The 139,258-nt window shown below is 55.0% G+C and overlaps 1 protein-coding gene across 8 annotated transcripts; it reads left to right on the plus strand.

Annotated features, from left to right (window-relative positions):
* The first annotated feature begins 3,205 nt into the window (after positions 1-3,205).
* Positions 3,206-74,813, plus strand: RGS3 (regulator of G protein signaling 3). 8 transcript variants are annotated; one of them, XM_059865029.1, is made up of 23 exons: positions 3,206-3,331; positions 7,994-8,044; positions 9,271-9,329; positions 9,969-10,063; positions 10,883-10,951; positions 11,623-11,683; positions 13,002-13,092; positions 13,685-13,752; positions 18,107-18,188; positions 18,864-18,969; positions 19,296-19,629; positions 20,016-20,055; positions 23,128-23,315; positions 25,043-25,126; positions 31,412-31,541; positions 37,805-37,845; positions 49,838-49,960; positions 63,907-64,557; positions 67,977-68,050; positions 71,707-71,808; positions 72,633-72,694; positions 73,311-73,477; positions 73,567-74,813. In XM_059865029.1, the coding sequence occupies exons 3-23, from the start codon at positions 9,273-9,275 to the stop codon at positions 73,750-73,752; spliced, it is 2,811 nt and encodes a 936-aa protein (XP_059721012.1). In that variant the 5' UTR covers positions 3,206-3,331; positions 7,994-8,044; positions 9,271-9,272; the 3' UTR covers positions 73,753-74,813. The 8 variants fall into 8 exon arrangements, with proteins under 8 accessions (XP_059721012.1, XP_059721009.1, XP_059721010.1 ...); XM_059865026.1 differs by lacking the exons at positions 3,206-3,331; positions 7,994-8,044; positions 9,271-9,329; ... (3 more) ...; positions 13,002-13,092; positions 13,685-13,752 and adding an exon at positions 15,206-15,426 and having other exon boundaries at positions 18,093-18,188; XM_059865027.1 differs by lacking the exons at positions 3,206-3,331; positions 7,994-8,044; positions 9,271-9,329; ... (3 more) ...; positions 13,002-13,092; positions 13,685-13,752 and adding an exon at positions 15,285-15,426.
* The last annotated feature ends 64,445 nt before the right edge of the window (positions 74,814-139,258 follow it).

Genomic DNA, 139,258 nt, shown 5'->3' on the forward strand with positions numbered 1-139,258 from the left:
AGAGGCAGAGCTGCTCCCCTGGCTGTGCCCATCTGCATGGAGAGCGTGGAGCAGGCCATGGGGATGTGTTTTGGAATGCCAGGGTGCAAATATCAACTTGGGCAGCTGAGACAGGCCCCTGTGGGGTGCTGTGGCACTGACTGTGTGCCTGGTCAGTTGGCTCCTGGCTGAAGAGCCTGCCTGGGTTGCAGGGATTGCTCCTGCCTGCTAGCAAAGGACCCCCTCCCTCTCCGTGTTCCCCTCCTTGTGCTTCTGGGTTTTGATAACTGCATTAATCCCTTCCTCAGGACCTGCAAAGCAGCTGTGCCAGATGTGGGAAGCAGGTTTTTGTTCTGGGCAGAGCTGCTGGAGCAGCCTTTGCCCTCCTGTGGCCACCACATTCCACCAGACCTCGCCCTGGGCTTGCTGCTTCAAGTCCCTGATGGAGAGGCAGGAGCCAGCAGCTGTGGCTTCCCTGGGGGCTCCTGGGTCCTGAAGGATTCCAGAAGCTGCAGGTCAGCTCTGGGAGTTTTGGGGCCACCAGGCAGACAGGAGAATTTAGGGGGTGGCCCAGACTTGCAATGATCAGTGTGACCAGGCTGCACCTTTTGCTGGCCTCCCACACCTCTGGCACTGCCAGCTGGGAAAGGGGATCCAGCTTCCCCTGGGCTCCAGCCAGCAGCGCTGTGAGAGCAGGCAGATGTGCTGTGAGAGCAGCCAGATGTGCTGGGGCTGCTGAGGAGCTCCAGGTGCTGTCTCACAGCTGCTCCTGCTCTCTGCCCCCCTGCCCTGCCTGTGCATCCCCTGCACAGTGATGAGGGCAGCAAGGGCCCCTGCTGTGCTGCACAAACATGCAGCAATTACAGAATAAACCACATCTCTGTTCCTCACCTCACCCTGAGCCCTGGATCCTGAGGCTGGAGGCACAGGAGGGGAGGCAGAGCTGTAGGAGTGCTGAGCAGTCCGGCTGTGCCCACTGATGTGCCTCTGCCCTTGGGCTGTGGGTGCAGGGGGCTCCAGCAGCACAGCAGTGCTTCCCAGAGGTGGAAAGGGACTCTCCCAGCCTGATGGGACTCAGCTCTGGGCCTTTTCCACCCCACTGGTCCCTGAGCTGCATGCTGCCCTGCTCCCATCCTGGCTGGTGCCTCGCTGCTGTGCTGTGGGAAGGAGGGAAAAGGAGGCCCCTGGCCCCTTTGCACCAGGAAAGCAGGAGCTTGGTGTGGGAGCTGGCAGCAGAAGCCTGCCAGGCCATTCCCAGCTCTGAACATCCCCGAGGCCCCAGGCCCTGGGCAGTGCTGGCTGGCTCTGGGCTGGGAGCCTCCTGCAGGGTGCCAGGGTCAGGCTGACACTGCAGGCACAGGCAGCCCCAGCAGAGCTGTGCTCTTTGTCCAGAGGCTTTGGAGGCTGCAGGGGGGGTTTGTCTCCACCAGTGCCCAAAGGGGCCTGGATTTATGGCAGTGGTACAGTAGGTGTCTGTGCAGTGATGGATTGGGCTGTGCAGAGCATTCTTCCCTCCTTCCCTCCCTTGTTTGCTCTGTGTCCCTCCTGCTGCTTTTCCTTCAGTTTCAGGCAGTTTTGCTGGCGGAGGTTCAGCTGAATCAAACAGTGCCCCTGGCAGCCTTTGGGGGCAAAAGCAGCTTTTCCAGTGAGCAAACAGCCTTTCCAAGCTGCTGCCTCTGCCTAGGGGCTGTGAAGATGGAGCTGGAGATATTTTGGGGTACTGGAGGCACTGGGCAGGGTGTGGTGGGTGCTGTCCATCTGTCCATCCTGGTACACACTGGCATGGGGCTGAGAGGCACCAAAATCCCAGCTGAGGCTCTTTTGCCTTTACAGCTGCTGTGAGTGTGGCTTCATCAGGGCTGGGGAACACTGCTCTGCCCCACTGCCCTTCCAGGGAGTTCATCTGGGGCTCCAGAACTGGGGACCCCCAATCTGGGGCTCCACAGCTGGCCCTGTGTTAAGGGAAGTGTAAAACAGCTCTGCCTCACCAGTCCTACCCTGCTCATCCCTGTGGAAGAAGCCTGGGCAGATGATCCTGATCCTGCAGAGTTCCTGGGCTGTACTGGCTCCTCTGCTCTGTGCTGGGCTGGGAGATCTCTCCTCCAAGGCTCCCAGTTCTGGGTCTGAGCACTTTTGTCTGTCTCAGCATCAGATCCTGTGGCAGGTTTGGATGGCTGTGAGTGAGGAGGGCCAGACTGGGGCTGCTGGGGATTTGTCAGGCTGCTGGACATGAGGAAAGGATCCAATTCCCCCTTTTGTGGAACCTCTTCTGAGCCCCAGCACATCAGCAGGGATGGGCTGGAGCTGGGTCTGAGCCAGAGTCCTGCAAGAGTGTCCAGCTCTGGAGCCACCCACAGAAGGACCTGGAGCTGCTGGATGAGTCCAGAGGAGGCCATGGTGCTGCTCTAGGGCTGGAGCCCCTCTGCTCTGGAGCCAGGCTGGGAGAGCTGGGGGTGCTCACCTGGAGAGGAGAAGGCTCCAGGGAGAGCTCAGAGCCCCTGCCAGGGCCTGAAGGGGCTCCAGGAGAGCTGGAGAGGGACTGGGGATAAGGGATGGAGGGACAGGACCCAGGGAATGGCTCCCCCTGCCAGAGGGCAGGGCTGGATGGGATATTGGGAATTAAGAATTGTTCCCTGGGAGGCTGGGCAGGCCCTGGCACAGGGTGCCCAGAGCAGCTGTGGCTGCCCCTGGATCCCTGGCAGTGCCCAAGGCCAGGCTGGGAGTAACCTGGGATAATTGGAGCAGGCATGGAACTGGATGGTCTTTAAGGTCTCTTCCAACCCAGACCATGCTGTGATTCTCAGCCTGTTCTGAACACTCAGTTCAGGGCAGCATCTCCAGCGTCCTTCCTGGACAGCTGCTTACACATTAATAAAGCCCTGACAGGACTGGTCATCTGTTCTAAATAAAATGAAACCATGCTGAGCAGAGCCTCTGGGATGCACTTGGTGTATGGGATGGGAAGGGCCACGGCCAAGGCTGCAGCTGGGGTTCCTGCCAGGGGTGAGTCCCTCTGAACGTGGCTCTGTCTCCTCTGTGCCACTGCATCGAGTGAATTGCCATCGTTCCTCCCCTCTGTGCTCACAAGGAAGGCTGGGCCAAGGTGGGCACAAACCCCTGGGGCTGATAAAACTGAGGGTGCAGCAGAGCCTGTGAGGTCCCTGCTGTCCCTGCTCCTGGTCCTGCCGGGTCCTGCTCTCATCTCCTCTGTCCCTGGCAGGGCCGGAGCCGAGTCCCGCGGTGCTGGAGCATCTGCCATCGACCAGGGGGCCACAGCGGGCTGGACAGTCCCGGCTGCGGGGAGCCTCGGGGAGCAGGAGGAGGATCAGCCGTGCCCGAGTGAAAGGGAAAGGTGAGTGAGGGGTGCGGGGGGCTCCGGGCCAGCCGGGGCTCAGCCCTGGCCAGGGCAGTGTGGAGGGGCCACCGCGGGTAGGGTGGGGGGGTGTGTGTTCAGCAGCCTGGGCTGCACGGAGATCTCGTTCTTTTCCATCCCGGAGTATCTGGCACAGCCCAGCCTTTGGGGAGGGTTTTTTCCCCCAAGAACCATCTCCATCGTTCCTCCGCACCCTCCGGAGCTGGAGCTCAGCCCTGGTGCCTCCTGGTGAGCTGTGGTGCAGCACCCAGAGCGGGTGGGTGCACCCCCAGCTCCTGGGTGATGGAATGGGCTGCTCTGGGCTCTTGCGGGTAACCCCATAAACCTGGGGGGGCTGCGGGCCTCTTTCCTCGTCACATGAGAGCCAAGCAGGTGACCCATGCCCTGCCATGCCCCGGCTCCGGCTCACCCTCCCAGACCAGTTCTGCTGCAGTAATGTCCCCAGGGAGCTGTGCCGGCCCCTGCCCCGCGCTGCTGCGGCTCCTTGAGCAGCTGAGATGTGCCAGCAAACCCGCACGGGCAGGCCCAGGGGCTGCTGACACCAGCGAGGGTCTTCTCTTTCCCCTGCAGCTCATTCCGGGGGCACCATCGGCAGGTCCGCGGGGGCGGGCAGGGCACTGTGCCACCCTGCCACTGTCCTACCCTGGCACTGTCCCCATCCAGGCCCTGTCCCCGCGCTGCCACAGGTGGGGCAGGGCACTGTCTCCTTCCTGGCACTGTCCCCTTCCTGGCACTGTCTCCACCGTGGCACTGTCCCCATCCAGGCCCTGTCCCCTTCCTGGCACTGTCCCCGCCCTGGCACGTGGCCCAGGTGCGGTCCCGTTCCATCCCCGGGGCCGATGCGAGCCGCTCCGTTCAAACTGCGGCGGTTGTTCCGTGTCCCGTGGAAACCTCGGCTCAGCGGGCACGGCTCCAATTACTGCTGCTCTTAATTAGAGGTGCCGGGCCATGGAGGCCGGCAATGTGCGCAGGGTCTCGCTCTGCTCTCGCCGGGCGGGTCCGCTCCCGGGAGCGTCCTTCTGCCTCAGCACGTTCGGTAAGCGCGGAGTCCCGAGCCCGGGGGTGCCAACCCGGCCGGGAAGCGGTGGGGAGCTGCTCCTCGCAGGAATCGGGGCCGGGCAGCAGCTCCTGCCTCGCTGAGCCGCGGTGATGCCCGGAGCGGTGCGGGAAGCGCTCCCGGGTGCCCACGCCCAGCCCGCTCTGCCCCTGCATGGACACCAGCTGGAGTAGGGCTGGCTGCAGCTGTGCCCCTGTTAGGGCAGAGCCCCAGTTTCCTTTTCTCTCCTCGGGGGTCTCTCTGTGGCTGCTTGGTGTGCAGAGTGGGTTTTGGTGGCCCCTGGCAGCGCAGGCTCTGCGGGCGGAGCTGGCCCGGCCCTGGCTCACTGCAGTCCCCAGGGAATTTGGATGTCTTGTGGATGTCCTGGCTGCTGTGTCAGGACTGTCCTGGCAGCAGCGTCACACACAGGGCGGCTGGGTGCTGCTTTCAAAGCAGCAGTTTTGTTTTCTTTCAAACCTTCTCTTGCTCTCGTGAGCTCCTTCCCAGGGATGCTGCTTCTTCCCCATTTGGCCTTCTGAGTGCCAAAGTGCTTTGGACAGCCTGGAAGCTGAAATCCTCCTGTCTCTGTCTGTAGGATAAAGGCCAAATAATGTGGGTTCTGTGGTGCCTCCTGACTCTGTAACCAAGTGCAGGGCAAACATCATCTCTGCAGACACAGTTCCCCTCATGGGCTGAGCATCGCTGGTGAGATGTGGAGTTGTGTTCTGAGCTGCAGAGCCTGGCAGGACAGGGCCAGCACTGCCCTCTCACTGAGGGTGACTAGGAGAGAGTCTCCCAAAGGGCTGGTGCCAGGGCAGAGAATGTAGATGGTGATTTTGGGGTGCCTTGTGCCTGTGGCACCTCCCACCCAGGCAGGATCTGACACTGTGTCCTCTGGCAGGAATCCCCACTGGCATTTGATAGATGGTTCTTGACTGCCCCAGCCAGGGCCAACACTGTGTTTTTCCTACAGTAAAGCAGAAAAGCATTTAAGAATAACTACAAATTTTCCATTTGTCAGAGACCATCAGTAAGGAACAGGTTTTCCTTCTAGGTCTGCTCCCATAGAAGGTTGCCCTGTCCCCTCCTTTGGCCTGGCAAACTTCTCTCATGGGTGGGAACCTGTTTGATTACCATCTTGTGCTTGTTCATGGCCATTTTCCCCTGTTCTCCTTGTGCCAGCTTTGTTCCTTGGCAGGAATTGCCTCTCCTGGCCCTGTGGGTCCAGAGGGATGGGGCTGGGAGCTCTCTGTGCTTCACCCCTGCAAACCTAGCTGGGTCTGCTCTGTGATGGGATGTTCACCCAGGAGCTGCATGTGGCATCTCCCTCTGCCCTTCTTCTGCACTTATTTTAATCTATATTCACCTTTATTTAACAGAGAGGACCTGGACAAGCGTGTCAGGGCCTCTCTGCTGTTTCCCTCAGTTCTTGTTAGGGATGTATCAGGAGATAAATCAGGGGAAAAGGTTTCTCCAACCCTCTGCGCTTGGACTGAGGTGGGAATGCAGCCCATGAACCTGCCTTGACAGGGGTTGTGTTTCTGCCCACTGGGGTGTGGCACCAAGTCCCTGCTCTGCTCCTCTGACAAAGTGCCCCAGCTCTGTCTGAGCACAGACCTTGGCACAGCACATCCCTCCCCCCAGCTTTGGCAGATCATTCTTCCCAGAGCAGCTTCCCTCTCTGATCCTGGTCCTACACAAGCCAGTGAGTGCCTCTCAGGCCTGAATAGGGATCAGGCAGGGGCTGGGACGTGCTGGGAGTTGTGATTTGTCCCTTCATGTGCTTGGGAGATGCTCAGGAGCAAATGCATTGAGAGGGAAATGTCCTCTGCTCCTCACAGAGAGGAGAGCACCTCAGCTCCCAAACCCTACCATGGCCAATTTGTGTTTCTCCTCAAAAAGGCAGAGCTGCCCCTCTTCTCCCTGCTCTCCTCTCCTGTGCTGGGGCAGCCTGTGCCAGGGGCCCTGTCCCCACAGCAGTGACACACACGGGGCAGGAGTGACCCCATCCCTCACCGTACAAAGCCTTGGCCCCTGAGCTCCCCAGGAGCAGCCCCAGCCACCCCAGGGCAGGACAGTCCCCAAACTGGCATCCCCCCAAATCACCCAGCACAAAAACTTCCCTTCTCCTTCCCCTCTCCCTTCATCCTCTGACTCCTCCTCAGGCTGGGCTGCACTGAGGCAGTTTCCTTTGTGCTGTAACATCTGTTGTGTGCTAACAGCAGAGCAGGCAGGGCTGTGGGGCTGGGGCAGGGCTCTCTGGGCTCTCTGGGCTCTCTGGGTGGATGAAACCAGGCTTTTCCCATGGTGGGAGAGGGTGCCTGGGGAGTTCCCTGCTCCCATTCCCAGTGTGGATGGGCAGTGTGAAACTGGGGACGGTGTGGATGCTGGAGATGGTGGGGAGGCTGTCAGAGGAGAGATCCTGGTACAGGGGATGTCACTCCCTTTGGCAAGGGCACAGAGTGGCAGCGACTGGGGGTGCACAGAACTGTCCCTAGAGGGTTCCCACAGCCCCAGAGGTCTGCAGATGGCAGAAGGGTTCCAGCCTTGTGCCCAAAGCCTGGAGTGGGAGGATGACACTGGGGGACAGTGTTCTCTCTGCTGCAAACCAGTATTAGAGCTGTCTGACTCACCCACCCTGCTCCTGCCTTTGCTCTCTCACCTTGCACTTGTGCAAATGCACACAGACTCCATTTCCACATGTCCATGCACACGTGAGCTGGAACTGCTCAGAGGTTGGACTTTTTTTTTTTTTTTTGAGTGAAAAATGTGTTCTCTGAATTGTTTCAGGTTAAACAATCCCATCAGATATCCCCTCCCAAGCAAGCCCAAGCCCTTGGGTGTGTCTTCGGCAAAATGAAATGTTGGGTTTTAACTTGCAAGATGTTTATGTGTCTGTATGTTATGTTTACCCGCCTGTAAATGATGTTTACTCACTTGTTTGCTGTGTTTTGTAAACTGGGGAAGAAGTGAAAGTGGGATCTTTGCTTTGGACTAAGGGAAACATTGTAGCAGTGATGGTTTCAGTCCTTGGATTCTCCAGGGGTGTTGGGAAAAGTTTAATTTTGGGTCTATCCAGAACAGTTACATGATTAGACACCTTTCATTGCCATTAAAATGTGCACATCCTATTGAGGCTGGCAGGCCCAGCTCCCAGGGGACCTTTAGGGAGGACACCCAGAGGGGAGGCAGCTCACCCTGCACCCCGTAACCATCACACCCCGACGCTGACAAACACCACGGGCTGAGTCTTCTGTCAGTCTGAGCCTTGTGGAGGGATTTCTGGGCTGATGCAGAGCTGCCAGTGCTTGGAGGAGGGAATGGGTGTGAGCAGGCTGGCAGAGCCATGGTGCTGCCCTGGGTGCTGTGCCCTCAGCCAGCAGGGCACACCCTGGCTCCCCTGCTCCGGGCTGGGACAGGGGGGTGGCAGTGCTGGCAGTGCTGATCTCCAGCCTGAGCCTCTGAGCTGGGATGTTTCCCTCAGCTCCCGGCCTGGGAGGGAAGGCAGGATGTGTCTGGCCCTGTGTAAGCCTTGCAGCTGTGGGGTGGCTGAGTCCTTCAGCCTGTCCTTCAGCCTGTCCCCTCCTGTCCCCTGGTGTCCCCAGGCCAGCTGAAGCTGTCCATCGAGGTGCGGGGCCGGACGCTGGTGCTGCACGGTGAGTGTGTCCTGGGACATCCCAAATGAGTCACAGTGGGCTGGTGGTGGGGACAGTCTTGCATGCGCTTGGTCCTGTTGGGAACAACCCTGTGGTGCAGTGGCACAACTGGGAGCTCTTTGATTAAGAGACCAAACTGAAATTTTCAGAGATGTGTTTGCACCCATGTGTGTAAATTACTTTTCTTTTGTTCCATATGAAGAGAAAAAAGGCAAATACAATTTGGAAAGTCTGAAATGCTTTGTCTCTGCCAGAACCCTTTTGCCATATTTGCCAGGATTTCCAAACTGTTCTGTTACCTCCAAATGCTGCAGTTTTTAACACCAGCAGTATTTCTCCCATGAAGGTGTTTTGATGGTGATTATCGGAGAGGCCAATGGGAGTGTCAGAATTATCTCTCTTTTTTTTGGGAAACACCTCTCTGAGGGTCTGGCACAGGCTTTACCCCAATCCCTCCATCTGGAGCAGCCCCAGTGTGAGCTGGATGTGAGTGGTGGGGTCTTGTCCTGGCACATCCCAACACATCCCTGGCACGCCCCTGGCAAATCCTTGGCACACCCCTGGCACATCCCTGGCACATCCCAAAACATCCCTGGCACACCCCTGGCAAATCCTTGGCACACCCCTGACACACCCCTGGCACATCCCTGGCACATCCCAACACATCCCTGGCACACCCCTGGCAAATCCTTAGCACACCCCTGGCACACCCCTGGCACATCCTTGGCACACACCTGGCAAATCCCCTGGCATATCCTGGCACATCCCTGGCACATCCCAACACATCCCTGGCACACCCCTGGTACACCCCTGGCACGTGCTGGCCCACCCTGGCACACCCCTTGCCCCAGCCAGTGGCGGGTCTGAGGCAGCAGGGCCAAGCAGCCCTGGGCAGTGCCAGGGCAGCGTCAGTGCCCGGGCAGTGCCAGGATGGGCTGTTGATGTTTAACTGGAGGATCTGTTTGGCTCCAGGGGAGGGAGAGCAGGGCTGGGGAGGTTGGGCAGAGGGAATGCAGTTTGTGCCACCCGGATGCTGAACTGCTCTGCCACCACCTCAGCCCAGGCTGCATTTACAGCATGGGTGTGTTAAAGTTCCATCAACCCCTGCCCCTGTCTGAGGGGGCTCTGCCCAACAAGGAGGGATCAGCCTGGGGAGCAGAGCAGTGTGGGGTAGGGAGATGCCTCCCCTGCTGCTTTGGGATGTGATAATTTCATTTCCTTTCCAGTCATGGAAGCAAAAGGTCTGATGGGAGCAGAGTGCCGTGCATGCGACTCCTATGTGAAGGTGGGTCCTCCTGGGGCTTTGCTCAGGGACCTTTGTGCTTTTTGGGGGGAATTTTGTGGTTGGCTATACCAAGCTTGCTCTGAGCTGTTTTTTCCTTCCTCTTCCTTCTCCATCCTGCTCTGGAAGGGCATCCCCAGCATGCAGGGAGCTGGCTGGGCTCCTGCCCGGTGCTGGACAGCTCATGGGTTTTGTTGGCAGTGTCTGGATGAAGTAGAAAAGGGAAGGACAGGACCCTGCTGAGGGCTGTGCCAACCATTCCTTGCAAGAACATCCCAGAGAGTGCCCCAAGCCTGGTGTTGGCAGGGGTTGCTGGCACAGGGTGGGTCTCCTGCTGGTATGTGCACAGTGCAGGAAACAGCTCCCCTGAGAGGGGGTGCGAGTCAGACCCCAGCCAGCCACACTTGTGTACATCACTCCTGATTTTCCTGCTCTGTTCCCTCCCTCCCCTGCCCCAAGGGATTTTGAAATGCAATTACCTGACAGGCAGAAGGGTGGGGTGATCCCAGCCAACCGTTAGCAAGGGCTCAGCAGGATTTTTGAGCTCAGCCATCCGTACAAGTGCCTGTGCCAGTGTCCTGCCAGGGCAGCTGGGGGATGTGCTCTGGGAATGTTAACACGCTGCTTGTTTTCCTCCCAAAGACGTCCATTGTACCAGATGCTGACTGGAAGTGCAGGCAAAAGACGAAGACAGTGCCAGACAGCAAAAATCCTGTGTTCCACGAGCACTTTGTCTTGTGAGTATGGCAGCTCTGGGCCACCCCTCAGCTCCGTGCCACACAGAGCACTGGGGACCCTGTGCCACTGTCCCAGGGCTCCCTCCCCACGCCACAACCCTGTGTTTGCTTTTGCTTTGTGATCTCTAATAAGCACTCAGCACGCCTGAGCAGCTCTGCTGCTGAGATGAGGAGTGACAGACATTATTCTGCTGGTTTTTGTAGCTGAAGTGCCTTGAACTTTTGGGCAGAGCTCTGCAGAGCTGTCAGCACACACAGCATGGCAGTGCTGCTCCTGCATGCTCAGACTGTCTTGCTGGGCAGGAGTTGGACAAGCACACTCCATTTCCTAGACCTGGCACCTGCAATAGTGTGACTGAGGAAGGTAAAAGGGTTTCCTACAGCTCCAGCATGACTCTGCATGGGGAAGGAGCTGCATGACTTAGTGTTTGAGTAGAGCTTGTCACTGCTGGTGATGGGGCTGTGCCAGCCCTCTGACCCATGCAGGGCTGGATTTGGCACAGGGTGGTGGTTTCAGAGCATGAACTGTGGCTTGTTCCTTGCCCTTACCCTTTGGTGTTGGATGTGTCTTCCTGCAAGATCATTTCCCCCCTGAAGCTACATGAATGGTGTCCCCACACCTGCCCAGGAGAGGTCACATCCCCTGGCAGCTGTCTGTCAGGAGTGAGCAGATTGCTCTTTGGGGAGGTGCTGCAGTGCTCTGTGCAGAGACTGGAGGAGAACACCTGGCTGTGAGGCAGCTGAGGAGCCTGTGGCTGTGAGGGCAGCCCTTGCTGAGTGCTCCTGGGGAGGCTGATGGGCTGTGCCCTCTTGTTACAGCCCTGTGAAAGAGGACGATGAGCAGAAGCGTCTCCTGGTCACAGTCTGGAACAGAGAGAAGAATTCCAGGTAAGGGGCTGCCAGCTGTCATAGGATCCTTTTCAGATGGGGCTGTTGTGGCAGAGACCCTGCCCCCTTCTTGGGTCACCCCATGTGAGCTCCTCCAGGGCCCCGAGGGCTGGCCCTGGCCTCAGGGCTGCTCTGCTCAAGGCCTTGGGCCAGGGATGTCCCAGCTGGGGTCACACTCATGGGCAGCCAATGCTGGGGAGCATCATGGGCAGCAAATCCTGCCCTTGGCACTCTGTTGCCATCAGTGCTGCATGGTAGCCACCAGCTGGGCCAGCATTTAAACCCCTGTGGCCACTCATGCCTGCACTGTTGGCCAAAGCCAGGTGGGGCTGGAGTGGGCTGGGACCTCCCCTCCCTCTGGGGACAATGCAGGGAGGGCACCAAGAGGGCAGGCACATTGCAGGCTGTGCTGCCACCCAGGCAAGAGCCACTTTGGCCAAGCTCCTGCCAGCAGCAGGCAGGCTGGAGGTGACCAGGAGGCTTCAGACCAGCTCCTCCTTGCCCTCCAGGTGTGCTTACACCGTGCCTGCTCACACCAGGGGCACGTCCTGGGCACTGCCTGGCACCCAGCATGGGCAGGGATGTTGGGGGCTCCCTGAAAAGGTGCCAGGGGGGATCTGGTGCTCCAACAGGCATGTGCCGACAGTCCTTGAACTCTGGTTGTCCTGCAGGCAGAGTGAACTCATTGGCTGCATGAGCTTTGGTGTGAAGTCCCTCCTGTCCCTGGACAAGGTACCTCCGTGTCCCAGTGCAGGGTGTGGGGCTGGGGCAGGGCTCTCTGGGCTCTCTGGGCTCTCTGGGTGGATGAAACCAGGCTTTTCCCATGGTGGGAGAGGGTGCCTGGGGTGTTCCCTGCTCCCATTCCCAGTGTGGACGGGCAGTGTGAGACTGGGGTTGGTGTGCGTGCTGAAGGTGGGTGGGGAGGCTGTCAGAGGAGGGATCCTGGTACAGGGGATGTCACTCCCTTTGGCAAGGGCACAGAGTGGCAGCGATTGGGGGTGCACAGAGCTGTCCCCAGCACATGCTATCTGCCCAGTTTGCAGGGAGGGGACACAGGACGTGGGGCTGGCATGGGTCACATCTGACATGTGGGTGAGGGGGTGTGATGGTGGGATACATTCAGGAGTCTGCCTGATTCCCAGGAGTGTGCTGATGTGCAGAGGGCAGCTACAGAGGTGTTTTTGGCTGTTCCGGCAGGAATTCTGTGCCAGAATCCCTGTCCCTGCTGCGGAGAGTTTGGTCACAGTGCTGCTGCCCCAGCCTGGCTGCTGCTGGTCAGTACAGCCGGCTCTGCCTTCCTGGACAGGGCTCCCGGGCCGGCGGCTCCCAGCGAGCACCAAAGCCTGGGAACGCTCCATCCCATGGGAACTCTTCATCCCACGGGAATGCTTCATCCCACGGGAATGCTTCGTCCCAGTGCCCAGCGGGGAGGGGTTCTGTCCCTGGGCAGCAGAATGTCTCAGCAAGCTGGAGGGGTTTCATGGAAGTGTTAATACGTACCCTGAGCTCACAGAATCACAGAATATCCTGAGCTGGAGGGGACCCATAGGGGGCATTAAGTCCAACTCCTGCGCAGACAATCCCACCCGGTGCCTGAGAGTGTTGTCCAAAAGCTCCTTGATTTTTTAACTTTTCTCACCTGAGGTGTGGATGTTTTCTTCATAGCTGGAGACTAAAAAGGAGCTGTTGGTGATAGTGGCCTGAGAGGTGGGTGGGAGGTGACTTAAGCATGGTCTCCTCTGAATTTGGACGGTGAGGTGCACCTTTTTTAAAACAATGTGGTGCTCACAGGACCTCGGCAAAGCTGAGATGATGTCCTTTGGCTGCTGCATGATACTGCTGGATATCCCTCTAAAAACCTGGAATCTTGGTGCTTCAGTGTTGCTCATTCCCCCTTGCAGGGAGGATGGAATTTTAGCTGTGGCTGAGAGCAGGACTGTGGGCTCTGTGTGTGTGTAAGCAGGTCTGGGCACCTCTGTGGCTGTACCTGGGGCAGCTCCTGCCCTGCATGCACAGCTGCCCTGATGCACCTCTGCTTCCCTCCCCACAGGAGATCAGTGGCTGGTATTACCTCCTTGAGGAGGACCTGGGCAGGACCAAGCAACTGAAGGTGGCCATGAGGAGGGTGAAGCAGAGCACAGGTGTGTCCCACCACGGGAATATCCCTGGGGTGTTGGCAAGGCTTGCAAGAGGAGTCACTGCTGTGTCTGAGCCTGTGTGTGGGGCAGCCCCATCCCCACTGCACCCTGTGGGCACTGCTCGGTCCTGTGGTGCTCAGTGGGCACTGGTATCCCAAAATCTTGTGGGGTGGGGATTTTGGCTGGTTCAGCAGTCCCTGCTCTCCCCTTCAGCCTCACTTCTGGGGCTCTTTGGGAACCCCAGCCCTGCAGCCACATCTCTCTCTCTTGCTTGGCTTGTCCTCATGCTGCCTTCTGCCTCTCAGACTTGGGGCTCATTGCTGTGGCCACACTCTTTGCCCCTGGCCTCTGGGCTGGATGTTTGGGAGCTTTTTCTCCTGCCTTGGTCTCGCAGTGCTGCCAGGGAGTGGAGGAGCAGAGGCTGGTACAGGGCAGGGTGGGGCAGCAGTGCCTGTCTCAGGTGTGCAGCCACCCTTGAGCTGCTGCCTGGAGGGGATGTGCCCATGCCGTGTAAATGTCTCATGTGCAGTGTGGGATGTGCTGTCACACTCATGGGCCTTTTCCTTTTTAAAAAATGTTTTAAAAATAATTTCAGAAGTCAAGCCAGGAAGTCAAAGTGCAGCCCAGAAGAGCCAGGAAGCTGTGACCCTGCAGCAGCTGAAGGTGAGTGTGACAGGGCTATGATCCACCAGCACTGGGAAGATGTGGGGTTGGGTGTCTGCCTGAGGGGTTTCCAGAGAGCCAAGGGACAGTGTTTTAGTGAGGGTGATGCTGGGGTTAGGGAGCTCTGTCACCTCCCTGTCACACCATGGCTGTCACAGGCAATTTGTTACCCCAGTCAGGCCCCAGCTGGTGGAGGGGGTGATTTGGGTGCTAACCCCCATTGCCCCAAGGACCTCCTGTTTTCCTGTGTATTCCCACTCCAGGCAAAGCACCAGCACTGCCTGGGATAGCAGGGCTGGGCTGGCAGGCTCTTGCCCCACAGCATGGGCCCCTGCCTGGTTCTGTGGCTCCTTGGACAGGCCTGCTCCTCTCCTCCTTCCAGGACCGTGTGCTCTGGGAAGGGAAAGGCCCATGGTGGAGCCTGGGTGATTTATAGGAGAGGCAAGGATGGGAAATGGGAACACAAACACATGGCTTGCATCGGAAACGGGGCTCGGGCGGCCCCGTGATTTATCTGTGCTGAAATCCACCCTGTGCTTCCCTCAGCTGCATTTGCAGTTATTTGTTTTACAGCACAGGGCTGAGCAAGACAAACAAAGCCAGTGCCCCTCTCCTCCCTTCCTCTCCGGCAGTCACCACTGGCTTGAGCAGTGCTGGCTGGGAAGGAAAGCTGCTCCTCCTTCCAGCCCCAGCCCCAGCCCCAGCCTGGCAGCGTGGCTGCCCTGACAATGCTCTGATGGCTCTGCCACCGCGGCTCCCCTGGGAGTGCTGAGGCTCCTCAGCTCCCTGCCTGGCCTCTCTGGCCCTGCCACTCTGGTTACTGTGCAGGAGAACCTAGATTTTGGGTTCTCTCCAGCCTTCCCTCCTTTACCATCCCCCGTAGGAGTGTGGAAGGTGTTCTCTTCTCTGTTGGAACCCCATCTCCAAAGAGTTGTGCCCAACTCTGGCAGAGAGGCAGCTGAGCCTTGCTGGGTATCTGGCTGCTGGCTGTGCTCAGAGTTCCTCTTGGCCTTTAATTCCCAAATTCCACCATGGATGCAGCTCAGTTGACCTTGGTGCTTCCCTCTTGGTGACTTTATGAGCACAAAGCACGGGGACGTGCATATCCTCTGGGTCTGTGCTTTCGAAAACAAACTTTTTCTTTCTTTTTTTTTTTTCTATAAACCCAAACCTCTGATTTTTTTATGAGTGTGGAGCCGTGTCCTTCATGGAGCGAGGCTCTCACAGCCAGTGCCTGTGAAACGCCGCTCAAACATCCTCCAAGTGTTTGTGAGAACGTCGCAATAACAAAGCGCTCCCTGCGTCCGAAGAATGCCACGGGAACAAAAGCCACATCAACAGAGCTGGGACTGGGGAATACTAAAGAGTTGACAGGAATTTTAATATAAAACTCTCTCCCTTCCTCGTCAGCAAGGGCTTTCAGGAAGCCTCTGGCTTATCGTGGAGCGGCATACAGCGCTCGCAGGGGCCGGGGAGGTGAAAGGTGGCTTCCTGCCATTCTTCTCGGGAGCTGGGTTCCCATGGGCGGTCATGCCAGCGTGACTGGGGCTCCTTCCACCGCGAGGAGTCCGGGAGTGCCGCGGCAGCCGCGGGGTTTTCATGGGCTCGGGGGGCACAGCCATGAACCGCTTCCATGGACTCTGCAAGGTGTGCTCGGAGCCGAGGTACCGGCAGGTCTGTATCCCCCTGGCACCAACCCCTTGGGCAGATCCCTGAGTGCCTGGCAGCTCTCTTGCCGTGGCTGGATGTGGAGAATGGATTTGGAGGGCTGGATGTGGGGAATGGATTTGTAGAGGATTCTTAAAGCTTGACAGAAAGCTCACATAGTATATAAACTTTGAGATAAGAAATGCTGGCTTAGAAATGTCATAGAATAGGAGAGACATTGTTGTGAGAGGAACGGAGCTTGAAACAAGTTTCAAAGCATGGCCTTGTAAATAAGACTGGATACTTTGGAGAAATAGAACTATGAAAGATGCATTGTAGTGGGACCCATGAGGGGTAATTTTAAATTATTGGCTTTAAGGCATTTACAGCATGGTGTGGCAAAAAGCTGATAGGCCAAGAAACGCTTATAGTGTATTGTAATTAGGAAATAGTTGGCTTCTAATTGTGATGGTGTGAATTATAACATCTGTATTGTCTCACCCTTCACATGAGACTGAAAATGGAATAAAAGATTTTAAAAGGCCTCTCAGTTGCCCCATCTCTGGATCAGAAAAGGGCTTAATCCAACAAATAGACTTTGTGGGTGCTGCTTGTGAGGCATCGACTTGATATCGTTACAATTTGTAAATTACAGTTAGGGTAGAAGGAAAGCATCTTCACATGGGTGCCTGTGGCTGGTCTCTGCCTGTTGCTGCAGTGGAGAAATGGGCAGAGAGGGGTGCTTTTTAAATAGAAATAAATTATTAAAATATAGAAATATATGCAAATATAAAAAATATATTTACTGTACAACTTGCAGGTAGCATGCTGACAGTAACAGTGTTAAGCCCCAAGGTGTTCTCTTAATTTCCCCCTTATTAGAGAAGAAGCAGGCACAGCAGGCTGCTACTGCCTCTTTTAAAATGATTTTAGGGGTTTTGGGAGCCTAGAGCACTTGTTTCCTGGGGAGTAGCTCTCTGTGCTGGTTCCAGTTCTCCCAGTGCACAGTGCCAGGTGCTGCTTTTCCATGTGCAGGTCCCAGTCTCCTGCATTTCAAAGAAATATTCTCTCTGTGGTCTGGACCGGGACTCCCAGCTCAGGGTCAGCTTCTCCCTGTGCTCCTGAGCTCATCGTTCAGGTTATTCCAAAGCTGCTGTGGGGGACAGCAAACACTGGGAATAACAAAAGCAGCAGAATTCCAAACCCAACTGCCCCCTCCTTGCCAGGGCTGTGCTGACCATCTCGTGCAGGAAAGCTGCTCTGCCTTGGCTGAATAACAACTGACTCTGCTTTGTCTCTTAGAGCTCCTCAAGTCTTTATTTTGAAGATTTCTTCTGCGTTTTTTAGCAAAGTTATGTACATCAAGCCCCCCCACCCACCTCCCAGCTCATGGCAGATGCTCATAGCTCTTTAGCTCAGTGTGTGGCAGCAAAAATGGGCAAAAAATGGGCAGTGATTGCCTGTGATGGCCATGGTGGTGGGAGGTGAGGAGCATCAGCAGGGAGAAGCTGCTCTTCAGCAGCACAGGGCAGGTGGGGGGCAAGATCAGCCAGCTCAGGGAGAAGAACTGGGAGATCTGACATGGGGAAACCTTGGACTGGGAAGTGCCCATGGAGTTTCCATGGTGGGAGAGATGCTGGGCTGGCTCCTGGTGCCAGTGCTTGGTGTTGGAGATGAAAGTGGAGGATCTGGAATATCCTGAGCTGGAAGGGACTCACAGGGACCATGGAGTCCAACTCTTGGTTCATTCAAAGGTGCTGGTTCCTTTTTAAGGAACCAGCAAACTCCAGAGAGAGAAATAGTCAGTGCAATGGGACTGGATCCTGCCAGGGCAAGCCAGTTTCTCTTTTGAAGCCTGATTTGTGCTGAGCAATCACACAGGGACAAGGTGCAGGGAAATGAAATCTCACTGCTTTGCCCTCCGGTGGTAAAGGAGTGAGGAACCATATCACCTCCTTGGCAACTTCTGCTGAATTCCTCATCTTCCTTCTGCCTGTTTGTTCTCCAAATAATACAGGTCAGATGTTGGATTTTTAATTTTCTTTTCTCTGTCAGTGAAACAAGCATCTTGACTAATGTCTTGGGGGCTAATCAGGTATTTACAGGATCTGTCACGCTGGGCTGCTGCTGGAAGCCAACATCAAAAAATAAGCATAATTTTATTAATAAGCTCAATGCTTCTCGAATCAGGAGGAGAAATGAGCCTAAATCAACCCAGCATCCATCCTCTCCAACTCAGTGAGGGAAAACACACTCAGCCCAGGGAAGGGAGTGATGCACACAGATGTCTGGAGGATAGGAGCGTGCTGAGCTCGCAGCTCCCTCCGGAGCAGGGGAGTGCTGCTATTTCTGTATTCTCCAACAGGAAATGAAATGTTTAAGTGATTTGCTTAGAGAAGTCAGTGTCAGGGCCAGACTGCCAGGTTTTCCTTTCCAATGGCTTTTTAGACCTTACCTTACACTTGGGAGGGCTGGGAGCAGAGTGTGTGCTGAATAAACACTCCTTTTGCAGCGTTCCAGAGAGCCTTGGCTCCGTCTGGCCCTGCCTTTCAGCACCCATTCCACCGGTGGGGTCTCAGTGACAGCCCTTCCCCATCTCTCCAACACCATGTGCCAGCATTTTCAGGGGCTGTGGGGCAGTGTGGGAGTGAGGGGGGATGATCATACCCAGTGGCTGCTCTCCCACCTGACAGGTGTCTCCCTGCAGATCACCATCCCTCGGGGCACTGATGGCTTTGGCTTCACCATCTGCTGCGACGCCCCAGTCCGTGTGCAGGCTGTGGACTCTGGTAAGAGACTGGATCCTTTTCATCCCTCTTGATTTGAATGAATTCTTGCTCCTTTTTTGCTTCCCAGAGCTGGTTGTGATTCTGGAGCTCCCATACCTTGCAGGACTCTGGGTACCTCCAAGAAACTTCAATCGATGAATTTTCTGTTGCCTCTAATGAGGTCAGAGGCCACTGGGTTAGCACTGTCTCACTATTTTGGCAGTGTTTTGCAGTAATTTGCAGAGATTTTGTTCCCTTCCCTCTTCAACCTGAGAACTGTCTGTCTGGTTGGGTGACCTTCAGAAATCATCTGGGGGGAAACAGGTCAGAGGGGAGCAGGATTGTGGGAATCCTCAGTTTCCTGAGCAGAACCTCTTGCTGTGGACCTGTGGGATGGACTGGTGCCTCCAGTGTGCTCTGTGGCTCCCCACTGCACCCCAGGAAACACGGGAATTTCATGCAGTAGCTCTGAGGGAGCACTGATGGCTCTGTCCTGGTGTGTGTGGATGTGCTGCAAGGTGAAGCTCCAGGTTGGCTGACCCCACTTAATTTTTGGGTGTGGGTGTCAGATGGGGTTTGGGGCAGTGAGGGCTGCAAGCTGTGGAGCTCTCTGGGGGGGTCCAAGCTCCAGGGCTTCTCCTCCCTCCCCCCACTCGGCCTCCTGCCTGGCAGGTGACTGGAATTTGTCCCTCTCAGGTGGCCCAGCAGAGAAGGCAGGGCTGCAGCAACTCGACACGGTGCTGCAGCTGAACGAGCAGCCTGTGGAGCACTGGAAATGTGTGGAGCTGGCCCATGAAATTCGGTGAGTGCTCCCCAAAAATCAGGGCAGGGAGAGGTGATTTGAGGGGGCCCAGGGCAGGGCAGGGAGAGCACTGAGTGCCTGTAGGAAGGGGAAAGCTCTGAGGGATGCAGGATGCTGGGAGAGGATTTCCTGGAGGGGAAGGAAGGATGCAGGAGAGGATTCCCTGGAGAAGGAAGGATTCAGAAGAGGATTCCCCGGAGGGGAAGGAAGGATGGAGGGGCTGGAGAGCACAGGAGAGGAGCAGAGGCTTTGGAGGAGGAAGGGCTGCAGGGCTCGCTGCAGGACACTGGGCTGCAGCCCTGATTTCCCCACCGCATCTCTGCCAGGAACTGTCCCACAGAGATCATCCTCCTGGTGTGGAGGCTGGTGCCTCAGGTGAAGCCGGCCCACGAGGCCATGACCCGCAGGTCCTCCTGCAAATCCGCCTACGACCTGCAGTCGCCTCCCCACAAGCGGGAGAAGAACGGCCCCGCGCAGGCGGAGCAGCGCCGCAGCTGCCACATCCTCTACGATGGCTCCGAGGGGCTGGGGCTGCACACCTGGGACAGGTACACGGAGCTGGGCAAGCGAGGCCAGAACACCCTGCCAGCCCTGTCCCGGGTGCCCTCTGCTGCCGACCAGAACTACATCATCCTGGCCCCCCTGAACCCCGGCAGCCAGGTAGGGCTCGGGGCCGCGCGTGGCTCTGGGCTGCAGCCTCTCCTGGCCCCAGCTTCAGCCTCATCCAGCGACATCTCTAAATGTTTGCCAGTTTTACAAGCCGCACCTCTGTCCCTCGGTGGAGCTTTCACTGTTTTCCTAAAACATTTCCCTGCTGCCTCCCCTCAGGCCTCACCCCGGGGATATGGGGAGGATGTGGGGAGTGTTCCCACTGCACAAGATCACACTGCCACTCATTACTCTCCTTTTCTGCTGCAAAAATGGTTTTTTGCCCTCTCTGAAGTGCTTTGGCTTGGCTGGGTTTGGCATGTTAGCTTCTGTAGCTGGTTGTTGTCGCTGTACCTGGGGCCTGCTGCAGGTGACCGTGTCCCCTCTGTCCCCTACAGCTGCTGAGGCCCGTGTACCAGGAGGACAGCAGCGCTGTGGGTGAGTTGTGCCTGTGCTGGGAGAGCTGCTCAGAGCACCCAGCTCCAGGCTGGGCCTCCTGGCACCATTAGCTCCCTGTGCCAGCCCTGCAGAGCTCGGGTTTGAGGCAGGAGCAGCAGCCCAGGGGTTTTGGGATCATTCTTGAAGCCAGAAGCAGAGGGGAGCTGGGCACGGGGTGAGCCTCATGTGAGGGCTCTGGGAGCTCTCAGAGGGCTCTGCTGGTGGGACTTCCCAGGGCAGGGTGAGAGCTCTGAGCATCCTGCTTCCCACGTGTTCTCCTCATCCATGAGGCCTTGCTGGGAGAGCTGAGCCCTGCTCTGAGATTCCTTCAGTGCCACAGGAGTGAGGGTGGCTGTGCCTCACATCAGTGCCAGCAGCTGTGCCACATTTGGGGAGTATTCAAGCCCTGGGCTGCTGCAAAGTCTCTGGGCCAGCTCTCCTCAAAACACCTTTGAAACATAAACTCATACCATGAACCTCAGCTGTGACAGGGGTGTGTGGGATGCCTGGAGCTCTCTGGAGATGGTTGGACTTGTGGGAAGAGTGGGCTGAGGTGGGTGGCAGGGCTGGGCACTGCAGGAATCCAGGTCCTGTGGAAATCCCTGTTGTCTGCTCATGGATTTGGGAACTTTGGGAGGCTGTGCTTGCCCTGACCTGTCTGGATGCCCTCAGGATGAGCTGTGGATCCCTAGGAGAGCTGAGCTCCTGGAGGGGTGTGAACTCCTCAGCGTTCCCTGTCTGGTGAGGGCACAGCTGGAAAACTTGGTGCTGTCTCTGAGGTGGGGCTGTGTCCAGAGAAAGCCAAGAGTGGGGCTGGCAAAGCCATGGGGGGAGTGCTGGGAAGCAGGAGGGAGCAGTGAGGGCCAGGCCCCCCTGCCTGGGAGCTCCCAGCCCTGGAGCTCTGCAGCCAGAAGAATTTTCCACTCTCAGCTGCAGGGGATGTTTTGTTCTGTGGATAATTGCAGCTCTTTCCTGCTGTTTGTGGGTCCTGTGAAAAGATGAGCCTGGACCATGGGGACTTGTTCTTACAGTGGGGTGGGATTTGAATGGCTTGGGCTTCTTCCCATAGCAAATTTTGGGGTTTTATGGATTTGTTTTTAATTATTTAATGTTAAGTTCAGAGGGAGGAAGGTATCAGTTAACCTGAGCAGGGATGAAGTGTGGCAGCACAGAGCTGCCCACCCAGTGGCAGGAGCTGACATTCGGGTGTGTTTCTGTGCCAGGACCTGTGCAGGTGATTATTTCCTCTGATAGAACGAGGTGATTTAGGGATAAGAGCAAAAGCAAATCCTGAACGGCCCAGACAGATCTTATCTGGCCTGTGCTGAGCTGTCTCTTGAGCTTTGATGTTATCTGCCAGTGCAACCAGGGAAAAGGGAAAATGTCAGAATCAATGCACTTAGAGATGGAAACAAGCTCTTAGGTCATGAGGGTGCCCCCAGCAAAGGCAGCTGCTCCAGCCAGCAGTAAACAGCCAAGCTGGCTTCCCAGCCCAGGCTGGCTGCCTCTGCTGCCTTTATCTGGGAGTAAATGTGCTATTTCCTAATGCTTAATGGAATATGTAATGCTGGGCAGGTTTGTGTGTTTGCTTTGGACGAGACCTTATCTGCCCTGGGCCATGGTCTGGAGTGTTTTGGCTCATTTCTGCCTGGGAAGGTTCTGGGCATCCCTTACAGTGCCAGGGTAAAAGGCTCTGTGGTGGGAGCAGGAGCTCCAGGGTGGCTGCAGGGAGGAGGGAGAGATGCTGGGGGTCCCCAGGGAGCTGCAGGAGGGGTGCTCATTCCTGCTCCTGAGACATCTCTGTGGGGGAGAAGGAGAATGCTCCAGCTCCTCACCTGGATAAGTTCAAGCTGGCTTACTTCATCAGCTACAATAGGAGGGAGGAAGGAAATATGTTAATTTTTCAGTGGGGCTTCTTCTGAAGTTGGGAATTTTTGGTTAGAGAGCCATGCAGCTCCTGTTGGATCTGTTGCCTGTGAGTTTTAGGGCACTTTTAGGTTGCTGGGGTCCAGCAGGATGTGGTCTGGGCTCTGCTTGAGCAGCTGGGGTGGGAGGGTGCAGGAGAAAGGCTCCTGTAATCCCTCCTTTCAGTGAGGATGACTCTCCTCAGGGAAGAGGGACAGGCTGAAAACCAGTCAGGCTGCTTGGGCCTTTTCCAGCCCAGAATGTAATGCTGAAAAACAGAGGATGATGTGATGCCAGCCTCATGAACAGTGAGGTCATCCTTTATAAATACACCCAATGTCTGAGTAACCACTGCTGGCAGCAGCAGGGATTGATCCCAGCCATGAGTGCTTGTAACTTCTGCCTGCTTCTCTGATACCTCCACTCCCAGTATCTTCTGAGAACTGTCATTAGCCCAGTGCCCCATGTCATGGCATTCCTGCACTTTGCTAATTCCATGCCCAGAATCCAGAGCAGGCAGGACTTGTGTGGATAAAAATGTTGAAGTTCCTCTCCAGCAGCCCCTGTAGGCCCTGGCAGGGGCTCTGAGCTCTCCCTGGAGCCTTCTCCTTTCCAGGTGAGCACCCCCAGCTCTCCCAGCCTGGCTCCAGAGCAGAGGGCTCCAGCTCTGAGGCGTCTCAGGGGTCTCCTTTGGACTGGCTCCAGCAGCTCCAGGTCCTTCCTGTGCTGGGACCCCAGGGTGGGACAGAGCACTGCAGGGGGAGACTCCTGAGGGCAGATCAGAGGGCAGAGCACTGGTGGGATGTGCTCGCCTGAAGCAGAGCTTGCTGTGGCCTCCCTGGAGTCCTGTTTGTACCTTCCCAGCCATGTCTTTGCTGCTGGTGGCACTCACTGAAGTCCTCAAGCCACCAAATAAGCAGCTATGGAACAAAACCACCCAGGGCACCTTGTTTGCCATTAGCAACAATGGAATCATTGATGTTATTCCTTGAATCCCTGGGACTCCCGGGTAGCTGAGTGATGCCTGTCCCTGCAGCTCTTGGCTCCAGCAGTTCCCCAGGATTCCCATGCCCTGCTCCAGCCTGGGAGAGCAGGACTGAGCGGGAGTGACAGAGCTGGAGCTCCCTCCTCATCCTGTGTTTCCTTCTGCCTCCTGTGTCCATCCAGGGAATGGCTCTAAAGGGAAATCCCACACGGGCTCTGGGAGGAAATCCAGGCTGATGAAGACTGTGCAGAGCATGAAGAGCTATGGGAACTACCAGAACTGCACTATAGTGAGGCCTCACATCCCCCATTCCTACGGCACCTACGTGACCCTGGCCCCCAAAGTGCTGGTGTTCCCCATCTTTGTGCAGGTCAGTGCAGCCACAGGGGCTGGATGTGCTCAGTGCCCAATCTCAGCTCCAGGGAGTGCCCAGCTGGGCATCCATGCAAGGATCTCCCTCCCAGCAGGATCCCTGCCATGCTCAGCTCTCCTCTGGAGCTGGCTGGACTTGGCACAGTGCTGGGGGCTGTCTCAAAGGGAATCGTGTCCTGCCCAAGCAATTCTCTATTGGATTTTTTTCCCTCCTTTACAGCTTTCAAATCTGGCCCTTGGTACTTGCTTGGGTCAGGAGGAGGCGTCCCAGCTTTTGGACTTCAGAGCTAACGTTGGAATTGCAGATCAGTGTGGTTCTTCTTGAGGGTGCTTTGCAATGTCAGTGTGTGCAAAGGGGTTTTAGTTTAGTTGGTGGTCACACTAAAATTTGGGCAGTCAGGGCCAGGGCCTCACCACATCCTCACAGGGAAGGATTTCTCCCCAATCTCCCGTCCATCTCTGCCCTCTGGCAGTGGGAGCCATTCCCTGTGTCCTGTCCCTCCATCCCTTGTCCCCAGTCCCTCTCCAGCTCTCCTGGAGCCCCTTCAGGCCCTGGCAGGGGCTCTGAGCTCTCCCTGGAGCCTCCTCCTCTCCAGGTGAGGAACCCCAGCTCTCCCAGCCTGGCTCCAGAGCAGAGGACAAGGATTCAGAGCAGAAATGGCTCCACAGGGAATGTTCTGCCTCTGCAGGTCCGTGAGCTGTTTCTGTTTTGACAGCAGCCCTGAATTTGGTGGTGGTAGCTCTAACTCCCTCTGTGTTCTTCATTTTGTCCTTCATGTGGCCAGAATCCCAAAAATCTCATCTGCTCCATGTATTTATACGCTGCTGATGAATCCCTGCCTTTCTGAGCCTGTGGGGAGCCCTTTGTCCTCCTGTGCCAGTGGCAGTGGCATTGCCAGCTCAGCTCAGCCTGAAGCCATGGTCCCCACTCCCTGTCCCTTCAGCCTGAGCAGTGGGCTGCCTGAGGCTGGGCTGGAGCTGGGGGCAGGTGTTTGATCACCTCCTTCCCCCTGATGACCCCTGGGTGAGCCCTCAGCTGGTTTTGGCAGGAACACAACGGGCACTTTCTGCCTCCTTAGTCCCAAAGCTCATCCTGGATTGTGCCTGGGAATCTGTCCCTTCAGGAGCTGCTTTTTCTCTCTGCCCTGTCACCCCTGCAGGGCCCTGTGCAGATCCCTCCCGTTCCCACTGTGCTGCCCCCCAGGGTGCTCCAGGCTGCTGCTGCAGGGTTTGTTGTGCACTCAGGACTGGTGAACCTGTACCATTCTCCAGCACTGACTGGGGAGCTGGGTGTGGCACAGGAAGGGACAGGAATTCCTAAAAGTTGCTTTAAGAGTGATGCACACCATCAGGTACAATATTGGTGCCTGAGGGACGTGGGAACCTGATGTGCCAGCACTGTGGTTGTGCTTCCTGCTGACAAACACCCATAACCCCCCCCTGCAGAGCAGCCCCTGTCAGAGGCAAGGGCGTCTGCTCCTCTCACAGCTGGGGCTGGTGGAGGTGTGGGTGCAAGGCTCTGTTTTCTCCTCTCACTGGACTGCAGACTTTGTGTCCTTCTGAGCACAGCGCAGGGTGGCTTCACCCCACGTGAGTTACAGCTCAAAGTGAGACAAAGTGGGTTTGGTGGGTGGAAAGTGTATCTCACTAACCACACTGCCACTGGAAGGTTTGACTGTTTCTTTTGTTTCCTTTTTCTTGTTTTTTTTTCCCATCCAAATGTAGCCCCTGGATCTTTGCAACCCGGCCCGGACTCTGCTGCTGTCGGAGGAGCTGCTCCTTCTCGAGAGCAGGAACAGGACTACACAGGTAAAACTCTTCCACTTTGTCTGAGCTCTGCAAACCTGCTCTTCTGCTGTCTTACATGGAGGATTGAATCACAGAATCACCATGCTTTGGGTTGGAAGGGACCTTAAGCTCATCCAGTGCCACCCCTGCCATAGCAGGAACACCTCCCACTGTCCCAGGCTGCTCCAGCCCCGTCCAGCCTGGCCTTGGGCACTGCCAGGGATCCAGGGGCAGCCACAGCTGCTCTGGGCACCCTGTGCCAGGGCCTGCCCACCCTGCCAGGGAACAATTCCTAATTCCCAATATCCCATCCATCCCCGCCCTCTGGCAGTGGGAAGCCATTCCCCCTTGTCCTGCCATTCCACACCCCTGTCCTTGTCTCCAGCTCTCCTGGAGCCCCTTTGGGCACTGGAGGGGACTTTGAGAAGGGATTGGAAGGGACTCCTCATTACATGGAGAAGGGAAATGTTTCTGATTATATTGATATGATACTTGGAAAGACTTCTGGACAGTTGATTGTGGGATAAACTAAATATCCAAACTCTTCTGTGCTAGACATCAACTGTTGTTCCTGTTGTCTTTGGGCTCACAGAGAGGAAACTGTGGGTGGCAAATGCACATCAGTGACAGCCCAGCAGACTCAGGAGGAGGGGGTTTAAGGATATTTTGTGCCAGGTTAGAGAAGCAGAGAGTGGTTCAGGCTGAAAGGCACCACTGGAGGTCATCCAGTCCCATCCCCTTGTTCAGGGATCCCCTGAAGTCACTCAGGGTTGTGTCCACATGGCTTTGCAGCATCTCTAGGAAGGAGAATCCACTAGAACTAGAAGCAGACAGAGAACTTGCTGCAGATGTTCTCAGAATTTCAGTTCCTGAAACAGCTCACATGACCTGTCCAAATTCCTCTCGCTCTTCTTACTTCAACTTTTCTGCCATGTTGTTGGAGAGCTGTTGGAACTCTGGGGGCACAACAGGACTTTGGCACCCTGGGGATGAGACAGCTTTTACCATCCAAACTGGCAGAGTTTGGATGTGTTGGTCACACTTGCTGCTGGCTTCAGTTGCATCCAACTGCAGAGTCTGCAAAGCCTTGGAATTTGGGAGAGAGGCAGAGCCCACTCGTGAACTGCTAACCAGAGCCTTTTCTTCTGGGGTAATTTCAGAGGATCTCACAGAGTAATTTGGGGTTGAATTCAGTGGGAGTGAACAATGTGTCATCTCCACAGATCTGTAGTGGAAGTTCTGCTTCACTGGTTTTAGTTTCTGGGTGGCCAACAGCAGAAGGCCAGAGCCACTTCCCATCACTGGCCAGTACAAACCAGTAGAGGGCTGTGCTAAGTGACTCCTCTCTCTTTCTGGTTTTCATTGTGTAAGTCATCCCTTGCTTTGACTTGAACAACTTTTCCCTTTTTTCTGCCAAAAAGTACATGAAAATACATCAAAGTCCATGAAAAATTCCATGATTGATTAGAAAATGTGTCACTAACTTTTAACTAAAGCCCTTTCCCTATCTGCCCTGCTGTCCTGTGCTGCTCAGACTCTTCTGGGCACCTGCAGGAATGAAACCCAGGTAAACTGCTGGTTGTGTGGCACAGCTGTGCTGGATGGCTTGGGGGTGCAGCTGAAGACAGGGAGCTCCTCCTGGCTGGGTTGGAGGTACCTGCCTTCAGGTCAGACTCAGATATTTGGAATGGTAGCCAAATGTGGAATATTTATGGATAACTAATGCTCTTTGCAGCCTGGGTGGGGTATTTGTGCACGTGGGGGTGATGAAGAACCCCAGGACAAGTGTGTTTGGAGGGGCAGAGACCACACTGTGGGCAGGGGCAGGAGGAAAATGTCTCAGGGAAAGGACTCTGCTTATGATGCTCTTGGGATGAGCCTGGAGCTGGGAGAGGATTTCCCAGCTGGAGCTGGTGCCAGGAAAGGGCAGGATGCAGGCCAGGAGTGTGAGGCAGTGTTTGGGAATGCTGGTGCCCTGGGGCTGTGCTGTCTGGGTGAGCTGGCACAGGGGCAGGGCAGGAGGGGCTGAGCCAGTGGGGTGAGAAATGAGAAGTGCTGAAGGGAAAGAGCCCGTGGTGCTGAGCCCATGCTGGCAGGGACAGTGGAGACAGCAGTGCTGGGATGTCACCTGTGGCCCTTGGGAAGGGCTCTCTCCTGTCTGAGTGTGGCACAGCCATGGAAGGCTTTGTGGAGCTTCAAGGAGCCCGGGCAGGTCTCTGGAGTGCCAGGCTCTGCTTTGGTCCTGCTGTGCTGTGAGGGGAGAGAACCTGAACCTCTGCAGCCAGCAAGAGCTAAAACAGCCTGGGCACCACAGAGCTTCTCCTGGTGCAGGAGGGCTCTGACTCCTCTCTTTGCTGGGCTTGAGTTGTTTCCCTCTCTGCCTGCTCTGATGCCTGGACAGAGAGTCTTGTGTCCAACCAGTCCTTTCTTCCTTGCTCCATGAGGTTTTCTGTTTTCCCACTGCTCTTCCCACACAGTGTCTCTCCAGCTGGGCTCCTGTGCTTTGCAGGACTGTTCTCTGTGTGCTTTTAATCTGCTTTTTAATCTGCTTTGCCTGACAGGCTCAAGAGAGGAGGGCCTGGGTGCAGGGGCTGGAGCTGCAGCTCCTGCTCCTTTCTTTTTCCCAAACCCCCAGAATCTTTTCCCTGATGTGGTTTCCACATCAGACACTGCATCCTCGTTCCTGAGCAAACTTTCTCCCATCTCCTGAAGGAGCGAACCTATTTCTCTGGAGGCTTGCCAGGGTCTGTCCTTTCCCTGACCTTACCTCTGGGGCAATCCTTATTCAGGCCTTAATCACATCCTGTCTAGACTTTGCTGCAATTCCCATTTTATGGCCTCCTGAAATCCCTCCAGCCCATGGAGTGCCAGAGGAGCCAGGGAGCGATGGCACATGGGGTGTCCAAGGTGGCCTCTGGCCTTGTCCATCCAGCTCCAATGGACCTGGAGGCCTCCCAAAGCCCTGAGGTGTCTGCTCAGTGTGGGCCACACTCCTGCCCTCCTCATCCCTCCTTTCTCCCCCTCTGGCAGGGTCTGCAGGTCAGGATGGGCCTTCTGAGTCCTTCTGAGTCCTGCAGCCTCATGGATGGGCTTGGCTGGGTTTATGCTCCTCTCTGTAGAGCAGGAGGCTTTCTCCTCTTTCTCTCTTGAAGGCTGCATTTCTGGGCACCTTTTCACAGTGATTTTGTTGCCACATTTTTCTTCCCAAGGTGTGATATTGGCTCCCTCCTGCCCAGGGCAGGGCTCAGTGGCAGACCCAGGGTTATCCCCCCTTGGGCAGCACACTAGCCCATTGCTCCTGCCTTCCTTCTTGGCTTTCAGTTTCTCCTGATTTCCCTCTTTAAATGTGTCCCTATCTCCTGTGCCAGTGCTTTGCCAGCTGTCCTGTAGCTGCTCAGGTCCCTCAGCAGAAGAGGCTTTGCTGTTTGTGGTGCAGAGCACACCCAGATGACCAGCGTGGAGACATCAGGGTCAGCCTCTATGAACAACCTTTCCCCCCTAAAATCTGTTCAGACCCCCTAAAAGGTCCATGTGACAATGGCCACGAGGCCTCAATCACTGCAGCAACAACCCAGGGTGCTCATCCCTGTGTTCAGAGAGTCCTTCTGTCCTGGCAGCTCCTGGATTTCTGACTGTGGGCTAGGAAATTACTTCTGCTAAATACCTAAAGCTACTTTGACCCTCCAGGGAGCAACTCTGGTGAATTCTGTGACTTGCCTGGGTGAGCCCAGACGTTGTGTTTGTTGTTTGTTTGCTCTTGACTTTTAAGAGCCCTATGGTTTCTCAGGGCAGATCTGTTTGCCAAGGGCTGTTACAGACAGGTCACAGCTCGTCAGTGTGGGATGGCAGCCCAGGGCAGAGCTCCACGTTACTCCTCCAGCCTCCCCTTACCCCTGCTGCCCTGGGGTCATCCCTGAGTCCCCTCCTCAGCTCTCAGGTGTCCAGCTCCAACCTCTGGGTCTGCCAGAGCCCCAGGCCACACAGTGCTGGGCTGCCTCTGCCCCTGCCCCTGCCCCTGCCTCTGCCCCTGCCTTTGCCTTTGCTCCTGCCCCTGCCTCTGCTCTTGCCTCTGCCCCTGCCTTTGCCTCTGATTCTGCCTCTTGTTTCTGCTCCTGCTCCTGCCCCTGCCCCTGTAGGTGGAAGGGGCACTTTTGTTTTTCCTCCCAACAGCCTGGAGGAGCAGAGGCACCTCTATCAACTGCTCTCAGATCAATTGTCTTCCTGGAAGCAGCATCTAACAGAGATGCTCCTACAGAACCTGCACTGGTTGTGCTTTTACCTTCTACATCCGGAATACAATCCATCCCATCTTCCTGTAAAAGTTCAATACCTGTAAATTCTTAGCCATGTAATTCCATTTCCAAGATTCCCTATTGAAACTTGCTTGGTTTTGAAGTGATTTTCCTGCTGCTCCCACTCTTTTTTCTACCCTTTAAACTTCCCCAGGTAGTAGATTTTCAGTTTCTTTTCTCCATTTCTGTGTGACTGTTACCTGATCATGCTTTTATCTCCTTCACTTTGGGTTGCTATTCCCAAAATCCCTTCAACATCTCTTCTTTGGGGTTGAGGGACCTGAGATGGCACCAGACATGTTCCAGAAAATGGCACACCTTTGGCCACCTTTGGCACAAGGTGGACATAGGATGAGGGTTATAGTGCAGTTTCTTGTGTTACCAACAAGATCAGAAGGAATGAAGAGGGTGGATGTGGGCACAAGGCCAGCAGAGTGTTGAGAGCAGTGGAAGGGATTTTCCAAATAACACTGAGAAGAACATCCCCTCCCTGGTTTCATTGTCAATTAAAGCTCCACCAGCAGCTTTGTACTTACTGAGAATCCCACAAAAATGAACTTGCACTGCAAGGAGAAATCTTGTGGCAAGGGCTTGGATTTGGATTTGGAGCCAGAAGCTCTTCCCTGATGTGAGACTCCCCAGCATGTGACAACTGTTACTCAGCTTGTCCTCCTCAGGAGTGTCCATCAGCCACAGACACAAACTTTGCTGTCAGCTGGGACTTGGTCCCTGTGGGAGCAGAGTCACCTCTCCGTAGTCCCTCCCACCCCTCTGGGACTCTGGGTGTTGTCTTCTTTCGCAAAAGCATTGCTGAAAGACCACAAACCCTTCCTTGCTGTGGCTCAGAGTTACAAAGCTTTCCCTTTGTTGTGGGGGGTTTTGGGGGGCACCCCAAGGCCCTCACCCTTAGCAGGTCTGGCACCCACTGTGCCACTGTGCCATTGCCACCTTGCAGCTGCTCCCTGGCACCTCTGTTGACCATGGACAGCCTCCAGGGCATGGCTGGGGCTGGGCCAGGGCAGCTCAGGCTGGAGCTCAGGGCAAGGTTCTTCCCCCAGAGGGTGCTGGCACTGCCCAGGCTCCCCAGGGAATGGGCACGGCCCCGAGGCTGCCAGAGCTCCAGGAGCCTTTGGACAGCGCTGCCAGGGATGCCCAGGGGAGGGTTGGTGGGGGGTCTGGGCAGGGACAGGGGCTGGGCTGGGGTCCCTGTTGGTCCCTCCCAGCTCAGGATATTCTGTGATTCCTTGGTTCTGTGATCTTTGAGGCTTTCTGTGTGCCCCAGCCCCTGGAGGCCAGGACAGGCTCACACTTGAGCTGTGGCACCAAGCTTCTCATCCCTGGGGGACTTCTGGGTCCAGGATCTCCAGTGCGGTGGAGAAACCCATTCTTATTTCCAAGGTTCCATGAATCTGAACTGATTGGACTGGGGACCTCAGGCAAGACTTTTCCCACTGGCCTGGAGGAGCCCCCAGCCCCTGGGACACCCGAGGCACTGCTGGAGCACAGCTCTGGGAGACACTTGGGCGGTGTTTCCTGTCCACCCCCACCGTGGTTTGAGGTGTCAGGTTTGTCCCCTCCAGCTGCTCTCTGTGGTCCTGCTCTTGTAAAAACCAAACTTTACTTTCTCACTGAGAACAGCCAGGAGCTCCTCCATGAGGGTGATCAGAGTGATCAGATTTGCTTTCAGGCTGCAACTTCTGCAGCGTGCTGGGATTAGTCGGCAACTTCTTCCCTCGTCCTGCTGTCATTTGTAACTGGTGTATGTGGGAAGTGACAGGAGGGAGCAGAGAGGGTGTGTTTGTGTGGTGTGGAACTGCCAGGCAGGTTTATCCCTCCTGTCACAGGACTCACAAGCCTCAGGCTGCCAAATGAAGGGAGCCTCATCCAAAGCTCGCTGGGTGCAGCAGCCAGCAGCCCCTTGGGAAGGGCTCTCTGGGCTCCCCTGGTGCCTCTTCCCAGGGCAGGGGACATTTCCAGGACACTGTCTCAGTGCCATGAGATGAGCTCCCTATAGCCTCTCCTGTGCTTCCAGGTGACTCTCTTTGTCTACTCCGACCTGCTGCTCTTCACCAAGGAGGACGAGCCCGGGCGCTGCAACGTGCTGAGGAATCCTCTGTACCTGCACAGTGTCAAGCTCCAGGAGGGTGAGTGTCTGCAGCAGCAATTGGAGGCATTTTGGGGGTTTTCTGGCTGCTGGCTGCAAAGGTTTCTGGCCAGCAGCACCCTGCTGTCCTGGTGCTTCCAGTCATCCTTCCTGGGGTGCCAGCATCACCTCTGCTGTCCCTGCATTTACCTGGGAGCTCCATCTCCTGGGCCACCTCAGGAGCACCCAGGCCCTTTCCAGCCTTTCTGGGTGCATGGCTCAGGATCTGGGCTGGCATTCCCCAAGTGGTGTCATACTGTCACAGCAGGGACTGGCCAAGGCTGGGAAAGGGAACTGAAGCCTTGAGGTTTCCCCCGTGATGCCTCGAGGGAATTCAGAGATTGGCTCCAAGTGTGGCTGGCCAAGCTCTGATGACCTTTACTTTGCTGCTTTACTTTGCTACTTCTCTCTTCAGCTGCCCACAGTTTCTCTGTTGCTCACATCCATCCCCCTGTTCACCTCTCTGGGGAGGAAAGAGCAAACCCTCAGAGCAGGGCTGGGGACCTTGCCCTCACCCTGCACCTTGGCTGGCACCTTTTGTGTCCAGCTGAGGGCTCAGAGAGGGCTTCTAGGGCAGGGGTGACTGGAAATGGGTAATTTCAGGCTGTACAAAAGACTCCCTTTAGCTCCTCGTGGTCTAAAGAGGAATAAGGGAATTGCTCTACCACATCCTATTTGCTATGGTGGAGCCACTTCTTGGCCCTGGGCCCAGTTTCACCTTGTTCCTTGTGTGGTGCAGTTACTTTTTGGGTATGGGCTTGTTCTATGTACAGTCACCTGACTGTGCCACAGCTCCTCCTCCAGCCCAGGCAGCTGCCCTTGGACCCCACAGGGGAAATCAGGATGAGATAGAAGGAGAAACTTTCCTGTCATGAGGTTGGTCAGATATTGAGTTGCCCAGAGAGGTTGTGGGATCTCCATGCCTGGAGGCATTCAGGACTCCTGAGTGCCCTGGTCTGGGTGTTTGGTCAGGGATTGGACTCCAGAGCCCACCAGAGAGGCCCCTTCCAACCCAAATTACTCTGGAAGAGATGAGCCAATGTCTTTATGCAGTCCTGTGGCCCTGACCAAAAGGAATGAATCCAGATCTGGGCTGCTTCTCCAAAGGGATCCTTTTCTGGGTGAATTTTGCTGCTTCCCATGACTTTTCCCAGCTGAGCCACAAGCTCTGTGGATGGACTGTGTCTCTCCACATGCATCACATTGTTCTGAGCTCAGTGCTGGACACCACAGGCTGCCTGTCAATTGTTATTTCCCATTTCCAGCAACATTTCTGTTTCCAGATGAATTCCCTGACCTATTTGGGAGCAGAAGTACAGGAGAGGGACATGGGGCACCACAGCCACGAGCCATTGAAGCTTCCTTGGGCTTTGTCGAGTGTGTTCTCAGCACTGCTTATTTCTAAGAAAGGGACAAAAGAAATTGTTCCTTCTTAAAGTGCTTTTGGTCAGCTCCTGGACTCTGTGTGTGTGCTGCCCCTGGCTGCTCCCAAAGGCTGGGGAATAGCTCTGCTCTTTTCACCTGCTTGGAGAAATCAGCTTCCCTGGTGCTGCACACCGAGCTCTGCTTGCAGCAGCACAGGATTGTGCCTCCTCACCTCGGGCACGGTGGATTTGTGAGCAGTTTTCTGCCACTTATTTCCTTGTTGCCATAATAACTTGGCTGGATCATGTCTGGAATAGCTTCCCGGGGCTCTCCAAAGGAGATGGGGTCCCTGCAGCACTGAGCCACTCCCCGTGCACTGGGAATCCAGCCCAGCTGCTGTTCAGGCAGCTCAAACCTTCCTGCTTCGGGCAGGGCAGCTTCAAAGGCGGCTGGAGAGAGCACGGAGCTGTCTGTCCCTTTTGGCAGGGATTTGCTGCTGCTCTCCTGAATGACTGAAAGGCACATGAATAGGAACAGGCGTGTGGCTGCCTCCAACAATTGAGACATCTCCGGTGCGCTCAGGGCCATTGTGCTGTTTCCTGTTCCTGCCGCTCGCTGCTCTGTGCGAAAGCAAATCAGTCTGATCTGCCTCACAATGCTCTCTCTTCCTGCTTTACAAGCCCAGCACAGGCTGATGAGCTGGCTCCCAGTGACACAGGGCTGGCTTCCTCAGCAGGCACTGTGGGAATTTCCACACGCTGGGATCCTGGTTCCCCCCTGGTGGGTGTGCTCAGCTTTGGGACAGAGAGGGGCATTCCTTTATCCCCGCTCTTGGAGCCCATCCCCAGCTGGGATCCTGCAATCAAGGGCTTCTTGACATCCCAAGCTGCTGTGTTGTGCAGCCCCAAGATGCTCAAGGGGCAACAGTGGGATTTTTGGGCCTTCTGTGCTTCCTTGGGATGCTGGGGAGCACCCAGGGCTTGTACCCTGCCACACTCTCCCAGTGGGATGAGCTTGTCCCCTCCTGGCAGCTGGGTTTGGATGTGCTCAGCAGCTCCCTCCCTTCCCACATATCCAGGGCCTGGCAGCACCTTGTCCTGGCTGCTGGATGCAGTCCCAGCCTTGCTGAGCAGAGGTGAGGAGTTGGGCTCAGGGTGCCTGCCCTCACCAGGGCATTGCCACAGCCCTTGGGCTGTGCAAGGAGCAGGAGCAGCTTCCCTCTTTTCCCATCTTTCTGACCCAACACCAGGCATGCACCCCCAAATCCTGAGAGCAGCAGGTGCATTCCATGGGCTGCACAGGGAAGTGGCAGCGGCAGAGAGGTGCTGGGAGCTGCTGCTGTGCTGGGTGAGGCAGTGGGGGTGTGCAGGACAGGGCTTAGCTGGAGAGGGGACGTGTCCCTGCAGAGCTCCCACTGAGCTTCGTGCCCAGCCTGGCACAGGGTCAGCTCACATCACTCTGGAAGGCAAGCCAGCCCCCAGCTCAGCACATCAGGAAGAGAAGGAAATACCTTCAAGTGATTTTTTTTCCTCCTGCTTATTTCTTTTTAGCTTTTCCCTGCCTTTGGCTGAGAATGTGCTGTGCTGTTGTCACGAGAGCTGTGGGGAGCAGAGCTGGGAATCATCCCAGGCATCTGCCACCTCTCCAGGGCCAGCTTGTGCCTTTCCCGTGTATTTCTGGGCTCTGGGCACATCAGGCTCTGCTGCTCCACCCTGATCCTCCAGAGACTTGAAAACATGGAAGGAATCCTGGCAAACCTGGTTTGTGGTGAAATCTGCACCCAGGTCAGCCCTGCCTGGCTCTGCCATCGCCCTCCAGCCTCCCCCTGTGCCTTGCCAGGGATCAGCCCTGCCTCCAGCCCAGCTGCTGGGATGGGCAGCCAGTTTATTACTAAAATTCTCCCTAAAGGCTGGTAGAAAATGGGATTTAAGCCATTCCTTAGCCCAGACTGGCTCCCTGCTTTTTATGTCCTGTAGGCACTGAGCTGCTGGGCTATGTGTAACTGTGAGTCTTGGAGGGACAGGGAACAGCAACTGCTGGCTCTGGAGGTTGCTGGTGCCAGGATTCACAGCTCAGTGGAAAGGAATTTGAAAGGCAACTTAATTCTGGTGGGTTTGCACCTTGTCAGGATCACTTGTTATTGCAGAAGGAATCCACAGAGGCCCAAGAGGAGCAGGGTCATTCCCTGGGCTGTCACACTCCAACAGGACCTTTCCTTATGGGGATCCTCACATAGTGAAAAACACGTTCACTCTCCTGTGAAAATGTAAAAAGTTTCATAAAGGACAACAGGAGACAAGGAGCATAGAGGAAAGGTTATTACTTGGCATTTAGACAAGACCACCCTGTTATCTTTGGGGATACCCCTTAAATACCTTTTCATTCCATCAGCCTGTTGCATATTCATGGCGCCTTATGCATAGTAAACTTTTCCCCAAATTGGTTCACATGTTCCAATAATTGTTTAGCATATCTGCTCCTTGGATCTATTTTTTTAGAGTATGTGCATTTTTTGGTTGTGGTTTTAGTCTATTTTTATTACTTCTAGTTTTAGGGCCTTGGTCCACACTGTGACACTCCATGGAGAGTGCTGATAGCTGGCATATCTGTAGTAGGTGTCTTCTTCATATGTTCATTGGATGTTATCTTATCTAAGTAGGCATTTTAATACAAGTATAGCTATTTCACTGCTAGGTCTAAGCTTAATTAGCAACAGAAATAAAAACTATAGCTTTATAACCAAGTTACTTCAACACTACTCATATAAAATCCATTTTAATATTTGTAAAAAGCCAATATTATAATATGTATCTATAACAACATCATCAGGGAAAACCTGGTTAAAGCTCCTGAGGAAACACAGCTGGGATGTGCTGGTTCTCTGTGACCTGCTCTGCCAGTCAGCCTGGAGAGGTCCTGGGGCAGGGAAGAGCAGGGCCCAGCTCAGGAGAAGCAGAAGCAGCAGGACTCGTGGTGTGCCAGCAGCAGGCACAGATCCTGCTTCCAAACTCTGCCTTTTCCAAGGGGAAAAGCACAGGGTGAGGGGCTCCAATGGGCTCCACAGGGAAAATGCTGCCTGATGGTCCTGCTGGGATTGATGGGAGAGGGGCTGGGAGCACTCAGACACTGCCATGGGAACAGTGGATGTTTCTCTGCGTGCAGAGGTGAGGGATGGGCTCCCAGCCAGGCCCATCCTGCTCCTGCTGCCAGGCTCCAGCACCCCTCCCCTCCTGGAATGAGGATTTAAAGGGGCAGCCCTGGGGCCAGGCTTCCCTCATCTCACCTGGGGGGGGCAAAGGGAAGGTTTTGGGAACACACAGGGGCTCCTCACCTGAGAGGGCCACAGCAGCACTCCCAGTGGTGCTGGGCTCCAGCAACCACTGTCACACAGTGTCCTGGTGTCCCTGTAGGGATTTTCCAGCCCAAATCCTGCAAAATGCATTAAAACTGAATCTGGCAGTAGAGGCAGAGCTGTGACCCCACAAAGGGCAACTGGAATAGACACCAAGCAAAGGGCTCCAGGCCAGTTCTTCGTGGGTTTCACGTGGCCCAGGGAGTGACTCAAGAGGCACCCGAGTCCCTCAGTGGGTCACAGCTCTTATCTGGACATTCGGGCTGCTGCCTGCAGCAGGAGAATTGATTTCCTCCAGGGAACAAGGTGTTTCCAGCCCTGTGCAGAGCCTATTCCCATCCAGCAGCTCAGACTGCTGAAATGAAGCAGAGCTTGTGCTGACACCACTTGGAGTGGGATCTGCAGCCATGCCCAGGCTGCTCCTGGCACAGATAATGTCATTAGCAGGGTCAGGGGAGCAGCAGCCCCATGGTGCTGCTGAGGGCAGAGCTGCTGTGAAGGGGCCAGCCAGCTCCTGGAGAAGAGATGTCCTGCTCTGGAGATGGGATGTCCTGCTCCAGAGCTGAGGTGACCCTGTCCTGGGGCAGTTCCATGTCCTCCTGTGAGCCTGGTGTAGGCCTGGGGCTGGCTTCCCTCGAGGCTAGGGGCACACCAGGGCCAGGGCAAATCTTCAGGAACGCCTTTTGGTTGGGTTCAGGGAAGGCCGGCCCTGCAGGGACCAGCCTGGTGCAGCAGCTGGGGTCTGACACATCTCCTGGGGTGTCTGGCTGCAAGCTGAGGAGCTGTTCTGGGCTGCTCCATCATTTAGCAGGAGGTGGATGGCAGAGTTGGTGATTGTGTTGTCCCCAGCACCATCTCCTTTCACAAAGCTGTGGAAGTGGAAGTTCCTTGGCTGGCTCTCCTTGATGTCCCCATGCTGGGCAGTTTGTCCTCGGCCTAAAAGAGCAGGATGAGCTCTTCCCCCTGCCCCCTCCTGCTGCTTCCCATTGCTCTGGGATTTGGCTCTGTCCCCTTGCAGAGGCAGTGCCCCAGCTGCTGGCACTGGGGGAGGCTGGGACAGACAGCAGACCACCCAGGGCCAGCCAGGACTTGGGGCAAGAAGCTGGGAATGACATGCACAGGAGTTTTTCTGTGAGTCCTCCTGGGAGCAAAGTGCCCCCCGGGATAAGATGGAGAGACCCATCCCTGATTCCCAGGATGGCTGTGGGGGTGCTGCAGGACCTGTGCAGCCCCTGGGACGCTCCCACAGGCTGTGTGTGCCAAGGCAGGTTGGGCAGCAGAGCCTGCAGTGGCCTCTGAATGAAGCAAACCCTTTTCCAAAGGAGAAAGCCCCAGGAGGATCCCTGCCAGGGCAGTGAGTCCCTGCAGGCTCCCGCCATGCCCAGCCCTGGCAGATGCCACATACATCACCCAGGTCACAGCCTGGTACTGGGGACAACAACAAACACTCATTCAGTGCTGTCTCTCAGCCAGTTCCTCTGCCAGTGGCTCCTCTTGCAGAAATGCAGCTGCAGCTTTGCTCTGATCCTGGTTTTTCTTCTCTGCAGGTTCAGAAGATCGCAAGTTCTGCATCCTTTACCTGGCAGAGGTGAGTGGTGCTGATTTCCACTTTAACCTTCCAGTGAGGGCTGGGCAGGTACTGACAGCTCTGATCCTTTCTTCTGGGGCAAGGAGCACTGAAAAAATTGATTTTAACTTCTCTTTAAATGAATTTGTCAGAAGCCTGGAAAAGAAACATAATGCCTGTAGAATATGTGAATAAGAAGCTGCTAAAATGAGCTTGGGCAGCACTAGGACAGGTTTCTTTTCCCCTTCTCCCTGTAGATCTTCCTTGAGACATCTCACTTTTGTTTTCTCTTAGGATTCTTACCCCTGGGGGCAGATTTCTTTGCCAAATGTTTTGTCATTATTTTTAGGCACCTTGCTTTTCTTGTCTTCAAATATCCAGGTTTGGAGCCCTCAAATAAAATAAGGAAGCCCAGTCTGAAAGCAGAATCACAGCTCTAAACCCATGTGTTGCTGTGTGCTCTAAGTAGATTTGGAGTCAACCAGACTTTGGCACAGTCCCTTTTGTCAAGTCAAGGACTCTGCAGAATTGGTTCACACTGGACCTCCCTAACCATTGAAGGCCGTGGGGTTTTTTGCTCTTGCAGTGACTTTGCTGTCTTCCTGCTTTCAAGGCCTTGTACTTTCTGAGGTGGAAAGGTGGGTCTGGGAAAGCTCCCCAGGGCACAGAGGAGAAAGGCAAACACTGCTCAGCAGCACTGTGGAATAATGAGCCATTGTGAGAGCTGGGTGCAAATGCTCAGCAGTGGAAGTTGTTCACCTTGAGTGGCTGGAGCTGGGCCAGGGCACGACTCACTGCAGAATCCTGCACTCCCCTCTTGTTCCTTCCCTCCTGCTCCTTCCTGGTCTCCTCTGTGGCTAGGCAGGAGCTGAGCCTCCCCTGGGTTTGCTCAGTGTGTGTCCCAGGGCAATGTCACCCTGGGCTGGTGACAGCTGGGCTGTGACTCAGCCAGGCTGTGCTGGGTGCTTGGATGAGGCTCTCCAGCATTTTCTCAGGCACTTGGAAAAATGCACTCAGAGCCTGATATTTGGTTTAGAAGCTTAGTGCCCCTAAGTAGAAAGGACCAAAACAGAGCTGGCTGTGTTTAATGAGATCTTGAGAGGTGAAGAGGTGTCTTTGTCAGACTGTAATGAAGGGCTAGGCTTTCTTCTGAGGGGCCTAATTGGCTGTGAGAGCTCTGGTGATGGAGATCCCTGTCATCTGCTGTGGCTGGAGTGGAGCACTTGGATAGAAAATGTGAGACTTTTGATTTCCCACCTCCTGTTCCCCCACAGTCTTCAGCAGTTCTGGACTGGCCACGCTGTGGGACTCTGCAAACCCTGGCTGCTCCTCCTGGGTGTTTTGGGGCAGTCACAGGGGGAGTGGAGCTTCCCAGCCCGTGGTGACCAGCTCTGCCACGTGCTGGACCCCAGGGGTGGGTGATCACTGCACTGGCCAGCCCAGGCTTTGAGGTGATGCTGGGAAGCCCTGGTTTAGGGACAGCACCTTGCCAAGCAGGGTGTGCCCTGTGCCACCCTTCCCTCCCAGCCCCAACGCTGCTGCTCTGTCCTGAGCCAGAGGGAGCAGCTGGCTCCAAGAGGCAGGGGACAGTAACCTGCCAGCTGTAGGTTCCCTGGGCTCTCCAGCAGTGGGAAATTGGGGTTTGAAAGGGGAACAGAGTGGGGAATGTGTCTGTGAGTCAGCAGTGAGCCAGGGCAGGATGGGGCTCTCCCAGCAGACTTCTCTCAGACTTCTCTTCTAGGAAACAGTGACCTGCAGGTCACCTCCCAGGAGCCACAGGGAGGAGGTGACAGGGCTGCAGGGGCTGGGAAGGGAGCAGGAGAGCAGGAACCTCCCAGATGTGCAGCACAGGGGTTGTGCCCTTGGCCCCAGGTAGAGAGATGGGCTCAAGGATGGGGTGTTCTGGGAGCCAGCCTGGGAGCATTCCAGCATCTGATTCCTGCAGAGAAGCCATGAAGAGCATTTCCTTCAGGTTGTCTCTCTTTTCTTTTTTTATTGCATTCATATTTTGGGAGCAGATCTTTGCTTACAGGCTTGTGGGGGTGTCACTGGGAGGCTGGGAGGGGACAGTCCCCTCAGAGGTGTCCCTGCACGCTGGCTCTCACAGAAACACTGCAGGGGGGCAGTGGGGAGGCTTTGGGTGCCTCTCTGGCCTGGTGGGATGCTGGGTTTGTGTGATAAGGTGATTTTTGCAGTGGGCCTGCTCTCAGATGGGGGCTGGGGCTGGGCACTGGGAAGTGGCATCTGCAGCACACACGGGGCTGGGGAGAGTCCCTGGCCCATTCCAGTGCAGCTCTCCCCATCACCTGACAGGTCTGGTGTCCAGTGGGTGCCACACTCTGCTTGTGGCACCTTCTTCTGCCCTGCTGAAAAGCTCAGCCTCCTTCCTGGCTGTGGGAACAGCCCTCTGCAAGGATGGGTTCCCCTGAAGAGGGGCTGGCTGTGCCCTGGGGACAGGATTCCCCTGGAGAGGGGCTGGCTGGGCCGTGGGAACAGGGATTCCTTTTGGGAGGGGCTGGCTGTGCCCTCGTGACATGGATTCCATTGGAGAGGGGCTGGCTGTGCCCTGGGGACAGGGATTCCATTGGAGAGGGGCTGGCTGTGCCCTGGGGACAGGGATTCCCCTGGAGAGGGGCTGGCTGTGCCCTGGGGACAGGGATTCCCTTTGGGAGGGGCTGGCTGTGCCCTGGGGACAGTGATTCCATTGGAGAGGGGCTGGCTGTGCCCTGGGGACAGGGATTCCCCTGGAGAGGGGTGGCTGTGCTCTGGGGACAGGGATTCCCTTTGGGAGGGGCTGGCTGTGCCCTGGGGACAGGGATTCCCCTGGAGAGGGGTGGCTGTGCCCTGGGGACAGGGATTCCCCTGGAGAGGGGTGGCTGTGCCCTGGGGACAGGGATTCCATTGGAGAGGGGCTGGCTGTGCCCTGGGGATAGGGATTCCCTTTGGGAGGGGCTGGCTGTGCCCTGGGGACAGTGATTCCATTGGAGAGGGGCTGGCTGTGCCCTGGGGACATGGATTCCCCTGGAGAGGGGCTGGCTGTGCCCTGGGGACAGGGATTCCATTGGAGAGGGGCTGGCTGTGCTCTGGGGACAGGGATTCCATTGGAGAGGGGTGGCTGTGCCCTGGGGACAGGGATTCCATTGGAGAGGGGCTGGCTGTGCCCTGGGGACAGGGATTCCATTGGAGAGGGGCTGGCTGTGCCCTGGGGACAGTGATTCCATTGGAGAGGGGCTGGCTGTGCCCTGGGGACAGGGATTCCCTTTGGGAGGGGCTGGCTGTGCCCTGGGGACAGGGATTCCCCTGGAGAGGGGCTGGCTGTGCCCTGGGGACAGGGATTCCCCTGGAGAGGGGCTGGCTGTGCCCTGGGGACAGGGATTCCCCTGGAGAGGGGCTGGCTGTGCTCTGGGGACAGGGATTCCATTGGAGAGGGGTGGCTGTGCCCTGGGGACAGGGATTCCCCTGGAGAGGGGCTGGCTGTGCCCTGGGGACAGGGATTCCATTGGAGAGGGGCTGGCTGTGCCCTGGGGACAGTGATTCCATTGGAGAGGGGTGGCTGTGCTCTGGGGACAGGGATTCCCTTTGGGAGGGGCTGGCTGTGCCCTGGGGACAGTGATTCCATTGGAGAGGGGCTGGCTGTGCCCTGGGGACAGGGATTCCATTGGAGAGGGGCTGGCTGTGCCCTGGGGACAGTGATTCCATTGGAGAGGGGTGGCTGTGCCCTGGGGACAGGGATTTCATTGGAGAGGGGTGGCTGTGCCCTGGGGACAGGGATTTCATTGGAGAGGGGCTGGCTGTGCCCTGGGGACATGTTCAGGTTCCTGGGAGCTGGGCTGGGGGGGGATCAGGACTGCCTGGCTTCCCAGCCCGTGACTGCTGGTGGCAGCTGGAAGGGATGAGGAGGGATAAGGGCAGGATGTGTGAGCTCTCACGGCTTTTTGGCCCCGTGTCACCCTGAGGGGTCTCTCCCCATCGTGACCTGCTCCATCCCTGGCCTGGCAGCAGCTCTTTGTGCCCAGAGCCTCTCCTGGCTCTGCCCCTGCTGCTGGTGGCTCAGGGGGGTTTGTGGCCACTCTCAGCTGGGCTTCTGTCGCCGTGGGCTGGGCAGACACATCCATTGTGCTGCTGTGATGGGCTGGGAGGTCGGAGGAAGCTCTTGAGCTGCTGTTTCTTCCCCACAAATCATCTGCAATGAGCACTAATGTGTTTAGTGCTGCTGAGAGCTGAGAGGAGCCCACGGGGCCTGGCTGCCACTGCCTTTGCTGCAGGAAGAGCTCTCTGCTGAAGCCTTGAGCTGCAGCCTCCTGCTATTGCTGTTCTTGAGGGTTTCTGAATAATGTTCTGACCCATAAGGTCACAAATTTGCATTTGGATCTGACATGTTACAAAACGAAAGTATGTTCTAATACCTGTGAATTGCTTAATTTATTATAAACAAGAGAGAAAATTCCAACCTTCAGGAAGTATCACAAAAAAGCTACTGCTGGTCATCCTGTCTAATTGTGTGTAATAAATCACTGCACAGAGTGGAAACCCTGGGCAGTCTGGCTATTTGCAGGCAGAGCTAGCAGGAGGTGCAGAGCCTGGTGTGGGTTCCAGCACAAAGGGTGTTTGTTTTACAGCCTCTGCAAGGTGTGAGCTGCAGGGCTTGGAGATCCTGAGTGAACATGGACCCAGTTCTGGAGGGGCACTTGGCATCCTGGAAAGGCTGAATGTAGAATGGGATTGGAAAGGATGTGAAAGCAGAGGGAGGTTGTGCTCTGAGCTGCCCCCTGTGGGGGTTTTGTTCCTTCTGGTGGCTGTGATAGTCCCAGCACAGGCACGAGCCAGGAGTTTGGAGGTGAAGGTGGTACCTTTAGATCTCAGGAATGCCTGAGTGTGTACCTGGGATCACAGAGTTCCAGAACAGCCAAGGCAGAGTCACCTAGAGCAGGTGTCACAGGAATGTGTCACAGGAACATGTCCAGGTGGGTTTGGGGTGTCTCCAGAGAGGGACACTCCACACCCTCCCTGGGCAGAGCTCTGCCACCATCTGGAGAAATGTTCTTCCTCATGTGTGGTGGAACTCCTTGTGTTTCAGTTTATGGCCATTACAGATCCTCTAATTTTCTATTTGCCAGATGATGTGTTAAAAAGTCCCAGCAGTGCATTGAGACCTGGCCTGGGCATCTTTCCTTTCAGGATCTCAAATCCAAAGAGCACAGTTTGAAGCTGAACAGCCCCTGCCTGTGACAGCCTCTGGCTGACTTGAGCACTGCAATAGGTGGAGCTGGCACAGGGTGCCCAGAGCAGCTGTGGCTGCCCCTGGATCCCTGGCAGTGCCCAAGTGTTGGACGGGGCTTGGAGCAGCCTGGAATAGTGGAAGGTGTCCCTGCCATGGCAGGGGGTGGGATGGGATGAGCTTTAAGGTATCTTTCAACCCAAACCAGTCTGGGATTCAGTGTGGACCCACATTCCTGCACCCCACAGGATTTGGGTGTGAGAGTTTGTCTGCATTTTCCCCATTCCCCATTCCCTGCAGGACACACACACCTCATGGGATGTGTACAAGCTGTCAGAAGGGAATGTTTGCTGCCTGCTGGGAATGGGCAGCCTCACAGGGAGCTGTGTGGAGCTGTGAGTGTGCTCCAGGGCTGCATTCACACCCTTCCCTCTCCGGAAATATCCCGCTGAGAGGAAACTGCAGGTCAGGGGTTTAATGCATTGTTACAAGTGTTTGATTCCAGCCCAACATATTCAGACCAAATCGACTTAAAACCAAACAGCTCAGTAACTTTTTCCTTTGAAAAGCACTGGCAAATTTGATCTTTTTTTCCCTCTGGAAGTTTTCATCTGCAGACACAGGAGTTTGTCCTGGGAAACAGAAAATCCTTCCAGCAGCAACTCCTTGTGCTGCTGTGGTGAGCACTCATCCAGAGCTGAGCAAATTGATGCTGTGAATCTGTGCCTGAGCTGGCTTTGCCTTGGACATGCCCATCCTGCGCAGGAGAGCCTCTGAACAAGTGCCAGGGAAATGCCACTGTCCCCCACCTTGCCCCATCAGAGAATCCCAGACTGGTTTGTGTTGGGAGGGACTTTAAAGATCATCTTGTCCCAGCCCTGCCATGGCCAGGGATGGACAGGGCCTTGGGCACTGCCAGGGATCCAGGGGCAGCCACAGCTGCTCTGGGCAGCCTGGCTCTGTGTGGGCACATCCCTGCACCAGAGGGTCCTGCTCCTGCTCCTGCTCCTGTTCCCGCCCTCAGCTGTGCCAAGGGAATGCTTTGGACAAATGGATCACAGAATGCTGTAGCCTGTGTAATGTGCCTCTCTCCATCCATGGCCCAGCTCATTCCACAGCAGCATTCATTTCCCAAGATGTTCTCTGCTCACTGAGTGCCCTTTGGGATGTGCCATTGTCCCAAAAGGAGGAGCCAGGGAGAGCCCAAGTTCTGTCCCCAGACAGCAAATCTGAATGCTGGGAAAAGCAATTTCCTGATGGCACAGAGGACAAGTCTCAGGGACACTCCGGCAGATTTGATACACCTGGGTAATTTTGGAGCTGGCTGTTCTGGACACATCATCATCAGAGTTTGCAAGGAGCACTTTGGGCACTGTCTTGGCAGACCTAGAGGGCACTTGGGCAGATGGTTTGGTGATAGGGAAGAGGGCAAAAGGGCAGGGCTGGGGGTGACATCAAAGCTAGGTGCCCAAGTGAACAGCTGAGGGGAATGTGCTTAGTGAGAAGGGAGTGGAGATGAGCCTTTGTCTGGGAAATGGTCTGCGTGCTCTGCTGGAATTGTATCTCAATTTCCTCTCATTCACAAGAGGACAAGAGATGGTGCTTGTCAGGTTTGTGGCTGTAATTTGTCTGATGGGCTTGTCCTGCACAGGGGGAAGATCCCCTGGGCTGTGGGGGGGAGGCACTGCAGGCTGGGATCAGTCCCAGGACTTGGGGTAGAGGCAGCCTGGAGACTCCTTGCTCTCACCCCTTTTTGACATGAATGTTGTGAGAGAACAGAACTGTGTGCCTCTGCTCCCAATCCTGTTCAGTTCACTCCCTGTGCTCCAGCCATTCTGCTCCTGGTGGCCAGGGGATGTTACCCAATGAAAAATCCTTTCCTGCTCTCTGACATTGTTTCCACCATGGGTCATTTCTGGGATGCTGGAGAGGTTCCCCAAGCCTTGAGTCACCCCTGAGAGCTGGACACTGAGTCCCTCTGCCATGTCACACTCACAGCAGCAGCTTAACTCCTTCCTGAACTGAGCTTTCCATTTCCCCCTCTCCAAAGGCCATCAGGTCCCAGCCCCTGCATTTCTCTGGGTGGTGCTGAGCAGTCCAAGCTGCAGCTGCTGGGAGACAACGTTAGATCAATGCCAGCCTTTGGAGAAGCCCCTCTGGAGGCTGCTGTGACATGAGCCCAAGGCAGATTGCCCCAGATGCTGAGGTGCTCCAGAACTGCCCAACCCAGCATCCCCATGGCAGCCCCAGGTTCCAGTGGCAATGTCCCTCTGGCCCAGCTGTCTCCTGGGATGTCCGTGGAGCTGGAGCTCCCATGGCAGTGGCTCTGGAGCTGGTGGCCAGGCTGCTGCTCTGTGCAGACAGACCCTGGGCTTCCCCTGCTTGGCCTGGGGACTTTCCCTGGGTCACATGTTGGCTGACACCAGTGGCATAAGCCCAGGCTGGCAGGACCCAGAGCCTGGGCACAGGGCAGCTCCTGGGCACTGCCAGCTCCCAGCTCAGGGCTTTTCAGAGAGCAGGGAGTGCTCATGACCCAGCTGGAGGAGCAGATAAGCAGGGACACTCTGCTCTCCTGGTTTTGTGCATTTTTACACAGCTCAGAGAATAACAGAATGGTTTGAGCTGGAAGGGGCCTTAGAGCTCATCCTGTTCCAGCCCTGCCGTGGCCAGGATGCCTCTCCCTGGATCAGGTTGCTCCTGTCCAACCTGACCTTGAACACTTCAGGGATGTGGCATCCACACTCTCTGGGCATCCCCCAGGCCGTGCCATCATCAGTGCTCCCAAAACCAAGAACCAGAGCAGAGCCCTGCAGAGATTGCTGTGTCCTGCCAGTGTTATCTCCATGCACATCCTCTTCTCCAGCACCCCTGGCACCTTTTGGGCATCCCAGCTCTAGCAGGGCCCCTGCTGTTAGTGCCAGGGTTTGTATTTTGGACACCACCAGTGTGCCCAGCAGTCCAAAACCCACAGGAAGAGCCCTTGTTCCCCCAGTCCCCCAGCAGGGAGCAAACAGAACTTTCTCAGCAGCCCTTGGTTGGTGGTGCATGAAGTCAGCAGCAGCAGTGCCCGTGTTTGTGCACAGGATATTCCCAGGGCTGGCTGTTTCTCCCTGGGAAGGTTTGCTCTGTGATTTGGAGCCATTGTAGTCTGGAGCAGTTTCCGAGGTACTTCCCCTCTGGGATCTCTGCTGCCTTTGGCCAGGGTCCAACACCTGAGCCTTGGAGGCCAGGGGCTGCCAGGGCTGGGAGCCTGTCCCCAAACCACCCTGCCACCAGCCCTGGGGACAGGAGCACCAGTACATCCCTGCATCTGCGGGAGGAGATTGCCCAGAGCAGCTGTGGCTGCCCCTGGATCCCTGGCAGTGCCCAAGGCCAGGCTGGACAGGGCTTGGAGCAGCCTGGGACAGTGGGAGGTGTCCCTGCCATGGCAGGGGTGGCACTGGAGGGGTTTTAGGGCCCCTTGCACCTCAAACCAGTCTGGGATTCTGTGACATGTCCCCTCCCTCCCACCCTGGGAAAGTGTCCCTCACACAGCTAGGAGAGACAGTGGTGAGAGAACAGCCCTGGGCTCTGCTGGGCACTGAGCTCAGGGCACCAGAGGTGTCAGACTGAGTCTGGCTCCTCATTCCTGTGGTGTCTCAGCTTTGCAGTGTCACACAGAGCCCCAGTGAGTGCTGGGCCCTGCACAGAGGGGTGTCTGCAGTCAGGGGCTCGCTGTGTGGGCTCTGGGGGCTCCTCCTGTGATGCTGCCATTCTCTGGGAGCTCCTCTCATGATTTATGGGCTACAGAATGCCCAGTCCCTCCTTGTGTGGTGTCTGCTGGGCTAGGCAGGAGCTCTGCATGGCCAGACCTGTCGCCTGGCTGCCGTGGGGTTGGGTCCCAGCCTGGGGGAGCTGTTCCCATGGAGCAGGAGGAACTTTTCCTGCAAATCATCCTGGGCTGTAGCAGGCCCTGTTGGGGCTGGTGCTGCAATACCTTGGGCCATTCTTTGCAATACCTGCTGTGTTCTGCTGCTCTCCCTCGGGCAGTGGGGGGGGCCCTGGTGCTGGGACTGCCCTGGCTCAGAAGTGGCTCCTGAGCCCAGCACACAGCACCTGCAATAACATGTTTGTCACTGGGGGCAGTGGCAGAAAGCCACTGGCAGCCACTTCAGTCACTGCCTTTATCTGGTGGCAAAGGCCTCCTTCACACCATCTGCATCCTTCTTTCCCAGCCCTGGAGATTAAACCCTGTTTTCTCTCTGTAAATATTGGCAGGCCAGCAGCAGCCTCCCTGAAGGAAAACAACCACAGGGCAGTTCCCAGCTCACAGGGCAGTGTGTGCAGGCACAGCTCCCTGACCCCTCCCCAGCCTCCCCTGGGTGGGCAGCTCAGTGCCCAGCATGGAGCAGGCTCCAGGGACACGTGCCATGAATTTTATCCCAAATAACACCCAACCCTTCACCTGGCTGCATCCCAAAGGGCTTTGCCTGGGTTTGGAGGCGGCTGTGGGTGCTCAGCCCCTGAAGGTTGAGCTTTCCCCAGTCCAGGTGAAAGCTTTTGGGAGAGCAGGTTAATGGGAGAGGGAAAACCAGAGCTCTTTCCTTGGGAAATGCACATTGGAGAGGTTAAATGTCACTGTGGTGGTAATAAGAAATGTACACATTGGATAAATGCAATTTTGGCTGTTCATGTGCCCCCTCAGCCTTGCCCACAATACCTGGCACACACTTTGGACTGGTTGCCTTTCCCTGAGTTCTGGAGCAGAGGGAAATCTACTCTCCTGGCTGTGCCACTCCTGGGTGGCCGAGGTCAGGGAGCCTGCAGCAGCTGACGGGGAGCAGGGGGAGCAGGGGGCACTTTGCTGTCAGCAGCCAGCAGGAGCTGAGCACGGCTGTGTGCTAAATTCAATCAAAGAGATGGGCTGTAATTGAATCAGAGAGGGGCTCAGGGCAGGGCTAGGTGAGCTCTGTCTGTCACAGCCAGGGGACAGAGATGTCCTTGGAACTGCTTTGAGCCTCGCTCCAGGGGAGCCACAGGAGCCTGGCAGGGCTGGGAGTGTGCAGCACTTACAGCATCAGGGTGGGCTCCTCACAGCTGCCCCAGGGCTCTGGGGCTCTCTGGGTTCCTGCTTTGTTCTCTTCTGAGCACAATTGTGGGGCAGGGAAGTGCCAGCCTGGATTCCATCCCAGCAAAGGGTGCCCACCTTCCCCTCTGAAAGTGGGAACGACTTCCTAGGGATGAGTGGGTGTCACAGTGGTGCAGCCTGGTGACCTGCTGGTGTGGAACTGGGAGAGACTGGGACATCCAGGATGGGAAAAACTCACTGTGACACTCCAGGGATGCTCTGGGCATCACTGCCACCCAGGATCTGGGGGCAAGCGGGAGCCCCACCACTTCTGTCCCTGAATCCCAAACCTCTGCTCATTCTGATTGTGCTCAGGAAGCCTGAGAAGGAATTTTCAGTGTTAAAATCTGTAGGAATAAGTGTGGGGATGGCCAAGCTTAAGAAAGCTCAAACTTTCTCCTTCATGGAAGTCTCCTTGCAGGGGCAGAGGACTGAGCCAGAGCCCTCTTTCCCAGGAGGTGATGTGGGAGCTTGGTTTATTTACCACTTCAGCGGAGTTTGGATGGAACATGAATGAATTCCCATCCAATGCAAACACTGATTTAAATGGTGTGACTAAAGAGCATTTCCCCTTCTGGCTGTGTTATGTCTCTGGAGTCACAAAGCTGCAGGTTCTCTCTGACCTTTCTGGGAAAAACCAGCTACTGGGGACCTGCCCTTCTGGAAGGAAATTCTGGGGGGAAAGAAAAGGTCTTTTTTATGGCCCTTAGTGAACGACTCTTTTTCCTTTCTTTGCAGTCAGTCCTAAAGTTGTGCTTTGATTTTTTTTTTTTCTTTTCCCCTCTGGCCACTTAAGGAGATGATCCAACTGTGGGCATTTCTGGACCCTAAAGTGAAATGTGCAAAATCCCAGCAGGCAGCAGATGTTATAATGCTTAATTTTTAGCATGAGAGATAAGCAGTTGAAGGACTGGGAGACAGCTGCTGAGGGGACTTGGTCAGAAAGTTCCTTAAGTGAGTGAGATTTGGCCCAAAGGAAACCTGTCCAAGAGGAACAGAAGGTGTGTGCAGGGAAGGGCACAAGAGGAGGTGGACTCAGCTGGGATGACTTCCCACCATTTATCTTAATTCCTTCCCTGCTCTATGTTGCTAACAGACAGTGTGTGACCAGAGCTGGAGCTTCATCACCAAATTTATCCTGGTGAGGAACAGCACAGGGAGGCTGGAGTTTATACCCAGATTCATCCTGGTGTTCAGTGAGGAGCAGGATGGGGAGGCTGCTGTGAAGTTTGTCCCTAAATTCTGATCCTGGTGTTCAGTGAGGAGCAGGACAGCGAGGCTGCTCTGGAGCTTCCCTGAGCTCTTCCTCCCAGCCCCACCCAGCCCAAAGGCTCTTGTTCTCACCAGTTCATGCTCTGGTGCCTCATTAATGTTTGCATATGGCAAAGAGCAATTTCCACCCTCGGTTTCCACTGCAGTGGCACAGGGTGCAGGACTGCCTGTGCTCTGCCTGTGCTGCTCCACTCCTGCTCATGGAAGCAGCCAGCTCCCCTGCAGCACTCTCCCTGTCTCTGCAGGGAGCTCATCTCCAGTCTCTTTGCCTCTCCTGTGCCCAGGGTGCAGGACAGGGGTGAGAGCTCTCCCCTCCTCTGCCGTGCTGTGTGGGGACAGAGGAGTTTGCAAAGCCCGGCAGGGCCTGTGACACACAGCTAATGACCTTCTCCCTGCCTGTGTTTCCTTTACGTCAGAAGTCGGAGTGCTTATTAAGTTTGGAGGCTTACTCCCAGGAGCAGAAGAAGAGGATCTGCTGGTGTCTGGCTGAGAACATCACCAAGCAGCAACATCCGGCAGCAGCTCCTACGGAGAGCAAGGTAAGAGAGGCACAGGAGCTGGGAATTCCTGCCTGGAGCACGGCAGGCTCTGCCTCTGGGGGGCTTTGCTCAGGGCTGCTCCTGCCAGGAGGGTGTGCAGGAGGCTGTTTGTTTGCTAGGTGAGCTGTGAGTTTGTGTTCCAGCACTGCTGTGTCTGCAGCTTCCTACCCTGCCTGGGGAGCAGTGGCTGCATTTGCACCTGCTGGCTGGAGCTGAGGCAGGCTGGGCTGACACCTCCCAGCACCTGTATTTGGATATTTGGACAGCTGAGGCTCCACAACCCTGTGCCCAGCCTGCTCTGGGAGCTCACCTCTGGGGCAGGAAGGAAAGCAGAGGGAGAGGTTCAAGCTGTGATCTCTGGGTGCTGATGAAAAGGCTGAGATGATGGGAGTAGCGGGGCAGAGATTTGCCCCTTCTGTGCACTTGGGTGGGCTCGGGTGTTTGATCCTGACCCCACAGATGTCTTCAAAGCACAGACGGCTCGTTTGGGGAGTGCTGTTCTTCATGCCCAGCGAGGCAGCCCCAGCACTTTTCCCACACTGAGGAGCTCCAGCCTGGCCCGGGAGCGCTGTGTCAGCAGCTCTGGCAGAGAAATGTGTGTGTGCAGGGGTCTGAGGCTCTGCCTGCCCTCTGTGGGTGTAGTGAACACCCTCATCCACCTCCTCTGGGGCTGGGGCTGCCCCACGGAGCTGTGTGGGACAGTGGCAGTCTCTGTGGGGTCATGTTGAGTCCCAGGGCTGGGTTTGGATTGCTGGAGAGTGACACTGCTGTGGGAGAAGAGAAACCCCTGGAGAGTGACACTGCTGTGGGAGAAGAGAAGCCCCTGTGCTGGGTGTTTGAGGAGCTTTAAGTGCTGCAGATGGGGATTTCAGGGGTAAAACGCCCGGATCCCTCCCTTGGCCGGTGCAGGGTGGTGGAGCAGCTCCTGTCCCCGTGCGGGTCCCTGTCCCCCGCCGGCCCAGGTGGCTCCTCCCGGGAGCCGCGGCACGGCCGGGCCGGCGCTGCCCGGCCCCGGAGCCGGGAGCTGCGGCTGCGGTTCCGCAGCCTCCCGAAGTGGGTCAGCACAAACAGCTCCGCAGGAGACACAGCCTCCGGATTCCTTTTCCTGCACGTTTCAGGCGGACTAAAATAGCAACAGCAGCGCACAAAGCCTGAGAACCTCGTTACCAACTCAAGCTCCAGCTCTGCGGGCGGCCCCCGGCAGCTGATTCACACAGGTGACAGCGCTCGGCCACCTCCTGCTGCCCCTGGGGCACCCAGCTGGCACAGCCCAGGCACGGGGCCCTGCTGGAATCCACTGATCCTTGGCATGGCTCTGTGCTGGGCTGGCTGTGATCCTGCCACGGGCTGGGGATCATCCAGGGTCGAGCTGTGCAGGGACATTTCCAATCTGAGCATCTCACACGGGTCCTACAAAGGGCATCCTGGTGGGGCTCCATCATGGCAGGAGCTCTGGGCTGTTGGGGCTTTCAGGGGATGGTGCTCTTTGCTCTCCCCAGCCCAGACTGTTCATGGCAGGGCATGGGGCTGTGCTCAGAGCAAAGCCCTGGAGCATCTGCTCCCTGACCTGTGGAGGGAGCCTGGCGACTGGACAGGTGAAAAAGTGCTCCAGAAGACATCACATCTCTTTCAAAGGCTCTTCTGTGCCTCAGTAGCCAAGAGGGTGTTTGGCTGCTGTGGAGAGCCATCATGGGCCCTACAAAGTCGTGACAAAGGTGGTTTATCTTGCTTGCCAAGCTGATGGAAATCCCACTGGTGGGGTGTGGGGCCAGGAGGGAGAAAAGGAGTGTGACAGCAGCTACCCGGCACTCTAAATTGAGTTCATAGCATCATTGCCATCCCAGCAAGGTGTAAAGTGCCCAGGATGCAATTTTAAAGCAAATCTGGTGTGAAATGCAAGAAGGAGCAGTGTGGGGAAGGAGCTCCTGAGGGGACAGGGGAAGGTGCTTGGGGCAGGGCGGGCACACAGGGCTGGGCAGGAGCCTGACCTGGGAGAGCTGCAGCTGGGGCTGTGTCCAGGCTGGTTTGTCAGGACAGACTTCTCTGGGGATGCTGGAGCAGTGGGAAGCAGGAGCTGGGAAAATCAGCTGCTTCTTGCAAGGGAGAACTGATCCATTAGCTTGGCTTACCAGTCATTTGATACTAGGGCTATTTAGGGAAAAACCCAGTGTCTATGCTCTGTGAACAGAAATATTAAGCTGGAAATATCAGCCTGGCCAAGAATCTGATTTGCAAAGCCTTCAAAACTGCTCCAGCTCAGCAAGAGGCATCTCGTTTTGCTGTGGCCACAGTCTGGCCAAGGGGATGTGGGCTTTGCTGTGGGGTGGGAACGAAGGGCCAGCACAGCCTCGGTGCTAGCAGAGCTGTGCCATGTGCCACCTGTGTGCTGGAGCCAGGAAAAGGGACACTGCCCAAGCACAGAGCAGCTCCTCAGGAGCCTCCATGGCTGCCACCAGTGGCAACCTTCAAGCTCTGCAGAGATCAGACAGATGTGGGGCTTTGGGGTGGTACCTCCTGTTTTTCAAGGCCCCCCAGAGCTCTGCCTGGGTAGGGCAGCACCAAGGGCAGGAAGGTGCCTGTGGCTCAGGGACAGGCTCTGCAGAGCTGTCACTGCCTCTGGCAGTGCCCCTGGCAGTGTCCCCAGGGAGGATGGTGTCAGGCCAGGAGTCTGAGCCCTGCAGGGGCTGTGTTGGCACTGCTGCTTTCAGAGTGGGTTTAGGAGCAAAGCTGTTGATTTCTGGGGGACTTGAGCAAATGCAGTATCTGCTTCTGGAGATGGAGGAAGAGACATCCATGAGGGATGCAGCTGTGATAGTCCAGCCCTGCTCCCAGTGGGCTTTTCCTGCCAGAGTCAGTACAGGAGGAGCTCTGGGGACAGCGTGGCTGTTGTTGTGGTCCAGCTCTCTGTCCCCAGTGTGAGATGTCAGTGTCAGGGATGTGGTGCAAATGGGGCTCTGCTGCCACTGTAAGACTTGGCTGAATTTCCCTGAGCTGCAAACCCACCCAGGCAGCTGCAGCAGCTCCCAGGAATTGCCCTGTGGGTATTTTCTCCATCTGCAGAACCTTCCCCCTCCCGTCCTTGTGGCCAGGTCTGCTCTAGGATGCTGCTCCCTGCCCTGTGACTCTGCTGAGCAAGTCCCTGTAAAACCTTGGAGCAAACCTTCCCCACTGGGGCTGGAGGCTGGCTGGGGCTGCCAGGAACCACAGCCACGGCAATGTGATTACAGAGGAGCAGCTTTGTGCTTCAACTGAGCTAACCCCGGCTCAGATGCTGATCATCAGTGCTGGGCTCCCCTCACATTGCTGCACCAGCTGGGGAAATTCAGCCTGACTGAAGAGAGGGCAAATGCAGAGCAGGGGCAGGGCAGGCACTGGGGCTGGAGCTGCTCCAGCTGCTTTGGCTCCAGGGAAAAGCTCCACACACAGCACAGCCCCCGGTGTGTAATGGACCTGCTGCCACCGTCTGATTCTCACTGCTTGTTTCTTTGTGTCTTCCACACTCAGAACGGCTGATTACTCTTCCCTTCTGGCTCCGTGACCTGAGATTGCCTCGGAGATGATGGCTGGCTGTATCTGAAAGATGCAGATTATCCTTAAGCTAAATAATTACGGACACTCGGTGGCGTGGACTTTGGGAGTCCAGGACGGGTGCTCCCCTTGTTTCCCGAGGGAGGTGGTGGATGCTCAGCGCTTTCCCAGCCGTGCCTGGGAGCAGGCGTGGATGACCCGGCCCCTCCTGGCAGCGCTGGCTCCGGTGCTGGGAATGAGCGGCCGGGGGACCGGCCCCTTCCTGGCCGTGCCTCTGCTCAGGAAGGGCAGGGCTGTTTCTCTCACTTATTTACAAAGTGCTTGACAAGTGCGAGTAAATGAGCTGTCAGCAAAAGCAAACAGTGTGTGATGGAGGGCTGATTGAAACCAGGGCCGGTGGGGCGGGAGGGCTCCGGGGCTGCGGGGACAGCGCTGCTCCCCCAGCACCTGCAGCTGCTTCAGTGGGGGTCACCCCTCTCCTTCTCCCATCCCCTGCCTCCTCCTCCTCATCCCGAGCACCCCAGGCACCCACCCTGCTGTCCCCCCACAATCCCTGCTCCTTGGCACCCCCCCCCCCCGTCCCAGCAAATCCCTTCTCCTTGCACTGGGGCATCTCCTGGGCCCTCCTTGCACAGCCAAGCACCAGGCTCTGCTGGGGTGGCTGTGACAAGCACTTGGGGACAAGTGTGGACAGCCCCGTTCCTCCCTGTGTCTCTGAGCAGGTGCTTCACTCACAGCAGTTTAACCAGAGTGTGATCAGCTCTGATGGCCAAGGAGGGGAGGATTTTGTACCTCCCGATTTTGTTTCTGGCCGAAGTCTTCCCATTTTGGGCTGGGGACCTGCTTCCCCATTGGTGCCATCTGCTCCAGGGGGTTCTGCTCATCTGCTGCTGTGGGGCAGGACATGGCCAAGGGTGCAGGAAACCTGGAGCTTCACCAGAGCCTTTCCTGCCACATACCAACACAAGAGGCTGACCAAGGCTGAGCACATCACAGCAGCACCTGGAGGCCAACCTGAACCTGGCCATACCCAGCACCTAACTGGGCTGTCAGGGGGCTCAAAGGGGGGAGAGACCTTGAGGGTGATTCTGCCCCTATGAGGGTTAAAGCATCAGCTGGCAGGATGTGCAGCCAGGTCACAAAACCAAAACAAAGTCTTGTTCCACTGTTCCACACCAGGGAGCACAGCCCAGGTCTCACCCTGAACTGGGGAAACTCATTGCTGAGGACAGCCATGGAGCTGTGAGGCTATGGGACCAGAGATGCTCTTCCTCTCTAAGTCAGCTTCAGTGCAGCTCTGTCCACTTAAAAATCTGGAGGAAGCTGTCCCTCCTTGAACAGAGTAATGGAGCTACAGACTGCTTTGGGTTGCGAGGAATCTTTAAAATCCAATTCTACCTGCCTGCCATGGGCAGGAACACCCTCCACTGTCTCAGGTTGCTCCAAGCCCTGTCCAGCCTGGCCTTGGGCACTGCCAGGGATCCAGAGATCCTTGGACACTTCCAGAGGCGGCCACAGCTTCTCTGGGCCCCCTATGCCAGGGCCTCTGCACTTCTAGTAAAGAATTTTTTCCCAGTATCTGACCCAGCCCTGCCTTCCTTCAGCTAAAGGCCATTCCCTTTGTCCTGTCACTTCAGGCCCTTGTCCAAAGTCCCTCTCCAGCTCTCCTGGAACCCCGCTAAATACTGGAAGGGGCTCTAAGTTCCCCCCAGAGCCTTCTCTTCTCCAGGCTGAGCAGCTGCACATCAGTTGGCTTCCAGCCTTCATTGCAAGGGCACGTCCCAAGGCCCCAGGGAGCTGGGGTGTGCCTGTGGGCTGGATGGGATGCTGGGCTGCTGATCTGTTTATCACCTCCCCTGAGCCCTGGTCACTGAACTCTGGCTCCCCTGGCCTGGCTGCCCAACCCTGAGGCTCCTGGTGCCGTTCCTGGTGGCACCGAGGGGCCCCCAGCACCCAAGGCAGGGGCAGGAGGAGTGGAGCAGAGGGCCCAGAGCCACAGCTCCCCGGAGTTGTTGGTTTGCGTGGCTGGGCTCCTCAGCCATGAGCAGAGCAGAGCTGTCCCCGTCCCCCAGCGGTTCCTCGGGCAGGTCTCTCCCGGCCAGCCCGCACCCCCTCAGCCCCCAGCGGCAAGGCTCGGGGGCAGCCGGGCAGGAGCAGCTGCCAACGCTTCCATCATAGCCAGAGGCAGTGTTAAAGCTGCAAGGGCTGCTCCTGGCCGATCCCCAGAAGGGCCGGTAAGAGGAAAGCGCTGGCAGCAGCGGCGCCGGCAGCCCGGGGGGATGAGCGGGCTGAGATCATTCGCACGGGGCGGGCTGAGTGCTCTGAGCCAGCGCTGCTGTGATTTAATGGAGGTGCGGCATATGCTTCCTTGCAGCCTGCCAGGCTGAAGCCCTATTCTTCTGTGCCCTAACACCTCCTGCCTGGGGTGGCTGCTCCTTCTCTTCCCCCTGAGCATGGCAGGGGACTGTAAGTGTGTGGCTGGGCAGCGTCTGAAGTCAAGTTCAAATAACTCCGTGCAAAAGTTACCCAAACCCTGATATCTCTGCAGAGTTAAAGGATATACTCAAAATTCCAGGGGCCTTTGGGTGGTGATGCCCAGAGTGCCGTGGGACTGGTAGGCACAGCTTCATCCTGTCCCTGTGGCACCCTGACCCTCCACCAGGCTTGGTGTCCTGCCCTGAACGAGCACCTTCCTGATGCAGCAGCAGGGCAAGGCTTGCCAGCACCCCTGCAGGAGGGCTCTGTGTGCCTTTGGAGCCACCAGTGCTGGGGTTGGGACCATTTGGGATTCCTCCCTCCTGTGTGTGGCTCTGGCCATGGCCCAGTTGGAGGCAGTCACAGCAGAGCTGCTCTGCCAGGTCCTCTCCTCCCAGTGGATGTTTCCTTCCAGTGGTCTCTGCTGGCAGCAGGAATGGGTTCCAGCACCAGCCTCGTGGTCCTGTGCAAGTGGTGTTGGGATGAGTCCTTCCCAGTGGATCTGCAGTGGCTGAATGCATCAGGCTCTGGTTGTCAGCTTCCTCATCCTGCCCAGGGGACAGAGCTCTGTCCTGCCCATAAAGCTGCAGATTGCCCTGTTGAGCAGCACCAAAGGGATAGGGTTCTGTGGGCTGAATGGCAGTGACAGGATCTGCTCTTTCCTCTCCCTTTCCCACCACTCTGGATTTTTACTGCCAGGGATATTTATGACCCAGACATCATCTCACAGCTCCGGGTCCCCCGGCACCTGCCCTGCAGTGATGAGGCTGCAGGCAGCAGCTGGAGCCTGGCTCTGGAGATGTATCCCCCTCACAATGGGCACAGAGCAGTGGGTGTGGGCAGGCTGGGGTGGTGGCTGGGTCATTCCTCACTGAGAGGGGCTGGGGACTGTCCCTGGTGTCTCAGGGACATCTAGGTACCCCCAGTGTGGTGGTATCCTGTGTCCCACAGACCTGCAGCCAGCCAGGTGGCCTCAGAGAGGGAACAGGCACAAACCCCCCCAGGCCCAGCTCCCTTCAGCAGTGCAGGCAGGATGGGAGCTGGGCACAGCTGTGGGGGTGGCTGTGCCAAGTCACTGCTGTCCATGGTGACCACGTGTAGCTGAACTCAGCTCTGTGTCCAGTGAGACCAGGGAGCTTCCACATTTCCTGTGCCACTGCAAAGCTGTGGCTGCCTGTGAGGTGGAGGAGGCAGCACTGCCCTGCTCCATCCCAGGAGCATTCAGGAGGCTGCAGCTGGCTGAGCGGGGGACGTGTGTGTGCCCGAGGTCCGTGCTGGAGCAGAGCTGAGCTCAGACTGTCACTGCAGCAGTGAGGACCCGCCAGTGAGGGGTGGCTGTGGGGCAGATAAAACCAGCACATGTCTGGGAGTGGCTGTGCACACACCCCTCACTGTGCTCTCTCTCTGGAACCATCAGGACACTTGCCTGTCTCTGTCAGTGAAGTGGAATCCCAGCCCAGCCTGGGGTCGGGTCCCCAGTCCTGTGTGCATTGGGGTGCCACGAGAGGGCCCTGGCCTTGCAGGAGCAGAGTGGGGGCAGATGGTCACTCGTGGGCTGTCCCCTGGATGGACACCATCCACCATCCTGCCTGTTTATTCTCCCTGTCCCTGCCCGCTGCTTCGAGCTGCTCACAGAGGTTGAGATGCCAAGGGCAGAACTCCCCATTGCAGAGCATCCCCCGCTCCAGAGCCATCACTTCGTCACAGAAAACAGTTTGGGAAAAAAACCCCACGACAGCGAACTCGCAGCAGAATTTCCTTAAGCAGGAAGCACCGGGATCTCCGCGCTCGGTGTCGCCGGGGGCAGGACAGGGCAGGAGAAGGAGCGCGGCGGCTCGCAGGGTGATGAATGGCCCTTCCTCAGAGCACAGCGGCCGTGCGCTGCTGTCAGCAGGTAGCAGCACCTCCGGGGAGAGCCGGCAGAGCCATAAATAGCACGGGGGGCACGAGTGAGCCGTATCTGGGGGAGGCTGGGGCGGTTTCAGCCGCCGCTTGACACGGACATTAATAACAGCAGGGCAGAGCCGGAGCGCCGCGCCTGCAGCAGCCGAGCGCCGCCGCGGGCACATGGCGGGGCCGGGGCTGCCGGCGGAGGTGCCGCTCGCTCGGCCCGGGGGATGCAGCTGAGAGGCCGCACTTGGTAGGTTTTACAAGCAAAGGCTGCAGGTGAGGGCCGGAACCTGCGCTGGGCAGGATCTGGCTCGGGCTGAGGGAGCGGCACGGGGTGCCAGGAGCGCTGGTGTCCTTGGGGATCCAAGGCTCCGCTCCCTGCCCTGCTCTCTCCTGGGGAACCCTGCACGTCTCTTTTGCCACCAGGCTGGGCTCGAGGGTTGGTAAGGTGTATCCAGGGAGAGCGAACCGGCATTTGTACTGCGTGGATGTTTTGAGGTTTCCCCTCAAATTTGGGCTTGCTGTGCCGTCGGCACCAGCTGGCTCCTGCTGTGGGATGAGCATTGCAATGTGCCCACAATGTGGATTTTCTGCTCCAGGACTTTTGCAGCCTTTTGGATACCGTCCCTGAACTGGCACTGGGGACCAACCTAGCAGGTTCAGGCTGGAATTGCAGCCGTGGCATGCTCGGAGTCTCGCTGGGGATGGAGGGTCCCGGATAGGGATGGGCTGGGATCTGGAGCTGGGACTGCCGGGGCAGCTGCGGGTCGGGGCTGGCAGCCCGGGGCTACGGCGGTGTCGAGCCCCTGGTGGCGGCGTTGGGAGGGTTGGTCCCGGGCTGGTGGTTGACACCTTGAGCAGGTGCCGACACCGAGATGCGGGGTGCGAGCTGAGCCTGCCCCCGAACTCCTCTCCCCGGGCACGGGCCCGCTGCCCCCGGGTGGGCTCCGCTTCCCGCTGAGTTTCGGGAGCGGAGCGGCCCCGGGGCAGCAGGGCTGGGGCTGGGCAGAGCCCTTTGAGCGGCGACCCGCCCGGAATGCAGGGATGGGAATCGGGATTTGTGCAGGGATCCTCCCGTGCTTCCTCCCCGAGGAGGGCTTCTCCGGCCAGGCTTCTCCTGCCAGGGCTCTGAGGCAGCCCACGGCCGGGTTTTTAGGGCGGCACAAACATCACCCCCCATCTCCCATCTGCACCTCCCTGCCCCAGGCACTGCCGGCCCTGCTGCTCGGGCTCAGACACCCGCGCCGCTTTTGCTGTCACGGTAATTGCCCGGGATCAATTATTCATTGTGCAGTAGTGAAGCAGGGAGAGGGTAGAAAACCCGGCTGTGCAGCGAGCCCTGGGCTCTGGACGGCCTCGCAGAGGGACAGGAGCAGACCTCGGGAATGCCCCTTGTGAGCACTTTCACAATGACTCCCACGAAGATTTTCTCAAGTTTTGGTAGTTCTGCTTTGCATTTCTGGCTTTGCTTTCTTCCCCTCAGCCCCGTGCTGTGCTTTAGCTGCTGTTCCCTGCAGCTGTGAGCTGCCTTGGTTCTTAGTTGTCACTTTTAAATCCTGAGGTGCTCAACAGCCTTTCACAGTTAGAAGTTTCCAGTCTGGTGGATCTGGGCACAGTCTGTCCCATGCTAAGAACCCAAATTGTAAAATATTTACCTTCTGCTTTGGGAAAGATCTACTTTGGAAAGATTGATGTTTGCCTGGATGATGTAGGTGCTCTTTTTTGCATCAGCTGCAATCCAGCTGATGTGGGGTAGGGTGTTGCCTCCAGCACAGGGAACCCACTGCTCTCTGCATCTCTCCCAAAATAACCCTGGTTTCATTCCCATGGAGTTAAATGCTTCTGGGGACCGGTGAGGCATCTCAGAGCAAAGGTCTTTGAAGGGCAGCAGGAGCCAGAGAGGTTCCCCATGGGACACAGGGAGGATGGAGCTGCCATGGTTAGGGACAGCCACAAGACTGGCTCCTCCTGCAGTGTCCCAGGAGATCCATTCACCCCTCCTGGGTGAGAGCGCCGCAGGAGCAGCACATCCCTTGCTCTCCTGCTCACATCCATGTCCAACAGCCTGCAGGGACTTCCCTGCTTTTCCCAATCTCTGGTTTTGGCTGAGGAGGTACCTGGGTGTGGGGCAGCTCTCTGAGCTGTTTTGCCTCCTCTTCCTCAGCATCACCACAAAAGAAAGAGAAAATCTGAGCATCCCGATCAGGAGCCAGGAAAGGCTCAATCAAACATCCCTGTGGCCAGGCATTCCTTGAGCCACAGTGGCTCCATGATTGAGAGGAGCAGAGGCTTTGAAATGAGAAGCTGAGAGCCTCAGAAAGAAAAAAAAAAAAATCCCTGACCTCCCCTTGCTGGGGATTCCAGGGAATGCGACCTGTGCCAGCACTTCTGGCAGTGGGAGAGCTGGCAGCACCAGGGCAAGGGCAGGGCAGGCTCCAACTCTCAGCTGTGCTGTCTCCATGGCTGGGGTTTTCCCAGCTGGAAGTCCCAGCTGTGGGCCACCAGCAAGGCCACATTATTTAAAGAAATGCTGGAGAAGTTGAGGCTGTGCTGGCACTCGTTGAAATTTTCTGTGCTGGTGAGCTGGAAGAGTCCCGGGTGTGAGCAGCAGCTCAGAAAAACCTGCTCGAGGTACAGACCAAGGAGCAGAGGGTTTGCAGTTCTTCTGTCCTGTCTTGGTTTCAATAAAACTTTAAAAACTTGAAAAAAACTAATTTTTGAGATAGTGAGTGATCCTTGATGGCAAAGAGAACCCAGGGAGTGGGTAACAGGTGCAAGGTTTGAGGATGTTGGAGCAGGCAGGGCAGTGCTGGCTTTTTTTTTTGAGTGTGTTGATATTTGCTCAATAAGGAGATAATTCTCAGGAACTCTCTTGCTGTTGCTCTGGTCTCAGACCTATCATCCTCCTTCCCTAAAATGACCCCAGAGAGCCATTCTGGGCTTTGGAGGCAGCTCTTGCTTCTGCTTTCTCTTCCCCTTCTCAGGAAATACTGCCTTGGCCTCTCAGTCTGAGACAGAAACTGGAAGGGTGAAGTGTGAGATCCTCCAGGGAGGATGGAGTAAATCCCCTCAGCCCTTCGACCTGCCCTGATGCAGACAGGGAAACCCAGAGGCTGGGAATGGCAAAACCACTTTGTTGGGTGAAGGGGAGGATGCAGGTGGTGAAAAAAGGGAAATCTGCACGTGGAGGTCAGGGACACACAGATGCTGAGGACAGTGAGACCAAGGCATTGGGAATGGAGAAATCCAGATGTTGGCTGCTGGCTCCTAAGCTGCTGCTGCTGCTGCAGAGAGAGCATGGGATGTTTTGGGAGAGCTTGTGAGGTGGAAGGACAGCACCTCCTTCAGACAGCACCAGCACTGCCTCCACTGCTGCCTCCTCCAGCAGCCCCTTGGCCACATGAAGTGGCGAGAAGGTGTCAGCCCCCCTCAGGTACTGGAAAAGAGGCTCAATGGCTCCAGAGAGGGCTCAGAGCCCCTTCCAGGGCCTAAAGGGGCTCCAGGAGAGCTGGGGAGGGAATTTGGACAAGGGCCTGGAGTGACAGGACAAGGGGGAACAGCTTCCCACTGCCAGAGGGCAGGGTTAGGTGGGACACTTGGAAGGAATTCCTGGCTGTGAGGGTGGGCAGGCCCTGGCACAGAGCGTCCAGAGCAGCTGTGGCTGCCCCTGGATCCCTGGCAGTGCCCAAGGCCAGGCTGGACAGGGCTTGGAGCAGCCTGGGACAGTGAACCCCATGGAAGGGGGTGGGATAAGATGGGCTTTAGGTCCCTTCCAACCCAAACCATCCTGTAAGCCTGTGAAACCTGGTCACATCCCCATCCTTGAGGTCTCAAGTTAGATTTGTGCAGCAAGGTGGCCTTGGCTGATGAAGTCCCTGGTGCCCCCAGCCAGGAGCAGGTCTGTGGGCTGGCAGTGATGGCATTGCTGCCTCTCCCCAGCCCAGGTGATGCTGAGCAGAGCTCAGCCCTGTGCAGACAGCATTTCACAGCCGTGGTGATGCTCTCAGCCCGAGATGGAACCGACCCTGGCTCATGGTGAGGCAGCTGCCAGAGAAGAGCAGCTGAGGCTCTGATTGAATTAGTGCAAGGATTTAATTTAATCCCCAAATGTCTCTCATTTTAAAGGAGCCTGTTCATTTCCTTCTAGGACCTTATCAGATGCAGGCACCCAGCACTGTGAGCAGGACTGGGCAGATAGGCAGTGCTGGGGGAGGGCTTTGTGAGGGCTGTGTGGGTTTTTCCTCTAATTATTTCATGAGATAATGATGACAGTGATTGCAAGACAAATAAAACATCAGCAGCATCATTGAGGCACACTCTGGTGCAAATGTGCAGCCTGGCAGGGCAGGGCTGGGAACATTCCCTTCTTACGGGGAATTACTGGGTAATTTCACCCCAAGGGTGGGGTGAGGGAGCATTTGCTTTGTGTCTGACACCAAATCCAGCTGTTTCATGGACAGAGCGATGTCATGAAGGGACCAACGTGGTCTCTGAATTTGTCTTCTGACTCACTGGGGGAGTTCAGGTGATGATGAATTGCTGCTGGGGTGAGCCAGGCTGGGGGGGACAGAGCTGCTGCTCTCTGTGCTACAGGTGACACAGGGACCCTTTGGATGTGATAAACCAGGACAAGGCACAGCTGGACACGTGTGTGCTCCTGCCCAGCTGGCTGTGGCACTGAGCTCCAGCATCTTCCTGGAAACCTGCCCAGCTCTTTGCCCCCTGAGCTCAGGCTGGGTGGTGTCTGTGCTGGCCCCTCTGTGCACAGGGGGCTCACACCCCCACCCCCGGGTGTTTCATGGAGGTGACAGCAGCTTCTGCAGCCCAACATCTGCACACATCTGCCTGGGGATGTCCAGGGGTGGTTATCCCCTCTGTGCTCTGGGGGATGAGGGGTGTCCAGCAGCAGGATGGCTCTCCCAGGGATGCTGTCACAGGCTGGGACCTCCATGGGGATGGAACCTCTGTCCACTCTGTGTGTGCCTCTTCCCAATGGGATGTGAGGCTGGATGGGTTGACTTCTGGGGCTGCTGCCCTTTTAAAGCTGAAGTCAATTTATACAGAGGGAGTGTCTTTCTTAACTCCAGCTTGCTGGTGTCCCTGGATTTGTGAAAATGCTTGGATTTCAGCTGGGGATATAGTGACTTTTTTTCTGGGTGACTTGTTAGCTGGGGGTGGTCCTATGGAATAGTCCCTGCCCCAGGATCTGTGTAGGAGGAAATTGCTTCTTAAAGAAAGGATTTTCTCTCCTTTGGTCTTTTTTCCCTGCTGGGCTGGTTTTGCCCTTTGGCTTAGACACAAAAATCGCACGGGACCCTGCTCTGGCAAGGGAGGGCTCATCAGAGGCTCACCCTGCTCACAAAAACAACCTTGGAGGTTCTTTCCCTTGGGCTTTTCCCTTTGAAAGGACAGAGCTTGCTCAGGCCTTCCCCAGCTGCAGAGAGACCTGGAAAAACCAGCCCCAAAGGCACAAACCCCCGACAGGGGCTGGTAGGAGTGGCTGTGGTTTTGTAGGGCTTGCCCAGAGCCTCGGGCTGAGCTGGGGTAATGCAAGGAAGGGCAGAGCCCAGCGCTTCCCTTCAGCCTTTGATGATAACGCGGTGCAGGAGGGGGCAGAGCTGCCGGATGAGCTGCTGGGTTTCTCTGCAGCCCCAGGGAGATCCCTGCAGGGCAGCAGCTCGCAGCAGCCATCGGGGTGAAGATTCTGCCACGGCTCTGCCTCTGCGTCTGGAGCCCAGCTGGCACCCTGGGATTCCTCACAACCCCCCGGTGCTGCCGGGAGCTGAGTGCCACCATCCCACTCCTGCCAGCTGGGGGACCTGGTGCTCCAGGGCTCAGGAGCAGGACTGGGTGCTGACAGCAATGGGTGACTTGGCACCACCTGGGGATGTGGGGACGATGCCATCCCACCCCACAAGAGCACTGTTAGTGTTGTACAAATCGGTGCCAGCCTTGTAGGTGGGGTGTGAGGAGGTGAAAGGCTCCCCAGGAAGGTGGCCAGAGAGATCTGGGGTGCTTCTTCTTTCATCCTTCTTTATCTTCTCCTCTGGCAGATGCTGGAGACGGACGCCGAGAAGCCGGGGCAGATGCACTCGGAGGATGGGAAGGCAGCAGTGGGTGATGCCCCTCTGGCTGCCAAGGCAGCGGCTCTGGCCGAGCCCTGGGACACTCTGGGGGCCACCCAGGCTCCTCTCCCGGTGGAAAAGCAGCCGGTGGCCACCGCAAAGGGAGAGGAGCAGCCCAGCTCCCTGCCAGCCTTTGTCATCCCCGAGCTGCGGCTGGACAGCACCTTCAGCCAGAGCGCGGTGGGCACGGCGGGTGGTGCCACGGACGGCGAGGACGAGGAGGAGGATGAGGAGGAAGATGAGGATGAGGAGGACGAGGAGGAGGAGGAGGACAGTGACGAGCAGTACCTGGAGAGGAACGAGCTGAAGCGCAGCAGCATGATTGAGACGTCGGGCGGGCAGCCCGGCTACACCCTGAGCGTGCAGGGCTCCCTGCGGCGCCGCACGCACAGCGAGGGCAGCCTCCTGCAGGAGGCCAAGGGCCACTGCTTCACCTCCGACACCACCCTGCACTGCTCCGACAGCCAGGGCACCGCCGCACACTGGGCACTGCCCTCCCCCCGGACCCTCAAGAAGGAGCTTGTCAAAAACGGCGGCTCCATCCACCAGCTGACGCTGCTCTTCTCAGGCCACAGGAAGGTACGAGAGCCACGGCTGGCTGTGGTGCTGGGACAGCTCCTGGGCTGGGGGTGTCCTGCCATGTGGCCCCTGTCTGCATGAGCATGGCAAAGCTCCCTTCGGAGCGCTCAGGAGGGTCCCTGCCCCTGGCAGCGAGCTCTGGAGGTGCCAGCAGCCGGGGCATGGCACCCAGAGCAGCGTGCTGAGGCCGTGGGTGGCACTGCCACCGCTGCACCCACGCCCTGCAGGGCCCATGGCCTGGGCAGCGCTGTCTGCTGAGACTGCTGGTGGCAGAGGTGCCCCTGGGGATCTGGGAATGCACAGGGCTGCTCCCAGCAGCAGTGGGGAGAGTCCCTGGTGACAGTCCCCAGTGTGCAGGGTGTGCCAGGAGCAGTGTGACCCTCTGTCCCACCAGCCTTCTGCAGGGCTTTGACCACTGAGGGGTCCATCTCGTGGAAAGGCTGTGCTCAGCAGTAATGTGTCATCCCACCTCTGCTGCAGGAAGAGCAGCATAGGCTGTTCTGAGGCAGCTCTGCCCAGGACTGGCCCGTGCAATCCAGGGGTCTGGGGTGCTCCCTGAGCCCCCAGAGCAGAGCTGGCCCTGGCCGCATGCAGTGCGGGAAACGTGCAGGAAACGAGCTGTCAGTGCAGAGATCATTCATGGGAAGCCCTGCTTTTCCCATGTCCCCAGGTGGCACTGGCAGGGTGCTGAGAGTGGCCCCTGGTCCCAAACCCTGCTCTGCCCCATCTGCTGCTCTGGGTGCTGCTCGGGGCTCTGTGCTCAGCACAGGACTGCAGTCCAGTGCTCAGGGTCCTCGCTTCACAGCTCAGGACCATGTTCTGCTTTTGCTCCAGAGTAATGGCTCCTTGGCAGGAGGGGCTGCTGCAGATCCTGAGGTTAAACCCATGCTGGGGTTAAACCCATGCTGGGTTAACCCTCTTCCTGCCACGCTGCTTGAAAAGCCACCCTGATGCTGCTTCCTGGAAGAATTTTTGGGCTCAGAGTCCCTGACCATCTGGTAAGAGCCCTTCCCAGGGTTACACACTGCTGGGATGGGGCTGCTGTCTGCAGGGGAGCCCAAATTCTCCTGGGGACTGAGGCCAACAATTGTGTGCGGGAGGAGATGGAGGGTTCAGTCCGCCCTATCCCCGATAAAGAAAAGCCACCCTTGTGTCAGGGACGCGGTCGCTGCCTGTCACACGTGCGAGGGAGGCGGTGGCAGCGTCAGCGCCGGCTGAGGGCGTCCCGTGAGCGGTGCCCTGAAGGAGAGCTCACAGTGCCGCAGTGTGTGCAGCCCCGAGCCTGCAGCCCTGCATGCCTGCAGCCCTGGAGCCCCGCAGCGCTGCCCGAGCCGGGCGGGCTGTGTGTCCCTGCCGGGCACCTCGGGTCCTGCTCCCCCCTGCCCCGGGGAGCCGCCAGCTGCGCTTCCTGCTCTCCTCTGGGGGGATGCTTTCCCGAGAGGTGACCGGAGCTCCTCCTGCGTTAAACTGTTCTGGTGCACGTTGGACTGGGATTTTGGGGGCAGGGAATGGGCAGCCTGTGCCGGTGGAGAGGGCAGTGTGGTGGCTGCCCCTCCTGCAGCTCCCAGTTCCAAGCCTGCAGCAGCTCTGGCTGCCTGGAGCCTAAATCCCTGCCCACGTGTTCTGCTGGGCACCCTGCCTGTTCCTACTGCCCTGCTCCCTGCTCACATCACCCTGCTCCCACTGCCCCGTTCCCTCTGCTGTGTTCCAACTGCCCCCATTCCCACTGTCCCATGCCCACTGCCCCGTTCCCACTGCCCTGCCCCCATTCCCCTGTCCCCACTGCCCCATTCTCATTGCTCTACTCCCATTGCCCTGCTCCCACCATCCCATTCCCATTCTCCTGTTCCCATTGCCCTGCTCCCATTCCCCTGTTCCCACTGCCCCATTTCCATTGGCCTATTCCCACTGCCCTGTTCCCACTGCCCTGCTCCCATTCTTCTGTCCCTACTGTCCCATCCATTCCCACCGTGCTCCCATTGTCCCTTCCCCTTGCCCTACCTCTCCAGCTGCCTGTGGAGGGTGTGCAGCAGTCAGGGAAGCCAGACACGGGGCTGAGCCACTGTGGGATTGGGCTACTGCCACCCCCTGCCTACACTTTGGAAGCACTTTCATTGGTCTGTGCCCTTGATCAGTTCAATGAAACCTCCCAGCTTTTTGGAGCAGGACACTGATGCACAATTCCCACAGGGAATTCCCCCACCAAGCTATCAAGCACTGGCAACACCTGCACCGAGTGGCCTCGGCTGCAGGGCCATCACATCCATCGACCTTCTTTGTTATTTTCCCATCTGGGAGTGTTTCAGAGAGGCTCATCCCACAGCCTCTTTTAACACCATCGTGCCCGGTGTGCCTCCCCGTCCCCGTTCCCGCGGTGGGGTTTGGAGCTGGTTGTTTTATTGGGCACGGTGGGGAGCGCCGGGACTCCTCGGGAGAGCTCTGCCGCTGCCTTTTGTCCCCGAGCACGGACAATGGCAGGAAGCCGCGGCCAGCCCGTCTGCCGGGGCCGGAGCGGCCCGGGGAAGGCGCTCGGCGAGGGCCGCATTGTTCGGGCCCGATAAACTCCGGAAAGCCGGGCGCAGAATGGAAGGAAATGTCCGGAACCTCGGGCCCGGGGCTGCGGGGCTGAGCACAGAGTTCCCACGGCCCGGCCGCGGGTGATGATCCTGGAAAGCGCCCGGCAGCCCCGGGGCACGGGATGAGCTGCCGAGGGTCGGGATGCGGGGCTGGCCGTGAGCATCTGCAGCGTGCAGGAATGAATGGAATGCTAAAGCGCCCCAGCCACGGTGATCCCGCGGGTCTCCCTGCCTGATGCCAGGCTTTGTGGCTGTCCTGGTGCTGCCCTGAGCTCATGGCACATCCCGGATCCCCTTGGTTTGTCCAGGCTGCCCTGGAGCAGTGGTCAGAGAGGAGACTTGTAAACTGCAATGATATGATTCATAATAGGTGAACTGCTCTGATTTCTCCTGCCTGGGGAGTGCTGGGAGCTCCTGATTGATTTTGGGTGCCCAGCCTGGTTCTGGGGGGCTCTGTGGGCAGTGGCAGGATCCCTGTGCCCACTCAGCAACAGGAGTAGGAGCATCAGGAGTAGGGATGTGAATGTCCTCCCTGTAGTACGTTCCACTATCAGCACCTTAAACCTGGAAGGTATCTGGGCCAGCAGCCCTGGGGTCTCCTTGGATGCTCCAGGAGTGCCACGGGCTGAAGGTGGCAGAGGATGAGTGAGGGCAGGGAGGTTCCTGTGTCAGGAGCTTGTCCCGTGTCATTGCCATTCTGAGGAAGGGGCCCTGTGGGTGCTGTGGGTCTGGGCTGTGTGCTGTGGGGACATGGGGATGCTGGCCCTGCTGGCTGGTGACACAGAGTGACACCCTGGGCACGTCCTGGTGTGATGGCAGACACTGTTTTTCTGTTCCCCCCAGCTGAGTGGAGCAGACCCCGAGTGCAGCTGTGATGAAGGGGACGAGACCTCCCGCAAGAAGCGCAGCAAGAGCCTGTAAGTGTCACATCGGGGGTGGCATCAGGGAGAGCCAGGGCTGTTTGTGGGGTCAGACACCTCAGCCTAGCCCTGTTGGTACCAGGAGCCCTCAGGATCCCTGTCCTCTCCCTGACTTTTTACAGCAGCAAAGCCATGAGCTGGGCTCTCACTTCAGATGGAATTGTTTCCAGGGAGGGTGCGGGGTGTGCTGGGGGCACTGCCCAGCCCAGCTGGGAGCACCCCCTTCCACCGTGCCCGGGCAGGGTGAAGACACCGGCTCTGGGGAAAAACAGCTTGGCCGGGTTCAGGGAGAGGACATGGAAGCGGTGAAATCTGAGCTGGGGGCCTCCTTCCCGCTGGCCCCATGCCGGGAGGAGGAATGGGGAGGTGGAAAGGGGAGGTTTCGCACCGCGGGTCAGGCTCAGCCCTTGCGGCACATCCGCGGCAGCGCGGCGGGAGCGGGGACCGCGGGGACCCCCGAGGGACACCGGCAGCTCTCTGCTGCCCCCGGTAAGGCTTTGGGGTGCCAAAAACTGGGTGCAAGCAAGGACAAGGCAGCCGTGGCCTTTGCTGTCCTCAAACACAGCTGCAGCTGAGCGGGGCAGGTGCACGAGTGAGGATATGAGGGAGCGAGCTCCTCCGGAACGCGGATCCGGCCGGTGCCGGGGCCGCCGGGGTGCCCCTGGCTGCGTGCCCCGTGCCCTGCGCCACGTGTGCCCGGCAGCTGGAGGAGCCACACGTGGCTGGAGCGGCTCGGGGTGCGAGGGCGCTGCGCACGCAGCTGCCCGGCCTCGCCGGCTGTGCCAGCGAGCGGCACTGTCGGCCCGCGCTGCCTCATCGCTGCCGCTTATTTTTAGCTCTTTTTATTATTTCCCCCCCCAGCACTCGAAATGAAAACGAAGCCCTTGCAGCAGGGACGTCCCCCCGGCCGCGTGGCAGCGCCGGGGGAGGGGGGCTGGCGGGGGAGGCTGGGCCCCCCCGGGGTCAGGGGCGGTTGCGGAGAGGGCTCCGCGCTCACCTTGAGCGGCGGGGGATGCTCGGGGGATGCTCCAAGGAGCCTTGGCAGCGCCATTGGCTGCGCTGCGCCGTCCCAGCCGGCCCCGGGACTATTTATGGGGCGGGGGCCGCGGGTCCGCACTCGCTCCTCTCCCGGCACACGCTGCCGGCCTCGATGTACCACGCCATGGTGGACTTTTCCGAAAAATACCTGGAAAGGTAGGACACCCAGCATCCTGTGAGGAAGGGGGATGTGCTGCCCTGGGGATGGTTTGGAAGCAGTGCGGGGTGATGGTGCTGGGCCTCGTGGTCATGCTGGGGTGCTGGGGCAGATCAATTTATTGAGGCAGATCAATTTATAGAGGAGTGAAGTCAGCAATTATTTTGTGGAATTGTTTTTGCTGGGGAATTATTTATTGTGCAGTGTGGCTGCAGCTAGGGGCTGTGCCTGCCTGTGGCTGTCACAGGCTGGGTTGGTGCCACTCCTTCTGTGCAAGGGTGTGCAAGAGGAGCATGTAGAAGTTGGGGAGCTTCCTTAGGAGGTGTTTGCCTGGTGTGTTCCAGCTGGAAAACCCACCCAGGAGCCAGGATCACCTGCCTGGTGTGTTCCAGCTGGCCTGGTGCCGAGGGCTGTGCTGTGGGGGTGACCCTCGTGGGTCACACAAGGAGTGTACAGTGCTCTGCCAGCCCCGCCGGGCACCGACTGCTGCCCTGCTAAACTGGGAGCACTGTTGGAATTGCTGCTCGAGGCTGTGTGGATGGCTCGTCCCCCGTGCTGGCGGGTCCCCGGCTGCCGGCGGCGCTGGCGGTGCAGCAATGGGAGGCAGATGGTGTTTGGAGCGTGAGGCTCCGTGTTTGGATCTGCTTTTCCCACTCTAGCGGGTGCCTGGCAGCAGTGGGACATGCGTCCTGCTGGGAGCACAGCTCAGGGGGTGTGAAGGCAGTGAAACTGTGTCCTTGAGGGTATGGGTGGCATCAGGGACTGAGAGGGATTGCCCTCTACAATCATTCTGTGGCTCATTGGACTGAGCCCTGGGGTTGTTGCACCTTGTATTTCTCCCAGTGGTTGCTGTGTTTTACCTTCCTGGGACTGGAGAGAGCAGTGAGTCTGGAGAGCATCACCTGGGGTAGGGTGGTGCATCTGTGCCCTGAACCCCTCCTGTCCCCCTTGTGTCCCTGGGTATGGCTTGGCCAGGTAGAGGTGGCTTCTCTGAGCATCCTTGCTGTGCGACCTGTGGCAGATCCTGTAACATTAAATTTGCAGAATCAGAAAGAGCAAGAATCAGAAACTGAAGCCACTTGACTAATGAGATGTTTGTTGTTAGATAAGGAGCTTCAGATTTAGGGGGCAGAATCCATGTGTGTTGAGAAAAAAACGATGCTCTTAAGTTTTGATAAATACATGACATCCACAGGCGGTGAAACACTGTCTGTGTGCACTTCATTATGAGATCGAGGAGAGGTATTTTAAATGGAAGAAATTAAAAACACAGATGGAAGCTGTAATTCTTTCTAGTTATAAGGGTTCCAGCCACATGTAATTAAGATAGCAATATACTTGCTTTTTAATGCATGACAGATCAGTGCCATTGGGAGAAGACTGCCAGAAAAGGGAAACAAGGCCCAAGCGCTAAACCTTGTCATTGCTGTATTATTGGGGTTTTGGAGCGTGTTTGGTCCCGGTCCCCGCGGTGTCCGGGTGCAGTGACCGCGCTGTGCCACGCGGGGGCAGCACCGCCCGTCCCATCCCTGCCCGTTGGGGGGGTTTGCTCCTTTTCCCACGGCGCTTCCCAAAAATCTGTACAGCTTTGTGTTACTGGCAGCTCCCCGGGGCAACCGCGAGCCTCACGGCCGTGTGTCCCTTAGTCTGTCTGTCCAGGGATGCTGGAGCGGGGGACCCGTGCGCGGGTGACAGAGTGGGGTGTCTTTGGCCAATGCCCTGCGCTGCCAGTCCCGGCCATCCCCTTACGAAAATGTCCCCAGGCCATGTCCCACACGGGCTGGCACCGCAGACGTGTGAACACCCGTGGGGTGTGCATGTGCGGGTGCCCACGCAGGGGGGACACGGGGCAGCGCGGTCCCCGCTCTGCTCCTCAGCCCGCTCCGCCCCGCCGCCGGCCCCGCTGCCTTCCCTGCGCTCTATAAATAGCCCTCGTAAATCCTCGCCGTGATTATTTTCCCCCGCCGTCTCTTGAAAGGCCCCACTATCCGCCTCGGCGCTGATTTTTTCCACCTTTCCTCAAGTTTCCCCAGCAACGGCAGAGCCGTCCCAAGCAGCGGCGGGGCTGACACAGCCTTTACTCACTCGCACGCTGCCGGGCCGCCCCACGCCGCATTTAAAGCTCTCGGCGCTGAGCCCTCCCACTTCCCGTTCCGCGCTGGCCGCTGCGGCAGGAGCGCGGCTCGGGGCGGCCGGCAGAGCGTCCCCGCTTTCCCCGCCGTCCCCGCCGCTCGGGCTGTCCCCGCTGAACCCGCTGCCATGCCCTTCTTCCGCGACCTGTCCAAGCCGCAGCCGCTGGAGTTCCACGCCGAGATGCTGCTGGCGGTGCAGAGGCCGCACACGGGCAGCCTGCAGCGCCGGCACACCATGAAGGAGTAGGTGGTGGGCGCGGGCCGGAGGGTCCCCGCGGGGCCGGGTGTCCCTTCGCCCGCCCGCTCACACTCGCTCTTCTCTCTAGAGCCAAGGACATGAAGAACCGCCTGGGGATTTTTCGGCGGCGGAACGAGTCCCCCGGAGCCAACCCCTCCGGCAAGCTGGACAAAGTGCTCAAATCGCTCAAGTAGGTGCTGCGAGCGGGCGGCGCGGGCTCGGGGACCGTGGGGGCTCGGGGACCGTGGGGGCTCGGGGGCAAGCTGTGGTCTGGAGCTCCTCACCTCCAGGAAAGCTGTATTCACCCCTTTTGGGGAAGCTGTGGACAAACTTTTTGTGTCTAGAGAGGCATGTAAAATATTTTTTTGGCTGAAAATCTGCTGCTGGAGGATGAGAGGTGCTGCCTGCACAGAGGCACCGCAGCAGCTTGGGCTGGAAATTTACCTGACAGCAGCGTTCTCCCAGTGCCTGTCTATGGAACTTTAACTGGCCAGAGGATGGTTTGAAAAACCACTTTGCTCTGGAGATGCTCCAGCAGCTGGAGACAAGTCCTCCCTGCTCTTGCTCCTGGCAGCTTCTCTGGCTGCTTGAATGGGGCAGCTGAAATCCCACTTTTCCACAGCTCTGCATCACCCAGGGCTTCTTCAGCTCTTCCTCAGACACCCCAAGTGTGACAGCTGCCTGCACAGACCCCCTGGGGTTGGATTTCCTTCTTGCCAGCCCAAAGGCAGCAGTTTCCTTTCGGCAGAGCTGCTGTGGTGCTGCCTGGTGCAGAGCCTGGCTCTGCCTTCAGCTGCTCTGCCAGTGCCAGTACCAAGGTGGGAGACAGGGCCAGCCCCTCGGGCACACAGCGTGGCTTTATCCTCTGGAAACATCTAGCAGGAGCGGATTTGGGAGCTGGGAGCAGCCGTGCTGGGCTCACAGCCTGGCTTTTAATTCACTGGAAATGTTTAGCAGGCAGCAAAAGCAGCTTTTGCTGCTGAGCTTTGCCAATGTGCCGTCCTTCCTCCACAGGCCCACTCCCGAGGAAGCGCTCAAGTGGGGGGACTCCCTGGAGAAGCTGCTGCTGCACAAATGTGAGTGTGTGTCCATCCCTTCCCCTTGTGTTTGCTGCCAGGGGAATATCCACACACGTGCCTGGATAAAGCTGGGATTTCCTCTGTTAATCCCTTCCGGTGTCTGGGGATGCACAAAGCCAAATTAGCCTCTCCCTCGTCTGCCCCCCTCCTGCTCCTCCTGGCCCAGGGGGGAACTTGGTGGCAGGGGCCAGGGAGAGCTTCAGGTCAGGGCTGCAGCCCCCAGCTTGGGGAGGAGGGGGCAGTGATCCGTGTCTGTGCCCAGTTTGGGGCTGTGCAGAGGAGCAGGAGCTGCTTTAGAGCATCCTGAACATGGCAGGACCCTTCTCAGGCACCCCCTCCTACACCCAGCCCAGGGGATGGCCAGGGGGTCCTGTCCCCACGCCAGCCCAGCCTCCCTTCTGCCTTTTGGTGCTGCAGCCAGGCTGGGGATGTGGATTCAGCTCCTGGACAGGCTGTGCTGCCCTGGCAGTGCCATCGCTGCCTGTTTGCACAAGGGGCTCTTTTGGGCAGTGCAGGGAGGTGCTTTGGGCTGCAGCTCTGCCAGAGCTGAGGCTCCTGTGGGGCTGTTCCCTGTCTGTGAGCAGGAGCAGAGCTGTGTCCCTGTCTCCCACAGATGGGCTCGCTGCCTTCAGGGCCTTCCTGCGCACTGAGTTCAGCGAGGAGAACCTGGAGTTCTGGCTGGCCTGTGAGGAGTTCAAGAAGATCAAATCCCAGTCCAAGATGGTCTCCAAGGCCAAGAAGATCTTTGCTGAGTACATTGCCATCCAGTCCTGCAAGGAGGTGAGTGCTGGCTCCCACGCTGGCGTGCGGCTCCCGGCGCGGCGGCTGCCTGGGGAGCTGCTCACCAGCCCTGGTTCCTCTGCCCACAGGTCAACCTGGACTCCTACACACGGGAGCACACCAAGGAGAACCTGCAGAACATCACCCGCAGCTGCTTTGACCTGGCACAGAAGAGGATTTACGGGCTCATGGAGAAGGACTCGTACCCCCGCTTCCTCCGCTCCGACCTCTACTTGGACATAATCAACCAGAAGAAGGGCAGCTCCCCACTGTAGGCCCAAGGACTGTCTCGGGGCAGGCTGGGACTGCATGTTTACATGGAATTGGGCAGTGGAGGCCTTCCCAGGAGCTGGCGGGAGCTCGTTGTGCTGCTCGTGCCCCAGGCTGTATGGACAGGGGGCAGCTGAAGGCACTGACCCCGGGGCCGAGGGCACCACAGGCCGGGCAGGCGAGCACTGCTGCAGCCCCACCATCGCTGGTACGACGCCTTCGGGGTGGCCCCGGCGTGGATTTAGCCAGGAGGGAAGCTCCCACAAGATACTGTGAAGCACCTGCCCCAGCCAGGAGTGTTGCTGGAGAGTAAGCCCAGCTCGGTGAGGAGGAGGGGATCTCATGCAGGGCTCTGGCAACGGGACAGCAGCACCGACACAGATGTGGTCCTGGATTAAAGCCTTGTGAACTGGAGCAGCCCCAGGATGCTGCTGTGCTTCCCTGTGCTGTGGGGCCTCCCGGCTGCCCTGCAGCAGCTCTGGCAGGAGCCTGGCGCTTCCTTGGCTCGTGGTGGGACCCCCGGGAGCAGCGAGAGCTGGGTCCTTGCCCTGTGCTGGAGGTGTGCAAAGCACCCCCTCCTGCCCTCACCCCTGGTTTATTTATTGCCCTCCTGTAGCTGGACACGTTGCTGTGTGATAGGAAAGCCCTGTGTCCTCCCTGTTCCCAAGTTACAAGTGCAATATTTGTGTGTGTTGCGGCCGAGTTCTCCGGCGGAGTGGATGCCTTTTTCTTTTTCCAGGTGTGTAGATTTTGTAAGGTAGCAGGTTTTGTGTGCCAGACCCATTCCCTGGCAGCGGGCCGCTGGGGGAGCCTGGTGTAAATATCAATATACTGATGCCCTGACGACGGAGGGTTTGGTGATGGAGAAAAGCAGAAAAGCAACTCTGTGCAGCAGCCGCTCTCCTGACTCTGGATAACAATGCTGTGGTTGGGAAGCAGGGGTTCCTGCTGGCCCTGGCAGGGTGGGGTGCACTGCCTGCCTCCCAGTTTACAGTGCAAAGCATCTCTGCAGCTAGAAAAAAAACCTACATTGTCATGGTCATAGGTAAATAAAAGGAGAATATAATTTCTTGTAGCTGGCTTTTGTTCGTGCTGTGTTTGTCAGCACTGGTGGAGCTGTGTGGCCCTCGCCTCGCTGAAGAGTGTAAAATCCTGTTACTGTGTGCCTAAAGAAGGGAAAATCTGATTCCATGAATTTCTGAGCTTTTTTTTATGATGGAGCAGCTGCCAGATGCTCCTGAGGCCAGGTCTGGGTGTAGGAGCAGAGTTTTGCCCAAAGTGAGACCGTTCCCAAGGCCAGCGGTTGCTGTTAAACTCGGCAGGGCACGAAGCTCTGAGCAGGGAAATGCCCAAACACACCAGTACTCAGTGCTGAGTGACCTCCTGCAGCTCCACATCCCTCTGGGGACACACCAAAAGCAGCAACAAAAAGCTGCTCCAGGCCTGTGCACAGCTTGGCAGGGCTGCTCCTCCCCATCAAGGGCAGTGCTCTGGTGTGGGATGGAAATATTTTGTAAAGGCTGTTCAGGGTGTGTTTGGTACCTGAAGTGCCACCTGGTTGTGGTGGGCCTTGGATGGCTCAGGGATGTGACTGTGGTGTCACAGGGCTGTGCTGGGCTGTGGTGTGGCTGCCCAGAGCTGCTGGTGCTGCCCAGGGCTGTGTGGCTGCCCCACCTGGGCACAGCTCTCCCTAGCAGGTACCAGTCCTGGGGAGCTGCCTATTTTCCCTCTTCAAACAACCAGCAGGTGATGCCAGGTGAGGCAGAGCTGAGGGCTCTGCTCAGGGCTTGGCTGGGACAGCAGGCTTGGAGAAGTGGCTCTCCTGGAGATGCTGTTGGCACCCCAGGGTCAAGGTCCATGGATGGTGTCCCAGTGGTGACCCAGTCACTGACCCCGGAGCCGCTGGGACCCAGTGGGTGGGGGCACCCTCCCAGCTGCCTCCTCCAGGCCAGCCCCTTCTCTTTCTCCTGGTATTGCCCAGAGCTTTCATCTCCTCTCCTTCCCAGCTAGGAGGGTTTCCCTTTGGGTCTGGACTTGACACAGATTTTCTTGCACCTCCCCCTCTCTCCATCTGCACTCTCCTGAGCTCCTCACTCCATCCCAAACTGTCAGTGTTAGGAAACTTACAGCAGGGTCCCTTCATTGTCCCATTTTTTCCATGTCCCCAGGCTCACTGGGACACCCACAGAGGGTCTGGGCTTGGGGGCTCTGTGGGCACTGGGCAGCTCAGTCCCTGTTGTCACCTTCTCCCTGCCCAGAGCACAGCAGCCCTGGTGCATCCCGTGGTGCTGCTGATGCCCAGGAGCATCCCAACCCCGTAACCTCTCGGGGTTTTGAGCCTAAAACCTGCCTTCCCTCCAGGAATTATCCCAGCCCAGGGAGGCAGGCAGGGAGGGCTGGAGCTGCTGTGGGAAGTGTGGGGTGGGAATCTAGTGTTTGGCTTTGATCCCTGCAGGGGACAAAGGCCCTGTGGGGGTGGAGAAATGAGGACCTGGGCTGACTCCCTGGAAAGATGAAATAGCCCTGGGTGAGTGGCAGGAGCTGGCTTATTGCTGTAAGAGAATTTATTGCTGGGTTCCAGGCTGGCCTGAGTCACTTGGCAAACGCCATCCCCATGTGCCTGGGGACACTCGATTCCCTGGAGGGACAGGCTGGGGCAAAGCTGGAAAGGCCAAGTGTTTTTTCCTTGTTTTCCTGGGATGGCCAGTGCCCCCAGCACAGAACAGGTCTCAAAACGAACTCGGGTCTTCTCATGGACTCTGTGGTGACATTGAAGCCACAGCTTTGTCCTCTCTGTGCTGTGGAAGAGGGGCTGTAACAGCTTCTCCGAGACTTTGTGCTGCAGAGCAGAAGGTGTGAGGAGCTTGGAGCATCTGCACAGGAACTGCTGAGGGAAGTGAGCCCGTGGAGGGGGTTTGTGCTGGGGAACATTGTTTGGGAAGGAGATCCAGCCCAGGTTTGTGCTGGGGAACATTGGATGGGGTGGAGATCCAGCCCAGGTTTGTGCTGGGGAACATTGGATGGTGTGGAGATCCAGCCCAGGTTTGTTCTGGGGACATTGGTTGGGAAGGAGATCCAGCCCCACAACCCTAAGGGGACACAGGGAGCTCTTACAGGGACACTGAGCTTACAGCACAGAAGGAGAAGAGAAATGTCCTTCTGTAGCACAAAATCAAATATCCAGGACAAAATCCAGTCATGCCAAGAGAAGAAATTCCTGACTCATTGATGCCAATGCCACAAGCCTGTGTGAAGGGAATGGGAATTAGGTATATCCCTAATTCCTAATTTGAGCCACAATCCAACCTGCACTGCTGGAGGGACATTCCCATAGCAGCAATGCTGGGATCAGGGGGTCACCTGGCTGGGGGTGGCCCTGGGGGAGGAGAGGGGACATTACCTTCACTGAAGCCACCCAAGAAGGGTGACAGCAGGAGCTGCTGCCTCTCCTGGGCTCATCCCGAGGATCAGGGATGTGGGGAAGAGCTGCCTGTGGACATCACTGGTGCTGCAGCCAAAGGGAATTTCCCAGTGTGGAAAGGAGTGCCTTCCAAAACAGGGAGCATTATCTCAGCAGATAACGAGGATTTATCTCTGGGCTAAAAATTAGTGGTTGCTGAGTTGCAAATAGCAGCAGCTCAGCCGTGTTTGTTGTGTGCAAACAGGGCAAAGTCCACCCAGGTGCTCCTCATTCATCCATGGCACAAAGCTCACCCAGCTGAAAGCAAAGCTCCCAGGGAAGGGATTTATGTGGGAAAATGGGAATTATCACCAGAAAGAGCTGAAAGCTTCAAAAACTGACATTTTTGAAAAAGGTAAAATCCTAAGGTCCTGGGTTTAACGTGATGGTTCCCTCACAGCCTCAGGGATGAGGAGGTTGGGATGAACAAAAAGCACTTGGAGAGGTGGGAAAATGTGTCATCTGTCTCAGGCGATGGCCTTGACCCTTCAGGTGTCCCTCAGGTCAGTATTGCATCAGCTGTCTGATGTGGCTGACAGGGATGGGTGCTGGGGGTCACCTGTGATTCACAAAAGCAAAGGAAGCTCTGAATGTGGCAGCTGAAAATGCAGCTCAAGCTTCTGAGCACCTCTAGCACAAAGATTTACTGGGAAAAAGGAATGAGGAGGGAGAGAAGGGAATGTGGTCATCCCAGGTGAGCACCTGCAGCACTTGGGCTGCAAGGAGCCTCATTCCAGAGCTGGCTGGAAGCCAGGAGCACAAAGCTTTTCTCTTATTTCTACAGAAACAGAACTTTGCCTTTTTTTTCAAGTGTGTCCTGTGCCCTAAGACACTCCAGCACTGCTCAGCCCTTACTGGGCTTTTCCAAGGCACCCATCCTGCAGGAAAAACTTACCCAAATAAACAGAACTTTCTACTGAGCAAAATCATTCCTTGGACCCCTGATTAGACAAATGTTCTCAGAATAGAAGCAAGGCTGCTTTCCAGCCACAGACTAAACACAGCTCAGCAGTTTGATACTGAAACCACTGACACAAGAATTCCCTGCCTGGAGTAAACAGCTGAGCTGCCCTGACAGTCCCTTCACCCTGCTCAGGGCTCCTGAGGCTTATCAGGAGCACCCTGAGCTCTAATTTGGGTGCTGAGGTCCCCAGGAGCTGTCTGGAGCCCCACCACAGGAGCACCCAGCTGTCTGCAGGGTGGGGATGGAGGTCAGCCTTGGTCTGGGTTTGTCTGGGGCCTTTGGCATCCTCTGGGTGTGATAAGGGTGCAAAGTGTGTTTGTCCTTCCTGCTGGTGGCCCCGGGGCTGGGCTGGGCTGGGGAGGGGATGCTCAGCTCATTGTCCTGCCCAGGGTGCCACAGATGCCCTTCCAAAGCATCCCTAGATTGGGGCTGGCAGGACCAGTGCCACCAACCTCTGCAGGTGGCATTAACGATGTCACCCCCAAACAATCCAAGGGAGCAAATACAGGGAAAGTAAAAGGCTTCTGAGGTAAAAATAAAACCAGACTCAGAGGTTTCTGTCAAGAATACAAACCCAGCTTGGCTGGGCTGGGGCCAGGGCAGGAAATGCAGCAGAGCTGGAGTCCCCTGGGTGCCTCCAGCTCAGTGGGGAAGCATTGTTGTGTCCCTCTCATTGCTCCATTTCTGATTCTTCCCTGCATGAGGTCATTTTCAGTCAGCCCATCCAGCTCACACATTCCCTGGAGCTGGGGAGGAAAGCAGATAATGCTGAGTGCAGCCAGGCCTGGGGAGGATGGAGCAAATGATGGTGAAAAATGCTTTTATTTGTGGCTGTGCTGGGCTGGGACACAGGGAGGGGACGAGGGGCACCTGCTCCTCAGAGTGACCCCCTGCCAGCACCCCCACCCCTTTGTGCACAGGGTGGGGATGGAGCTGATTTTGGGATTCCCACCTTGGGGAAATCTGGGATCCCCCATTTCCCTGCCCCCCTCCCTTGGCAGAGGGAGAGCTGGAGGGAGGTGGGTGAGAGGAAGAAGAGCCAGGCAGGAGCAGGTGGGGGCTGTGGATGGAGTGTTTGCACAGGAGCCATTTGCAAGTAATTTCTTGTCCCTTCCCGAACTAATGGGACAATTACTTGGGGCCACACGTGTTTCTCATGGAAAGTTCCACGCAGGCCCTGCGTCATCTCCTCAGGGGAGCAGCCCTGCTGTCCCTGATGTGATTTTCTAGACAAAGACAAGCAGGTGAAACTCCTGCTCCTGGGCCTGGGGACAGCTGTGATGGCTCACAGAGCACCAAACAAAGCTCCCAGGGCAGAAGGGGCTCACGTGCTGAAAGCTGATCCCCAGGGCCAAACAAGCTCTGCTCTGCTCTGCTCTGGGATGGAGCTGCTGGGCTTGGCATGGGGCTTTGGGATGTGTCCCTCTGACTGTGTGCCCTGTGCTCCCCAGCCAGCTCAGGAGGGGTGTGGAGAAACCTGAGGGAATCCTGCAGAGGCTGCTGAGGTGGAGGGAGGAGAGGGGTGGGATGTAGCAGCATCCACAGCTTTGGGAAGGACAGCAGGAAAGTGATGGAGCCAAAGTTCTTAGGGTAGCTCCAGGTGACACAGTAAGGGACAGCAGCACAGCGTGTGACAGCTCACAGGGCTTCAGCAGGGACAGCAGGACAGGTGCTCTCATGGCAAAGCTGGCACAGCAGGAAACACCCCCAGAGAAGGAGGGGTCTCACTGCTGGAAGGGGTCCAGACTTGACCCCAGTCCCAGCTGCCCCCCAGGTGCTGGGGACATTCCTGGCCTGTGGGAGGGTGGGGACAGAGAGCCCAGGGATGCACCCCAGCACTCTGAGGAGCTTTGCATGGACATGGACAATGTTCCCCACCACACAGGAGAGGCAGGACAGAGCTGCTGGAGGCCAAAGGGCTCATGTGAAGACAAATCCTGTGTTTTTCTACAAGGAAAAATTAAATTCCATAGCTTGAGGATGGGTCCACTGAGTTAATGCTGGAGCTGAGGGAAGACTCCTTCCCTTTGCCCTCTGGCCACTCACAATCTGTTTGGTTGTGGGTAAAGGATGAGAGCTGAGAGCCAGATTTTGGGCTGGGCTGTGGGATGGCCCCGTGGAGCTCAGGGTGACATCTCTGCTGTGCCCAGCTGCCCTGTCCCCTGTCACAGAAGCTCATCTCCCTGACTGGTAATTCTGATCTCCACATTGGTGTGTTTTCTAGAGATCGTGCCTAAAATCTATTTTTTTTGGCCACCCCAGGCCTGAGCAGCAGCGAGAGCTGGGCAGGCTGGGGTGTGGATGGGGATCCTGGATGGCTCCTGCAGCTATTGCCCCACGTATTTTATTTAATTTGTCATTTGTATGCAAACAATCCAGTTAATTAACTAGATGATCTTTCAGGGAGCACAAGTGTTGCCAGAGGTAGGAAGTCTGATAAGTTGATCCAGCCAATCTTTCCCTTCCTAAAATCAACAATGAGGAAGGAAGTAGGATGGGAGCTCCTGAAAATCACTTTTAAAATAGTGTCAGCTTTTATGGCCCAGCCATAAAACCACAGTTCCTGAAGCACTGGCACGGCATTAATGAGATGATAATTATGGCCACACTCATTACTGCAGCTCCATCACAGCCCAGGAATTGACTCTGGCAGGGAGCAGGGTGGGCTCTGCTGTGCCCACGTGCCAGGGAAGTGATTCCCAGGAGAGCTCCCACTGCTCTCCCCACAGCTGAGGCTCCAGCCAGGCTGCTCTCAGCACACAGGGCAAGGCTCTGCCTCCCTCAGGGCAGCTTTGGGACTCTGGGGAATTTGGAGTTCCCAGCCCCTGTGGGGAATTTGCTGGAGTCCAAGCCTGGTGCCAGAGTGGCCTGCCAAGGTCCATTCCTGTCCCTGCTCTCCTGCACAGTGGAGCCTCAGGAGCAGCTCCAGGACTACCACTGAAGATCCAGAGGGGTCTCACTTGGACCTCCTGGTCCATCCTGGTGTCTGAAAAGGCTGCAGGGGCATTGCCCCTCTGCTCAGAGATGTTTTAGAGGGATGGAAGTTTGCTGGGAGATGTGTCAGCCCTTGCTGGCTCCTCATCCAGGCACCTCCATCACCTAGAGCATGCTGGGCTCCAGCTGAGCTGTCAGCCAGAGCCCTCTGGGACCTGCAGAGACACAGACCCCACCAGGGGTTATTGACTTGCACCTGTGAAGGAAGAGGAGACCCCTGATGTGCCACTTTGTCCCCACAGACCAGGACAAAACTTGATTTCTCCTGGACCTGGAGAGACAAAGCCTCCTGAGGAAGGTGGGAAGAAGATTTCCTGCTTGTGTTTGTGGCTGCACAGGTTTGTGGGGTCAGGTGTGGCACCACCAGGCAGCCTGAGCCCTGTGGGGGGGTCAGACACTGGAGGTGTTTTCCAGGCTCTGGTGCTAAAGACCACTCTGGTGCTAAAAACCACCTGGGTTTTTTGGTTCCACCCTCTTGTTCTGCTCATCTCCCCTGTTTCTGGGAGTGGCTGAAGCTCCTGCTTGCTGGATAAAGACAGGCTTGGGGAATCCTGCTGGTTTTTTAACTCCAAGGGTCCTGTCTCCCCAATGCTCCATTTCTTGGGTGGGATTTTGAAATCCATCAGATGTGGGTCCTACTCCTTGGCCTTCCATCCTCTCTGTTCTCTGCTGTGTTTCTCTGGCAGAGGGGGTTTGGATGGGCACCCTCACATGTGGGCTCAGCTGAAATTGGGCTCAGCTGAGATTGGGCTCAGTTAAAGCTGGGCACAGCTTAAATGGGGCTCAGCTGAAGCTGGGCTTAGCTAGAACTGAGCTCAGCCTGGGCAGTGGGGAGAGGCACCACCCAAACCTCACTGTAGTGCCACTGGCAGTGATGCTGCAGGAGCAGTGGGACCCAGCAGGGGGGTCCCATGGCTTTTCTGCTCCTCCTCCTCCCCTGGACCTCCCCACCCTGCCCAGCACTCCCTGCTGGCCCTGCCCACCCCTCCTGAGCTCTGCTCCTGCCACCTGGGCTGGAAGTAAGAGCTGGTGAATCCAGGTCTCCCTGTGAGAGATGGGGGTATTCTCACCCTGGCAGTGCTGCAGAGCCCTCCCAGTGGAGCTTTGCATCTGGGGGACACAGATGGGCTGGCTGGGGACACTGCTGGGCCACTGCCACAGGCTCTGTCCTCAGAGCATCACGGCCAGACTCAGGTGGGACTCAGGAGAAACAACCAACACCTGGGTCCTGCTCCCCAGGGAGTGACAGGACAAGGGGAATGGTTCCAAACTGGAAGAGCAGGTTTAGGATATTGGAAGGAATTGTTCCCTGGGAGGTGGGGAGGCACAGGGTGCCCAGAGCAGCTGTGGCTGCCCCTGGATCCCTGGCAGTGCCCAAGGCCAGGCTGGATGGGGCTTGGAGCAGCCTGGGACAGTGGGAAGTGTCCCTGCCCGAGGAAAGGACCCTTCCAACCCAAACCACTCTGGGATTCCACGATTCCTCCTCCAGTACTTCCCCCAGGCACCACAAACTCAAAGCCCTCTGCTGCTGAGCAGCCCCTGTTTGCTCTGCTCTGAGCCCATCCTGCTCCTGTTCCCCACTTTTCCATGGCTGCACAGAGTCACCAGGAAATGTCAAACTCCTCCAAGATGAGGAGACAGGGATGGAAAGCCCCTGGGCTGGAGCAGGGGTTGTGTGGAGCCCCCCTGGCTGCCCTGTGCTTTCCTGTGGTGCTGTGCTTGGTTATTTCCAGCTGTGGCTTCTGGAAACCTTCAGTGCTTTTGCCACTTTTAGCCCTGGTGGCTCAGTAACTGCTCCTGGCAGGGCTGGGGCTGCTCCTCATTTTCTGGAAAAACCTTAAAATGCTGCAGAGAGTCAGAGGAACGCCAACTAAGGAAAAAAATAACAACCAGAAAAACAAAACCTGGTCTTTTTCCAATCAAGCTGCAATGTCGTTGTATTTTTCTTAAAGAAAAACACATCTCCTTTTTTCCTGGATCCAACTGGCCCCTGCACTCTCCATTGTGCCAAGCTCCCAAAATAACTGCAGCTGTCAATGGAAATAAAGCCCTGGGAGAATCTCCCATGGCTGTCTTACCCTCCTGAGCTCCTGGCATGCCCCACACTCTCTGCTGGTGACAAATCTTTGCTGTGGCAGCTCCTGGGTGTTCCAGTCCCAGGGCTGTGAGGAGCAGCCCCCAGAGGTGGCTCTTGCAAGGCTGGCACAAATCAAAGGCAGCAGGAGGTTGGCAGCTCTGGTTGGTTGGTGGATCCCTGCAGGGTTTAACCCTTTGGCTGTGGGGTTGGCAGTGCCCCACTCATGGCCAGAGCAGGGATTTGGAATGTTCCTGGGCTCCACTCCATCCCAGTACATCCATCCTTGGTCCAGCCAGCGATTCCAGGATGAATTCTTTTGGTCTTGGGAGTGCTGAAATCTGCATGTTCCAGGTCAGGAAAAGGAACAGTCACAGCACTCATTCTTCTGGATGAAAGCCCTCAAATTGTTGTTTGGTTTTTTTTTAAATTCCTGTACACAAATGTTTTCCTGGCCTCCTGCTGCCTCCCCTAAGAGGGCCTGGGGGCTCTCTTCGGGGGTGGCTGCTCTTCCACAGGCACAGGTGTGTTTACAGGGCTCACAGAGGCTCCTTTTCCCATAAACTACAGACATGCCCGGGAAAAGCAGGGTCAAGCCCAACTTCTGCCCAGCTCCCTGGCGAGGATGCCCTGGACTGGAGCCTCAGGGTTCCAGTGCTGGTTTCCCATGGAAGGACTGAGCTCTGCTGGGGCTTTTGGAACCAGAGCTGGCCTCCGTGAGTAGGGCTGGGAGCTGGTCCAAGCTAACATCACCCAAAGGTGATGGTGCTGTGGTTTCACCACACTGTTCCCTCCTGCCCTTCCTCTTGCCTTCCCTGCTTTTCCCCTGCCTCTGCTGGACACACTCCTTTTCTGCAGCCCAGGATCTCTTCTGCTCCATGGAGCAGCACCACGGGCTGGTGTCTGGCTGTGGAAAGAGCAGGGATGGGGCAGAGGGTGGAGGGTGAAGGGCTGGGCTGGGGAGTGCCTCCAGTCTGACCCCAGGTGATGAGGCTCCTCCTGGACACCACGGAGGTGACTCCACTCTGAACATCACAACCCTTCCTGTCCCCTGGTAGTCAGCCCTGCAGAGGGCTCCTCCAAAGCTGGAACAGCCAGGTCAGAAGGGGCTGAGCTGGAGCTGTTATCAGCCAGGGCTGGGAGGGGAAGGGAGTGCCAGCCTGGCCAGGCCCTGCCTGGGGCACTGTGGGATGAGTCACAAGGGTTACAGGTGAGTAATAAAATAGCTGGCTTTCACCATGAAGAGACAGATATTATGTGAATGTCATTGGGCTATGTCCCCCATACTCCTCTTTCCCTCCCCTTGTAACAGCCTCCGTAGTAAGGGCATTCAGACAGCTGGCTTGTTACCAGGAGGGGTGGCATCACAACACCTGACATCCAACCAAGATGTGAGAAGGTAATCTCCACCAAGGGATGGCAGAGAAGGAGCTTATGGGAAATGGATTTGTAGAAAATGCCATGGAATAGGACAGACATTGTTGAGAGAGAAATGGAACAAGAAACAAGTTTCAAAGCATGGCCTTGAAAAAAAGACTGGATACTTTTGAGAAATAAAACTGTGAAAGATGCATTGTAGTGGGACCCATGAGGGGTAATTTTAGATGATTGGCTTTAAGGCATTTATGGCATGGTGTGGCAAAAAGCTGATAGGCCAAGAAACGCTTATAGTGTATTGTAATTAGGAAATAGTTGGCTTCTGATTGTGATGGTGTGAATTATAACATCTGTATTGTCTCACCCTTCACATGAGACTGAAAATGGAATAAAAGTTTTTTAAAGGCCTCTCAGTTACCCCATCTCTGGGTCAGAAAAGGGCTTAATCTGACAGAGTTGACTGACAAAACCTTGGGAGGGGCTAAGGGTATAAAAGGCAGAAGATCCATCTTGCAGAGGAGCATGTGGCTGGTAGTCATGGGGGCTCCCAGCGCTGCAATTTTTCCTTATTCAGTCCATTTGTTGTATTTTTTTGTTAAGGTTTCATAAACCTTTGACATTTTAAAAGTGAGCAGTTGTTTCTCACACAAGGGTCATTTGGTGATTCAGCTCCAGGAGTCACCAGTGCCCTGCCTGTGCCACGTGGGCAGGGCTGGCACAGGACACACGAGTGTCCCTTGTCCTGCAGGTCCTCAGCAAACCATGGCCAGAGCAGCAGGGGGACACTGGCAGCTCCAAGTGAGCCCAAGACCAACTCCTGACCTTGAATGGAAAGCATGGACTGAGGGCTGATTCTCCTTAAAACAATGGGCTGTAAACTGGGGAGGTGCCTGGCAGAGAGGGAGTGCAGGGGCTGAGGCCAAGGGCAGTGCCTGTGTGTGATTCCTGAACTTGCAGGTAAGGACACAGGACAGAGTGTCCTGGTGGGCCCATCCTGAACCTGAAGGTTTCTGGTGCTAGGGCACTTGGTGGGATTTGGCAGAGCAGGCTCTGGACTGATGGAGGAGGTGGGAGAAAAGGGGCTGGGGCTTTGTCAGCTGAAACTACTGAGGCAGCCCTGTGGTTGGATCAGGGGTGGGAGAGTCCTGGTCCCTGCCCCAAGGACTTCCAGTACCTCATGGGCAGCTCCGTGGGAAGGGTTGTGCAGTGTGCTGGCCCAGCTCATGCCAGGGGATGTCCCCTGTGTCCCCTCCATGGCCCTGTGTTCTGGGAGGAGCTGCTGGAAGGGACCACTCCAAACAGGGGTGACTGAGCCCTGGTGGGGCAGGAGGCAGTGCTGGGGCTGCAGGAGATCCCTTGTGTTGGACTGCACTGATCTGATGGGTCTGGAGATGCAGCTGCTCTGGGGGTGATCCCAGAGGTCCCTCCAGACAGCATTCCCTGGAACTCCAGCAGGACATGGCAGTTCTGGCTCTGCAGCTCCAGAGCAATTCCCACTTAACCCAGTGTCCCCAGTGGGAGCAGAGCCCATCTCTGGTCACCACCTGCTCCTGCCACCACCCCTCTGCTCTCTCCTCCACCTTCCTCTTGCTGCTGTGATGCTGCTGCCTCTGTCCTCTCTCCTGTCTCTGCTGCACTCCATGGATTTGTTCCAGGGCTGTTCCCACTGCCTGGTCCCTGCTCAGTTTTTTGGCATTTTTTTCCTGCAAATCTGAGCCAGGCTGGTGCTTCCAGGGGGTTTCTGCAGGTTGGAGATTTCATCACTTTGTTGTCTCCTATTGTGCTGCTGGCAAGGCTGGAAGCCTTTGGAGGTGAGGTTTGTGTTTGGGAGTTACCAGAGCAACCCTGGCAGGCTGAGAGCCTTTGCCTGTCTGCAGCACATCTGTCTAACAGCTGTTTCCAGTCTGTACCTGTGGGCTCGGGGCCTGCAGGGGGGCTCTGCTCTGCTGGGACCCTTCAGGGGGTGGGACCTGGTGGGGAGCCAACAACTGGACCTTGGATGTGATTCCCTGTCTGCCCCAAGGATTGGACCAGGCTCTGGAAAGTGAATATGCAGTAAAAGGCTGAACTCAGTGTAACCAACCCAGGTACAGGTGGGGGAGTGGAACATGGCCACATGGTCTGAAGGGTGTAGGGGGTAAATCCTATGGGAAAGGGGCTCAGCTTGGAGAAAAGGAGGCTCAGGGGGGACCTTGTGGCTCTGCACAACTCCTGACAGGAGGGGACAGCCAGGGGGTGTTGGGCTGTGCTCCCAGGGAACAGGGACAGGAGGAGAGGGAGCAACTCAGGCTGGGCCAGGGCAGGCTCAGGGTGGGCACCTGGAGGAATTTCCCCATGGAAAGGGGCTGCCCGGGGGGTTTGGAGTGCCCATCCCTGGGGGTGTCCAAGGAAGGCCTGGATGTGGCACTCAGTGCCCTGGGGGGGACAAGGTGAGGGTTGGGCACAGCTAGGACTCCATGGCTGGGAGGGATCTTCCAACCCAAACAATTCTGGGATTCTGTGTGGCCCAGTTTAGACACTGCCCATGCCAGAACATAAAGGACCAGCTGTCCACTTAGTGACCCTCACCAGGCTCTTGGGTTTCCTTTGCAATCTTTGGGGTCTTGAAGCTCCCTCTGCAGCACTTTCCAAAAGGAATAACCTCCAGCTCTGCAGTCAGGCTTGGCTGGGCCTGGAATCAGTCAGGCTTGGGCAAGAGGCCAGGACAAAGCTCCCCAGCATCCTCTGATGCTCACCCAGCTCATGCAGGAGAGAGGGCTGGAAACAGCCCTGGAATTTGGGTGTCTTTGTGGCTGGGACCTTGTGGGAAAATTCCCTGTGGTTGCTTGACTGCCAGCAGTTTTCCAAGGGCATTTACAAGCAGCTCATGCCTTTGTGAAATGCAGGGAGCAAATGCAGGCTGGCCTGTGTCTGCAAGGCAGGAACAGCCCCCCAGCAGCTCAGGAGGGATGGAGAGCACATGTCCCCAGCTGCTGGGGCCATGGGATGGGACTGGCCCTGCTCTGCACCAGGCAGGGCTGGCTGTGCCCCCATGGTGCCCCAGGGAGGGACAGGGACCCCTGTGCCCCATGGCATTGCCCGGGGCTGGCTCTCCCCATGGGCAGGAGCAGGAGGGATCCATCCTGCCTGCCCTGCCCCACCTTGCTGGGATTGCTCCAGGGCAATGTGCAGCTTGGCCAGCTTGGTTCCCTGGGATAAACTCACCAATTGAAAATGCAGCATTTTGGTGGCAAACTGGTCTTTGGCCATGTCAGTGTGCCCTGGACTGGAAATGGGATTGCTGTGAGGGGGGAGAGGGTGTCCCTTGCTCCCCTCAAGTGAGACTCCACCTGCAGAGCTGCCTCCAGTTCTGGGGACCCAAACAGCAGCAGGACCTGGAGCTGCTGGAGGGAGTCCAGAGGAGACCCCTGAGATGCTCCAAGGGCTGGAGCCCTCTGCCCTGGAGCCAGGCTGGGAGAGCTGGGGGTGCTCACCTGGAGAGGAGAAGGCTCCAGGGAGAGCTCAGAGCCCCTGCCAGGGCCTGAAGGGGCTCCAGGAGAGCTGGAGAGGGACTGGGGACAAGGGATGGAGGGACAGGACCCAGGGAATGGCTCCCACTGCCAGAGGGCAGGGCTGGATGGGAGACTGGAAATTGGGAATTGTTCCCTGGGAGGCTGGGCAGGCCCTGGCACAGGGTGCCCAGAGCAGCTGGGGCTGTCCCTGGATCCCTGGCAGTGCCCAAGGCCAGGCTGGATGGGGCTAGGAACAGGCTGGGACAGTGTGGGAAGGTGTCCCAGGGTGGAATGGGATGAGCTTTAAGATTCCTTCCAACCCAAAGCACTCTGGGATCTGGGATTCTATCAAATAGATTTTCTGGGGGTCCTGGGGAGGAATGGACACATTCAGGAATGTTGTTCACAGTCACCTTCAGAGGAGGATCCCTCAGATTTCCTTCACCCTCCTTCAGATTTCCTTTGCACCTTCCCAAGGTGCAAATTTTTTATAATTATATTTCAAAGAGATGCTTGTGTTTGTTGTGAACCTGCATTTGAACTGGAGCAGAACAACTGCAAAGCAACAATGAGACATTTGGACCATCAAAACTCAGAGGATGGAAAAAAAAAATTACCCTCAATTTCTTTGGGCTCCATCCCAGCTCCAGGACAATTAATTCTGTGTGTCCCTCGAACACACTGAATGTTCCCTTTACTGCAGCCACTGCAGAAGATAAGAGCCATGACCTGGCACCAACTCTGGGTGCTGAGGAATTTCTAAGCTCATTTTCTGATAAGAGCCTTCCCAGGGTGGTTGGAAACAGCTTGTTTTCATGGGTACTCTGCAAGGTCAAGTTGTTCAGCCAGGGCCACCCCCCAGTACTGCTGAGCAGACTGAAATTAGGGTGGGAAATTAGGGAAACAAGGCTGTGGCACTGCAGACCCTGCAGCTCATGGCAGTTCAGGCACGAGGCGGGGCCAGGAAAAGCAGAGGGAAGGAAGGGAATTCAAACTGTAAAACTGCAGAATGAAACATTTACACTGTCCTTCTGCAAGGGGAAGGGGTTTCTGCTCTAGAGATTGGGGTTACCCACCCTGGCCAGCAAAGATTGCCTGGCTGTGTCTGAAGTAGAGCAACATTTGCTGCCTTTGGGCTGGATGAGAGCCTGGGAGCTGCACCATAACACCTTCTCCCCACTGCATTTTGTGGCCAAATCCAATCTTTGCATGTGCAGGAGGGGAACAATCCTGCTCCCCTGAGCAGGGGAGGAATGGGGAGCTCCTGGTTCCCCACCAGGTGCTGCAGGTCCATAACTCCATTCCCAGCTCCAGCCCCACGGGTACTGGACTCAGCCCCCAGGACTCAATTCCTTGTCCCCCACAGCAGCACCCTCAGGGTGCCCTGCCTGCCCCAGCCGAGCTCTGGAGCTGAGCTGCCCCTCCCTGCCCTCTCCAGCAGATGCCATGGAGCAGACAGCTCCTGCTGGGCAGGGCAGTGACCCCGTGGCTGGGCACTCGTGGGCTGAGGGCAGAGCTGCCTGGGCTGGGTGTCTGTGAGGAGCAGAAGGGAGAAGCCAGAAGCCAGCAGGATGCACCAGGGCCCTGCATCGCCCACGGGGCTGTGGTACCACTGAAAGGTGCTGGAAAAACACCACTGGCTGAGAAGGTTTCACCAGCTGGGCCTGCTGCACCCTGCCCAGTGCAGGATCCCCCCAGCCCCACCTGCCCATTCAGCTGGAAAAGGACTTTGCATTTCCAGAGGAGTGGCCATTTGCTGGGAATTCATGCAGACGAGGACAGGGGGTCACCCCACTTCCCAAGGCCTTGTTCAAGGGGCAGAAAGGAGAACAGATGTGCCTTGGCCTGTGAACAAACAGCCCCCAGAGGCTGCCAAGCCTGGGGTCTGCACCCTGCTGGGGCTGGCTGGGGGGAGAAGAGGCAGCAGAACACCCGGGAGCCCAGGAGCAGCACTGCAAGGGGGCTTTGGCACTGCCAGAGCTCTCTGCTGGGCACAGGCTGCTTGTGTGGGAGCTGGTCCAGGCAAACCCTGGAGCACAGAGGTGTCATTGACTTCAGAGGGACTGGGCACCTCCTTGAAGGAGGTACTTGTGTGTTTGAGGCTCTGGAGCAGGGTGAGTTTGCTGGATGGGGCTCGGGGTGGAACTGCAGGACATTGAAATGCTTCAGGACTGAGATCACTCTTGGCCCCGTGGAACGCCTGCAGAAGATTTATTGGCGTTTATCTTCATTGCTGCAGAAAAATGAGTGGTGTGTTTGAGCCAGAAAGGCAAAATCAGGCTCTTGGAAAAGCAGCAGGGAGAGTTTCCAAAGCTGCTGGGTGTTTCAGGGAAGGTTCCCCCACCCCAAGCCTTGAGATGCTCCTGCAGTAAAAGCCCATCTGGGAGGGAGCAGGAGCATGGAGCTGTGTCTGGAGTCAGGGAGGGCCACAGGGGCCAGGCTGGCTCTGATGTGCTCCTCCTATAAGGGCTGCCATGGGGAAAGGACACTTTCCCTGCCAGAATAGCCCACAGAAGCCTGGGAGGGTGGGGGATCATTCTTTTTGGCCCAGATTGCTCTGAAGAGTTCATGTCTTGCCCTTCTGGGGAGTGCACCTGGGCAGAGCATCACCAGCACTGTGTCCTGGGCAAGCTCTGCCCTCCAGAGCTTAGAGCAGCCCAGAGGCTTTTGGCCTTAAATTAAATCAGTTAAATAATGTCAGGGTACAGCTGGGAAAATGGGGAGGGTGGTTCACAGGGAGTTGATGGGAGGCCACTGCTGTGTACAGCGTTTGTAGGCTGCTCCCTGGGCTTGGACAAGGGGGTGAAGGGCACCTCTGGGACCTGCTTGGATCTGCTGCTCACCTGGCTCCTTGTTGTTCCTGCTGCTAGGATAGAGCAGGGCTGTGGAGCAGGGCTGTCACACAGACCCACCACTGGTGCCAGGAGGGCTGAGGGCTGGGGGTGGGGTTGGGCTGGTGGTCAGGAAATGCTGGACCTCATGCCGAGAGACTCTCTGGGAAGCAAAAAGATTCCCTGGCTGGGTGGGTGGAAGAGGTGGCACAAGGAAGGCTCTGTGTGTGTGTCCTCCAATGCTCACCCTCCATCCCAGCAGCAGGAAGAGCCTCTGGGCTGTCTGGAAGACACAAACATTTCTGCTGCGGGCTCTGGGAGAGCCAAGCAGACCCATGGTGGATGCAGCCTGCTTGGCTGGGTGTCCCAGCCGTGGGGCTCAGACCCCTTGGGCTGTGCTACCTGTCTGCAGAGAGCCCTGAGCAGCCCAGAGAGCAGAGAGCAGGAAATGCTGGGCTCTGGGGACACCCTGTGCTGATCCCAGCCCCTCTGGAGGCTCCCTGCTGGTGGATTTCTGCCCTCTGCTCCCTTACCTCAACAGTTCCCCCAAAGGAAATCTCCAGAGAGCACCTCAGGGGGCTGAGCTGTGCTCTGCATCCCCCAGAGCCAAAGGATGGCCAGCCCATTGGGAAAAACATTTTCACTTGTGAAACTGTAAAAAGTTTAATAAAGAACAATAGGAGACATGGACCATAGAGCAAAGGTTATTATGTCTGGGTGCATCTTGGCACTCAGACTACTCAGCTTAGCATTTTTGGGGATACTCTTTAAATATTTTTTTTATTACATTGGCCCTTTGCATATTCATAGACTTTTATATATATCTATAAACTATTTTACATATTCCAGGAACTATTTTACATGGTTCTTCTTTGGGTCTGCTTTTTTTGAGTATTTGTGTTTCCTGGCTATGGTTTTAGTTCTTTTTTTTTATTACTTCTAGTTTGGGCTTTGGTTTATATTTTCTTCAGACAGTGAGTGCTGATAGTTGGCACATCTATAGTAGGTGTCTTCTTCATATGTTCATTGGATGTCATTGCATCTAAGTAGGCATTTTAATACAAGTATAGCTATTTCACTTCTATGTCTAAGCTTAATTAACAACAGAAATAAAACCTGTATCTTATAACAAAATTATGTTAACATCACACATATAAAATCTATTTAAATATTTGCCAAAAGCCAATATTATGTATCTATAACAGCATCCCTGGCTCTTATAGATAGATGTACATAGATGATATACATAGATGGCTGTGCCGTCCTGGCACTCTCAGCAAACATCTAGAGCCCTCTCGGTGGTCCTGCTTGTCTGAGAGCTCTGCCCCTGGTCCTGGCAGCCCAGCTGGAGTCTCCTGCTCCTTGCCCTGGGGTATTTTTAGCAGGAGCTGCATCTGCTTGGGCTGCGGCTGTGCCCGCCGCTCCTCTGGAGCCGATAAGGGAGCAGCGAGCAAACAATGGCGGCCTCAGTTATTTTTGGCTCCGAGGAGCTCCTCACCAGCAGCATGACTTTTTAATAAACAAAATCCCCTTCATGGAGGGCTCGGGGGAACAATGGCCCCATTGATCCCCCGCACTGACGAGGCTGCAGCAGAGGAGTCAATGAGGGCCGGGCTGGAGTGGACAAGGGGCCTCACAACAACAGGGCTGTTCTGGGAAGGGCAGGAAAGGCGCCAGGGACAGGAGGCTGAGCTTCCTCTGTGTCCCTGGGTCTGTTCCTACCACTGCTGCAGCCTCCCTGGCAGCTGGGAGAGGACAGAGCCTGGCGGTGGGAGCCCACCCAGCCCAGGGATTTGGCACTGAGGGTTGGGGGATGTGCCCAGATGGATTTGGGGAGGTTTGGGCCCAGATGGATCTGGGGATGTTTGGGCCCAGTTGGGATTTGGGGAGGTTTGGGCCCAGATGGATCTGGGGAGGTTTGGGCCCAGTTGGGATTTGGGGAGGTTTGGGCCCAGTTGGGATTTGGGGAGGTTTGGGCCCAGATGGATCTGGGGAGGTTTGGGCTCTGCAGGAAGAGGAGCCAGAGAAGGCTGGATGGCTGCTGTGGGTGGCACAGGGACAATGGCCAGGAAAGGGCTGATGGAGGCCAGTACCTCCTGCCCCACTGTCCTTCGTGCCCCACTGCCCCTCCTGTCCCACTGTCCCTCCTGTCCCACTGTCCCTCCTGCCCCTCTGTCCCTCCTGTCCCACTGTCCCTCCTGTCCCACTGTCCCTCCAGCCCCATTGCTCCTACTGTGGCTGCTCTGCTCCCACACCTCATTACCCTGAGCTGGGAGGGATCACCAAGGATCATCAGGTCCAACTCTTGAGCAAATGGCCCCTGTAGGGATCAAAGCCCCATCTTGGTGTCATCAGCAATGTCCTAAGCCCTGGGACAGCTGAAGAGGATTTGGGGACACTTCTGTCAAAGCAGACTGGGTTCTGGGAAATGAGAGAGCAGCTGTGCTCAGGGCAGGTAAAATCTCAGTGTCTGTGCTGGCTTGCCTGGGTTATCTGGAGATTTTGGGATAGCTGTGGGTTCCTTCCCTGGGCCTCACAAGGGAGGTTTGCTCACTGGGAACAGCTCAGGCAGCAACACAAGATGAAGACATCTGATAAAATGGTTTAGTGATGAGGAACACCAGTTCTGGGCCTTGTTAAAGTCCTCTGGAGATGTCCTTTTTGTCGGCCCTGGGTCTGCCATCAAGATGTTGTGAGGATTTGGCTCTTTGCCCTAGGAGAGGGGTCTCTGCTCCCAGCACCAAACTCAGATCCTGCTGAGTTGCTCAGCTCTTCCCTGTGCGCTTGGCCAACGTTGAGGGGAATGAAGTCTCCTCTGGAGAGACATGGTGCTTATTTATAAACATTTTCAAGTGTTCTGAGCTGGGCAGATGAAAGGGGCTGGTAAAGTGCAAACCAAAGTCTTCTCATCACTTCTCATCAATCCTTAACTGTGTGATAGCAGCTCAATTTACCCTGCTGCAGGAGCTTTCCGGCTCCTTTTGATTGCTCTGACAGCTGATTGCTGCAGTTGGAGGGATGCTCAAATGTCTGCAGCACTGACAACTTTCTGCAGCACCCAGCCTCCTCCTCAGCTCTGTGCTGGTGGCCAGAGCTGCCTTCCTGGGTGTTTCCTGGGAAAGAATGCACCTTGGAACAAGCAAGGCAGCCAGACAGGATGATAAAACCAGGTTTTTCCTTTATTTACATGCCAAAAATGTGGTTTTTTGGGCTGCAGAGGATCATGGTCAAGTTGTCTGATTTGACATGAGCTTGGCATCTACCTGGAGGAACAGGCAGACCCCAGACTCACAGGTGAGACTCAAGGCCAGCTCTCAGGGCAGTCCCCATTGGAGCCATCCAACTTCTCCAGGCATTTTCCATGTGCTGGTAGAGCTGCTTCTGCCAGGAGCTGTTTGGTTCTGTGACAGTTCTACACAATGTCTGTGTGAAAACTCCAGGGAAAGCTAGGCTGGCTCCGTGGCTGGAGGAACAGGATAGAGCACCAAGGATTCAGGCAGGGCCTGACTTGTTATCTGCTGGCATCTGCTCAGTGCTGGGCTCTTCTGGGAGCCTCAGATGTGGTCAGGGCTCTGAGGAGGTGGGGAGGGCTGGCAGGCAGACGAGCATGGCCTGGGCTCTGGGGATGTGATTTCCAATCAAGTGATGCCCCACAAGCATCCTCAGATGGGATCATCCTTTGATGGGGCACACAAAGAGCTGCTGTCCCTGGGCTCTGCTGGATCTGCAGGTCCCAGCACCACCACGCTGCTGCTCTTCTTCCAGCCCAACGCAAACCCACCCTCCAGTGCAACCACAGGAATGACCCTGCTGGACCAGAGCTGCCAGGCTGGCTCCAGAGGGAGGTTTTTCCTCCCAAAGGGACAATGACTTTCAGAAAAATGGCTGGAGGAGTGAGAGGGCTGAGCCCAAGGGATGAGACCTCAGCCCCTGGTGCAAGCCCTGTGGCCACTCAGCCCTGGAAGACAAGCTCTTTCCCATCAGAGAGCTGGGGTGGGGACTCAGGGGCTCCAGTGCTACTCCAGGACCCTTTTTCCCCCAGTCTTGGCTCCAGGGTCCCCTGTCCAGAGCATCTCAGGGGGCTGTGTGGAAGTGGGGAGAGCCTGATCTGTCCCTCTCTCTGCAGCTCAGATTTTGGCTCTCTGAGCCCTTGCCTGGATGTTCCTGTGTCAGTCCTGATGTCATCCTGGCCAGGGCCCCCTCCTGGCTGCTGCAGGGTGACCCACGGCCCTGAGGACAAGGACAATGTGCATTTCCTGTGCTGCCTTCAGCTGGGATGTGGGTGCTGGACGTGCCCTTGTGCCAGACTGTCTCACCCTGAGATGTTTCTGTTCCGTCCCTCTCACTCCTGCTGTCTTGGCTGACCTTCATCCCCAGCTGAGGAGGAAGCTGTGCAGAGAAATGCCAAATGCCAGGTGGGAATTAGAAGCAGGATAGGAAAATTATCACTGCTGAGTCCTTGGGGGAGCAGAGTAATAAATCCTTCCACAGAGTCTGGCACAAGGCCTCCTCTGCAGACAATAAAGTGCTCTGCACTTCCATGTCCAGGGAGAGGGCTGGGGGGATGACATGGACACCAAACATCCTGCAGGGAGGGCTGAGAGCCTGGGCATAGTTCCCCATGTGCCAGGGAACACCCAGACCAGACAGGATCTTGCCTGGGATCCAAAGAACCCACCAGCTTCCTCTTCTGCAGCTTCCAGGCTTGAGCATTCCAGTGGCCCAGGCTGGTGGCCCCAGTGCTGGGCCTTAGCACGGGGCTCAGGCACAGAAGCATTGGTCGCCCGGGTGGTCCTGCCCAACTTCCTCCTTCTGGCCAGGTCTGCAGGAGCCCTGAGATGGGTCCTGGGTGCTTCAGCTGCCCTGATGTGTCTGCAACAGCAATGGGGGCCATGGCCAAGCACCTGGTTCCCACCCCAGGCTGCTGCTCCGGGCGTTCTCCAGGTAAAGAGGCTGTGGTTTGACACAGGGAAAGTTGGAGAGGTTCTAATCCAGGTGGGTCAATACAGCAACATTGCCTGTTCCCTCTGGTTCACACAGGAGAGGAAGGGAATAATTGGGAAAAAAACTTACAACAAAGGAGGGGAAATTTTTCACTCAGCACAGGCACAGCCTGAGGAATTCACACAGAGGGGGATGGTGTTGGATGGTGTTGTCCAAGCTCCTTCTCCTCTGGACTGGGAAGGAGCTTGGAGCCTTTCACATTGCACTTCTGGCCCCACAGGCTCCCAGAGGGATAAAGTGTCCCCTGGCCATGGCTGGGGATGAGGCTGTCCCTGGCAGCTGCACAGCCCTCAGTGATGGGGTGGGGGGTGATGGGGCACACCAGCTGTGCCACTGCAGCTCTCCCAGAGCTGCCTGGCCAGAGGCTCTGCCCACAGAGTCCCCAGGGAGGGTGATGGCTGTCACAGCATTCTAGGAGCCAGCTGGGTCAGTCTTGCAGAGCTCACTGAGCGTGGCTGCTGAGCCAAGGGGGTTTTCAGAAGGTGGGGAAGTGTCTGTGGTGGAGCAGCAGGAATGTGGTGGCTCAGGAGGAGAGGCACATTTCCAGTGTGTCTGTGCAGTGATGGAGCCCACAGCCAGGTGTGTGGGGATAGGGAATAGTGCTAGGAACATCTGCTAATTAATCCAGGAAATGTGGTATCCCTTGGAGAAGTGGGAAAATGTTCCTCAGTCTTCCTTCAGACCCATCTCCAGGAAGGGAAGATATCCAAGGTGACCTCAGCCCCAGGTCCTACCCTGTGGCTGTGAGCTTGAGAGCAGAGAGCCTGCCCAGGACACTTGGACAGGGGATGGAGGAGAATGAGAGAAGCTTTTGGCTCATCTTGGCAGACCCAGGTCTGGTTTGCTTTTGTTTCTCTCTCTTTATAGCACTTGTGAATGTGTTGCTCCTGTTTGACTCTTAGGAATAGATATTTGCTTGCACCATCAGCCTGGCTTATGTTCATGGGAACTTCCCAGCTGGCTGCCAGACTGTGAGTCACTCCATCCCTCTGGGCACAGCAATCCCCCAAATCAGGGACTGGGCCTCTCCTGCAGCCCTGGCAGGCCCTGGCTGCCTGCTGTGGAGAGGGAGGCAGAGCTGTGCCCAGCTGGGAGCCCAAGGGCAGAGCTGGGCTGGGAGAGAACCTGGAGGAGCAACTGAGCAGCAGCCAGGCCCAGGGAGCTCTGGTCTCTCTCAGGAGCTTGGATTCCCTGTGTGGAACCTTCTGGAAGAATTTTAGCTCAGGTGTGAGCCCGTGGGTCACCGGGCCAAAGCAGGCTGGGCTGGGGCTGCATCCCTGTAGGACACAGAATTGTTGCTTTGCTGACCCTGCCTGGCACCAGGAAGAGCTCCAGGAGCTGCCCAGGGTGTGCAGGAATGAGCAGGAACAAAGCCCAGCACTCTCTAGAGGAGCTGGAGGTCTGGCAGCTGTGGGGAAACTGAGGCAGAGCTGAGCCAGGGGTCTCTCCTGGGCTGGGGGCACAGGAGGGGTGGGTGGGGAGGGGCAGTGGCCCTAGTATGTCACACCCTGGGCGTGTCACCCCTGTCACCACTTCCAGCTGAGGCAATGCAGGGATGGGGGATGAGCAGGGACCTTCCCAGCCCTGGGAGCCTGGGATGTCCTAGCACTGGGACCACTGTGCTGAGTGGGAACAGCAGCAGCCAGAGCGATGTGACAAAGACCCGGGCAGGTCCCCACAGCCCTGCTTCCCAGCATGGGACAGAGCCCTGCAAGGGCACCAGGGCCTGGCTGGGATCCTGGCTATAAACACTTGCTGCCACTCCAGCATGAGCACAGGTGTGGGAAATGAATTTGTAGGAAATTTAAAAAACTTGATAGAAGGCTTATATAGTGTGTATTTGTATATAAACTTTAAGATAAGAAATGTTGACTTAGAAATATTATAGAATAGGACTTATATTATAGAATATTGTTGAGAGAGAAATTGAACTAGAAATAAGTTTTAAAGGATGGTTTTGTAAAAAAGATTAGATGTTTTAGAGAAATAGAATCCAACACACAGTGAAAGAGAAAATGCAAACTTTCCAATGCTTTTGGTATTTTACACTTCTATTTTGGGAGCAAGGAGACAATTCCAGCAGTGATACACTTCTGTCCACTGATGTTTTCTTTATGGATCCAGAGGTATGAGGACAGGTTTTTCTGTGCTATCACAAACCAAATAACCCCACTGTGCTGAGAGGTCCAGCTGTGAGTGCCATGCACTGGCCCGTCCTCACTCTGCTGCAGTACATCCATGAAAGCCAAGGATTTCCCCAGATCCTTTAATATCCATGAAACATCAGCACTGTAATCCCCAGGAAAGGGTGTGAATGTTGGCAGCAATTGTGGGTGTTGTGATGACAAACAGCCCTTTTCTTCCTGGTGTTTCTGGAGGCAATAAACCACAATTAGAAAAGCATAAAGATAAAAGGACCCCAGCCGAGCTGCAGGAGGGGAGCAGAGCCAGAGCTGAGCTCAGAGGAAGGGGCTTCACTGGGTCCTTGTGCTGGGCCAGAGCTTTGGGAAAGGTTCTGAAGATGAAACCCATATGCCTCTTCCCACAGAGCACCTGGCAGAGCTCAGGAATGTCCTTTCCTTTTGTCACCTGCATTGTCAGCTTGTGCTGCAGTCCTGGAATTTTGGGCTGCCATGGAATGGAATCACAGAACAGAATCCCAGACTTGTGTTGGAAGGCACTGTAAAGCCCATCCCATCCCATCCCATCCCATCCCATCCCATCCCATCCCATCCCATCCCATCCCATCCCATCCCATCCCATCCCATCCCATCCCATCCCATCCCATCCCATCCCATCCCATCCCACCCCACCCCACCCCTGCCATGGCAGGGACATCTCCCACTGTCCCAGGCTGCTCCAAGCCCCAGTGTCCAGCCTGGCCTTGGGCACTGCCAGGGATCCAGGGGCAGCCCCAGCTGCTCTGGACACCCTGTGCCAGGGCCTGCCCAGCCTCCCAGGGAACAATTCCCAATTCCCAATATCCCATCCAGCCCTGCCCTCTGGCAGTGGGAGCCATTCCCTGGGTCCTGTCCCTCCATCCCCTGTCCCCAGTCCCTCTCCAGCTCTCCTGGAGCCCCTTCAGGCCCTGGCAGGGGCTCTGAGCTCTCCCTGGAGCCTTCTTCTCTCCAGGTGAGCACCCCCAGCTCTCCCAGCCTGGCTCCATAGGACAGAAACCCTCCTTCCCTGCCAGGGTACTTTGGATCCAGGTTTTCTCAGTCCCAATTGTCTCTGGACAATGTTCTGAGCTGAGTTTCTAAGGATGCAACTTTTAATACACAGCAAAACCATGTTTTGTACATCTCCTTTCATTTCCTGCTACTCTACCAATTAAACCAACATGAAAGCAATAATGTCATAAAATATGGGAAACATCTAGAAGAGGAATAATGAAATAATTTCCTCTTGATGTAAGTAAGTATTCCATCCCTCTCAGTGAAACTACTTGTAATTTTTGTCTAATTACACAGCTTTTTATGGTGCTAACAAGTGATCCACAGTCAATATCCTACCAGGGCTCTGACTTGTTACTGCTTTTGAAGTGGGAATCTTCTCTCTCTCTTTTGAAAATGAGTTAATGTAATTCCATGGTTGGGTTGATGCACAGATTCTAAATGTTTATGTATTTCAACAGCAGCACTCTGTTTCCTCAACTTTCATTGCCAGTATGAACAAGGCCAGGGCTTGGAGGAACCTGGGACAGTGGGAGGTGTCCCTGCCCATGGCAGGGGTAGAGCTGGAGGGGCTTTAAGGTCCCTTCCAGCCCAAACCATTCCACTATTCTGTGATTCTATGATTTGCCTCGCACACAGCCCCTGACTGTGATTTTACACAGACATGGGCACTTCTGGCTGATTCCTTCCCTGGTGACTGGCCCAGAACTGGTTTTATCTAGAGTGGAGAGAAGCTGCACCAAGGAGCTTCAGACTTGAATGAGGGAACATTACTTTGGTGAGAAGGTGATCCAACACTGGAACAGGGTCCCCAGAGAGGTGCTTGTTGCCTCAGGTCTGACAGTGCTCAAGAAACATATGGACAATGCCCTTAACAACAGGCTTTAAATCTGGGTCAGTCCTGCTCAGGCAGATGATCCCTACTGCTCAGGCAGCAGGTCCCTTACTGGACTATTCTATTCTATTCTATTCTATTCTATTCTATTCTATTCTATTCTATTCTATTCTATTCTATTCTATTCTATTCTATTCTATTCCATTCCATTCCATTCCATTCCATTCCATTCCATTCCATTCCATTCCATTCTTTCACTAACTGAAATCCTAACTCTGAAGGAAAACCCCAAATGTTGGTATTTACCCCAGGACAGATGATAACAGATTTCCACTCAGTAGCACCAGGTTATTTCATTCTGTTAACATCTGAACATAAACATTAATGCAATCCTAATTTAACCTCCACCCAGAGCATCACATTTAATTTGCTGTACTGCTGTGCAGTTAGGACATTATTATCATTATCCAACCATTCATTTAGAGCACTGAAGTGCACAGCCCATAAGCTCAAAATGAAGCTGCTCTGCCACAAAGGAGAAATTAGCAATCACTCATTCAGTTTTGGCCTGCTCTTAAGAAAAGTTTTGGTTACAGTGTGACCACACTTTCTGACAGGAAACCTTCTCCCGGAACAACTTGGCTGCCCTGTGGTGAGGTTTTATCCTGAAATCCACTTTCCCACACACTCCCTCTCTCACATTGTGACTCCACTTGAGCCTTGGGAGAGTCTCAGGAAGGGTTGGTTCATCTCTGGTCCTGCAGAGAGGTGGGCAGGCCAGGGCTGGTTTTGCTGCCCTCGAAGCACTTTGTGCATCTCCAACACTTGGCTGTACACCACAAACAGGGCTGAGGTGGCCCCAGGGTGTCAGCGAGGCTGTCACCTGTCACTGCCCTTGCTTTGCCAGGGTACAAGTGAAAAATGAAGTTTTTCCATGAGGCTATGGCCTGTGGAGGAACAACCTTTGCAGTGAAGCTGTAAATCAGTTGCCAGGCCTGTCAGGTGCCATGATTGCAGGAGGGGTTGATTTTTATTGCTATGTAGGAAGCAGCCTTTTCTTCTGGCAGCCCAGGACCACCTCCCCATGCTTTCAGCACCATCCCACCACTTTGGGGCCAGGATGTGGCAGCTGAGCAGTGTGGCCTGGAGAAGGAGTGTTGCTGCTTCCAGGGTGAGCACTTCCAGAGACATGGGGTGGGCACGTGGGGAATGAGAGAGCAGAGCTGTGGAAAGGGACCTGGTGGTCCTGGTTGATGGTCAGTTGGACAGAAGCCAGCAGTGCTATGGGGCCAGGAAGGGCATCCCTGTCCTGGGGGCATCAGGCCCAGCAGTGCTGGCCAGGCCAGGGAGGGATTGTCCAGCTCTGCTCTGGGCTGGGACAGCCTCACCTCGAACCATGGGGGCAGTTTTGGGCACCATGATAAAAGAAAGATATTAAGGCATGAGTTAGTGTCCAAAGGAGGGACACAGGAATGGGGAAGGGTCCAGAGAGGACCATGAGGAGCAGCTGAGGGCTCTGGAATTGTTCAACTGGAGAAGAGGAGGCTGAGGGCAGAGCTCAGGGGTCTGCAGCTCCTCCTAAGGGGCAGCTCCCATCTCTGCTCTGGGACAGGGACAGGAGCCAGGGCACGGCTGGGGCTGGACCAGGGCAGCTCAGGCTGGAGCTCAGGGCAAGGTTCTTCTCCCAGAGGGTGCTGGCACTGCCCAGGCTCCCCAGGGAATGGGCACGGCCCCGAGGCTGCCAGAGCTCCAGGAGCCTTTGGGCAGCGCTGCCAGGGATGCCCAGGGTGGGGCTGGTGGGGGGTCTTGGCAGGGCCAGGGGCTGGGCTGGGGGATTCTGGTGGGTCCCTCCAAGTCAGGATATTCTTAGATTCTGAGTTCACCACAGAGCAGACCAAACAAGTGTGGCCACTGCCTCTTCTCTGTTCTGCAAGGGTGAGTGAAGGCTGAGTCCCAGGCAAGACAGGGCTTAAAGAAGCTGCTTTTGTAGCAGTGCTGGTCATGGGGAGGAAGATCCTGGCCTCAGCACTGGCCTTTGGCATTGGCACCCAGCAGCTGTTGTACCAGAGGGCTTGGCTGGTTTGCTGTAAATAACTCCTGGAGCCTGTGTGCTGTGCCCGGGCCCGTGACGGCAGGAGCTGGAGCTGAATCCCCAGCACATGATCCCACTGGCTCCTGTCCATGGCAAAAATACCTCAGGAGGGATCAAGAACTGCCCTGTAGTCAGGACAGCTACCATCTCTTACACGAGCAGCCAGGCATTATCTGCCCACAAAACACTGCTGCTGAGGGATGTCTGGAGCCCAGCAGATCCCACATGGCCGGGGAAATTGAGGACTGAGCCTGGAAGTCTGGCTGCTGCCTCAGCCCTGAGGAGCAGCCTAGAGACAGGCTTTCAGAGCCTCATGCCTTCCAGACAGCTCTGACCAAGGCCTGCCTTCCCCTGCCCTCTCTGCCTCCAGATCTTTTCTATCCTTTTTGGTTCTTCCTGCCAAGAGGACCCTGATTCCTGCCGCTCCCCATGGGGCTCTCACAGCTGTTGGCAGCAGCACTCCTGACTCTGCTCTGTGGGACTGGGGACAGAGGGAGGTTCTCTGGTCACTGCTTATGCTGCTCTTGCCCTCCCTGATCATTCCCATTCTCTGATGTCCAGAGGATGCTCTCTGGAAAGGAGCTGCTGGACAGGCTGGACAGCTACTGCCAACCCACCAAGCTGGGCAGGAAACCTTCTCTCCTTCTTCCTTGTAGCAGAAATACATAAAAAAATTCTTCTGAACTGACATTCAACTCACTTTAGGAAAGGTGTGCCCCTTTCCTAAGTAAAGGGGAAACTAAGAGTAGAGAAAGAACCTTTCTCCTGAATTAACCTTGTCTCATCTCATATCTCATCTGATCTCATCTGATCTCATCTGATCTGATCTCATCTCATCTCATTTCATCTCATCCTCTCCTCATGGATTTATGAGAGATTCCTTCCTCTGCTTTTGTTGGTCTAGAGAGAAGCAGTTCTTGGACATGATCTAAGGAGTTCCTGTGGGAAGGGGCAGCCAGATGAGGAGGATCAGGAAAAATGTCCTGTTCTCCTCTGCCCTTGGGCTGCTGAACTTCACAAATCCCACCACAGTCCACTTGACTAAAAGAAGAACTTCAAAAAGTCTCTGGAAAGCCAACACATCAAAGACAATGGGCTGGGGGTCTGGAGGAGGAGGACTGATGTGCACTGATGGAGTAGAGGCTGCAGGGGAGGAAGGCAGGATAAAAATGTGAGGTGGTGCCCAGGGCAGGGTTAAAAGCTGAGGACTGAGGGAAGAAGGAATTTCTGTGGCTCAGTCTTGCTCTGCACATTGCCTGCCCCCAGCCTGTGAGATTAATCACTGCCTTTCACCAGCACCAAAACAAAAAGATCCCTCCCCCCCATGATATAATAATCTGAAAATTCCACAGCTCCAGTTTAGCAAGAGCCAAAAACCTCATTCTGGAGATCCTGCTCCATTTTTCAAAGTCCCTACGCCTTTGAAGCTCCTGATTTCAGTGGGATGACGCTCCCTTCCCAAGGAGCAATCCAGCAGTCTCCAAACCCTGTGAATCACTCTGGCCTCGGGGAATTGCCACAAGTCACTTGAGTGGCTAAAATTATCTCTGAGGAAGCAGCACAAAAATACCCATATCCGCTGACGCTGGAAGGGCACACTCCAAATTAACCTGGTCCTGTTTCTGCTCCTCCTTCCCTGCAGGGTTATTCCTCAGTGGGAGCAGATCCGAGCAAACACAGAGGTTTGTAGGACACTTGGTTGCTCTTTAAGGAGAGAAGGGTGGTGGAAAAAACATTTGCGAGGCTTAAAGGTGGCCCTCAGCTCTGATTTCCAGGGGATTCTGAAGTCCAGGGGGTTGTTCCAGAGTCAGGAGTGCTAAGTAAGGGGGCTGATGGTACTCTTAGAATCATAGAATTAAGCTTGGAAAAGGCCTCTAAGATCATGAGTCCAACCATTCCCCCTTGAGTGCACTGCCAAGGCCACCACTAACTGTGTCCCCAAGTGCCACATTTACACATCTTTTCAATCCCTCCAAGGACGGTGGCCCCATTGCTGCCCTGAGCAGTTCCAATTCCTTACCACCCTTTCCACTGGGAATTTTTCCCTAATATCCAAACTAAACCTTCCCTGGAGCAACTTGAGGCTGTTTCATCTTGTCTTGATGGAGTCCAGGGCTGGGTGTGATTCACCTCCCCTGGAACTGCTGCCGGCTGTGTCCATGTGTTTATCTGAACCAATCTTGCTGGGAAGATTTCATGCCAACAACTTCTCAATGGGAAGCTACAGATGGCAGAGGGACAGAAGGGTGGGGCACAGCCTGGATGTGGTGCCCAGCTGCCCAAGGGCCCTGCAAGGACCTGCTCCCTGAGATGGCTCAGCACAGAGCAGCAGCCATGCTGGTTCCCCAGGCTGCCCCGGGCAGTGTGGCTGGGAAGGGAGTTCAATGTCTCGCACACCTCCACAGGTCCCATCCAGGCAGGAATAAATCAGTTCATCTCAAAAATACACTCTTCTTTTCCTGTGATAATAAATGCTCTTCCTCAGCCTGGACTTCAGCAGATCCAGCACCATCCAGTCCTGGAGCAGGAGCTCTTTGGAGCTGTGAGCACTTGGGGGTTTTAGGAGCATCCCATTCATCATCACAGAGGGGATTATCCCACACAGTGCCTCTGACTGAGGACAGATTTCTCCTGCAATCACTTCTAGTTCATCTCAGACCTTGAGTTCACAGCATAGTACTGGTTTGCTGTCCCCTGCTTTCCAAGGAGGCTGATGGTCAGATGCGGTCCCCACGGGTCTGTCCCACATCCTCAAGGGCATCAGAGCTCTCCAAAGACAGTTCCTTGTCACTCCCACATCAGCACTGGGAGGCTGCCAGGACAATGAAATTCAGCCCATTGAGTCCAGCTGACCCATCTGGAGGAGAAATGTCACCTAAGCAGTGAGAGGTGACCCAGACTCCTGAGTCTGATGTCCTGTGTTTCCAGGGGAGGATGGACATGGATGATTGTGGCAGTGGCCATAATGCCAAAGCCAACACAAGATCACCATGCTGGTCCTGTATATGGAACACACACTTTGATTTTATGACAGCTTGGAATGATGTCATGTCCCAAATGGAAACTGGTTCCAGTGAAGGAGTTTGGCTGTTCCCCAAATTCTGGAGCAAGAACTGCTGAAATGAAAGGGGGAAGTCATTTGGGTTGGGAAAAGGGTATATATCTAAAAAAACCCTGAGTTTGACAGCAAACAAAGCAAAGAATGAAAAAAAATTGGAAAGAATCAAGTAAACATCCTCCATGATGATACTTCCAGACAGTAGAACTATGGTGCAAAGCTGGCCTGGATTTGTTTATGCTGGAGACAGTCATATCCGAGTGGAAGATTATTGCATTCACTTCCAGAAATAGCTGGAGAATACAACCACCAAACATCACCCTTGTACAAAGGTTACATCTGCTGGAGCCACAGCACAGATCCCAGGCAGCCAAAGCCCAGGGACTGATGTCATGGACAGCAGCAGGAACATTTCTCTGAGTACAGGGTACCTGGGATCTCCTTAATTTACAGGAATTTGGGCAAATGATTAAAACAAAGCTTATTTCCCTGTGGTTTTTACTGATTCCACACACCCTCCCTCTAAGTCACTGAAGTTATTTCTGTTCCCCAGCTCTGTCCAGGTGAGGTCTGAGTACAGGGCATCTGCTGCAGCCTGGCTTTGTCCACTGAAAGAAAATCCACAAAAGACCACCACAATAGAAAGCAGAGCGAAATAACAACAAAAAAAAACCATTTAAGCCCTTTTTACCCACTAACATTTGCTTTATTTAGGTGGCCCTTGGTCCCCCCTCACCAAAGGCAGGAAGGAGAGGGGCTGGAGCTGCACATCCTGAGGGCGAGCTTGGGGCCAGCTGCTGCCCACTGGCACATGGCCAAGGAGCCCAGGCACCAAAGCCAGAGGAGAAATGCAGCCCCAATCTGTTTGCCCCACGCTGGCCCACGGAGGGAAGTGTTTTTCCTTGGGAAGGGCTCTTTGGGATCAAGAAACTCGTTAATAACCCAGCGGAGCCTGTCTCGCTCCTGGAGCCGCCTGGCTGCCAGCCTGGGCTGGGATTGAATTACCGAGGAGAGAGGAGGAGAGAGGAGGAAAGAGCAGGAAAGAGGAGGAAAGAGCAGGAAAGAGCCCCTCACGGTGATCTCCAGCGGGGTTTGGGGCTGGTTTGTGCTAGTCAGCCCTGCAGCAAGAACCAGGCAATGGGGGACATCAGGGCCAGGCAATGGGGGACACTAGAGCCAGGTAATGGGGACACCAGGGCCAGGTGAGGGGGAGACACCAGGGCCAGGTAAGGGGGGGAAACCAGAGCCAGGTAATGGGGGACACCAGAGCCAGGAAATGGGGACACCAGGGCCAGGCAGTGGGGGACACCAGAGCCAGAAAATGGGGACACCAGAGCCAGGAAATGGGGACACCAGAGCCAGGAAATGGGGACACCAGAGCCAGGAAATGGGGACACCAGGGGCAGGCAATGGGGACACCCCTGTGACGTCCCATGTGGAGATCTCAAGGGCCCCACCCAGCCCAGGTGGCAGCTGAGACCTGGCTCGGTGTCCCAGGTGCCACGGGCACTGGAGAGCTGTGACCCCAGGAGCACAGAGGGGATGATTTGGTGCCAGTGGGAGCAGGGTGCAGCAGTTTCTCAAATCCAGGTTAATTTTCTGCAATGTCCCTGGGCTGTCTGTGCTGGTGGCAGCTGCCCCAGCCAAGGACAGAGCTCTGAGATCCCCCTCACCCCACTGGGCTTGCTGCTGGGCTCTCTTGCTCCAGAATTTGGGGAACAGCCAAACTCCTTCACTAGAACCAGTTTCCATTTGGGACATGACATCATTTCAAGCTGTCATAAAGTCAAAGTGTGTGCTCTATACACAGGACCAGCATGGAGAGCTTGTGTTATCTTTGGCATTATGGCCACTGCCACAATCATCCAGGGTTCTCTGGGCATCTTAAGAGCCCTCATCCCATTAACGGAATCATGGATATCCTGAGCTGGAGGGACCACCAGGATCATCCAGCCCAGCCCTGCCCTACCCTGCCCAGACACCCCAACAATCCCACCCTGGGAATCCCTGGCAGCTCCTGGAGCTCTGGCAGCCTCGGGGCCCTGCCCATTCCCTGGGGAGCCTGGGCAGTGCCAGCATCCTCTGGGGGGGGAGTCTCTGATGCCTCATTTAAAAAGTTCATGGCAGGATGACCATGAGGCTCTTGTATTTTTTATATTTTTATCAAGCCATAAAACACTCTCTGTGGATAAGTGGTGTCAATTTGAGACTTGTCCATAGGCAGAATCAGGGTTTATCAGGAGGTTGCAGCCTGCTCAGATTTCCTTCCACTTGAAACACATGGACAAATCCCTGACAGCTGCAGGAGATCCAGGAGGATCCTGGGATTCACTGCTTCAGAATCAGAGCCTTCCATAAAACTCACCCCCCCTAAAACATGTGCATGCTCAGTCTGATACACAACAAGGCTGTTCTAGAAATTCCCCACTTCTCTGATGTTTGTGCTGAGAAGTCGGCATGGATTTCAGAGTAAATGATTGATTCAGGTTGAGTGTCACGTGCCGAGATCCCTGTGAAGTCAGGTGTCAGCAAGATAACATATCCAGGCAAACAAAACCCTTTCCTGCTGATCCTGCTCTGCACTGTTGTGGTTTTTCTTTCAGAGAATTTTGGTGGTTTTGGCCAAGGAATTTGTTGTCAGTCCTTGGCTGTAATTTACACTTCAGTGGATGCATGTTATACATTTTGGCATGCAAAGATTAATGCAGGCTCATTTTTAAAGTATCCTTATGTGTTTTAAAATGAACACTTCAGCACTTGCATACCAAGCACTTTCCATCCCTCTTGCCATCTGTATTGGATTAAAGAATATAAAACTTCAGCTGGGCTATTCCTGCTGAATTCCCTGGGATAACTCTCAGGAAGAGAAGGCCACTTTATGATGGGCTGCCTCAACATTTCTTTGTATTTAATAGGAAAAAGATCCCAAATCCTCTACAATTCTTCAGCCCTTTGCTAGGGGAAGGAATTCATAAGCTTCTGTCCTCAGGACAATGCATTTACACCATACTTTGCTGTTTAACACATATGGGTTGAAAACTTGGGAGTAAATATTCAGCCTTCCCCCCCCCCCCCCCCCCCAAATTCTGACTTTGAAAATTAAAATTTTTGTGGCAAGTGATGAATCATCATCAGAATTCAAACCATATGGTGGAAGCACTTCTCACATTTTCAACTCTTCTCACTGCTGCTTCTTCCTTGAAAATAACTCGACAATGGATTATTTCCCTCTTAGCTAAGCTGTAATGAGCCACATGAAATGCATTGAAATCCTCATGGTTTCAGACTTCAGAAACCACAAACATAAGTATGACTATTTTAGCCAAATCTTCCATTATTCTCCTCAAAGAGTAGTTAATACATTATTGGTGATACATGGAGCTTTTGTCCCACAAAAGGATCATTTTAGACATGGAAAACAACTGTATTTAGCTGGCTGTCAGGAGTGTGTCCATGGATGATAAGCTGTGCTGCACATCTGTGCCTTCTGCAGTGCTCCGTTGCTTATCCTCATGTTTTGCTATTTCTTAGCAACAAAAGGACGTTTGGAGAGCTTTTTTTTTCCCCTAAAAATTGCACTAGAAGTGTCTTTATGTTCCACTTTTACACTTGACAGTGCACCCTGAGCATTTGAGGCATTTCCTTTGCTCATCCTGCTCAGCCTTTGGAGTGTTACCACTGTCTGTGCTCAGTCCTGTGTATCCATGGCCATGGAAAAGGCAGCAGCACTTCCAACACTCTCATTTGTGAACTGAAAACTGCTCCTGGAGCCAGTCACTGGCTAAAGGATGACATAAATAGAAAATTCTCATTGGCCATGGGGAGTGCTCAGTGCAGCTTTGCTCCTGCCCTGCCCCAGGGGCTGCTCACCCCCTCCTCTGCTGGAGCAGGATCTGGTTCAGGGCTGGGACAGCTTCAGGTTCTGCTCTTCTGCTCAGACTTGGGGTGTCCTGGAGCCCAGAGAAATTCCTCTGCTCTGGAGCCAGCCTGGGAGAGCTGGGGGTGCTCACCTGGAGAGGAGAAGGCTCCAGGGAGAGCTCAGAGCCCCTGCCAGGGCCTGAAGGGGCTCCAGGAGAGCTGGAGAGGGACTGGGGACAAGGGATGGAGTGACAGGACCCAGGGAATGGCTCCCACTGCCAGAGGGCAGGGCTGGATGGGAGATTGGGAATTGGGAATTGTTCCCTGGCAGGGTGGGCAGGCCCTGGCACAGAGTGCCCAGAGCAGCTGGGGCTGCCCCTGGATCCCTGGCAGTGCCCAAGGCCAGGCTGGACAGGGCTGGGAGCAGCCTGGGAGGTGCTCCCAGAAATGCAGAGAAGCTGCTCTGGAGGTTCCAGGCCTGTTTGCTCCATGAATCCCCCTGTTCTCCTCGGGAAGGTCACTCCAGGCAGCTCCCATGGCCCATGCTGACCCACACCTCCCCTGGCCTGGCCACAGCTGGGCTCCCTGGGGTGGCTCCTGCTGAGGGATTTGGGGCACAGGGGCTCCACTCCACTGTGTCAGCCCCGTGTTTCCATCCTGGCTCCTCCCTTCCTGCCTTTCCTGGTGAGTGTTCCCAAAATATCCCCTGTTCCTAATCAGAGAGACAGAAGGTAGCCTTGCTCTTGATCTGTTTTGCAGACAGTGCTGCTCCTTCCCATGGCCTCAAAAAGTCTCCATCAGCAGCTGTTAATATCAAAGATATCATACCAGGATGAGGATTTTACATAGTTCTTTTATTATAATTATTTTTTTTCCTTTTCCCTAAGAAGAGTGTTGAGATTTCCTCTGCTGGGTTGATTTAAAGGTTTCTTGTATTAGAATTATTATTATTTTTTCCCCTAAGAGGAGAGTTGTGATTTCCTCTGCTGGGTTTGCATCTAGTGGAAGAAGGATCCTGACCATGCCTTCCTTCCCACTGGATTCAGCCCCACACAAGCCCTGAGCAGGGGCCACACTGCACAAAGAGCTGCTGTAAATCAGCCTGGCAGCAGCAACAAAATCTGACAGCATCAAGAGCCCCTCGTTGGCTCTGCACACTAGAAAGGTCTGGCCCCATGGCAGGGTTTGTGTTTAGAAATGCTCCTTGCTGATTTGTCCATGGCCTGGTTTATATATTTATTTCTGTATTCTGAGCAGAGCTGTTTGCTTTGGCCACCCTGAGGGGCTCTCTCTGTGTTTGGATTCCAAAGCACACCCCTGGAAAGGGAAGGAGCAGAGTTCCTCATTTGTCAGCACAGCCTCCAGGATTATTTTTCCAGGTGGATTTTGTAAGAGGCACAAGGCAGGAGAGGATTTTATGCAACCAAGTCAGTCTTGGCCCATCCATGAGGGGATCCTCTCCAACCTGAGAGCAGCACAAATGCAGCAGCCAGGTGAAAAATGCACCTCTGCTTTTTTCCCTGCAGTGGGAGGGAGGGAGGGAGGGTCTGAGAGCTGCAGGAGCTTTTGGGGTTGGTCTCTGCTGGCCCTCAGGGATCTGCCAGGTGGATGTGGAACAGTCAGAACTGCAACACCTTTAGACATTCCCCAGGTCTCCCAGCTGGGAAAGGGGCCCTGGAGCCTGTGCAGGGAGCAGAGCTGCCCTGGGGAGGCTTCTGGGGCCGTTCAGAGCCTGTGGGAAGCTGGAGCCAAGCACTGGGAGAAACACTCATGAGCTGGGGGTGTCCCATGAGAAACGAACAGGAATGTTACTGTGGCTTTCAGTGGAGCCAGGAGTTCAGGATTTCAGGAGTTCAGGATTTCAGGAGTTCAGGATTTCAGCCTCTCCCTGAGGCGTGGCCTGAGCAGGGTCTGGCAGCAGCCAGCCAAGGGTCTCTTTGCAGAGCCCAGCTGGTTCTGTACTGGTGGTACAGGGCCCTGAACTGGGGCACTCAGCTGCAGGTGATGGTGCCCCAGAGAACCTGCAGCATCTGCAGGGCTGGAGGATCCAGCACAGACCCCCAGGATCTCCTTCAGGATACCCCAAACACCAAACCAGGCTTGTGGGGGCAGCTGTCCCTTCCTGGGTGTCACTGGCAAAGCTTTGCCTCCACCCTGGGGATATTGCCCAGTGCCCAGCACAGATTCCCCAGCTCTGCCCTGAACCCCCCCAGCATCACCCAGAACTGGGCTTAGGCCAGACTGAGTCCAAAGCAGAGGCTGAAATTCCATGGGTTTGTCTGTGGAGATGCTCGTGCTCCTCCTTTGGCTTTCCCTTCATCCTTTCCCTCCCTTCCCTCCTCTGGGAGGAAGCAGGGAGTGAAAAATCCTTCCTCCACTTTTCAAGCCTGTTTGTCTTTATTCAGCCTCGTGTTCAGCCCCCTGGAAGGGACCTGGGGCCTGTCCAGCTCTTGGCCACGCTGGGGAACAGGCAGAGGTGCTGACCAAGGTGGAGTTGTGCCAGCCTGAATGGAATATTGCCAAAATCCAAGGATCCACAAGGATGGTGCCCAGTCCTGTCCTTGTCACTAGGCTCCAGGACCTTACCCAAACCAGGGCACTATGCTGGGGTTCATGATTTTAGACACGAGAAGAAGGGAGACACTGCAAGGCTCAGGAGTCCTTGAGACAAATCCAGCACTGATAATTCCTACCAGACAAACAGAAACCTCTTTCTATATACAGTGACAAAAATAATGGGAATAACAAACACAGTGGGTAGAACATTTTGACTTTTGGTGAAGCATTGGGCACTGGGATTTTTTCAGTATCCTTTGGTTGCCCACTGGCTTGGACAGCCCCAAAGTCCTGGTGAATGTTCAGCAACCACAGCTCTGGTGGGCTCTGCAAGATTTACCTTCCTAAAAGGCACCAGCCCAAGGAGAGCCAGGCTCTGTCTCCAAGTGCCACGAGGTAAATGAATCCAGATTTTTTCTGAGGTAGAACAAGTGGCCCTGAGAGTGCTTTGTTTCTTTCCTAAACCTTCCAAATCAGGGATGTCCTTTATTTCACAGTCCCTGTGTCACCTGTGTGCTTTAGTGTCTCCCACACAGCTCTGGGACACGTGGGAACAGCACCCAGGGGCAGCTCCTGCCTGGGCTGAGAGAAGCTTGCAGGCAGTGCCTGGGCTGGCCAGGGGTGGGACTGTCCCCTCCCAGGGCAGGAAAAAGGGACAGGAGACCAGAGAACCCAGGCCACAGCCATTTCTGCCCCAGTGCCTCCATGACAGGCATGGGACATGCTCATGGCTCAGGGATGGAGCTCGGACAGGGCAGGGATCCTCCTCCAGGGCAGGGATCCTCCTCCAGGGCAGGGATGCTCCCCCAGGGCAGGGATGCTCCCCCAGGGCAGGGATGCTCCCCCAGGGCAGGGATGCTCCTCTAGGGCAGGGATGCTCCCCCAGGGCAGGGATGTTCCTCCAGGGCAGGGATGCTCCCCCAGGGCAGGGATGTTCCTCCAGGGCAGGGATGCTCCCCCAGGGCAGGGATGCTCCCCCAGGGCAGGGATGTTCCTCCAGGGCAGGGATGCTCCCCCAGGGCAGGGATGTTCCTCCAGGGCAGGGATGCTCCCCCAGGGCAGGGATGTTCCTCCAGGGCAGGGATGCTCCCCCAGGGCAGGGATGTTCCTCCAGGGCAGGGATGCTCCCCCAGGGCAGGGATGTTTCCCCAAGGCAGAGATGCTCCCCCAGGGCAGGGATGCTCCCCCAGGGCAGGGATGCTCCTCCAGGGCAGGGATGTTCCTCCAGGGCAGGGATGCTCCTCTAGGGCAGGGATCCTCCCCCAGGGCAGGGATCCTCCCCCAGGGCAGGGATCCTCCCCCAGGGCAGGGATGCTCCCCCAGGGCAGGGATACTCCCCCAGGGCAGGGATGTTTCCCCAAGGCAGGGATGTTCCTCCAGGGCAGGGATGTTTCCCCAAGGCAGGGATGTTCCTCCAGGGTGCTTTACCCAGGGGCATCTCCTGGCCCTGTGCCTCCAGGGGCTCTGGGTGGGTTCTCTCCACTCTCCTGCTCTGGCCAATTCCTCCACTCTCCTTCTGGCCCTCAGGTATGTCTCAGGGTGGCCCTGGACCTGCCCTGCAGGAGCTTCAACTCGAGCACACTCATGACTTTCATGACTGTACTTTCAGTACAGTCAGCCCAGAGTCCTTGACAGGACAGCAAAATCTCTCCTTTCCCAGTAATCCAACGTGGATTTTCCAAAGGAGCTCAGGTTCTCCTCTGCAGATGGTTTCAGCTGAGGGCACAAATCCCTCTCTGATGCTATTCTGGGGTTTCTTGCTGCTCTATACATTACCGGGGGATACTTGCATAATTTTAAACTCAGTCCTATGTAGGCCACTTCTTATTTTTAAAAAGGAAGTTCAAAGTCAAATCCTCCCCAAAACTCCTTGAGAAGTCTGTTAAGGTGTCCTGCTTTCTTACAAGTCCTTGAACCAGAACATTCCCCCCTAAACATCCTCCTCCAGCCATTTCTCCTCAGCAGCACCATGGGCACCACAGCAGTGTGTCCCCATCCCCGTGGGGACCTTCTCCACCCCTCTCACTGCCACCAGGTGACCTGATGGTCACTGTGCTGTGAGCAGGGGGTGCTGTGATGGCCACCCAAAATCAGCATGTGGCTGCCAGAGGAGAAGTGCCAAGGCCTTGCTGGTGTCCCTTGTCCTCTGTGTCACTCAGAGTGACCCTGGCAGAGCCTGTGTCCTGCAGCTGCTGGCTTTGGGCTGTTTGAGATTGAGTGAGATCAGCTGGATCTCAAATAAAATTCCCCCCTCTGGCTGAACAGCCCTGCCCTGAGCTCTGCTGGGCTGTGCAGGTATGGTTGGATCCTGCTGAGCAATTTCATTCTCCTGAGCCTCCAAGTGGGGAAAGCCCTTGGGAGAATGGAGCTTGCACTCCCAAGGTCACCCCTCTGGCTCTGCTCCCACACTCAGTATGACACCTCTGGCTGCAGCTCCAGTGAAGGAAAGCACAAGGAGCTGCCACTGAAGGTCACCTGCAGCCCTGGGGTTAATTTTGGGGTCCAGATCCCTGTTTCATTTCCAGGTGCTGCAGGCTGGGGTGGCCCTGCCTGCACTCCCAATCCTCATCTCCCTGTCCCTGCTGGATGTTCTGTGCTGCCAGACCTCTGCAGGGCAGCAAACTGAGAGCTTAGCACAGCTCCAGCAGGAGGAGGAGGAGGAGGAAGATGAAGGGGAAGGGACAGGAAAAGTGTGAGGTGAAACACTGGGTGCTCCTTAAAGGAGATCATTGGCTTCCAAGGGTCTGGGTTTCACTCAGCCTTGACAAATCAAAGGAAGAGACTCCCTGGAGGATGGGAATTAACTTCTAAAACTATTATTAAAAGCATTATCATAACCAAGTTTATTAAAATAACTCCAGCTGCAGAGATGTGTTAATGATGACAGCACAAACCACAGTGCTTGGGCTGACTCATAGGAAACCAAGCATTTTCCTTCTCCCCAGTCATGGGCCTGGTCCTAGAGAGCCACTTGCTGCAAGCCAGGATCCCAAAATGAGAGTGAAAACTGCTCATGAGAGCTGGGAGAGCCAGAGTGTGAGTCATGGTGTCTTTGGACACCTACAAGATTTTCCTGAATGACAGTGGGTGCTAGAAATAGAAAACACAGTTAGAAGAGGCTGAAATAGAGATAAATCACCCCAAACCCTGATTCATCAAATTTTTGGCCATGAGCTGTGTGGGAAAAAAGCCCTTGGCCTGCACAGGAGCAGCCCTGTGGCAATGGTGCAGCTGAGGAGAAAGGCTCCAGCCAGCACAGGAACACTCACCTGGGCGAGCCTGGAGCTGGCTCCACAGCACTGGGGAGGTTTAAAAGTGGCAGGAATATTATCTGACCACTTCAGAAACATCTCCTGGTGCTTGCCCTGCCTGGTGCAGCTGCAGCAGCACTTGGAGAAGCCTCACAGACACCTCAGTCAGAAAAGGAAAGTTTTGTGATGTTATATTGTTTGCATAACATCCAGGAAGCTTCCCAATAGACCAGGTTCCCAATAAGGAAAATCAGACTTTCCAGTTTGCTTTCCTAGAAAGCAGCATGGAAAGTCCTTTTCTCTGTCCCTGGAGTCCCTGTATTTCTGATAATCGGTGCTTCAGGAGAGTTTCAGCCTCTCCTTCCCTCCCTTGAAGCCAGTTTGGTTTTCTTTTGTTTTATCATTAAATCAGCCCAATCCTTATTGGATATAGAACAGCAATTTTACAGAGAATCATGGAATCCCAGACTGGATTGGATTGGAAAGGAACTTAAGGACCAATTTATTCCACTCCTGCCATGGCAGGGACACCTCCCACTGTCCCAGGCTGCTCCCAGCCCTGTCCAGCCTGGCCTTGGGCACTGCCAGGGATCCAGAGGCAGCCACAGCTGCTCTGGGCACCCTGTGCCAGGGCCTGCCCACCCTGCCAGGGAACAATTCCTAATTCCCAATCTCCCATCCAGCCCTGCCCTCTGGCAGCGGGAGCCATTCCCTGGGTCCTGTCCCTCCATCCTTGTCCCCAGTCCCTCCCCAGCTCTCCTGGAGCCCCTTCAGGCCCTGGCAGGGGCTCTGAGCTCTCCCTGGAGCCTTCTCCTCTCCAGGTGAGCACCCCCAGCTCTGCCAGCCTGGTTCCAGCCCTTGGAGCAGCTCCATGGCCTCCTCTGGACTCTGTCCAGCAGCTCCAGGTCTTGTGCTGAGGACCCCAGAGCTGGAGGCAGAACCATTCTGTGATTCTATGAAAAAATCCCATAGCAAGAAGCATGGGGCTGGGGCTCAGCCCAGGGCAGGGATGGGCTCTGGATCCCAGCTCACTCTCAGAGCCGATCCCTGGGAGCCCAGAACCCAGCCCACAGTGAGGTCACAGTTATTTATCAGTTATTTTTCAGTTTTTTTATCAGTTATTTATCAGGCTCCCTCTCCTGGAACCCTCTGGAGTCCCGAGGGTCTCTCAGGAACACCCAGCTGCAGGCACTGAGTGGCAGCAATTTGCTCTTGTTGAAGGCCCAACCTCTGCCTCTATTATTAGCTTGATAATTACTTTGTTGTAAAAACTCGTCACCCTTGGAAGTAATTAATTTCTTGGAACCAAGCACAGCAGATGGGCTCCTAATTTATTTGGAATCACGTGGGAAGCAGGCGAGTCTCTCGCTCAGTTTGATAAACACGGCATTTTACCCTGGCACTCCATTCCCTTTCAGACTTCCCAGGAAATCTCCCATTGGGGGTTGGATGCTGACTCACTGCGGGGCTGAAAGGCTCGGGATGGGATCAATTTGTGAAGCGTGGCCTTGCTTTAATCCTTCCAGGGCACATTTCCTGCGGGCAGGATGTGCAAAGAGCCCGGGAGGAGCCGCCCTGCTGTGCTGGCAGCCGGGGCCTGCTGAGCCTGTGACGGATGTACTGGGCCGGCCAGGTGCGGAGGTTCCCTGCGACAGCTGGAGCTCTCCTCATGCCCCCTGACAAGGAGGATTTTCCCCATATGCCAGCCTTGCTCCAGCCCCTGCTGCCGGGTGATTCAGTGCCCTGAGGGCTCTGGGCTGGGATTTCAGCTCCTCAATGGCAAAGGTTTCCATTCATGCTCCAATCTGCCCATCTGTTTTCTGGTTCACTGAGCCCTAAATTCTCCTTCCTGCAGCTTGAAAGGACAGCTGAACTCGGAATATTGGGCTGGGAATAAGCAGGCAGCTGACAGAAAGAGACAGCAAAGCTCCCAGCAAGGAAAATGAGGGTAAAACAAGAGCAGGAGAGTTTGGGCTGCACTGGAGCTCAGTGCAGGCACTTTGGGCTCTTCAGTTTAGGCCCAAATCTGTGTGGGAATGAGCCAGTGAGAGCACTGCCAGTGCCTGGGGAAAGGAGGCCTGGCATGCAGGGATCTCCTGTCTTGATGGGGGTGAAACGCCTCTCTGTGCCCTGGTTTGGGCTGGAAAGGCTCGGAATGACCAGTTCATCCACCCCTGCCATGGCAGGGACCCCTCCCACTGTCCCAGGCTGCTCCCAGCCCTGTCCAGCCTGGCCTTGGGCACTGCCAGGGATCCAGGGGCAGCCCCAGCTGCTCTGGGCACCCTGTGCCAGAGCCAATTTCTGCTCTTCAAGGCCACTGGAGCTGGAGAAACTGTGACCTTATAACCCACAGGGCCTGGAAAATGTTTTTTTGAGTAATTCCAGCAGTAACTCTAGAAATTTCTAAAGGAAATTACAATGGAAATACCTACATTTCTTTCCCTTTGCTCAGTAGAAAAATAACTTCCCCTCCCAATTTTTCAACATTTCTGCAGAAATCAAAGCTCTTCCTGGAATTGGGTTTTTAAAATTTTGTGGAAATCCCTGGCAAAGGCTTCATGTGGGAGGCTTTTGGACAGTTGGTGTCTGTCTGTCTGCCCAAAAACCTAAATCCTGGAGGGAGTGCTGGGGGCAGATGGCAACCAGAGGCTACTGAAAGTGTGCAGTCACTTAATGTGCATAATTAAATGTGGGATCATTAATAGAGGGACGAAGGCTCCCGAAGGGCCCCCAAAATTCCCTCCCAGCAGGAACAGGCAGAGCTGCACCAGGGCTCTGTGCCCCTTCCCAGGGATGTGTCTCCTCCTGGAGGAGCCATCTAGCCCCAAAGCCCCTCTGTGACCCCAGAGATGGTATTGGGGGGGTCTCATTTCCCCCCAGTTCATTTCCTGAGAGCTTGGTCCTCATTTGCTCACAACAGGAGAGGAAACCAAGGGCCAGAGCACCCAAATCCCTGACATTTTCTCCCCGTTCTTGCAGGGAATGACCTTATCCATGCTATTGTTTCCTACTCCACTTGAATTTCCACTTAGCCACATTTCCATTCTTTCCGCAGTTCTTAAAATATTTTTTGACCTTTTTTACCAGGAAAGAGCAGAGACCTGACCATGCCTTTCTTGTTCACTTTGGGGAAAGGTCATCTGTCCACAACATATTTTTGTTCCATTTATACAGAACTTAGCAAAGAGGAGAAAAATGTGGAGTTTGTTTCTGCTGGGGAAGGAGCAGATTTGCATTTTCCAGCCCCGGATCAAGCAGCTTTTAGCCCTCACTGTTGGCTGGGCTGCTCTGCCCTCTCTGCTGCCCTTAATCTGGGGGATTAGGAACAATATAGATCTGCCCACCCTGCTTGTGAATTTATTCCTGAAATAGTAAACAGATGCAGCCTTGAAAAAAGGAACAAATCATGGCTGTATCCTCACCTCCTTCATATCTTTGCTGAGTTTTCTTTTCTCCCATTTTGAACTGCAAAAATCAAAAGATTATTTTTTTTTCCTGGGACTTGTTTAAATCCTTTTATACACCCCACTGCTGGGAACTCTTCCTTCAGTGCAGCTCATCCTTTGATCCAATCCATCCCAATTTATGGAGGTGTTTTTTCTTAGCAGCTCAGAAGCCTTGAAGAACATATCCAAGATCAACATTTCCAAGTGGTCTGAAGTTCTCTCCATGTCCCTCTGATTCCAGCCACCAAACAGGGTATGAGAGACCCACTTCAAGGACTTAATGGAGCTTCTTAGGTCTGAGGGAGACAGTTGGGTTTGTAGGACGCCTCGCCTCGCCTCACCTCGACTTCCCCTTCCCCTTCCCCTTCCCCTTCCCCTTCCCCTTCCCCTTCCCCTTCCCCTTCCCCTTCCCCTTCCCCTTCCCCTTCCCCTTCCCCTTCCCCTTCCCCTTCCCCTTCCCCTTCCCCTTCCCCTCCCCTCCCCTCCCCTCCCCTCCCCTCCCCTCCCCTCCCCTCCCCTCCCCTCCCCTCCCCTCCCCTCCCCTCCCCTCCCCTCCCCTCCCCTCCCCTCCCCTCCCCTCCATTTTCTGATCCTCCCCATCTGAGGGTGCAGAGTGACCAGAAACCCCACACAGAAAGGAACATTAGGGATAATCCTTGTGGAATTGTGCATCTCATTTTTTCTCCTCTAAGTTCCTGTAGCAGCTTCAACCTCCTCATCCTTTGGTGTGCTGAAGTTAAAGTATTTGGCTGAAGAGAAATCACAGCATGGATAAGTAAAAACCCAGACACGGGATATAAAAAGTCTGCTTCTAAATTTAAACCTCTGTTAACAGCTAATTTAAGCAGCTAATTATACTAAAAATGCGTGAGCCCCAAATTCGCCAATTAAAAGTTAATTAAATGAAAACTCAATGAGCTTCAATTTGTCAGTTCAATCCATCTGCTTCCTGAAGCTTCCTGCGATCCCACAGCTTCAAAGCTGTGCCTGCAGTGGGAACCGTTCTGGGAGCCATCGCAGCCAGACAGATGTCCAGAATGGCAGGAAAAGCCCCGAGCTCCGTAAAACCCAGGAGCAATTAGCGGCTCAGCCCTTGGGAGTGCGCCCTGACATCTCCCATGGTATGGCCCGTGGGGACAGGGGACACGGGGCTGTGCAGGGGACAGTGGGGCAGGGCAGCACAGTTAACGGCAGCACTCATTAAACCCGCTGGTTTCCAGCAAGGATCTGCTCCTTGCTCTGCCTGCAGACAGCGGAACATCCCTGCACACCCTCCCTGCCCTGCCCTGCCCTGCCCTGCCCGCTCCCTGCCCCCTGCGGGATGTGCCCAGCGGGCTGGGAGCCCCGAGGGATGGGCTGGAGGATGGATGGATGGATGGATGGATGGATGGATGGATGGATGGATGGATGGATGGATGGATGGATGGATGGATGGATGGATGGATGGATGGATGGATGATGCAGCTGCTGGTGCTGGGACCAGCCTCAGCACGGGACAGTGTTCCCTGGCAGCTGATGGTGCTTCCATCAGCCACATCGGCTGTCGGCTTTCTTATTGTGCTGGCTGAATAGAGCAGGGCTGCAAACAGTTCAGCGGATCTCGGGATCAGCATTTTCCCTCGGGGCAGGGAGATCGGGGAGGGGGAGCTGCCAGGGCCGGGGCCGCAGGGCTGCTCGGCTCCAGTCCTGCCTGCTGGGTGCTAAACACAACAGGAGCACAGCAGGACACTCGGGCTCTTTGCTGCTGGTCCCAGGGGGTTACCCTGATTCATGAGTTTGGCATGCTCAGCTGGACATCAAAGGAATTCGATTCCAAAATAAATAAAAAACCCCACCAGCGTTTCTGTCCCTCCCTCTCCAACTTTTGCTGCCCACATGCTTCAGAGCAGCAGAAAGATTTTCACTGATGTTGCCTGAGCTGGAATTTCAATTCCCAACAGATGCAACTTCAGGTTCCAGAGCCCAGATTCTGCTGTGGTACCTGGGTGTCACCCCAGCAGTGAAGCCATCACCTCCTGCACACGAGCATCCAATCTAACACAGGTGCCAGGCCAATGAGAGGCAGCAGCTCTGCAGCTCTGTATTGTGTTTGCAGGGACCCTCATTGTAGCAGGCACAGGGCCAGCTACAGCTCCATGGAGGAATACTTAGAGATGAGAATATCCTGAGTCATAGGAATTGAACTAGAAGTCTTCACTCTGGTCCTCCAGGCCTGCTTATCTCTCTGTGACCCCATAAGTTAGTTTCCCTAACCCTTACAATTGGTCAGTTTCCAAGCCCCCCATACCCTATAAAAGGGGCTGTCTTGGCCCATTTTGTTTGAAGAGCTGCATTCGGACCCTTCACGAACCCCTCAGAATAAACCATCGTGGAACATCCGATGCCTCTTCTCATCTCTCTCGTCTGCTTTCCTGAAAGCCATGACCAGCCAAAGCCCCTGGCAAGCTAAAGAGCTGAAACCATAAAAGAGCTGATATCACTAAGAGCTGACAATCACTGAGCTTGCTAAGGGGCCACGGCTGTGCAGTAGTTTCGGGCTTGGAAACTCAGCCCCTCATGGCAGGGAGGAATGATGAATCTGACTCCCTGCTCTCAGAAGGCTAATTTATTACTTTATGATACTGTATTACATTAAAGAATACTGTACTATACTATACTAAAGAATACAGAAAGGATACTGACAGAATGCTCAAAAGATAATAATGAAAACTGGTGACTCTCTCCAGAGCCCTGACACAGCTTGGCCCTGATTGGCCAAAGAGTGAAAACAACTCCCAGCAGAATGCAATGGAACAATCACCTGTGGGTGAACAATCTCCAAACACATTCCACATGAGCACAGCACAGGAGAAGCAAATGAGACAGGAATTGTTTTCCTTTTCTCTGAGCTTCCCAGCTTCCCAAGAGAAAAATCCTGGGCGAAGGAATTTTATCAGAGAATGTGAATGCCACAGTTCTGGGCAGCTCAGTAACTGCAGAGGCTCCTCTGGAGGCAGACGTTGCTCCCCTTCCTGCTGCCACCCCTCTGGCTGGGCTGGGACATGGCCCCCTGATTTTTCAGCACCTGCTTTTCTACTACCCCCAGCACCAGCAGCACTCCCAGGGCCTTGCTTTGATCTCTGTGTGCCTCAGCTCTCCCAGCTGCCCATGTTCTCCATGTGTTCTCCAGCTGGGAATCTTTGTGACTTTTCCCCTCTCACTTTCCCCCTGTCTCACTCGGTGAGGACTTTTCCCACTCCCAGCTGCGTTTATCTTCCATGGCACTGATTTTGTCCTTTGTTTTCACACAGCACAGGCCTGGCTCTTGGCTCCAGGGGGGCCTGGGACATGCTGTGGTGCTGGTGGCAGGGAAGCAGCTCCAGGGGATGGCTGGATGCTGCAGGAACGAGCAATGAGTCCTGGCAGTGGTCCTGGAGTGTCAGAGTAAACCTGTCCTGCCAGGCAGAGCCAGGGCTCTGCTCCCTGTGGATTGTGTAAGGTTTCAGTCACTGCACACCCAAAAACCTCATGTGCAGCACTGCCCGTGGAGCGCAGGAGGGTCTCAGTGCCCTTGTGCTCATCACAGCTCGGAGCAGGAGCCCAGAGCCAAGTTCTGAACTGGGAGCACAATGGGGATGTTTGTGTGTCACCGACATGTTTTATGAAAAATCCTTTCCTTAGGATTTATCCCTCCTGAGAAGCTGAGAGGCCTCAGGAACAAACTGTAAACAATTCTTATCTGCTGCTGTGGAATGCAACAGGGGGAATCTGTGATTGGTCTCATCTGGTTGTTTTTAATTAAGGGCCAATCACAGATCACCTATGCAGACTGTCTCTGTCAGAGACAAGCCTTTGTTATTCATTCCTTTTCTATTCTTAGCTTAGCCTTCTGATGAAATCCTTGCTTCTGTTCTTTTAGTATAGTTTTAATATATTATCTCTCATAAAATAATAAATCAAGCTTTCTGATACATGGAGTCAACTTTCTCGTCTCTTCCCTCATCATGGGACCTTTGTGGACAATACTACATTTGTGCCCATCCTTGCTCCACCCTGTGGAGAGCTGGGGCTGGGAATAACACCTGGGGAACACCAGAAACCCTTTCTGACTCCTCCATGGCTCTTGTGTGCCTGCAGGCGAGGGATCCCACACGTCCACCCATCAGCACCTCCACAGGACAGCAGCAGGGCAGAGCTGAGATGTCCTGATGGGGATTTCTCCTGGGCTGTTCCTGCCCTGGCTGCAGCCAAGCTGAAGACCCCAGCGAGCAGGAGGGCAGGAACACCCCCCAACACACCCCTCAGGGTCCTCTGGAGGGGGGACTGAAGGTTTGGCCCAAATGCCATTTTGAAATAGAGTTTGAAAGCGTGGGGGAGGGGAGAGGAGGAGAGAAAATAATCACAAGAAAGGAAAAAAAATTGGAGGCAGGTGCGGTGTGATGGGTTCAGTGGTGACCCAGACATGAGGCCTTGGGCCAAGCAGGTCCCTGGACCCAGAGTAGAGTGCAGAGCCTGGGAAGGGTCCAGCCAAAAACCACAGGCTTGGACAGGAAAAAGCTCCAGCTTCACACTGAGAGGGAAGAATTCATCCCACTGCCTTTGTCCCTTCCCTGAAGGAGCAGCCATGAGCAGCAGGATATTCCATTTTCCCAGGGTTTTTGGTGCAGTTGAAGCTGTAATTCCCCAAATTTGACTGCACCCCGGGTTGTTGCTACTCAAGAGTGCACAGAGCTCCTTCCTCTCCTTGTGAGCTGAACAGCCCTGGATGCGTTCCTGAGAGCCATCCCTGCTTCCAGGGGAGCAAATAAAGTCATTAGTGAAGCTTCCAGTCCTCTGGCACTGGCACCAGTCGAGCTCCTGTCTCTGTGCTGCTTTCTGTGCTCTGCTCCTCACAAGAATGGATTAAATATCCCAATAATGCAGTTGGAGGCTGCAGCTTCTGCTCGAGCCTCTAACAAACCTCCTTAAAATAATTATTTGACACAGCCAGGGCTGGTTTGGTTTACAAGGCTTCAGCACAGGGTTTATAAATGAGGTTTGGAATCAAATTCCTCCTGGTTCCTGAACGATCTATTGGAAAAGCAGCTGCCCTTTGATTATGTAAGGAATCCTCTGGCCCGTGGAGGTGTCCTGGAGACAGAGCTGATGCTGAATTTGGGGGTTTTGCAGCAGCATATCAGGGAGGCAGTGCTGGGCTGAGACAGCTCTCAGAGGGTGTTTATGTCTGCTCTGGGACACCTGTGCTGGCACTGCCTCAGCCCCTCTGGGGCCCAGGGCTGCTACACCTGCTGGGAACAGAGATTAAACTTTCACCACTCCAGGAGCAGCTCTGGGTTGCAGAACTGTCTCCCAGCAGCCCTTCTGAGTGGGACTGGGAGCTCAGATCCCTGGGATTTGGGCCAGTTCCTCTGAAGGTGTTGGCACAAGTCTGGATATTGATGCGGCATTTTGCAGACATCCGCTTGATGTTGTCTTTTTAGGCACCTCATGTCTGGAAGCTGTTGATAGAACTCAAAATTAAGGATACCCCATGGCAGAAGTGTAACCTGTCTGCACAAGGGCTGCTTTGCCTCTCCCAAAGCCATCGGGCCCTGGGTGAGGCGGTCAGGAATGGAGGGGGGGAGGAGTGGGAAGAGCTCCTGGGTGGGATTGGCATATGGCAGCCAGTGACACTCCTGTGGCACAAGGGAAGGGACAATGCACAGCTGGAGCAGCTCCTCAGGAGAGGGCTGACCTCTCCTGGAGCCCTGAGCAGGAGCTGGGGCTGGGAACACCCAGGAGCTCCTCCTGGACAGCATTTCTGGGGCAGCTCCTGGATGTCAGAGAAAGATGAAAAAGGGAGATGAAACCATCAGATCACACCCCAGGCAGCACAAGGCACAGGAGACACCATCCCTGAGCCAGAGTGTGGTCCTGGGGAGGGGGATGCCCTCACAGGGGACAGAGGACACTTTTACTTTTCTCAGCTGCAGTCTGGCAAAGGCTGGGAAGGTCCAGAGGAACATTCCCCATTTCACAACTTGTCTGCCAGCACTGACAAAGGTGCTGGAGTTTTGCTCACCTGTGTTTGAAGCTCTGTGTGTTTTTTGGAGAGTCTGCTCTCCAGCCAGCCCAGATGTTGCTGCATGAGCTGTTGTGCCTCCTGCTCCTGTGGACACCTGTTTGGGAGGAGAATCCCTGTTGTTCCAACAAGTGCAGGCTTCTGCTCCAATGAACATCAGGCTTTATTGACACAGTAAGTAAATATTGACCAGTGGAAAGTTAAAGCCAATATTTACTCTGAGTTTCCCTAAATCCATGTGTCTACAGAAAGTGAAATTCGATGTGCTGACCCAAAAATTCCCATTTGTGACACTGCCTGGCCCCATCCAGCCCAGGGATTGTCCAAACTTTTTGTTCCCTGATTCCCAGACATTTCCAAAGAAGGTGCTGTCTGTGGCTCAGGCCTTGAGCAAGGGGCTGACCCATCTATTAAACAGATTTCTTCCCAGGGGGAATTACAGGTGCAGAAACCTGGGGATTTGGTAATCTCCAGTGTCAGAGCCAGGAATTGGATCAATACATGAGATAATTTCTTGGCAAAGAAACTTATGAGGGAGAACAAATAGAAATTCATTCCTCCTGCAGGTTTGGAAAGGAAATGTTGAAATCTCAGTGAATCACAGGAAAGTTTGGGTTGGAATTTAAAGGCCACCGAGTCCAACCCCCCTGCAGTGAGCAGGGACATCTTTTACTGGATCAGGTTGCTCAGAGCCTCCATCCACCCTGGCTTTAACTATTCCCATCAGTGGCCTCACCCCAGCCCCAGGAATTCTCCCACCAAGAGTCAGGAATGACCATGGGGTCACAGATTCCTTCCAACTCCAACTGAAATATTTTATCTGCCCTAATTCTACCTGACCCTCTAGAGGTGGCATCTCCACCCTTTGAAAGTGCCCAGCCTTAACCCACCTTGGTCCTTCACTTTTCCATAAAATTCCTTTGGCTCCCAATGTTTTCCTCACAGTCTCACCAGTCTCCCAAGCCTCCCCTCCTGCTGCTGTTTACCATGTTTGGATTTCCATGTGGCAGATGTTCTTTTTAACAGATATTTCCAGGCCAAAGGAGTGGGAGTCCAGCTGTGCTGATGGGCACAAACAGAGCTACATTATCACTGCTGCAGCCAGGCATGAAATGTAACCAAGCCTGCAGAGGAATAAATGTTTTGAAGGCAAGGCAAGGCAGCCTGTTCAGTGCTGAGTTCAGGATTTATTATGAGGACAAACACTCAAGTTTAGGGCCCCCATTCAGTTTTTTTGGGGAATATGAAAATAGCAAACTATCAGCAAAATGTTTTGGGATAAGAATGTTGCTCTGGGGGGAGAAAATTCTCCCTTGCCAGTTTAATTACCCACTTTTCTAGTGGGTGATTACAATTTCTAGAGCAGGGAGTAAGAAACTACTTGGAGCTCTAGATGCAGCTCTGCTGAGCCTTACACCACTCTGTGGGACTGCAGCCAGGCTCCAGCCCTGTTAGGGTTGGAAGGGACCTCAGAGCCCATCCAGTGCCATGGGCAGGGACACCTTCCTCTGTCCCAGGCTGCTCCAAGCCCTGTCCAACCTGGCACTGGGGACTTTTCTCAGAGGTGCTGGAAGGTTGGGTCACAGAAGAATTTTAATCCATGTTTTATCTTTCTCCTTGGCCAATTTTTTTACCACAAAGTTCAGTGACTTTGGGTAGATGGCACAAAGCCCTCTGGGGGCTCAGGGTGTTCTTGCCTGGCTCCTGCTCTGCTTTGGAGAACACCAGAAGCACGGGACACCCAGAGGGAGCTGCCAGAGCTGCTCCCAGCCTGGGAAGTTACCTCAGCTCTGGGCTGTGGGGCTCTTCCAGCAGCAGGGTGTGCAAGGGACTTCTCTGAGCTGAGTTGTGTCTCAGGTTGAAAGATTTAGCTGGGTGTGTGTATTCTATTATCATCTCTCAGAGCTGGAGCAGTTCTCTCTGTTCACTGGGCAGTTTTCTTTATCTCTCCCACAGCCCATCCTCCCTCCAGGAGATCTCTGCTGTCCATGGCCAGTGAGTGTCCCTGCAGGGCTGATCAAATTCCACCATCCCATAGGGAGATGCTCCGCCCAGGGGAGGAGCCAAGCATTCCTACCTGGATCCAATCTGACCTGGAACAGCACAGCAGCCTTTGCCCACTGCATTCCCAGAGGAGCAGCTTTCTCCTGCCCTGCATTCCCAGAGGGAGAGCAGGCCCATCTCCAGCAGCCCTGGAGCTGCAGAGGAAAACTCCCCCCTTGTGCAGGATCCCTGCTCCAGCAGAACCACAGCTGGCACTGCAGGAGGGCTGAGCCCCCCTGGGATGGGACTGTGCCACCACCCTGAGCCCCACTGGGATGGGACTGTGCCACCACCCTGAGCCCTCCTGGGATGGGACTGTGCCACCACCCTGAGCCCCCCTGGGATGGGACTGTGCCACCACCCTGACACACAGGGGGCAGGGCATGCTCTGACCCTGGCAGTAGTTTTTGTTTGTTTGTACTATTGCATTTGTATTTTTAATTTCTCTAGTAGAGAACTGTTATTCCTATTCCCATATCTTTGCCTGAGAGCCCCTTAATTTCAAAATTATAATAATTCAGAGGGAGGGGGTTTACATTTTCCATTTCAGGGGACACTCCTGCCTTCCTTAGCAGACACCTGGCTCGTCAAACCCAGACAAGCTGTCAGCAGCTCCTGGTGCTTAGTGCTAGGAGAGCTTTCCCAGGGCTGGCACAGAACAGGAGCCCAGCCCTGTGCACGGCTGAGGCCACCAGGGACCCCCTGTGCTGCTGGCAGAGGCACCTGGGCCCTGTCAGGGCAGGGGATCAGGGACACCAGGGTGACATCAGGGACACCAGGGTGACATCAGGGACACCAGGGCCCAAAGTGCCCAGGCTGAGGCTTTTCTGAGCAGCTGAGCAGCAGCTCTGTGTCTGCACCCTCACTGACAGCAAACCTGGCACTGAGGAGCTCCCTGGGGCTTGCTGGGGCCAGGCAGCCTCAGCTGCTGTGTTCAGCTCTGGGGCTTTGTAACACATGCAGGCAGTTTCCACCTGTGGGTACTGAGGTGCTTTTCAGTGCTCCTTCCCTGTCCCTGCCCCCAGAGCAGGGCTGAGCCTTTCACTGTGTGATGGAAAATCCCCCAACAGACTCGAGTCAAAGCAAAAGCAGACAGTTCCTTTTCCAGAACTGTCTCTGCCCAGAATGGCCAATGACCTCAGGAAAGGCTTAGGAAACAAGAAAAAGAGAGAAAAAAAAATCAAGGTCAGATTGAATCTTTTTGGTTCAGCCTGTTTCTGGCCAAAGTAAATCAGAGACATCCTGACTCGGAAGTTGAAATAAAAAAATATTCACTTTATTCAGCTTGGCCTGACCCTGGAGGCCTCACACTGCTACCCCTTCCTTCCTTCCTCCCACTTCCCTACTCCCACCCTGGCAGAATTCCTGTGGGCATCCACACTGCTCTTGTTCCTGCAGAAGTGATGGGAAACATCTCTGTGCTGCTCAGGATTTCAGGGCAGGGCTGCACCTGACAGGTGCAGAATGTAGATTTAGATGGGATATTGGATGGGAGATTGGGAATTAGGAATTGTTCCCTGGCAGGGTGGGCAGGCCCTGGCACTGGGTGCCCAGAGCAGCTGTGGCTGCCCCTGGATCCCTGACAGTGCCCAAGGCCAGGCTGGACAGGGCTGGGAGCACCCTGGGACAGTGGGAGGCGTCCCTGCCCAGGGCAGGGGTGGAACTGGATGAGCATTAAGGTCCCTTCCAAGCCAACCCAGTCTGGGATTCTGGGAGTTTTGTACTGTGGGATTCTCTCTCATGGGAGGTGACACCCGTGGGCTTTCTGCTTTCTCTTGCCTCCCTGGACCAGGTGCCCCCATGAGGAAGGAGCACCAAGACCTGTGCCAGGTCTGCAAGGACACTGTGAGGTTATTGCACTAAAGGGTCACTCTGGGCTTTCCTGCTCTTGGCATATTTATCCAGGAGTCCTCACAAGTGGCCAGGGCATTTCTGATCCTGGCAGACCTCCCTGGGTCAGTGCTGGCCAGATGCCAGCCCTTGTCTCCTGCTCTGGGAGCATCAGCAGCCCCACACTCATTCCCATGCAGGTCACCTCTATTTCAGGAGTGGCCTGCTTCCCCTGTGGAGAAACCTGGGGAAAAGTGTCCTCTATATTTTCCAGGAGCCCTCTGAGGCTGGTGAGAAGAAAATCAGTTAGAGGAGATGGGGAGAGATGCGAGGACGGAGTTTGGGCTCAGCTCTGCTGGGATGAGGAACCTTGGCTGGCTGAAACAGAGCCAAAGAGCCCATTCCCCATCTCCAGGTTATTTTCACCCACACTGAACTCTGTACAAGTCCTTGTTGCACCAGAAGGGCAGAGAAGCCCTCAAATTTGTGTAAAAATATTCAGCTGACTGTATAAAAAGCAGGTTTCCTCCCCAAAGAGCTGCTGGGTAGTGATGTGTGAGTTCTCAAAAAGCAGAGGGGCTTGGAGAAAGTAAACAGGGCTGGGGATTCCCTTGTGCTCCTGGGGAGGTGGCTCATCCCTGAAAGATGATGGCTTTTCACTCTGGATCTGAGCTCTGGCAGGAATTGACACCAGGATCAGGCCACAGGGTAAAACCCACCTCAGTGTCCCTGTCCCTGTCCCTGTCCCTGTCCCTCCTGCTCCATGAAGGCACTGGATCAAATGTTAAACAGTACCAAGAAAAAATGTCAGAAATGAGCCCATCCTGTTCCAGTATGCTGTTTTTGTAAAGGAAAAAAAGATTGCTTTTTTGCATAAGATAAACACAATCTTGCCTTTCCCCCACCTCAGGAATGGATTGCACTTGGAGTAAAGAACAGAAATAGAACCAGGAAAAACTTTGTGTGGCAACAAAGCAGCCTGATGTTAATGATGCTCCCCCTGGGGCTGCTCTGAAAATTCTCCACCGGCTGCATCACTGAGTTAAGAAAAGCTTGCATTAACTCAGTATTTTTCTTGTGGAAAACTATTTCTGGAATGTCTCTTGTTCCAACAGATTACATCAAGTGACTCCAGTGATCTTGTGGAGTCTCAAAGGCTCAGCTGGAAAAGACCCTTTAGATCATTCAGGCCACAGTGAAGCTCCTCCTCAAGGGGTTTAGGGCAGGCTCAGCTCTGCCCACCTTTGTTTTCTACTTGGCTCAGTTCTGCACTACCCATTTCCTACCTTTCCCACAATTTCTGGGATTTTTCTGCTTTTCATCCATTCCTTACCAGAAGTTTCTGGCCCATCCCATCCCATCCCATCCCATCCCATCCCATCCCATCCCATCCCATCCCATCCCATCCCATCCCATCCCATCCCATCCCATCCCATCCCACTTCCTGGGCATCCATGTCACTGCTCAGCTGCTGCCTTATCTTCTTTTGTACATATATAAAAATAGTTTTATATTTATTTATATATAATTTTAATCTATAATCTATAATCTATAAATATACATATAATACATGTAATATATAATAATATATAATAATGTCAATAATATCTATAATATATAATATATTTATGAAATATAGAAATATATAAAAATAAACACAAATGCACGAACACACAAGTACATATGTATGTATTTACAGTTCAGAATCTGTAAAACCAGGAGCTGAGAAGGAAACAAACCCCAGCACAGCCATGGTGCCAGTGGCAGTTTCCTGGGGAACAGTGGAGGAACATCACATTGGTGTTTTTGGTCAGCCCAGCAGCTTTTTGGAGTAAATCCTCAGCAGCACTGGTCAAAGCTGATAAAGAAAAGTGCAGCTATTTGTGAATCTTACTGATACTGGACATTTTCTAATGTCAAAATGGCCTTGATACAATTCACTGGAGATCTAGAGTAAAGACAAGGAAAAAACCCTGGGGGTGACCTCCCCACCCTCCTGCTCCTCCATCCCACTCCTGTGAACCACCAGGATATGCCAAGGCAGAAATCAGGGCCAGGCCCACCAAGAAATTGAGCTCCTCATGGATTTTTCAGACTGAGGGTGCTGAAAATCCCCATACAAGGAGGAGGACCTAGGTTCTACACCTGAGTACCTAAAGCAAGGGAAATTTGGATGTTTTTGGACTAAAGAGCTGCTCCTGACATTCAGAGTGGAGTATCTGATGAAGTGCAGCTATTCTGTGCAAGATCAAAACCTACAAATAAAGAGGCAGCAGCTCCAGCTGGGTGAAATTGGTCTGAATTAGAAAGAAAAAAAAGCAGCCATTGTTTTGGTACAACAATCTGCCAGAATTTCCTGAAGACCATGTAAATACATCCTTAGACCACAAATATTTTTAATCTATAAAAAGCATCTGTCAGACAAGCTCCAGCTTTTAAAGCACCCAAATATGGTCTGTGACATCAATCCCAATCTTTTTCTTTCTGAAAAATGTAAAATGGAGCAGTTGTTGAGGCTCTTTCAGCAAATATCAGAGGGAGAATTCATGGAGGTCTTGAAAACCTTAATGAAGAAGTGTTCCTTTATGTGCTTAAGACAGAAAACCCCTGCACAAGCAAAACAAAACAAATATTCCCAAAATTCAATATAATGCAGAGGTGCCTTCAGCACTCAGCAAAGGTTTGGAAATCCTCCCCAAAATCAGAATGCTGGATGGGATTTGCTTTGACAACCTCACATTCCTAGGGAAAAAAATCAAAATGTATAAAATATTTAATGGCAGAAACAGCTGAGTGGAAAATATTGGAATCCTGGTCATGGGAACAAGGGTTGCAAAACTCTTCTGTCATGAGACTGCAGCTCCCAAGGCTCATCCTGGGCTCAGCAGGGCCCACGTTGTGCCTGGTGTGTCCAGAACAGGAGAGAATGATCCAGCTTGCATGAGGAGGATCCAGCCTTCCCAAGTGGAGTCCCCTTGGGGCCGTGTCCCTCAGCCCCAGTGCCCAGCTGAGCTGTCCTGCATTGCAGGGTAAGGTGGGTGTGTGTTTTGTCACCCTCTGTCAGAGCTGGGGCAGTTATCCTCTGTCCATGGGGCAGTTTTCTTTATCTCTCCCACAGCCAACCCTCCCTCCAGGAGATCTCTTCTGTCCATGGCCAGGGAGTGTCCCTGCAGGGCTGATCAAATTCCACCATCCCATGGGGAGATGCTCTGCCCAGGGGAGGAGCCAAGCATTCCTACCTGGATCCAATCTGCCCTGGGAACAGCACAGCAGCCTTTGCCCACTGCATTCCCAGAGGAGCAGCTTTCTCCTGCCCTGCATTCCCAGAGGGAGAGCAGGCCCATCTCCAGCAGCCCTGGAGCTGCAGAGGAAAACTCCCCCCTTGTGCAGGATCCCTGCTCCAGCAGAACCACAGCTGGCACTGCAGGAGGGCTGAGCCCCCCTGGGATGGGACTGTGCCACCACCCTGAGCCCCCCTGGGATGGGACTGTGCCACCACCCTGAGCCCCCCTGGGATGGGACTGTGCCACCACCCTGAGCCCCCCTGGGGTGGGACTGTGCCACCACCCTCACACACAGAGGGTCAGGGCAGGGTCTGGCTCTGGCAGTATTGTTTTGTATTACTGCATCGTTTATTTTATTTTAATTTTCTTCCCTAGTACAGAACTGTTATTCCCACTCCCATATCTTTGCCTGAGAGCCCCTTAATTTCAAAACTATAATAATTCAGAGGGAGGGGGATTTACAGTTTCCATTTCAAGGGAGGCTCCTGCCTTCCTTAGCAGACACCTGGCTTGTCACACCAAGACAGTGTGCCCTGGGGTCACAGGGGAGTGACCAGGTGGATGTGGGAGCCCTGTATCTGCTTCCTGGTGGAAACCACACCATTGTATATTTTAACCTCCAAAGGGACCCATTTCTAATAAAAGCTCAGTCCCAAACTCATTGTTATCCTAACCATGGGCAGCCTTCCCTGGCCATGTCCTGGGATGAGCAGTCTGGGAGGAGATGGGTGTCACATTCACATCCTCTGGAAAAATCCCTGCCCCCAGGATTTCTCTCCTGGGAAGCTGAGAAGCCTCAGAGAAAAGGAAAACAATTCTGATCTCATTTGCTTCTCCTGTGCTGTGCTCATGTGGAATGTGTTTGGAGATTGTTCACCCACAGGTGATTGTTCCATTGCATTCTGCTGGGAGTTGTTTTCACTCTTTGGCCAGTCAGGGCCAAGCTGGTCAGGGCTCTGGAGAGAGTCAGGAGTTTTCATTATTATCTTTTAGCATTCTGTAAGTATCCTTTCTGTATTCTTTAGTATAGTATAGTATTTAATATAATAGAGTATTATAAAATAATAAATTATCCTTCTGAGAACATGGAGTCAAATTCATCATTCCTTTCTTCATTCAGGCACCCTGCAAATACAATAGATGGGAACCAAAATTCCCCCTTCCCTCGTGCTCCAGGAGTGCCAGTGTGTGGGATAAAGCTGCCAGGCAGGCCAGGGAAGGCAGGGTTTGAACATTCCCCATGCAGTGCAGCTCTTCCCTCCCGAGCACACGCCTTGTCACTCTAATGGCAGCATCGTGTATTTTGATTTCTACTGGCTAATTGCTTCTTAACATTGTTATTCACAGAGAGTTTCTCTGCTTTGTTCTCATTTCAATGAAACCAAGACAATAAAATGTCAAGAAATACCAAAACAAAAGCAAACCTCCTGTAAATGAAGCATTTAGGTGGCATAGCTGACAGAAAAAAGATGGGGAATGTGCCATTATGGATTTAGTGTTGCTGTGAAATCACCTTCATTTCAAGTTGTAGTTTCTGTACTGTTTTCTGTTTGTTTGATTAATATTTTACAAATTCTGACAGAAAATGCATCCTGTAAAGTACAAAAAATAACATCCCTGGTAATAAACAGTCGACTGAGGCTTCTCTTCCCTGCTTTTACTGCAACTGAATAAAACAGCACTGACTAAACATCAAGAGGTGTTTTTTTTTCTACACAGAAAAGTTGGATTTATATATGGAAGAGAGTTATTTCTAAAAAAAATCTTTGGTTTTATTCATAAAGGCTTAGGCAGAGAATGGAAAATAGATTTAAATGATCAGATCTTTCCCCTGCCTTGCTTTGAATGGCTGGAAACCTGGGAAAGTGTCAGCTTGCTATAAACAAAACCATGCTCTGTTTGTCCTTCCTGTGCTCATAAAACAGAAATAGGCATTGCAAACAAAGCAATCTTACAGCCAGCATTGCTCCAAGCTGCTCTTGGTGGCATCAGGGATTTGGGGTTTCCTGGGTCACAGAGATTTCTGCTTCTTCCCCTCATGGGGAGTCCCAAGTCAGGAGCACCAAGTGGAAATGCAGCTGCAGAGAGCCCCTGATGCAAATTCTCATCTCTCCCCTGATCAGGAATTGCAGTGTCTATGCCAAATAATAGCCCTAATTATAATTAGATTCAAACTGAACTCCTAAATCAGCCTGAGATTCTATTTAACAGTAATCTACTATAATGCAATGGTTAATCATATCTAACCTTAATACCAGCCTAATCCTTCAAATTATTTCAAATTTAATTCCAGCCCAAAGGCAATTATCTCTTGAAATTTAAAATCTAAGTCCTTGAGTTTAATCATCCCCACAGATATAACCCTAAAACTTATCTAAACCTACAGACACAAAGAAAAACCTAATTGTGTATTTTAACCTCCAAAGTAACCCATTTCTAATTAAAGCTCAGTCCTAAACTCATCGTTATCCTAACCAAGATTAACTCCAACTGTAATCCCCCATCCTGATCTGCAATTCTCTAAATAAAAGGAAAACAGCAAAGGAGAAATCCCTTTTTTTCCCAGCTGGATGTTGCACAGAGACAAGGGAAAGATGTGGAGAGCTTCACGTTGACTTTGGGGCCTGAAATGCTGGTGCCCACCTGTGCCAGGGAGGGGAGGTGGAGGGGGCTCCCCATGGGCTGGGGGACCCAGGCCAGGGCTGGAGCTGCAGAAATATCTTTAGTTGGCAGAATGGATCTGTTTTTGGAGCTTTTTATAGCTCCTGCAGCTGTGGCTGGGGGAGGGCTCCCAGCCCCAGTGATGGTGGCTCACTGCAGAGCTCTGCCCGTGCCCAGGGGTCCCTGTGTGCCCCTCCTGCCCTGGCCCAGCCCAGCAGGGAGGGCACAGCCAGGGCTCCAGCCCAGGCAGCAGCACTGTGTGAAAAACCAGCCCCACTCTCTTGTGAAAATATAAGAGTTTAATAAAGGGCAATAGGAGACCAAGACAATAAAGCAAAGATTTTATGGCCGGGTGCTTGGCTGCTATTTTGGAAACACTCTTTATATACCATTTCTGTTGTAGTATCTGTGGCATATTCACAAACAATTATGGATATTTAAACTTCCCCCCAAACTAGTTTGTATGTTCTATGAACTGTTCAGCATGGCTTTTTCTCAGTCTGCTTTTTTAGAGCATGTGCATTTCTTGGCTTTGGTTTTAGTCCATTCTTATCATTAGCTCCAGTTTGGGGCTTTGGTCCATACTTTCTACCAACAATGAGTGCTGATAGTTGGTATTTCAGTAGTAGGCTCTTCATCATTTGTTCATTCAATGGAATTGAACCTAGCAGGCATTCTAACACAAGCATACCTATGTCTAAGTTTAGTTAACAACAGAAATAAAATTTAAAAAAAAATCTTTCTACCTGTATCTTTCTAGTTTACTTTAAAATTATATAAAGTTACTTTATATTATACATATATTATTCTATTATGTTATATATACATATAAGATCTATTTTAAGATTTGCAAAAAGCCAATATTATAATATCTATTTATAACAACTGGAAAGCAGTGAAATTCCCTTTTGGATGTTGATTTTCTGTCCATTTTGAAGGAGGTAAATTCCTGCCTGGCTCTCACTTTCCTGAACTACAACCCACAAGATCCAAATGTTGGGATCATCACCCTCAGCACCTCACTGGGGTCGTACCTGGGGCCTTTACTGTGCATGAATGATAAAACTCCATAAAAATCCCTCTTCCCTCTCTCCTGCCTCCCCAGCAGCCTGGGCACGTGGATGGTGGCAGGGAAGCCCCAGGAGCTGGGCTGGGTTAGGTGGGTCCTGCTGCTCTTCACCCCACCCAGAGCTGCTGGGGATGTGACTACAAAGAGAAAAACTGGAGCTGTCATTTGCTGGTGACCTGATTTTTTTTTTTTTTTTTTTTTTTTTTTTGAGAGGGGAAGAAAAAAGATGTCATTCTACAATTAGTTGAAATCTTTTTTTTTTTAGCTGCAGGTATAATTTATTTGGCTCACTCTCATTTCTCATAAAGAAGGGAGGATATAGAATATTCCCCCCCAGGCATTCTGGGATTTTATTTAATCCAGTGATTATAAAATCATAGAATCACAGACTGGTTTGGGTTTGAAGAGACCTTAAAGCTCATCCAATGCCATGGGCAGGTACACCTTCCCCTGGCCTTGGATACTTTTGAAGATTCAAAAAAGAGAAGAAATTGAGCAAAAATTTGTTTCACAGACTGAACTTCCAGATTAAAGTGTGGAGCTCCCAGGGCTGCTGATATGCACTGTGCCAACCATGACGTGCCTGAAACCCATGACACATTCACCCAGATCACAAGTTTGGCTTCTACAGGGTTGTTTCTTCAGGGAACATACCCTGGACTTTCCTTTCCCATTTCCGTGTTTTCAGGACCTTGCTTATGTTTTATTTTTCTGTGAAAGGCTCCTTCTCCATTATGACAATATTTTTATTTAGTAAAAATGAGGGATCTTATGTAATTCTGTGACTTCTGGAGCTAAAGGTCAAACATTGCAGAACACATAAGCCTTGGCAGCCCCTTTTGCTTGTTGAAGCTTTCCAGCTTCCAGCATTTCAGATACTTCCTTAACAAATGAGTGTAAATAGGAAAAGCTGCTCCAAGTCCATTTGCTCTTCTTGTGCTTCTATCCCTCCTCTGGAATTGCTCAAAGCTCCTCCTGTCCCTCACAGTTCCAGCTCTGGAGTCCCCAGCACAGGAAGGACATGGAGCAGATGGAACAAGTCCAGAGGAGATCATGGAGATGATCAGAGGGAAGGACCACCTCTTCCAGGAGGAAAGACTGAGGGAGTTGGGATTGTTCAGCCTGGAGAAGAGAGGGCTTGGGGAAAGCCTAAAGTCCCTTCTAAGACCTGAAGGGGCTCCAGGAGAGCTGGAGAGGGACTTGGGACAAGGGGTGGAATGACAGGATAAGGGGGCAGAGATGGATGGGATATTGGGAATTAGGAATTGTTCCCTGGCAGGGTGGGCAGGCCCTGGCACAGGGTGCCCAGAGCAGCTGGGGCTGCCCCTGGATCCCTGGCAGTGCCCAAGGCCAGGCTGGACAGGGCTTGGAGCAGCCTGGGACAGTGGGAGGTGTCCCTGCCATGGCAGGGGTGGTACTGGCTGGGCTTAAATCCTTTCCAGCCCAACCCAGTCTCTGATCCCATGATTCCAAAGCTGCCCTTGCAGCAGCACTGAACAAACCCACACAGTTCTTCCCTGAGAGCACTCTTTGAAGAGGCACCAAAATCCCATTTATTCTCAGGATCTGTGCACTTGGCCAATCTCTCCTGTTATTCCTCTTTCCCAGTTGAGTAGGATTTGCAGAACAGGACCTGGGGGTCCTGGTGGACACAAAGCTGAGCAGAAGCTGGCACTGTGTCACTGCCTCAGGAAGATCAGTGGCACCTTGTGCTGCATTAGACAGAGCAGTGCCAGTAGTGATTCTCCAGCTGATTTTCAGGTGGGGGCACACTGGGGTCTGGGCTCCTTCTTGTGCTGGGCTCCCTGGAAACCTTTCTGTGCCTTGTGACCACCCCCAGTGCCAGCCAGGGGCCACCACATTGTGGCCATCACCGTCACATCCCCCACTGCCATGAACTTCCAGCTGAAGGCGGGAAAGGGAATATTCAGTGCCATGATTTCCATGGATGTATTCTGCAGTTTCTCCTGTCTCCCTCCTCAGCATCCCTTGGGGATCCTTCCCACCCTCCATGCCCTGTCACAGCCATGCAGGATGGACACGCTCTCCTGCAAAGCATCACAGGAGAAATCCCCTCCCAGTGACATCCAGAGGGATCCCAGCTGCCCCAAGGCTCTCAGCGAGATGGCAGCACTGTCCCAGAGCAGCCAGGTGTGCCCAGGCATGGCCAGGAGATGTGGCCCCACAAGGGAGGCTGAGCTCTAGGGGGATGGACACACTGATCCACGTCCCCTCCTGCCTGGCTTGCTCCATCTCCTGCTGGACAGAGGCTATTCCTGTGCTGGGACTGATGGGACAGGGAGCCCAGGGCTGCAGGGAGGGGCTGGGCTGGCCCCAGTTGTAAGAGCCAAAATGAGGGATGCAGGACTCCAGGGGCTCTCCAAAATGCAGTTTTTGTATCCAAAATGCAGTTTATTCCATCCAAAATGCAGTTTATTCCATCCAAGATGTCACAGCAGCCCAGGGCCGTGGGCGACAGAGCTGTGCCTACAGCTGTCAGCTGTCAGCTCCAGCAGGCCTGGAGACCCTTTGGCTTTGGTTACAGTGCATTATTTACTTTTCTTTGCTGAGCATCTTCATACAGTAGAACCAATCTATACCTGAACTATTACCTATAGCCTATCATAACTACTATCATTACCATATTCATGTTACCATTCTCCAATCACTCACAGTCAGTACATTACAGTTTCAGCTAGAAGTTGTTTTTCAGTTTCCTTGCAGTGGAAATTTCTGAGACTTTTTGCTACTTGCCACATTTGCTGCCTTGTTTGCCTGTGCTATCTTTCTCCTTGGTAAAAACATCTTCTTGTTTGGGGTGGGTTTATCCTTTGCTCTAAGTCATAAAAGCCCCTTCTAACTAACACACCTTTGCCTCCTTGGTTATCCAGTAAGACTGGCTCAGCAATTCTTTTCTTCTATATCAAAACTTGCTTCCAACTCTATTCCTTCTTCAGATTCCACATTCAAAAATATTTCTGCTAAGCATACATATCTGTGAAACTTTCTTGTCAAACTTCCATCCTTCCCAACACCCAGGGCTGCAGGGAGGGGCAGGGCTGGCCCCAGTGCAGGGAACAAGGCTGATTTTGTGGGTGCCCAAAAGCAGCAGCTGAAATGTCACCTGACACTAATCCTGCTTGTCAGTGACCGTGTGCTGGGCTCTCCCAGAGCCCCGAGGTGTCCTCCCAGTGACCTGTCTGCAGCTGCTAGGTGCATTCCCTGCTGCCTGGATGGGATCCCTCCAGCCATGAACATGGAGAAGGATCTGCTGCTGCAACTGGAGCAGGGCCCTGCTGCTCCTGTCAGAGCTGATGGAAAGCTGCTGCCTTCTGCAGCTTCCTCAGCAGCTGCTCCCTCAGCTGCAGGGAGGGAGAGGGGAAGAAAAATGACCAAAAAAAAAAAGAGGTGAAGGGGACAGGAGTGGGTTCAGCCAAACCCCAGAAGCAGGAGCTGCTGAAAATGCTGTGGGATCCCAGGAGTGGGATTCCAGAGGATGGGTGTGGAAGTGACCTGGTTCTCAAATGAAAGAGAAAATGAAATGGGACGTGTGGGTGGTCTGTGAGGTGATTTAGTAATAACCCAGAGCTGTGTGAACACTGAAATCCTGGAGTGTGTCCAGCACATGTGGACAGTGGGTCACTGTCACAGCACTGCAGGCACAGCCCTGGGCAGATGCTCACCCCAGGGACTCACAGCATCTCTGAAGGAGCAGTCTTGGGAAGGACCTCTGCAGGGCTCCAGTCCTCAGGAATACCAACACTGCAGCCTTGCACAGACCTTTCCCTGGCCAAGCCTCAAGAGCAGCCTCCTCTCAGCTGACATTGGAGTCCTGCTCCTGCTGAGCTCCCTCCAGAGGTGCCTCACACCCCATGGGACCAGGTCTGGCCACCCATGGCTGGCTCTGGCCTTCCTTGGCCTAACGGATACACCTGGCAAATCCTTTCCCACACATTATTTTGCCTTTGCCACTGGCCAGCAGCCTGGAAAAAGGCTGGAGGCCTCATGGCATTTTCTTGCTAAGGAATTCTTGGCCAGTGACATCCTCCCCCTGCTGCCAGCACAATGTGGGGAAGGGAGGCAGGTGCTGCTTCAGCCTGAAGGGCTGAGCAACAGGAAA

This window comes from Haemorhous mexicanus, chromosome 21 (genome assembly GCF_027477595.1).
Source record: "Haemorhous mexicanus isolate bHaeMex1 chromosome 21, bHaeMex1.pri, whole genome shotgun sequence".
NCBI classification, from domain to species: Eukaryota; Metazoa; Chordata; class Aves; order Passeriformes; family Fringillidae; genus Haemorhous; species Haemorhous mexicanus.

What these genes read in the sequence shown, in the direction of transcription:
- RGS3 (XM_059865029.1), top strand. Translation starts at nt 9,273, where the DNA reads ATGGAAGCAAAAGGTCTGATGGGAGCAGAGTGCCGTGCATGCGACTCC. An exon ending in CATGCGACTCCTATGTGAAG is followed by an intron (nt 9,330 to 9,968) that starts GTGGGTCCTCCT and finishes TTCCTCCCAAAG; the next exon opens with ACGTCCATTGTACCAGATGC. An exon ending in GAGGGTGAAGCAGAGCACAG is followed by an intron (nt 13,093 to 13,684) that starts GTGTGTCCCACC and finishes AAATAATTTCAG; the next exon opens with AAGTCAAGCCAGGAAGTCAA.